This window comes from Choloepus didactylus, chromosome 9 (assembly GCF_015220235.1).
Source record: "Choloepus didactylus isolate mChoDid1 chromosome 9, mChoDid1.pri, whole genome shotgun sequence".
Lineage (NCBI taxonomy): Eukaryota > Metazoa > Chordata > Mammalia > Pilosa > Megalonychidae > Choloepus > Choloepus didactylus.
The window spans coordinates 114,233,298-114,364,748 of NC_051315.1; the positions used below are offsets into that span (position 1 = coordinate 114,233,298).

General features: G+C 39.0%; 1 pseudogene; it reads right to left on the reverse strand.

Moving 5' to 3' along the window:
- Positions 1 to 49,999: 49,999 nt before the first annotated feature.
- Positions 50,000 to 121,521, reverse strand: LOC119543836 (annotated as a pseudogene).
- Positions 121,522 to 131,451: the final 9,930 nt, after the last annotated feature.

Sequence of the window (131,451 nt, forward strand, 5' to 3'; positions counted from 1 at the left end):
GACTTCCACATCTCTTTTAGGGTAACAGAATTCAACCCATAGCCCCCAGGGTGAGTGTAAAAGAATTCAAAGTGCTGTGACACCAAGAGATAATGTCCCCAAAGAACTAATCAGATGCTTAATGGAGACTAGAGCTCAGGTCTCTTAAAACCTAAACCCAGAATTCTCAGTTTTGCTAATTTTGATGCTGAAGTGCTTGCAATTCATTCTGCTTTAACTTTCTAGAACTTAGGTCACGTGGTGTTAAAAACCTTACTCAAAAAGTTCAAGGAAAATAAAAAGAAGAAGAAAGAAATGAGAAGTCATTGGTTCACATCACCTCATGTAGGCATGGGAAGGGTTGGATTCAGGTTTGCAAATAAGGTCATCAGGAATCTTTTCTCCATCTTCTGGTTCCGTCTCTCCTTCCTCTTTACTGTGCGTGTGCCTTCCTTCTCAAGCAGGCTCTCCCATGTGATGGTAAACACAGGAGCACCTAGCTTATAGCCTACAAGTTGACCAAGACCAATAAAATGAAGCAAAAGTCTCAGGAAGGTTCTGCCTGGTTTAGCACAGGCCAAGTGCCTCACTCCTAGAGTTGTGGGATAGGGTCAACCACGTCCATGCCACAAAGGAAAAATGGGGTGCTGTTATCGAAGACTGGAGAAGAAATACTGGGTAGGCAAGCACAACAGAGATCTAGCAGAGCCCCTAATAGAGAATAAAGAAAAGTTGTGCCTGCCATTTACACTGCTGCACTCATGAAAAGAGATGTTTTCCAACCCAAGGAGTCCTGCTTGCTACGGCTGCCATAACCAAGTATCACAAACTGGGTGGCTTAAAACTACAGAAATTGTTGGCTCATAGTTCAGGAGGCTAGGAATCAGGGTATCCACAGGGCTGTGCTTCCTCTGAAACCTGTAGGCTGGAGTCTGTTCCATGCCTCCCTCTTGGCTTCTGGTGGTGGCCAGCCATCTACAGCCTTCTCTGCCTCAGTTGTCACATGGCATTCTTCCCTCATTCTGTGTCCAATTTTCCTCTTCTTATAAGGACATCAGTCATACTGAATTAAGGGCCACCCTACTCCACTATGACTTCATTTTAACTTGTCTAATTCCATCTGTAACTACCCTATATTTCCAAATGAGGTCATATCCTGAAGTACCGGAGACTAGAACTTCAACATATCTTTTTGGAGGACGTAAATCAATTCAAAATGTGCCATGTCTTCCAGCTTCCTGGAGCACAAGAAGCCAGGAAGAAAATTCCAGAAGGAGTCAATTAGCCTGGTGAAGGCATGAATGTTGGCAGAGGGAAAACTGACACCCTCCCAGTTTCTCAAAGGCAGAGGAGTCAATGGCAAACAGGAGCCGTCTTAACTCTTGACACTTTAGCTGAAAAATACATTCTTCCAAGTGTCTTTTTTTCCTTCAAATATCTCACTCCTTCATTTTTCAAAATAGAGTAATTTTGCTGAAAATGGACAAAGCAGTGGTCTTGGACTGACAGGCTGATGAAACAGATGACTGTATGGGTCTCTCCTATTTCTAATTTCCGTGGTTTTTAAGAGCACAGGCTGTTGACACAGAACAATACCAGTGTGATGACTGCTTGGAATATAGAAGTTAAATGTGTCCAGAGGTCTAAAAAGCTGCCTGCCACCATTCACCTCCTGCCCCAAACCAGTGTATTCTCTATAATCTGATCTTTCTTTTGGTCTATCTTTCCGCTGAATGGGCTGCCCCTCTCCTATGTAATTTGAGCATCAAGTATGCATCATAGCCCATCCTTAAGCACAGTGTTCTCACAGGACCAAATAATAGAAAACAAGAAAAAATACTGTTAAAAAGAGATCCAAAGTGTGGTATATACGTGTGGGAATGGAATGTCTTCCTCGAGGCGCCCAGAGCAGTGGTTTTCCTGAAGTAACTCCAAAATCTACAGAATCAGAAACTCTGGAGGTGAGCCCAGCAGTCTGTGTTTGAACAAGCCCTTTAGGTGATGCAAGCTAAGGTTTCAGAACCATTGTGATTTTATCTTTTAACTTCCCTAAGCCTCAACTTCATCATCTCTAATATGTACATGACACCTATCTAGTAAGGCTTTTACAGCGATTAAACTTGACTAAAATTATTATTATTATTCATAAATATTCATATGATATATGAATATATAATAAGAATACATGTGAAATTTCTTTGATATATGTGTGTGGATATATACATATATATATGCACTTATGTATACATAGATTATATACGCTTAAACATATACATAGATGTATATGCACTTACACACATACATAGATGTATATGTACCTAGAGATGACAGTAGAAGTGCATAGAAGTGGCAGACATAGGGAATCATTAAGTAACTGCACAAAAGAATCAAATTCTGGATGAAATATGCCTATAAAATGATTAGCGCTGTGTCTAACCCCTTGGCAGCTGCTTAATAAATGGAACCAACTACCACCACTGCTGCCATTACTGAATTCATTTATCAAATTTACATTTTAAAAGAGTTGGGAAAAGTGAAATAATATATTTCAGTTCCAGAAACTATTTTCCCACAATAAGACAGAGCTTGATTTAAGTGTCATTCAGCTCAGAGGAAGGGGAATGAGCACCAATATTTTACAAATACCTTTTCCCAAATAGAAATAATCCTGTTTCCATTCAGTCTTAGGAGTTTTTTAATCTGTGAATTAGTTTCCAATTGTCTGTTAACTCCCAACAGAATCCCATAAAATAAGTGAAAATCTTCTGCCAACATTGACTTCCCTTCCATCACCAAATCTAAGGGAGAAACTTCTTTCATTAGTAGACTTCTACATTCTGGCTATATTTGTTTCAAATTTCACAGCCACAGCCAAAAGGGATGCAAGGAGGAAGGCCGGAATGACAATGAGATCCTCATTCGATTTCAATCAGCTACCAGGGAATTTATCTTTCAGAGATGCCGCATCCTACAGACTCCAGCTACTCATGAGGGAATCTCTTTCTTTTTTTTCTCTGGGAAGAAACAGAACTTTTACTTGCTTAGTGATTTGTAGACTCTTGAAAGACTGTTGTGAGAATGGAAGAGAATTCAACTCAAGTGACCTCAGAACAAGGAGCAACGAATTGGGATTTTTTTTCTATTCCTTTCATCTCAGACAACTCTCTTTATTTGAAGCACAAAATATATAAGCCACAGAGAAAGTGGATACAAAGTCCAGAGCAACAGTTATCAAATTTAGTGAGATTCTGGTTCAGCAAGCACAGGAGCTTAGTCATCTGTATTTTTTACCAGGCCCCAGTGGTTCTAATTCAGGTCTGAAAATCAAGTTTTTTAACAACATGGGAAGGGGGAGATGGGTTTGGCAGGGGGTTTTGGTGTTTGGTGTTTGTTTTTTTTTACCCTTTTTTTAATTAGAGAAGTTATGGATTTACAGAACAATCATGCATAAAATACAGGATTGCCATATACCACCCCATTATGAACACCTTGCATTAGTGTGGAGCATTTGTTACAATCCATGAAAGCACATTTTTATATTGTAAGGATGGCAGGGTTTTGAATCAGATAAATATGGATTCAAATTTCAGCTGGCTGGTGGAACTTGGATAGGAAAACCTGCTCTGTCTCTTGAGGCTGAATTAAAATAGAATTAATAATGACATCTACCTCAGTTATTGTTCTCACAATTATATGAGAATACATGCCACGTGCCTAGCACATAGTTTGAGTTCATTCAATACATGTCTCCTTTCAGGGATCTTTAGGAATACATCTTTAAGCATGAAGCAATGCTAAGAAGACACACACATTTCCTTTCTCTCATTTTCCAAATGCATAATGAAAATAGATATTCATAACATGCTGCTAACTTTTACTCTTGTACTATTTGCACTACTGTCTTGTATTGTTATTTAATGGTTAATGTGTATGTGTGTGTGTATGATTAGGTGTTCGTGTGCATGAGTGGGTTTTTTCTCTACCACCAGGCTGCAAACTGTTGGGGAGCAGAGTATTTTTGCTGCCTTCTCAGAAATACATAACACAGCTCTCTGCACATAGAAGATTCTCAATAAATATATTCTCAGTTAACACATTTGTTGCAATAAATAATGCCAAATTGCCAGAGAATTGGGCAACCCTCCAATCTACTCAACCCAGACCAAACAAAATAATTGCATCAAATACTTTTGTCCTCCTTGAACCATGGCCTCAAGTGAATTAAAAACCATTCTACCATGCATTTTGACACCAGTTTAACAATAATGGGAAATAATTAATAACACTTTGGTTTCATATGGTTAACGGTTTTCAATTAACTTGCACCAAATTAATCTCATGCTCACCATCTGAAGAATCAGTTACCTGGTAATTTGATAAATTCATATAACAGAATTTTCAGGTATCTTGAAAGTGGCACCTGAAATGTGGTACATCCTTGAAGTGGCACTGGTGCCTCCAGAAACACCGAAATCTACCCTGTTATATTTCAAACAAACCAAGAAAGGAAACGCATTTTTTTTAAGTTCAGTTGTGCTGCTTTTTTGTGGGTTATAATAAAAAATTGAGCAAACACCATGAATTATCTATGGCAGCAACTTCTTTGTGCGTCTTGGCAATCTGGGTTGTGTATACATCCCATGATCATTATGTTACATCTTTAGCAAAGAAATAGCCAAAAGCCCTTCAGCGATCCCTATTTAGACCTCTAAGATTGTTCTGCCAGCCTGGGTCAGAAGTTGAAATATATAAACAGTCTTTCCGTGCTTGAACTTGAAAGAAAAATCAGTCATCTGTACATGATCTGTGTTAGAGCAAAATGTAATTTTTCCCTCTGACAATGTGTTTATGGTTGTTAAGTTATCTTGATTGCCAAGAGGAATCTGTTTTGTGTGGCAGGCTTTCTGACTTAAAATGTCAGATGCTGCCCCCCACTCCGTATCCAGCCATCCTTTCAACTAATTCACAAATTGACTTGACTCTCAGCTAGCTTAAAAAAATAATTTCCTGAAAATTAAAAGTCTGGCACAATACAGCACTAAGAGTCCATTTATCTTGTCTATTTTTATAAAGCTTCGCTGTAGCATCTGGCAAAATGCCCACTTCTAGTATCAAAGGTCCCCAAGGACACTTGGCAAGACAGACTTTTCTTCTAAGACCCTGAAAATGATCACGGGCTCCCTAAAGCATGATTTAAAAAGCCTACGATTAGGATTTATAATTTATCTTGTGTATTGTTTTTTAAAAGTCAGAAGCAAGTGAAAAATACAGTGGAGGTGAAGTGACATTACTGTGACCGTGTCTTTGTCATCTCTATTAAGAGCTCCACTTCCTCATTGAATGCATCAGTCAGGGGGTAACTGAAAGCTTGGGATTTCTCTGTTATTATGAAAGATAATGGCTAAAGATTATCTAGATGGGGCCAAGCAATGATTCACTCTTGTTTAATCAACTGCAACCTGTGTTAAGCTATAGCCTCGTCTCAATGTAAACCAGACTAATCTTTCCACTTTTCTGCAGGAAATGGCAAGGGCACTTGTTTATTCGGTTACCCTGGAATTGAGTAAATCCTTCCCTTCTCTTCCCGCCTCCCCCCCACCAATCAGTTGGGGGGAAGTTTCCAGTACTTCCAATCTAAGACTGATTGGGCTTTCCTGTTGATGCCAAGTTGAAGCATGCCATTGAGAAAACAATCTAAAGACTGTTGTCTTTCTTGTAGCTCTGAGCTAAGCAAATGATTACACCAAATGTACCCCTCTTTCGTGCTATGGAAGAGAAATAGTCTGTGAAGAACTGTTTGCTTGGAAGGTTTTCTGAAGAGCTGAACACTTGTTCTCAAGAAAGTGAAGATACGCTTCACCCAATCTGGTATGAGGTTTCCCTGTTTTTGACCAAGGCTCCACTCACCAGATCCTTCTTTTAGCACAGGAAATGCAAGGCAAAGCCACTTTGTCAGTTTGGTGGCATTCAAATCATTGTGCTTCAATGATTTACCTCCATAAACCTAAATGTCATTTCACCAGCAAATTCTTTATGCTGAAACTTTTGATACCAAATTCCAATGTGATTACAGAATTAGATTTTTGTATTTGCTTTATTGCATTTGGAATATTGAAAGTTTCTTTTCCTTTATTAAATTAAGTCCTTTAGAAGAGTTTAAAACTCCTCTGATGCATGACCAAAGACACAGTTCCATCTGTTTTGTTTTTCTTATTCATGACAGAGATGATTTTATTTTAAACAGTGCGTGCATTTCACTTTACTCCTTCTTCATGTCTGTCAGGGCACATCATCTGTGATGTGTACATAGTTAACCGTAGCATTCTGCAAGATGATGTAGGCAGAAAGTGAAAACAGCTTTGCAAAAAAGTCAGCTAACAGTGAGAGTTGATGGCTTAGGCAACTGCTCTGTGACCTCTCCACTGAACAAAAAAAAAAAAAATGTAAGGACCATCTTTTGGTACCTGAAACTTAATGGACATTGTTCTCATCCAGTTAGTGAAGGCTGGATCCCTTTCTCCCAGGCAGGTGTCAAATATCCCAAGGACTGAATCTAGTGTCTTGTGTTTGTGTTTTGTGGCTGGGATGGAAGCCAGCGACGCAGCAGGCGTGTAAACGGAGCTCTCCTCTGGGTGCTCTCTTTGGTCACCCCTCATTAGAACTGAGATGCACCAGTGCAAAAGCTTCCACGTCTGACTTCTGCTCTGCCGCATGCACCGTGCTTCTCAAACTGGAGAGCTCACACATCTTCCCAGCCTCCTTCTCCAGGGCAGTGGAGTGCAGTCCTGTGGGGGAGTCCACAGGGTAGGCAGGGACTTTCTTCCTACAACACCAGTTTTTGGTTAATAGTAAGAAATTTAGAATGAATTTCATCCTATGGCAAGCACAAATATATCAAAATATAAAATTCCCCAATTGTCAAAAACAGAGGCTTGAAGGAAATCTCACCCTCGCTGGAGGCACTTGGGCTATGGCCTCTGACTCTGTAGAAGTACACAGTGGTTCTTCCTCATTCTGCTACGATGGAGAGAATCATGAAATTCTGCTGAGTGCTCTAAATTCTCTTTCAGAGCAGCATCTACTCTTTTATTTTCAGACATTTAGCAAACAAATACTAACTGTCGTAAGATTGACATTAGTAAGATGTTGCATAACAACTGAATTTTATATTAGATTAGTTTGGTTATAACATCCAGGACTTTCTAGCCCTTACATTTCTTTCCACCCCAAGAAAAAGTGACTTTATGGAAACTGTTTCAAACCATGATGGGTTCAAGTTCATATGAGGCATATATACAGTTGTAATATTTGCTCAGTACTCATCCTTTTGAACACAAATTAAGCATCCTGGAAATAGTTTGGGGTCAGTTTTATGAAGTTTGCAAGTTGTGTTCAGCTCAAACATTTTGAACAAACTTTTGGCTCCCAGTTGCTCTTAATATCATGATTAATTACTGCAGTATAGGCTTCCATATTGTCCCTGCCCATTCTCTTTCAATGTAATTATTCTTTTTCCATTTTTACTTCCAAAATGAGATGACCATGAGATTCAAAACCTCAATTGCTTTTAAAGGGCCAGACAGGACAAATGAATAAAACTGCTGGTTAAGATACCAGATGCCAAGCTGGTTATGTTTTGATCAACCATAATATTTACCTAGTTACATTGCTTTTATAAACCTTCTTCAGACCAAATCAAACACACACAACAGCCAAATTCACCCTGTTGGCCTCCAGCATGCAACCTCCACCTTTCTCTCTCTCCTTGATGTGGCTGCTTCTTCTCCCTGATGCTTTGTTCAAAATCCACTGCCTCATGAATGGCTCCTTATGACGTCCACCAGTGCCTGTCATGGCATTGATGGCAGAGTCCCACCAAGGCTATGTAAATAGCAACTGACAGTGAAAGCAGCTGACCAATAGGAGATGCATCTGGTCAGAAACAAGCCACATAAGGCATTATTCTGTATGAATTATTCTGCTTACCTGTTCTATCCACCCTGACATCTGAATCATGACTGCAATTACATGTAGAGTTTATTCAGTGCAAGTAGTGCCTATAAAAATCTTAGAGGTTCTCTTAGTTTGCTGGGGCTGCTGCAACAAAGTATCACAAAATGGGTGGCTTAGAACAACAGAAGTGTATCACCTCACAGTTCTGGAGGTGTTGGGGGGGCCATGTTCCATCCAAAGCCTATAGGGGAGAATCCTCTCTTGCCTCTCCTACCTCCTGGTGGTTGGCCAGCGATCCTTGGTACTCCTCGGCTTCCAGATGCATCACTCTGATCCCTGCCTCCATGTCCCCATGGCCTTCCTTCTTGTTTCCATCTTCATATGTCATTCTCCCCTGTGTCTTTGTCCGTGTCTCCTCTCCCCTTCTTAGGGACAACAGTCATAACAAATTAGAGCCCGCCTTAATCCAGTTTGACCTCATCTTAACTACTATCATCTTCAAAGACACTATTTCCACAATCACAGGACTGGGGGTTAAGATGTGAACATGTCTTTTTGGGGCAAAACAATTTAAGCTGAAACAGAAGTGCTCTTCACGTCAGGTGTTAAAGGCATCCCACACTACAGGCATGAACTGCAATCACAGTTACTGGGATGTAGTAAAGCAGTGAAAAGAATACGCAGTATACTTTAGATATCCACCACTCATTTTTCTTCCCCACAAAATTACCCAAGATTTTAGTGGGTATGTTTAATGGAAATGATTTGCTCTTAGTTCTGCTTTATTCTCTTCGTTCTTGTGGCCTTTGATTTTTGTGTGTGTCCCGTACCACCTGCCTTGGAATTCCTGAATTAGGGATTTTAAAACAAATTGCAGGTAATGCACTCTCTCTGCTGACAAGTATTTTAAATTCACACCTTAAAGGCAAAATCCCACTGCAGATGCCCTGGGCATAGCCTATAAACAAGGAAGACACATTCTCACAGAGCAGTGCACTGGCTGCTCCCCCTTGGTCTAGAGCCCTTGTACAGTGTGCAAACTGCCCAACCACACATGCTAGCCCTGTGCCTAGGATTTTTCTTTTACTGCCTGATAGTTGCTTTTGGCCTCACATGTATTTTTCTTAAGTGAATTTTCTTTTCTTTCTTTTTTTGTTTTTTATTTATGATTCTGTAGTTGATTCCCTATCAAAGCACCATGCATTGAGGAAACATAATCCAATGAGGAAATAGACTTGCTCACTGATACTACAATGAAATGAGGGTCTGGAAGACAAAGGATGAGTGGCATTAACCATAGATGTTGTTGGTTTTAAGTGCTGAAATGGCTCAGTGTGCCACGCTACATTTTATTTTGAATTCCCGACCAGCAGCGTGACTGATGGTAGAGGACCTCATCTTGCATGTCTGTCCCATCCCAGCATTAGACTGGAGGCACCTCAGTGGTAGGGACAAAGGCTCCTTCCTCTCTGGTTACTCTCCCAGGCTGTAGCAGAGTCCCCTGTAAAGAGTGGATATCAATGATTTGGATTCATCAGCCTGGCATTTCTTCCGTATGTTCTAAAATATTCACAGAATGTTTGTATCTATCTTGCACTCTGTGATTTATGTCATTTCAGTGACGGTTTTTATCCAAAAGAGCATATGCCTAAAATCTAGAAAGTTAGAATATAGTTTTTTCCCTGTAAATAAGAAAAAGGGTCATTTTCCCTACCAAAGGGAAAGTAAATTTCATTATCTCACAATTAGAAATCTTGACAAAGGTATGGGATTTTGCTTTGCATCTCATCTACACCCAGTTTTTTTTTTAATTCCCCCCTTCCTTTCAGTTTGAATTTTCGATATATTAATATGCCTTCAAATACCCTAAACAGTATCACATCTCATTAAGGAGATGGATGCCTTTTGCTAACACAGCATTTTCATCTGTTCCCAACATGAGTAGGTCATGTACACCCCTGTTGCACCAAAGTCTTTCAAAGTAATAAATTAATTGAATTACTGCTTTGTGGTGAATGAAGAACAGCAGAAGCCTCACTGCCACAGCCATTCCTTTCAAGTGAATACTTAAATTCTCTGGGTACGGAAAGGAATTCCCTATAAAACTAGACAAATGATCCATCTCTGTGTGATACATCTATTTTTATTATACCTGCAGGTAGACATTGATGTACCTGTTCTTTTTACCCTAAAGCAGAGACATTAATGAACAAGATGAAGTTATAGCTCTCAAAATGGGGTGATTTCTTACCTGAATGACTGTCAGGGTATATACCAGGTCTAGGAAAGAGTAGAAGGAAATGAAGAGAGAAGTACCATAGACATATTCCAGAAAACTCTTTTGAAAGCCTTCATTTCTATGTTTTGTTCCCAGAAATCTTCTTTGCTAAACAGCATAGCTTTTGGTTTCATGCACTAAAAAAATTGGTAATAGTGCCATTCTCCCTTAAAATGAAAAGTTAAAAGCGATTATGGGTTTTGCACTTCATTTACAGCTGAGTTCTGTATTGAAGATTCAGCAGAATTTTGACTCAGAGAGAAAAAGAAATACTGGAGAAATCACCACATGAAAAGGTAAACAGTTTGATAAGAAAATCAGTGTGGCTCTGACCAGAAGATGTCTAGGCTGATCAAGCCGATATCCTGGTGGGAGTTCTGACTGACCAAAGGAAGCCAGAGATACAATAAATCTTAACTTTTAGCAGGGTCTTGGGTTGTGCCCCACACAACACAGACATCAATTAAGTAGAAAAATAAGGTCTGAACTTCTCGGTTATAAGGTGAGTGGAAAACCAGCTGGAAGGAAAGACCCAGAGAGAGGTTATCAATGGATCAGTGTCAACCTAGGAACACACAACAAATGGGGCCACACTTCCTCTGGTCAGCTCTAAACCCTTGGTTAGTTAACAATTTTATCAATGACCTAAGGATTCAACAGAAAGAAGGTTCTTATTAAGCTCTGAATAGTAAAGGGGGCAGGCCACATTCCTGGACAGAGGGTACTGAAATCCAAAGCAACGGATAAATTGCCCAAGTTACTAGCTACAACTAAAAGAATGTTCAATGAAGACAAGTGTGGAGTATTAATGGACAAATTGTGCTTAAGGAAGACATGGAAGAGTTAGGTCTATGTAACTCTGGCAGTAAAAAGATCATTTGAAATTTCTGCCAATGATTCCTGTTCTTTGGCCTTTGAGATGTATCTATGTCTAAACTTTTGCTGGCGGGGAGCTCAAGGGGCTCACCTGGTGTCACTATGAAGAGTTGCACAGGTTGTTTCCTGCACAAGATCCCTGGAATGCAAGCAAATGGGGTCTGAAATCTAGCTAGGACTCTGCTTGCCAAGCACCCTTGCACAGGCAGTGAATGCCCAGCACAGGAAACTTCTAATCCACAGAGAGCCTCCGCATGGATTAGCCACGGCCCTAGGAGATAAGTGACTGCTTTTGCATCCGAGAGGCCATCTCTGTATTGAACTCTTTACCACCCTTTACTTCATTCCCAAGCGATGCCCACTGCTCACTGATGGATCAGGAGTCAATTTGGCAAGGAGAGTTGCCCAACCTAATAATTTAAAGTTGTATGTGGGCCATTACTTAGGCAATCAATAAGGGTGTATTAAAAAAATCTAACTACCTCACCAAATGTGTGGATTCAATAACTGTTTGGGATTGAAAAATAAGTCAGTTATTTTAAAGGAGATTTAAAGAAAAAGGTTATGTTTACTATAGTACAGATTACTCAAACACGGCAAAAAAAAAAAAATCACAGAGTACCTGAATAGTTGAAGTTTGTTGTAAACACCTCTTTACAATAACCTCTCTCCCACCTGGCACTTTCCTTTTCTGGCTTATTTTTCCTCATGGCACTTGCATTCTATATTATGATAAAGTGCTTATTTGTACTGCATTACCCACAGAGCCTATAAAAGTGACTATCATATTATACATGCCCCAAAGCATGTTTAATGGATAAAAAAACAAAAAGGGAGACATTGAAAAATCCCTGAAAATGAGTTCTAGGGACTCTTCCCCCAAAGTCTCTCTGGTGATAAATGCAAACTGTACAGTCTGGGGATGGAAAGCAACTCTTCTAGCTCTCTTAACTCCTCGCGCTATGCAAAAGCAAGGAATTCAAGCCTTTCAAAATGTCCCCATTTGGATCTTGCCAGGAGAGCAGAGGGCATCCTTTCCGATCACTGCCTGCTCCCCCCAGCCCCCACCCCCACCCATTCATTTTGTCCTTTTAACTCCTTTACCCTCCAGAATGTCTCACACTCTGCAAAATCCACCCACCCACCCCACCCCACCCCCGTTAAGATTCAGCAAGTCTCCAGTTTCTCCTTGGGGATTGTAAATGGTCTTCAGTTCTCATCCTTCCCCGAAGTTTCTCTTGCTGAATCCAGTGGATTCGGAGCTCTGAAATCCTTGGGAGGAGGAGACAGAGTAGCTCAGGGTGATGAAACCAGCACCAAGTTGCCTTTTATTTGCTTTTCTTAAGTGTTTAACAACAACAAGGAGTTTCATCTTAACGAATGGCGAATGGCGAATGCCCCAAAAGCCTAACGGGCACATGTCGGAGGTTCGTAGAAGGTTTATTTGCTGAGCTCACGCCGCCTTAATTCACCATAGAGAGTTCTCTGCAAAGAACTTGCTCCACAAAGAGGCCGTGACCAATCGCCCCTCCTCCTAACTACAAGGAAGGAACGGGGCAAGTAAAGAATAGTCTTGACGCAGTTCTCTATAAAGCAAGTACGGTATAAAAATGCAAGAACAAAAATACACAAGGTAGAAGTCGTAAGATTAGATCTTCCCTCTGGTATCAGACTCCTTGGGAAATCTGAAGAAAATGTACCTTGGGGCCATAAAAAAATAGAGAACTAAAATACGAAAAAGCTAAAGGATCTGAGGTTAATCAACATAAAACGGAGCCCAGAGGAAGATTTAATGTTAAAATTTGAGAAAAATGCTTTCGAAGAAATATACTATAATTTTCTATTCTTTAGTAGCTCCACTAAGAATATGAAGGTGGGGGGAGGAAGGGACGTCAGCTATGAAATGAAAGGAAAGGATAAATTTAGGTATAAGGAACAAGTTTTAAAATGTGGATGTATAAACATTCCAAGGTGAGGAGAACAAGGCACTTGCCTTGGATGCAAAATTTAAGGAGGCACCAAAATCTCAGTAATCAAGACAAATAGTATTTAATGAAATATTTTTCAATCAAAATTAATGCAAAAAAATCCATGACAAATGAAATACCAACATGTTAAATGAAGATAGCATCTGTATTACTGTTTTATTTTGGTTTTTTTTTTTCCTTTTCCCTCAGGCGCCAATATGGCTTTGCTTGGAAATGCTTAAGTTGCTTCCTACAGGAGTTTGAAAAATTTCTTTGAAGTCCTCAAAAAACAATATGAATTTTCATTGAAATATTTGGCTATGATGAAATATTCCCTTTCTGAAGAGGCAGATTCTTTAAAGCAAAAGTAGAGTTGTCAGTTTTCTGGATAGACTTTCAGATTGCCTTTATCTTTTCCAGGAAATTTCCAGCAAGGTACCATGCCTTCGTTAAAATATTTCTCAGGTAAAAATGATGAATCATAAATCATTGTATGTTCCTCTAATTTTCTGCTGAACACAAAGAAATAAAGAAAATGCTATCTGTATTCCAAAGTCACCCTTTATCCCCAGGGTTGTTTTGCTGTTTGTTTGTTTTTTCTCTCTCTCTCTTTTCATTTAATGTTAAATTGCATATATATTTTTTGGATTATTTAGTCTTATAAATGCCAACTTCTTGATGTTATTCCCAGGAAAGGCAGGTGAATTTCTTTACAGTTTTCTGATTCATTATTCCTTCTTGTAACGCTATAAATAAGTGAGAGTATTTCCCTGGAATTGCTCTTGTCAAAAGCAGTAAGCAAAGTCAGATCTCAGATGAATATGAAAATCAGGTCTTACACAAAATGTAATGCTATCCTGTAAGTGTCTGTCTCTTAGACTGCTGATAATTCATAAAACCTCCAGTGGTCTGCCTTAAATGTGAAATCCCAAGTGATTCCAATACATAAACTTGTGAACTGCCATAAATTGAAGTATTTTAATGGGGTTTGTACAAGTGTTAATAAATTTCACTTTGCTGACCCAGCATTCTCCCTCCCTCCCTCTCTCTCTCTCTCTCTCTCTCTCTCTCTCTCTCTCTCTCTCTGGTCTTTGTCTCTCTTTAAATTTGACTTTTAGCCTTCACATTAAACACATCTTCTCATTATGAGAATCATTTACACTTGCTTTATCCCAGCATTCTTTAGCAGTGGAATAAAGGTATCATGTTTCTTTCGTTCCTTTTTTTGATTACTAAGTAATCCCAGGTGGCAATAGAAATTCAGTTTTGTGGATGAGACAAATATGAGAAAACAGAGATACATTTCAATGTGTTTTGAAAGTAAATGATTTTCAAATATGTTTCATAGAATTTTCATGAATATAGAAGGTATTCAATTGTAAGTAGCCAAGAAAAATATTGAATGCATGATTAGGGGAAAACAGCTAAAGCACAGTTTTGCCGTTATACAAATTTATTTATACATCTATGCACACATTGATACTAGAAAGTTTCAACACAAATAAATATCTGTGTTTGTGCCTATATACTGCTGAAATAGAGAGGCCTGGGAAGGGTGTAATTAATTATGAGGACATTTTGCTTATTCACAATGTCAAATCAAGTCATTCAGGCATAGGGTTTTTATTTATTTGCATTTTGCTGGGTGAATGTACTAAATCATCAGCATTGACCAGGAAAACCACTTAGATTCTCAGGATAATATACAACCATCATTTCTCATGGATGTATGAAATAAAATCTAAAATCAACTTAAGTCTGAATGCATTATCTTTTCCAGAATTCTAATTTAGACAGAATCCAAGATGTATCGATTCAAATAGGTAGTGGGCTGAAGGGGTGACTAGACAAAGTGACTGTAATTCCTGTTCTTATCCTATCATCTGGGTTTCAGATTCAAAGGAATTGAATTGAAATCCTTCCTTCCTCTTGTGGTCTAGAAAATTAACTTCCCCATTCTCAAGAAGAATTCCCAGATGACAATAAAGTACATATCTCTTTCCTAGTAACAGAAAATCAGAAGACTTTATGAAACAAGGGTTTGGGGAAAAAAAAAAAACCTACACAAGTACAAAGAGGATGGAGGGGAGGCTAACAAGATCATAATTAGTGAACAATGTGATATGTCTGCCACAGAATTTAAGGTTCTCTTGGGTTGCATTAATGATGGCCTCGTTTCTAGATAATAGAGGTGAGGGACCTTATCTATGCTACTTTTCTCTAACAACTCCTGAGAAATAATACTTCGTTCAGTCCACAGTGATTACTAAAGAGAGTCTGAGGGAAATAACTAGCAACTGTGTCATATACGGTTGAGTCAAGTAACTAAAGGATATTAAGCTTGGAGAAGAGACACATTTATGGTGTTCAAATACCTGTAAGGCTATTGTGGGGAAAACTAAATAGATCTGTTTTGTAGGCAACAGAACCTTGTCACTAAACTAACTGTCAAGATTATTTCCATTTTTAGGCTTCTGTGACTATTTCTGGGATCATGTGCCTTTAACCAATCAGGTTCTTTGCCTCCAAAACTAGATGATAATTAAGTCTCTCCAGGTATTCGAGAATCCTTCTTACTCCATAGAACAACATTTGCTTACATAAATACACTGTCTATTTATTTAAAATCTACATCCTTTGAGGAGATAAGAGAAGTTATGGGCTACTTTTCAGGGAAAATCAGAATATACTGATATTCAGGATATAAACTTTAGGTAAGGGGCACCACTTTTAAAATACATGGTCATAAATAAATAGAGCTAAGGATTTCAAAAAAATATGTAGACAAGAAAGAACTAATTTTAAGAAAGAAAATTTCAGTAGTTTTAAGAAAGTAGATCTCCAAAGAGAAAATTATGAGAAGAAAGGAGGTCAAGAAAGATAGATAACTTTTGTAAAAACTCTATTCACTACACAAATTTAACTCTTTTGCACACACACAGTTGGAGGCATAGAAAACTCTCATTGGCTAAACACAAGAGGCTAAAAATCAAGTGGAAGTCCTGAAAGTTCTTGAGAAACCTCAGTCTTTGCAATGTAATTATTTAAAAGAAAATATAACTTGTAAAAGACAAAAGTAGAGAAATCTTAAAATATAGTGGAAATAAAATTAATATAAAGGAAGTGTGTCTCATGAGAAACTGGAAACCTTAGTCGATACCATTGACACATCCTAGAAACAACAACAAAACTTACCAAATAGCTACAAAATTAATAAGGTAAACACATCTTTTTAGACCTTGTACTGGTTGAGCATCAGTTGATGAGCCAAGTCACTAAGCTGTAGTAAATAGCCATCTCACCTTGGTATGCCTCAAATTTGTATCAAAGCATCAGTTATTCATTTACTCAAGATTGTATGTAGAAAGATTGTATGAATAATATTTCATATAAATATATGATTATGTACTATTTGAATTTTACCATATATGTAATATAAATATATGCATATTGCTTTATGGATATCAACTGTATGGACATAAACTATAACAAAATACATATTTTTAAATCTTTAAAAATATGCACAAATGTAGTGGACAGTATAAGATCAATTCACTTCAAATAATTGCTGAATTCATAGGAGCTTTTTTGACATGCTATATTTGATGATTATATCAACAATAAAAATATGAGTATTATCATGTCAGAGAGTTTTTTAAAAATTTTTTAGAAAAAGGATCCTCATACCTCAAAATGTTGGCAACACTGTTCTGATGTTTCCTCTCTTTCCTATAGGTGATGTTTCCAAGTCCTTGTGGACATGCTAGAACCAATGCGTCTAGTAAATATTAACTATAATAGTAAGTTCCCAGTAAATATTAGCTATACTTACTTATTAGTACTTTAAACCACTTTTTTTCCCTCTTGCTGCTGCTCCCTGGCTTCTCAGGCAATAATACATAAAGGCACATGGAGTGTGAACCATTGGTGTGACCAATTCAAACCAACCTTTCATTTTATTAATTTTTAAATTATTTGCCAGTGGCAAATAGACCATATCTAAGAGGGATGTCTTGTACTTTAATTTATGAAGACAGATCATGGAGTCCTAATTGGTCGTTGGCTGGATTTGTGTGGAAACTTCCTACCTAATTAATAGTGATGAGGAAGGGCTTAAATTCTTGGTTTGTATCCTAATTTATCCCTGTCTTAGATGAAATGAATGATATCTGTTTACCCTGGACTTATAATTAGGGTTCATTGAGAGTCAAGGTCACCTACTTGGCAAGTGACCCTAAGGCCTCCTCTTATATAATTTTTTATTTCACTCAGTTTGAATCCTTGATATATATTTCTAAGAATAAAATATTTTTATTGCTTCCTTAGAGATTTTTCAGATCATATGAGCAAACTCAGTTTTCCCAACCACCAATTTTTTTTTGCCTAAAGCATTCTTATTGTACATAGAATGGGACAAGCGATTTGGCTCACACTCACTGAACTGCATGCCATGGTCCAGTCATTACTGGTGACAGAACCCTCTTCTCCTGTATAAAATTGCTATGCCCCTAACTGGAAAGTGATCACAGATAATCAATACACTTTATTTTAAATGTTATGTATAATGCCTTTCTCCAAATGTTTAATTTCCATTAAAATTTCCCTACCTCTATAGGATTACACAGAGAGAATGACTTTGGAAAGTAAATCCTCTTGAAACTAACATGTGTAACTAAATCATATGGTTCGTTGAAAGGTCACCAAGTCCAACTCATGTTGAATGAACGTAAGTTGGCAAAGCAGATGACTGAAAGAATAGATGTGTGGTCTATTTTAAAGTAAGTGCTACTAAAGCAGACTCGTGTTACATGATCTTTACAGGAATCTGGATATATAGTAGAATAAATTACATCTTCCCCCCAAAAATAAAGCCCATATAGTAAATATTACTCAGAATACCCTTGACAATTTTGCCCCACAATTCAAGGATTATTAAAAGAGTCATTTTATTTTAATACACAAGATTAAAAAGTAGATCTAAAATCTTGACTTTTAATTGTCATCTGTTGATGTACAAGTTTTCTGTTGTTTTGACTGGAGCTTTTAGACCAAACTCAGTCCTTACCTCCATCCACCATTAACAGAGATGTAATAATATGCTACATATCCATATTCAATATACCACATTGCCTCTTAGGCATATATCACATAAGTAAGTTTATTCGAAAAGTAAAATAAGGTAAAAAAAAAAAAAGTGGGAATCAAGAGACATGAATTTCAATCTAAGCTCCACCTATTCCCAAGTGCGTGTGGTAATAAAAGAACTTCATCGTAAAATCAGAAGTTAGGTTTTTTTGATACTCAATAACAGAATGTTTATGAAAATCAGCTTATTTAATGATAAAATGTGGAAAATATTAGCCATATTATGAGCAATGAAATATAAATACTTAGAAAAATCATTCTTTAAGTCTCTGTTACTTGATAATTGCCTTTTCTTCCACTAACCAGTAAGGTGATCTTGGGCAAGTCACTAACCTCAATAAGTCTCAATTTTCTAATCTGAATGATGTCCACTATTCCATGATTCTTACGGGAGATAAAATTCTCCAAACACAAATATATTAAAATGCATGGAATTTCTGTGCAGCCAATTGAATGAGGATCCATTAGTTTTTTTAACATGGGAAGATATTGGTCTTCTAACCTCTCTTCAATTGGGATCCTATTTATCCCTATTCTTTAACTTAGTCTCAGAACAGATGGCCTAAGGTTACCCATTTTCATATCCAGAGTTGATAATCTAATTATAAAATCATAAAGATATCATGGTTGAGCCTGCAAATGCTTGCATAAATCATGATTATGCACATGAAATGTAAAGAACATTTAAAACACATATGTATGAATTTAGGATTTGCTTATGAAAAGTGATCATCTATATATTAAACATTTACAATGTCAATGCATGATGTTGGATATGGGGCACTAGTATAAAAAGATGCTGTATGGAATAGTGACAATGCATTAAGCTTATCTTAGCTTTGTCACTTGATTTTCTTGACCTTGGGCCAGTGACTTGAACCTTGGAGGCTTCATTTCCTCAACTCTAAAATGGATCAATCTTGGATTAAATGAGCTCCAGGGTCCCATCTAGCTCTAAAATGTTATATTGTCTTTTAATATGGATTAATGTGCAGATCATAAAATCCTACTCTTCAATTTTCAGTCTTAAGAGTCTTTAAACATCATCCAGTTGTGTAAAGTCCCCCAGAGGATATATTGTTACTTTCAATGAACTTGAACTTTGTAGTCTGGAAATCAGCAAGGGAAACTTTCTCCTTGCCAGCCTTGGTAATAAGGTATATACCTCTCTTTTCCTTTGTCCTATCCTTTCTTCCTCTTCCTCACTTCAGGAATATATGGTAAAAAAAATTAGTTTGCATTTACATTGGAAAATACCACTCCATAGAATCTGAAGAAGCTGGAATGAATAGGAACTAACATCTGTGAGATCTTACTATGTGCCAGGCACAGGTTGTATAGCATAGTATTTAATTATTACATCAATGCTATAAGGCAACTATTACCAACCCTCATTATCATAGAAGAGGAAATAGTGACTGGAAGTTCATAACTTGCAGAAGACGATGAAGCTAGTGTTAGCAAAATAACACAAACCCCATCTCTCCAGTTCTTTCCACAGCACCACTGCGTTTCAGAAAAGAAGTTACTGGAAACTCACAAATTAAATTGATGCTACAAAAATAACAGTCATGGTCACTTTGTTCAACACTTGGAATTTAATGAAATGCTTTCAATTTCAAGTCTAGTTTAAAAGAGCACAGAACTATTTGTAAAGCACAGTTTTCTAAATTATGGTACATCCATACAAAGATTGTTATGTATCTACTATAAACCATATTTTCTAAGTATACTTAATGATATGCTCGGTATGAAAACCAAAATATAAACCATGCACAAATACATATAACGTGTGGAAAAAAATTGGGAAAATGCACCAAAAAGTAAAAATTAATCAATAAACAAATATCTATTGAATGCGTGTTACGTTCCAGGCCCTGTGCTAGGCACTGAAAAATAATGTGAAAAGCGTCGACATTGTCCCTGCCGTCATGGGACCTGCTGTATACTCATTAGTGTGTCATCTCTGGGTGATAGGATTATAAGTGCTTCTGATTGTCTTATTTTCTAAATACTCTGAGATGTAAATATACCTTCCACAATCAGGAAAGCAAAGAATATTAAAGATTATCTTTTCTCCTGTTCAGTTATATACGGGATAGATACTGATCTCATTCTACATTTTCTGGGCTAGGCTACAGTTAGGAGAAGCTATGCTTTTTTCTTTTTTTAGTAAATTATTTTGGAGAATATCTACATTGCAATGTTATGTAGGTCTGCTTTCATTTCATTGTGATGATCAAAAAATAACAAAAGATATATATTTATTTGTGTCCTACTGCTCCCTGGGTTCTGTGTATACTTTTCTTTAATTCTTAACATGATGTACTTTAAAGAAAGTGTTAGATTAGATTCTTCTTGAAAATTGTAAGCTGATTAAAAGTCAAGTAGCATTACATGAATTTTAATGAAAAGCATCAGTTTCCAGCTCAACTCTTGAATCTTTGACCACAGAGGCAACAAACGCAACTCTTCTAGATGTTTCTCTTTCTTGTATTATCTTCCTATTTCTTAATAATGCATTTTCTTCCATTCCTTGGACTTATTAATTTTAGACATTATCCTTTGACTTCCTATAATTGAAAATACAGATTTAACACTCCTCGCAAATCCATATTCCTGTTTCCTCTCTCCAGCCTCCTCATATTTTATATCATGATATTTTTGTTAAATCAAAATTGTCTTAATTTTTTGATAACTATGCCAATATTATTCACTGCTGAGCCAATAGTATGCTATTTTTAGTAATGTTTTGTTCTTTCAGGAACCAATAGCTGTCTTTTTAAAAACTTTACTTATTTTCTTTCATGTGTCTATCACTAATTTTATGCAAACTCTTAAAGTGAATTTTAAAACCCCTCTTAATACTACTTCTCATGAGGTCAAATATATCTGTTATTTTACAAGTTTCTCTTTAGTTTTTTTGCTAGAACTTTCCTTCCTAGAATTCTCTGACAACCTTCTTCAATCTGGAGTGATCTCTCTCAAGGTTTGGCACACAGCTATCGTCCTTGCATTTCACTTCCTCTCTCTTCTGTGTTCAGTCCCACTTGCTATATCTCATTTTGTACCTCTTTCTTGTTTATAACCTTATTTGGTAGACCACATCCTTCAGTCACTTCCTAAAATAGAGTGTATGTAGGAAAGTTTTTTTTAAGTCTTTGAATATCAGAAAAGGGCTTTACCCACTCATTTTACTGATACTTGAAATGCATATAGAATTCTAGGTTAAATAACATCAGAACTTTAAGGCCATGTTTGCCCTCCTCTAGTTTCTGGACTGCTACTGAGGGCCAATGCCACGCTTTTCCTTAGCCTTTTCTGTGTTATCTTCTTTGCCAACTCCACCATCTGGAAGTTTTTGATACTCTTGTTTATCATCAATCAGTGTTCTAAAGCCACACAATGATGCATTTGTTGGGGGTCTTTTTCATTTATAATGTTTAGCCTTCAGTGGGCCCTTTCAATCCAGAGACTTGTAACTTTCTATCTGGAGAATTTACTTTTATTATTTATTTATATGTTTGTTTGTTTGTTCTTTCTCCTCTCATCCCCATTTTATTTGTTTTCCTAAATATACCCATATTTCTATCTTGGATTTCCTAAATAAATCTTCTAATTTTCTTATCTTTTCTCTACTAATTTTTTCATCAATTAGGTGTTTTTCTTCTACTTTGAGCTTTATTTAAGTGTGTCTTTCACACTTAAAAGACATTTTTAATTTCTAAGAGGTCTTTCTTCTTTAAATGTACATTTATAATAGCATCTATTATTTGCTCTGTTGATACACTGTCTTCTCTTAACTGCCTGAGAGTGGTAAAGATATTTGTATAGCTTATCATTGGAAGGTTCCTTTTGATCCCTGCATCGACTGATTCTTCTGTGGTCCTTTTGCCTATTTTGATCTCTGCCTCTTGTGTCTGAGATTTTTCTCAAACAGCTGACGGGGAATCAAAAAGCTGAGTACGAACTCTGAAAATCGGAGGGATTTCCAAGTATAAGATGATCAGGGTCCTGGCTGTTTCATTAGAAGAGCCCCAAATGTTAGCAACTATTCATTTTTTTCCCCTCTAGGACTATTGCAGTTTCTTCAGAGATATAGGCTTTGTTCCTTGAAACTGAGTGGCAAAAGGAGATCATAGTTCTCACCTTTTAGTGCGTTCTTCAAAAAGTTGTCCTGTGACAGTCTCTATAAAGCAAAGGGATTCTCTGTTTTATGGTCAAGTAAATGTAGAAGATATTGTATTCTAGATGGTCTCTCTTGGAGAATCACTGTGTGTACAAGTCTATGAAAGACTGCCTAATTTAGTGTATTCAAAGTTTATCCCTTCCTCTTTTTTCCTGGTTAAAGGAAGCAGGCAGAGGAGGGACATATGGGATTGTATATCTTGCACGGAGGGGGATATGTGCAATTGTATACACCCAGTGACATATCATGACTGGAACACACTTAAAAAACAAATAATCTAAATGAGAGCTATTCAATTAAAATATGACAGTCACAAATATGAGCCATATAGATAATTAAAAATTATTCAGTAGCTCCATTTTTAAAAAGTAAGAATAAAAAGGTAAAATTAATTTTAATATATATTAAGCCCAACATATAAACATATCATTTAAAAATATAATCAATATAAAAATAATCAATACAAAAATTGTTTATTTCTTTCTCAAACTAAATGTGAATCCAGTGTGTATTTTACACTTATGGCATGTGTCAGTTCAGATGAGCCACACTCCAAGGGCTCAATAGCCACATGTAGCTAACGGCTACCATACTGGACAGCAAAGATTGAAATCAAAGATCTTGACCTGGTGGCTGAGTACCTACAAGGTGTTTATTGTTTGTTTGGGAGGGTTAATTTTGCCCTGCTTTGTAGAGAAGGCATTTTTAAATAGGGGACTGCATATGTACAATGTCAGATTTCTAGGCAGTCTTGAAAGTTGGGAAGTTTTAGCAGCACTGGGCCCGCATCTCCATTTGGCAACCAGTGATCAGCTGTTCCCGTCTAGTTGGCCACACCTACTTAAAGACAATTTCATGTGTTGATGATACCTACCCAACCACTGTAGCAATTTGAGTTTGCAAGCCCTCTCTCTTACAGATGAGAAAACTGAGACCCAGAGAAGTGCAATTGTCAGTCAAGCTATAAAGGTGGTGACAGAACCAGAACTAGAAACTGACTCCACTATAATGCTTTCTCAAAACACTACATTTTTTAATTAGGTCCAACTTAAATAGTTCCAGCTTTAGTTGTTACTCCTTCATGGAATAGAGAAAAATTGCTCAGAATCTGTCCTCTAAAAGCCATTCACATACTTATAAATGTCACTTTCTGGTTATCTTATCTCCTTTCTCTGGTGAAAGCAACCTTAATTTTAGAACAATGAAAGAAGTGTATCTGTTTCAAACTGCAAAAATGTAGCTCTTTTTCTAGCACTGGTATGATTTATTTTAAAATAAAGCCTTTTAAAAAAATACTGAGTGCCTATCAACTATAAGAGTTCTTTAACAGCACTATACCTAACACCAAACATGGAGAAAATCACTTTGCTTGTCATTCTCCTTAACTAGACTGACAATCTGCTTTACTTAGATTGACATTAAAATATTAATAATTTTATATATGAATCCACCGACACAAAAGAGTACATATATAATTCCATTTTTATAAATTTCAAGAACAGGCAAAACTAACTAAAGTGCAATGAAAGTCAGAATAGTGCCTATCTCCTAGAAGGGGAGAGGTATATTAATCAGAAAAGGCATACAGAACCTTCTGGACTGCATGAAATGTTCTATATTTTGATCTGAATGGTGATCACACATGTATTCATACGTAAAAATTCATCACCTGAGATCACTGTGGCTTCACACTTTACTGTATATATAAATTACACCTGAACAAGAAAAAAAAAGAAAAAACTTGCTTTTTTGTTCATTCATAATTTTCTTTTTCCTTTCCAGGTATGACATACAGAGCTTTACGCACCAGAGTAGAATCAAGTAAGTGATGTCATAAGCAATAGAGCTCAGAGAATACAAAACACCAAACAAGATATACTCAGAGTTGCTTGCATACTAATGTCAGGTTCTCAGCCAAAGGAGAAGTGATACACAATAACCAGACCTCACATATGCTAAAATATACAATCATCTAGTTTGCAATCTCTTAAAATCAGATTTTACATCTGCTTGTGCCCCAGGATATTCAGAGTGACTGATGCCAGTAAATCTAATGTGTGACGAATATAGGCAAATTGCATTTTTTCTGGTTCATTTATTTTGTTTAAATTGTGTTAAGTGCTTAAATAATTCATTTAAACATGCTCAAAGCCAAACAAAAGTATAAAATATTGCAAAGTAAAAGAGAAAATGTGTTTGCCTTTATTCTTAAACCAGTGGTATACTGCGTGGAATTTAGCATGATTGACCATTGTAATTGCTTTTTCTGGAATGAGTGAGAACCAAACTCTCATTCCCCTGCCACCACAAATACTAAGCATTCACTGGAATGTCTCTTGCGGTATATTTGTGGGTTTATATCATGTCACTTCTACTAGAATCATAGTCATTAATTTCTTAAGAGTTCATTCAGTTTAAAATATTTTCCATCAAAATTCACTCTCAAATAAATAGTTGGAACAAAGTGGGTAGCAGTGAGTTTTTAAAGAGTGGCTTTTTAAAAAGAAATCTTTAACCATTTCATACCCTAAATTATAACTAAAGCCTATTTCAAATCCAACTTACACAGTGGATTGTTTCTCGTTTATGGACACAAAATTATTTCTTGATCCCATACCATTTATTCATGTTGGTTTGCAGTACTTCAAACAATTTTTAAGAAGACATTAAGACAGAAAGACCTCACAGTCTTTGGCAGCTAATCCAGAAGCTTTCTTAAAACAAACCTGCAGGGGATAGATTACAGGAGGAAACTGCTTTCAAGCAATAATTTTTTTCTGACGATGTTTCAACAATGTGGAGTCTACCAATTTTTCAAGTTATATGAGAAGCGAAAAAAGATAATAGTTTTAGATAAATTTTCACTCTTCACATCCAAGTCTTTAAATATTAAAAATCCTTTATTTTTTCTTTACCCTTGCAGGAAGTAATAAATTGTTACCCTCTGATATAGGGAAAACTATAATTGAGAAGAGCTAATTCTCCATTCCCTTGGCAAATGAGCCCCTAGCATTCAGAAAATGTTTATATAAATGGAATATTTGCTTTATAAGCCTTATTTACAGATTTTGCCAGATGAGCATGTATGTACCCCGTGAACTATAATTATGGATTTCCAGCTGTTACCAGAAATCTTGGTATGCGCAGTCTTGGAGCCTGAAGCATGTTTAAGAAGCAGCTACTGGTAATCCTAAAATAATATCGACCATTAAAGATTGGTAAACCCACTGAGAAATGGCTGCTGATTCATGAATAGCATAGAATTACAGGGGTGAATATGCTCTTAATAAGTCCTTCCATTTTCCTCCACTTCAGGCTTGAATCGACTATACCTAGGCCACCCTAAATAGAGGAGACATTCTGTATTTTAAAGACTGACCATTACAGTAATTCAAAAACCCCCTCCAGGAACATATTATGAAGTTTCAGCATCCTCCTTTTCAGAATATTTTTCCTTATTTGTAATCAAAAGCCTTTAGGCCACAGTTGAAACTTGAGCCAGGCTTATGGTTTTTTGTACTTTTTGAGAAAGTGGAATATTTTCTGACCTTGTTGTTCATGGCCTAGAACTCCACCCCCTAAAAACCAGAAAATCCATTAGAGGGTTGGGGGGGTGGGGGTGGGGGGGCAGTGCCAGCCCCTCCACCCACCCTCGCCACTCCTGCTCCATCTTGCCCCAATGCACAAAAAAAGCACCGTCACTTTTTTTCAGTCTATTTTTCTGAGCATGCTTACATGATTTTATGCCCTGAACATAATTAAATAAAATCTCCCTGACTTCTGGTTTGAACGTGGAGGGTGGGCAGGAAGACTAGTAAAAGTTAACTAATGTTGTCTGGGCAGTCAGTTGACAATGTAGCCTTTCTGACCTTTGACCTAAGTGGCAACTGAGCTGTGGAAATGTTGGGGAACAAACCACGTTAGGAGCCTGTTATAGGAAATGGGGCACAGGTTGCACTGGGGCAGAACCCACACCCCCTAAACTGGGCCTCAGAGCTGAGGCACACCACCCCCAAGGTGAACTGAGTCCCGAGCCCTAGGCTGAGCTCTGGGGCTCCTGGAAGACTGGTGGTGCTCAGAACGAAGGGCATTTGGGGAGCCTGGTGCTATGAACATCAGCTGTATGAGAAGGGAGAGCAGCACCAAGTCTAGAAGCCAGACCAGGCCTGACAGAAGCATCTCTATTTACAAAGTAACAAAAATAGTAAATATCCAATGGGACTATGATATAAATTAGGACAACTTGGTGGAATATTATCTATTCATTCAATATTATGCCTCTGAATGTGTAGCAGCCTGGGAAAATATTATGATTTTCAAAAGAGAAGAGTGCATTAAAAATAGGTTGTCAGGCATCTTCTCGGAGAGTCCCCAGTGTGCTTGAATGGAACCGGCACTTGCCCAGGGTGGCGGCCATTCCAAGCAGCCTCCGCCACTGTTCCCGTGTGGTGCAGAAGCCGCCTCCTCTCCTCAACTGCCCGCCACCACAACCATGTCCTGTCACAGGTGTGCCAGAGCTCAGAGGCCACCACAACCACCAGATCAACCTGGAGCTCTAACCTCTTACATCTACCTGTCAATGACTTACTTTGACCATGATGACAAGGCTTTGAAGAATTTTGCCAAGTATTTTCTTCACCAATCTCACGAGGAGAAAGAACATGCTGAGAAACTTGAATCTGTAGAACCAACGAGGTGGTCGAATCTTCTGGATATCGAGATGGAAACCAGAATGAGACAACTGGCAGAGCAGGTTGCATGCAATGGAGTGTGGAAAAAAAGGGTGAATCAGTCAGTACTGGAACTACACAAACTGGCCCCTGACCAAAATGACCCCCACTTGTGTGATTTCATTGAGACACATAATATCTGTGAGCAGGTGAAGTCCATCAAAGTTTTGGGTGATACATAACCAACTTGTGCAAGATGGCAGCCCCGGATTCCATCTTGGCAGAGTAGCTCTTTGACAAGCACACTCTGGGAAACAGTGATGATGAGAGCTAAGCCATGTGCTGTCCTCCCCAGAGCCATGAGAGCTAAGCCATGTGCTGTCCTCCCCAGAGCCATGGGGTGACTTCTGTGGTCACTAGGCAGTGCATGCTTGTTCAGTTTACATTTACCTTTTCTAAAAGTTGTATCAACATCCATCAAGCTCTTTCATTTTTACCATTCTTTCAAATAACATAATTTGTTACCCCCCTGCCAAAATAGGTTAAAATGATGTGAGTCTGAGCATCTACCAGGTTTGATGTGCCTTACATATTCGCCCCTTCAAATCTCAAAACACCAGCCCCCATTTAACAGATGAAAAAAACAGACATTCAAATAATTAATTTGCCAAATGATCCACAATTATTAGACATAAGAATTGAGATTTAAAGCCAGGGATGTATAATTTGAAAATTCAAATGCTTTCCATCCTGCTAGGTTGACTTTCATACTGATGGGATTACAATAAGATAAATTAGAATTATCTGATTTTTAAAAAAATAAATACCACTATAGTGCTATTTTATAACAAATAAAGGAGAGAGAAATAAACAGATGTTGTTGAGAATAAAGTATATGCCAAGACATTTTACAAGGTGTTGTGGGGACATGATGGATAAAAAAGATAAGACAAAAACTTGTCCCTGAGGAGAGGGGAAATTTTCATATCCAAATGTATAAACAGCTAAGGCTAAGAAAAATTGATGTGAGAACCACATAGGGGTTCAGAGAATAGACATTAATTTGCTTGTTCATATTGCACTTACAACTAAACTCTTGTAAAACCATTCAAAATTTCTCTATTTTGTATACATTTATTAGTTCATTCATGCTATTATATTTACTGAGAATCTACCAGGTTTCAAGCATGGGGATATAGCCATGAATAAAACAAATATGGTTACTTGTAGCTTCCAAACTAGAACATGTTTTTTGTTTTTGTTTTCCTTTATTAGAGAAGTTGTGGGTTTACAGAACAATCATGCATAAAATGCAAGACTGCCACATACCAGTCCACCACCACCACCTGCATCTGGCAAACCTTGCATTCTTTCACCATATACAGAGTCCAACTCTTCCCCCTTTAATCACATTCAGATACATATCTCAGTGCTATAATTTACATTCACAATGTTGTGCTACCATCCATCACCCATCCATTACCACATTTCCATCATTCCAAATAGGAACCCTGTACATTTTAAGCCTTAACTTCCCATTCTCTGTTCCTACCCTATCCCCTGGTAACCTACACTCTAGATTCTGACTCTATGAGTTTGCTTATTCTAATTGTTTCAAATCAGTGAGATCACACAATATTTGCCCTTTTGTGTCTGGCTTATTTCACTCAACAGGATGTCTTCAAGGTTCATCCATGTTGCCACATATAACAGGACGTTATTCTTTTTTAAGGCTGAATAATATTCCAGTGTATGTATATATAACATTTTATTTATCCATTCATCGATTGATGGACACTTGAGCTGCTTCCATCTTTTGGCAATTGTGAATAATGCTGCTATGAATATCGGTGTGCAAATATCTGTTTCTTTTAGGTGTATAACTAGAAGTGGGATTGCTGGGTCATACAGTAGTTCTATACTTCGCTTTCTAAGGAGCTGTCTTCCACAGAGGCTGCACCATTTTACATTGCCACCAGCAATGAATGAGTATTCCTATTTCTCCACATCCTTTCCAACACTTGTTATTTTCTATCTCCTAATAGCAGCCATTCTAATGGTATGAAACAGTATCTCATTGTGATTTTGATTTGCATTTCCCTGATGCCTTATGATGTTCAGCATCTTTTCATGTGATTTCTGGCCATTTGTATGTCTTCTTTGGAGAGATGTTGGTTCAAGTCCTTTGCCCATTTTTTTAATTGGGTTGTCTTATTCTTGTTAAGTGAAGGAATTTTTTATATATACTGGATATTAATCCTTTATTGGATACGTGTTTTCCAAATATTTTCTCCCATTGTGTAGGTTGTCTGTTTACTTTCATGATAAGTCCTTTTTACTTTCATGAAGTTTGTTTGTTTGTTTTTGATGGTGTCCCATTCATCTATTTTTTTCTCTTGTTGCTTGTGCTTTGGGTATAAAATCAAAGAAACCATTGCCTAACACAAAGTCCTGAAGATGCTTCCTGACATTTTCTTCTAGGAGTTTGTTAGTTCTAGCTCTTATATTTAGGTCTCTAATCCATTTTGAGTTGATTTTTGTATATGATATGAGGTAGGGGTCCTCCTTTTTTTGCAAATGGATTTCCAGTTTTCCCAGCACCATTTGTTGAGGCTATTCTTTCCCAATTGTGTGGTCTTTGCCACCTTGTCACAAGTCAGTTAATATATTAACTGTGAGGGTGGATTTCTGAGCTCTGAATTCTTGGTCTATATGTCTGCTCTTGTGCCAGTACCATGCTGTTTTGATTACTATGGCTTTGTAATAAGTTTTAAGATTAGGAGGTGTGAGTCCTCCAACTTCATTCTTTTTCAAGGTGCTTTTAGCTATCTGAGGTCCCTTCACTTCAAAGAAAAAGGCATCCAAATTAGAAAGAAAGAAGTAGAACTTTCTCTGTTTGCAAATGATAAGACCCTACATACAGAAAATCCTGAAAAATCCAAAACAAACCTATTGGAGCTAGTAATTGAATTCAGCAAAGTGGCAGGGTATGAGATCAATTGTGTTTCTATACACAAGCAATGAACAATCAGAAGAAGAAATCATGGAAAAGATTCCATTCACAATGGCGTCTAAAAGAATCAAATATCTAGGATAAATCTAACCAAGGATGTAAAGGACTTGTACACAGAAAGCTATAAAACATTGCTAAATGAAATTAAAGAAGACCTAAATAAATGGAAGGATATTCCATGTTCAAGGATTGGAAGACTAAATATCATTAAGATGTCTATACTGCATAAAGCAATTTATAGATTCAATGCAATTCCAATCAAAATTCCAACAATGCTTCCCTGCAGAAATGGGAAAGTCAATCATCAAATTTATATGGGAGAGTTTTGTTTTTTAATGTGGTTCTGAGAATACCTGCAAAGAAACTATCTGGAGTACTTGTTTAGGGACAGATATCTGGATGCTACTATAGACCTATTGAATCAGTCTATCTGAAAATTGGGCCTAGGAAGCTCTATTTTTAAGAAGTCCCCATTAAAGTTTGTGATCTACTGACTTATAGGGAGATTCAATAAATCAATTACAATACAAGGTGAGGGACCTTGTAGTAGTGTTTGCCACATAACAAAGTATCTCAAAACTCACCAACTTAAAACAAAACACAGTTTCTGTGGGTCAGGAAGCTGGGCACAGCTTAGCTGGGTGCCTCTGCCTCAAAGTTGCTCACAAAACTACTGAGACTGCAGTCTCATCTGAAGGCTTGCTGGAAGAAGAGCAGTTTCCAAACTCACCTGGTTATTGGAGAATTCAGTGCCTCATGAGTTGGAGGACAGAGGTCCTCCGTTCCTTGGTGGATGTTGGCCAGAGGCCTCCCTTACGTTCTTGCCTCTCCATCAGGCAGATCATAGTATAGAAACCGTGAGCAAGGAAGAGAGCAAGAGAGGGAGAGCAGGACAGAAGCCAGAGTCATTGTGTAAACCTAATAGTGGAGGTGGCATTGCATCACTTTTGCCATATTGAATTCTGTAAGAGAAAGTTCCTAAGTTCCTAACACTCAAGGGACGGAACGACACACAGACATGATCACCAGGAAGTGGGATCGAGAATCGTCTTAGAGTGTGTTTAGCACAGGTATTGCCCAGACAAGGAGGATCAGCAAAGAGCATCTAATCTCAGACATGAAGAATGAGTAGCCAGAGTGGGAAGGAAAGGGAGAGGCAGCAAACAACTTCAGAGTATGAAGACAGTGCTGATAAAAGTCCGGAGGCCTGAGAGAGTTCAGGTGCATTCAGGGAAACCTGTTTGTCTTTTAGATTTTGCAGTTATGTTCAAAAGCACATTCCTTGTAATTGTTTCTGGGGGCCCTTGAGAATAAAATTGCATCTCTGCTCTATCAGAATCTAGGGTTCTTTGGGGGTTTTGTGTGTGTGTTTGTTTTCTAAATAAATGAGATTCCTCATCTTCCAAAATCTTTCTTGAAACTGAAGCCTGCTCAATACAGGTTTTTGTCATTAGCAAAACCTAAAACTCAAGCATGAAAATATAGACAATAAATTTAGTAAAAATAAGCTGGGTTGTTTTCTTTTAGTCCTTTTTTGTTGTGGCAGACGTCTTTTGCTCACAATGAGTTTTGCCTTCTTTGCCCCATTTCTGCCTTAATTCTCCATCAGGCAAACATGGCCCAGATCTAAACCAGAAATTTGAAAAACAAACAAACAAAAACTGGGTATTTGGACTCTGTGTTGCTGACTGAAAACATTCCTCTTAGCTAGAAGCCTAAAGATTTCCTGCTTTTCTTTTTACCCCAGTCTGAGTGGCAGTGTGGCTTGGAATAAATTCATTTGGATTTTGCAGTCAGTGTTATATAACCCAAATTCAAAGTGGGGGGTTGTAGTATCCTGGAAAAGGCCCTGACCTCAGCATCTGGGAGAGTAGAGTTTTGCTGGTCTTGGTTCAACCACTAACTTGATGAGTAAGCATGGGTCATTCAATTAAATTCACAAGGCCTGTTTCCTAATCTGGTAAATAGAGAGTCTGAGCAAGAGCAATGGTTCTCAAAGTGTGATCCCTGGACAAGCAGCATCTGCATCCCCTGGGAAGTTGTTATAAATGCAGATTTGGGGTCCCATCCAAGACCTGTTAAATCAGAAACTCTGGAAGTGTGGTGCTGGATTTATTATTTTAACAAATGGCCCAGTTAATTCTGATTCCTGGGTAAATTTGAGAACCACTGAACTAGACTATCTCAGGTCTTTTCCAACCTAAAATTCTAGGATTCTGACATTGCTAAGGGGTAGCAGAGAATAATAGAATGGTCAAATTTTTCAATCAAAAAATAAGGTTCCTTTTGGCTAACCAGATAAAGTAGAAGCTATCACAAACTGTTTGATTGCAGAATCATTGGGAGAGACAGATGTGTGCAGATTATTATTTGACCCTTTATATTTCCTAGACTTGTAAAACCAGGCCTAGATAGATTACACACTTTTACCTAAGGTCACAAAGCTAATGAATACAAAACCAGAACTCATATCCAGAGATCTTGACTCCTCGTTTAATCTGTTTTCCACTGTAGAGGTTTTTACTCCCTCTGTTCCAATATGTTAGGGTTTGGTTACCCCATTTCGCTCACATATGTTTTCTAGAAGCAAAAACAACCACTATGTATAAGTGTTTTGGCTAAATTTTACCTTCCAATATCAACATCTTTTTAAAGTACAGATCAGTGTGGAACACAAACATGAGCATCTTGGGAAACAAGAGTGTTTCCAATAAATTGAGTTCCAATAATTTTCTTTGAAGCTCCTAAGCATTGTAATTCCATTTCTGGCTAGGTGCCTACAGCTAAGTTTTCCTGAAATTTTCATTCAAACTTCCGTCTATAAAATTGATAGTGCCATTAAAACAAAGGGGACACGAGCACCAACTGTTCAGTAATTACTGCCTATTAGATGGTACTTGGTGCTTGAAAAACATCATCCTCTTAAAAGATAGAACAGACAGTAATGGCTAATGGCCTAATTTGCTTCTAACTCTTATCAATGAGTAGTAATAATGTTATCAGAAGTGTAATAAACAGAAACCTATTTCATGAAGCTGAGGAAATCCCAGGCCAAAATAAATTTTCTAACCTCTTTCATGAATTGAAAGGACATTAACTAGATGCTCGTGGCTACTTGTCCTCATTCAAGATCCGGTAACCTTTCTCATAAGGCTCAAGCGTTTAGCCTCAGTGACCTGCCAAATTTCTGCTTTTGTAATTGAATTCTGTCTATCTCAATCTCCTTATAATTCAAAGCAAATAAATGATTCTGCATTTCCCCTTCTAAAATAATTTTATAGTTCATTCCATCAGTCCTCTCTTTCTCTCTTTCTCCCTCCCTCCCTCTCTCTCTCATTCTAAGGGTTGATAGCTTGTATATACCATCTCTCTTAATCAAAGATTAGATATAAAGATCACAAATAGAAATACATACAGTCTAACTAGCCTTGGCGATAAGAAGCCTTAAAACTTTTGCAGGAATGAGATACCTGGCAGTTAGTGTCATCAGTTTATTTGGAAACTTTCTTTTAATCTCCACTTTCATGATCCATCTTTAATTTCTTTCTTATATTATGAAGTATGTTTACCACTTCAAATCTGGGTTGTCTTCTGTCCTTCTTCCTAGGCTGCTGCTTGGAAATTGATTTAGGACAGCTGGAATGCGTTACGTCCTGGAAGTTAAAAGATGGTGCCGGAGATATGAATGTCAGTATTAGTGCATACAGCCACTGTCAAAAAAAAAAAAAAAAAAAAAAAAAAAGCTGAAAAAGAGCCCAGACTTCAATTAGTGATATGAATGAAGCAGGTCTGGTTAAGACCAGGGCAAGCCAGGCCAAAGGGTAAAGGTTGAAACTGATTGTGTTTTAAAGCTTCAATTCCATATGAGACCAAGGGAATAGATATCTATTTGGTACAGGATCTAAATTTTCTAAACGGTACAACTCTACAGTCAATTTGTTCAAACACCACAATTGCATGGAACTTTGAATAGGAAGTGAGATACGGTAGGTTAGTATAGGCTGGAGTGAAATAGTGACACATCCCAGAGTAACTTGGGCAGATAATAAAAAATATATTTACAGCCTCCCCCTCCCCAGCCCTGAGGATCTGGGGGAAGGTGAGGATGTGTTGGACATCCTCACCTGGACTGGTGTTGATGTTGTCACAAACATTGGGACTGGCGGTTTGAAGTGCTGAGCCCTCGATCGTGGGACTTGTCCTTATGAAGCTCGTTACCGCAAAGGAGAGTCTAAACTTGCATGTAATGGTGCCTAAGAGTCTCCCCCTGAGTACCTCTTTGTTGCTCAGATGTGGCCCTCTCTCTCTCTAACTGAGCCATCTTGACAGGTGAACTCGCTGCCCTCCCCCCTACGTGGACCCGACTCCCAGGGGTGTAAATCTCCCTGGCAATGCAGAATATGACTCCCAGGGATGAATGTGGACCTGGCATCATGGGACTGAGAGCATCTTCTTGACCAAAAGGGGGATGCAAAATGAGACGAAATAGTTTCAGTGGCTGAGAGATTTCAAATGGAGTCAAGCAGTCATTCTGCTGGACATTCTTATGCACTATATAGATAACACCTCTTAGGTTTTAATGTATTGGACTGGCTAAAAGTAAATACCTGAAACTACCAAACTCCAACCCAGCAGTCTGGACTCCTGAAGACAATTATATAATAATGTAGATTACAAGGGGTGACAGTGTGATTGTGAAGACCTTGTGGATCACACCCCCTTTATCTAGTGTATGGATGAGTAGAAAAATGGGGATAAAAACTAAAGGACAAATGGGGTGGGATGGGGGGATGGTTTGGGTATTCTCTTTTTACTTTTATTTTTTATTCTTGTTCTGGTTCTTTCTGATGTAAAGAAAATGTTCAGAGATAGATTGTGGTGATGAACGCATAACTCTGTTATCATACTGTGGACAGTGCATTGTATACCATGGCTGATTGTATGGTGTGTGAATGTATTTCAATAAAACTGAATTTAATTAAAAAAAAAAAAAAAAAAGGAAAGGTGGTGCCAGTCTTAAGGCTGCCCTGCAGCAAGTGAGACCTGTGCCTGCCGCACTATCTACGGGAGAGGACAGAGGCAGTGCGGACTGGAAATCAGGTAGTTTGGTTCCGCTCTTGGCACTCGGTTCTGCCCATAGGTGGTGTGGGCCCAGGCCTGAAGCAGTTAAGTTTCCTGGACTTTGGTTTCTTCATCTGTAAAAAGAAAACAATTACTCTAAATTCTTTTAGCTCTGACATTTTATTAACTTTATGCATCTGGCCGGGAAGGAATCTTGGAGTCTAGGAGGTTTTTCAGGAAGCATCACAGGCATCATTGGGGAGAAGAGGGTTTGCAAAATGAAGATCTGTCAGAGTTCCAAACTCTCCACCCCGATCTTAAACACAACAGCTTTGTATTTGGAGGAAAGAGCTCCAAAGTTAATTTAAAAAAAAATAAAAACAAAAAACAGCCTGTACTAGGGGATAGAATAACATCGAGTGGAGTAGAATAGAGCAGGGTACTGTAGCACAGTCTAGACTAGAATCATTCATATCATGGTTTTCTTTTAGAGTCAAGTCCTCTCTATCTTTACTAAACTACAAAAAGTTTAAATTTGTCATATATGCTACATCAGGGGTCAGCAAAATTTTTCTGTAAAGGGCAAGATTGTAAATATTTTCAGCTCTGCACACTTAACGGCTAACAAATTCTGTCGTAACTCCCACACTCGAAGGTAGTAGCACTAAAGCAGCTACAGACAATATCTAAACTGAGGGCCTTCTGGCCAAATTTGGCCCACAGGCTGTAATTCGCTGATTCCTGATAAGATTAAAGAGCTCATCTGTTAAAATGTTTGGTAGGTGTGCTTGTTAGAGCAAATTATGCAGAATGTATAAAGATTTCAGAATTTTTAAAAAATATTTATAGAAAAGATTGTTTTATAATTGAATTTACTTTTTCTTAAAAGTTAGTAAGTGAAATAAAAATGATTATTTAAACTTTTCAGCCCATTCTTTCTTTAATTTGCCCCTACCACACATTTTGTTAAAACTCTGGAGTAGATTAAAATGTTGATTATTATAAATATTTTTTAAAAATTAATGTTCTATCTGGACCCAGCATCGTGGGACTGAGAGTATCTTCTTGACCAAAAGGGGGATGCAAAATGAGACGAAATAGTTTCAGTGTCTGAGAGATTTCAAATGGAGTCAAGAGGTCACTCTGGTGGACATTCTTATGCACTATATAGATAACACCTCTTAGGTTTTAATGTATTGGAATAGCTAGAAGTAAATACCAGAAACTACCAAACTCCAACCCAGCAGTCTGGACTCCTGAAGACGATTATATAATAATGTGGATTACAAGGGGTGACAGTGTGGTTGTGAGAACCTTGTGGATCACACACCCTCTGTCTAGTGTGTGGATGGATGGGTGGAAAAATGGGAATTAAAAACTAAATGACAAATAGGGTGGGATGGGGGGATGGTTTGGGTGTTCTTTTTTTTACTTTTATTTTTTATTCTTATTCTGATTCTTTCTGATGTAAGGAAAGTGTTTGGAAATGGATTGTGGTGATGAGCACATAACTGTGGTCATACTGTGAGCAGTTGATTGTATGCCATGGATGATTGTGTGGTGTGTGAATATACTTCAATAAAACTGAATTTAAAAAAAAAAGAATACTCAAAAAAAAAATTAATGTTCTGCCTTGCAATAGTAACTTGCTGTTAAACATCTCATATCAAAATTAGGTATCAAAAGATCAAGTCTACAAGTATTTGTTGTTTTAGAATTGTGGTTTATAAATATCTCCATTATTTTTAACCTGTACCTTGGGGATCTTTTATTTTCTGTATTTGCTCTACTCTCTAGAAAAATATGTTGTCTCCCATGGGATAAAATTCATTTTTAACTTCTGAGATGACACAAAGACAACATTTGTATTTGCCATAGAATATACTATTTGGAGACGATTCATTCTGAGCAATGGTTCAAGTATTTCAGCATATTTATTTCTCTATTGTGATGGTTGTGTGCAATCATGATTCCTATATGAGTTGGCAGCACAAAGACCTATCCAAATGACACAACTTTTTGATAGAACATTTATGCCAATGTAACAAACGTACTCTAGTTTCGAGCACATAGTAAATATTCAATAAATGCATGTTGTATTAATGGAAGATAAGTTTCTCAAATCATTATAAAGTTAATCATAGGCAGGAAACAGCCAAAACAAAAGCCTAATACCTTCATCTTAAAAGCCAGAAGCTTTATTTGATTTTATATTTTTAACTAAAGATAAAAGTATCCATAAAATAAAGATTAAAGATAAAACTAACTCAAATTATGGTACAACATTTTCCTATTTCACTGTAATTATGATTAACAAATAAGTGAAAAATGAAACAGTTGCCCTTATAGTATTTTGTCTTCCCAAATTGGCTGGTTAATCCGGGATGTCACAAATTGAGTAAAAATGAAAGGGGGGTGGGGGGGAGGGAAAGAAAGAAAGAAAAAATTATTTGAATCACTCTGACAACTTAGCAATAGGAAAATAGGAAGAAAGGCGTAAGTTTAGGCTAAGACAACAGCATCTCCGTGGCCCCAGTCTACTGACTTTTTTATGTTTAAGGAAGCATCCAGGTTGCTTGTGGGTGTTAACTGGGAAGGTTTCTAATTTCACTTCTCAGCTCAAACCTGCCAGGAAAAGTATGGTGATTATCTGTGAGTTGAATTGCAACTATGACTATATCTCATGCTTGAAGAAATGTTACTTATTTGGAACCTGGAACAGAGTTTAGATCCCTGTCGCCACCCCTTTGACCTAATGCACCTCCAGTGCTGAGGTGCACGGTCTACAAAACGGCCACCAGCAATTCCTCTCTGAGTCTCCTCCCCCGAGAAGCTGAGCTGGCCTGGTGACTTTCTCTCACGCAAAGTATGAGGAGGAAGTGACAATGTGCCTGTCACAGCCTGGCCCTTATGAGGTCTGGCAGCTTCTACAGCCCTCTAGCTGTCTCCACCAGAGCCCCAGCCATTTGAGTGACGCCATCTTGGAAGTTCCAACCCGATGCCTGCTCACAGCTAAATGCACCCATTGGGTGACCCGAGCTGATACCACGTGGCGTGGAAGAGCTGCTCACCTGAGCCCAATCAACACAGATAATTGTGAGAAACAACAAAATAAATAAATAAATAAATAAATAAATAAATAAATAAATAAATAAAAATAACCAGTAGATTGTGGGATAGTCTGTTACACTATACCAGGGAACTAAAAAAAAACCCACCTTTGTCAAATTTGTGGCTACAGTTTTGATGGCTACCTCTATATTATTCCTAAAACATAACTCCTGCATTAATGCTAATGTATTTTGTTGAAGCTTCATTTATTTATTTTACCTCTTGACTGAGAGTCTCAATTCACACAAATGAGCACACACACATGATACTCCCCACCCTGCCCCAAAATACTGTTTAGAATCAGCCAGGATCCTATGTACTTTCTAATGCTGTTGTTATTCTCTCATTCTCACCAATTTTCTCATTTGCTCTCTTCAAGGTGTTAGTTAAGTGTCAACTTCCCTTTTAATTATTTTCAAATCGTTTATCACATATGCCAGTGAATTCTGTTATTGCTCCAACAAATCTTTACCCCTAAGCAATCATCAGTAACATGAGTTTATCAGCAAAAAGAATACCACAAAACACATCAGCAAAACAACAACACTATGCTGCTGTTTGTGTGTATGTATGTGTGCACACTTGGGTGTAAATGTGTGTGCATTTTAACCTTCCATCTACTATAATTAAACTTGTCCATGCATGTTGTAATCTTGTGATCTGGAAGGCTTAAAAATAAAATTTAGCTGGCTCAATCCCCAGAATGTCTAAACTTTTCCCAGCTCTAAGAAGAATGACTTTTACACTCTCTGTACACATCTGTCCCCCATACTCTCTCAGTTAGCCCCCTCCCATTAATCCCTTAGGTTTCTCCTTGCCAAAGATGTTCGGCTGTTTGATAGAACACTAATCTCCAGGAATCTCAAAGTATCAGCTTACCTGTGAACGCCCAGAAACTGTCTCCATTGTTAGCCTCATCCCCTTTTATGTTTTCTTCATCTTTGAACAAATGCATTGCTTTCTGTCTGAGAATGAGGCTTACATTCTGTTGTGGTTAGGCAGGATATTGACCTGAAGGTACACTCTTCTCTCTTAACCAAAAGAAGCAAAATCAACATTCAGAATCACTTAGTGACAAACATCACTTGGTAGAAGCACAGGTCACCCATGGGCAGGAAACTTGAGTAAGCTGGGGGAGGGATCCTTTGTTAAATGAACCTGGGGTCTTTGGCTCAACTAGAATAGGTCTTGGAGAAAGAAACAAATGGCAGAAGTGTGTAGGTAAAACATAGCAGGGTAGAGAGTTCTCTCTCAATATTAATCTCTTGGCATGGTGATGCACAGTAGTAACAGGAGCAAAGAGGATATACAAGAGGGGGTATGGTGCAAATAAACAGCCTTAGGACCCCAATTCAGGTCAATGTATTATCAGGAAAGAGGTTGAGCTGTGAAAAATAAAAAAAACTGAGTCCCTCGGTGGATGAAGTGTCAAAAGCCAAGTTTTCCTTCCCTAGGAAACTTCAGCAGCTTTAATTGAATCTTAGGAAGTACAGCTGAGAGCTCTGCTCCCATCCATAGAGCAAGCCCAATTTTCAATTCTAATGAGTAAGCTTCTCAGACTTCAACCTAAAAGACACTGTGTGAAGCTTTACATTTTGCTGAAATGACATTTTGTGTGTTTGCTAACCTTGCACATGACTTCATGCCCACTGGTGATGTGGGGATTAAAGATAATACAAGAATGTCCAGCTTCTCCCTCCTTCCTGTCCAGCAGCACCACAGCCTCCTTCTGCTCTCTGTGCCGCTTAGCTCTGCTGACAGACCTGGGTTTCATTTCAGTCTGACACTGAGATCGCATTTGGAACATTTACTAATGCTGCTAGAAAACGCCATGGTCTAACAACAATGTTCAACAGCATTGATGTCTGCCATACGGCTGGTATCAGTATATCACATGTACCCTATGTACCCTTCCAGGCACTTTAGGCTGATGGAGAGGCAGGAAAAATATAGTAAAAATGTTATCTGAAGATCAGAGTCATAATATGCTTGTGCTCTATGCATTTGTGTGGTGAATCACGGGATGCCACCAGTGCAGTAAGATGGGAACAATCCCTTTGAGGTGTGACATATGGTGACGGAGAAACCCTAACTTAATGCTTCTCTTTGGATGAGAAAATCTGAGGAGGACAAGAGAGAGGCATACTGAGAGAGGATAGCAAACTAAATTTATTCTCAAAATGGAAATTAGAACAAGTTTAAGGTACATTCGAGATTCTTTTGCCCTTCTCCCCTTTTGGCGCCATGTGATTGTGGTGAGACTACCCTAGGCCACCTTGCTGTGTCTTGGGTACCTGAGTACCCAGAAATTTGGACTGAGTTCAAAGAAGATGATTAAAGAAATGAAGGGGGTGGAAGTGATTGACTGACGAGAAAAGATTAAAGGCATTAAGTCAAGGAAGCTGACTAAGCAATAGCTGAGAGGCAAAATGATAAAAGCTACAAATATCTGGAATGCGCAAACCCCAGATCAGGAAAATAGTCTTTGATATAAACTAGCAGAGGAAAGTTTTGGCTGAGAATTAGAAAAATCTTCTGAGAGAAATTGTTCAATTAGCCAACTGATTACTGAGTAATGAAAGTGGAAGCTGGATCTTGAGAGACATTTTACAAGAAGGCAGAATATATTTACAGTAGGCATATGGCCATGAGGGCCTCAGCAATTGGAAGGGCACCATGGCCTGGACAACCTATCAGGACAAAATTCCAATAATCAAGACTAGTTAAATTACAAATTACATTAATTACTTTAATTTGTTCAATCTTTTAAAAAAAAGAAGGTAAATCTACTATGGGGGAAAAGCAGCAAAAGTCTTCAGAAACCATAGCCTCACAAAGCCAGGTTTAATGTCAAACAATTGACTACAAATTATAACATGGAAATTAAATGCACAGCATCTTAGTGAGCTTAATGAGGTGAACGACGGCAGAGAACTTCTAATGAAAAGTGAAAATAATTAAAAAAAGGCATTTCTTGTAAAGGCAGGCACCAGTAATGAGAACCAAGGCTGCTTTGAAGCTTTCAAACAATGCGTTCTGATGACCTAAAATGATCCCTTTTGCTTGAGGAAGTCATTTTTTACGTGTTCTTCTTAAATTCCTAGTGTGACCTTGCTGATTAAAAAGAGTGCTTGCTTTCCAAAGAAATGCCCCTTTATTTAAAATCTTAGAAACAAGATTACAGAAATCTTAGATGCAAGTTGGATGATCATAGACCAAATACCTTACAACATTAAAGCATTCTCTTAATTTAAGTATTGAACCACATTGCTCTCTAGGACGATTATGATTTTTCTCCCTGTTTTTGAGGAAAGGTTGAGCTCGTAACTAGTTTGTTATAGAATCTAAGGAACTAAAATAATCAAACCATTTTAGGGTATATGACCCAATGCTCACCTGTATACTTATAAATGATTCTTTCTGAATTTAGGATTACTAACAAATTGGAATTCTTTTGGATATGCTATTTCTGATTCCTTATTAGTTTTTTATCCAAATTGAGCCCCGTTTTTCCGATAAGCTGGACAATTGTCCCTGTGATAAACTTCACCCGTTTCCCCCATTTAACTGCAGCATACTCTAATTTGCTCAGTGGCAAATTTTACAAGGGTCCGCCACCAGAAGTAATAATAGTGAGCCTGCTTTAATTTGAAATTGCTAAGTCCTGTGCTATAATAAACACTCCCAAGATTTCCTCCAGAAGCATTTTATCATCTGTTTGAGTGTGCTGGCAGACACAGGTATGATTAATTTGGAATCTGGCCATTCCCTCCAGCTGCCTGCCTCCCCCCTCAACCCGCCCCTCCCAAATACTCAATAAACAAAAAAAATTCTGGAAATAAATATATTATTCAATGAAATACAATGAATGCTATTTTTTATTCTCTAATTATTACCTATGACATTTCTTCTTCCATTCTCCATTATCCTTCCCTACGGAAACGTATAAATCCTACAAAGCTGAAGCACCTATAAGAAGTGTCTCGTTCTGTCCTCACCAGCAATTTCAGCTTCCCACTTGCACAATACAGTTCCATTTTACATCAAAATGCAATTCCATTTTACAATGGTTCCATGCAGACAGCAAGATCTAAAAGTAAGAAGAAGAAGTTATCCCTCAAATTGCTGTCATATAACCTGAAGTGGGAGGGAGCCCAAAGAGGCCATGGGATCTGAAAGCTGAGTGGGATCAGATACATTGAAGAAAGGTTTCCAAGATCAAGTTCCTGAAATGGCCATCACTCATCCCGTGGTGAGAATGAGAAAGCACGCACATGCTTGGAAAGGCTTTCTAAAGCGTCTAGGGTCACGCAGACTAGGTTCCTTGTACTTTTTTTGTGCTTCTCCAGGGAATATATTTTTATACAGAAATCTCTTCCTGTTACATAGAACTTAATATATTAATTGCCATCTGCGCCTTGCCTAGAAGTGGTAAGAATAAATGCAGGATTTTTTTTCTTTTTAATTTCAAACTTATATGCAGAATACCTTACCTTGTTTTTATTACCTTTAATTAGCTTAATAATCTTCACATTTCCTTGTTGAATAACTGCTAACTTAATGTGTTGCCATAATGCATTTTTAAATTACTGCTTTAAAAAATTCAGTACTGATTTCCAGTTTCCGCTCGCTGTATTAATTATCTATAAATATGTGTGAGATTTCCTTCAGCAGATTTTCACAATCTCCTTATTATCCCTATATAGACACTTTAAAGTGCTACAACAATTCAAAGTTCAACATCCCTGTAATTTACTCAGCCTTATAATTGATATTTATAAGCTCAGCAGACCTGGAAAGGAAAAGAAATATTAGCCAGCCCAATTGAAGTTCAGAGACCTTTAATTTGGATGTAAGTGTCGGAATCTTGTTTCGGAGACAAACAGGCCCGCCTTCCTTTGTGCTCGGATATGTGCCTCTTGGGACACAGTTTCACCTTTTAAGCAAGCAGATGATTTTCCCGAGATCGTTCATTCCTATAATAAGCTTATGTTGAAAGGGAAAGTGAACAAACCAGTTTGTGAACTGTGTGCTGGGGAATGGAGAGTTGTTGGACTTTCTTTAGAGCAATGAGAGGGTGTAATGAAAAATAAAATGTCTGAGTGCTAGCTCTTCCACCGCCTTGCTGTACCACGCCAAGCGTGTCACTGAAATTCACCGTGTCCATTTTCTCGTCCATATAATGGAGCTAACATTTGTCCCCCAAGGAAAGCCCAGCACCTTTCTGAGGATCTGAGGCAATATCAACATGGTGTTTTGAAAACAGCAAAATGCTGAAAAATGCAAAGCTATAATTATTAATATTAACTAATCTCTGAGTGTCTGCTGGGAGCATCTAGACCAGGGGTCTCAAAATATGCTCCCAGGACCAGAAATCAGAAGCATCATCAGAAACTCTGAGGTCTGTGCAGCATTCTGTATCTTAACAAGCCCCTTCAGGTAATTCTGGTGCACACTAAAGTGTGAGAACCAGTGACCTAGCCTGTATTTGTAATCTATCAAAGTAGTTTGGGATTAGATTCTCCATCGTGAGTCGTAATAGAGTCTAGAGCCCATGAAGGGAAAAGAGAAATAGAAAACTCATCTTTCCTTCATCCTCTTGCGCAGCAGTGGTGGGTAATGGTTAGCGTTATCTGTTCTGCGATAAGAATATCCAGAGTCAAATCTGGGTGATATTTAGGAATTGACCCAGCCTCTGTGTCTTGGGGGCTTGCCTGAGGATATTGTGAAATAAATGAGCTAATGCATATGAAACATGGTGCCTGGAACATAGCTAGTGCTCAAAATGAATTAACTATGATTATTCTCTAGGTTTGGCTTTCCAACCATCCCACAATAGTATATTTGTCCCAAACAGTTTCCTGATTACAAAAATAAAATGACATAAAGAAAATGTCATACATTCTATTTGGGATATATATATATATTATATCTTCCATGCAGATTCACGCAAATCCCAAAAGCAAATTCACCGAATGATCCCAAATAGTTTCCCCAGTCTGCAAGTACCCCAAACCCTACCTCCCTTTCAGTTGTTATTCTGATGCCACAGATTTATAAATGACCATTGTGCTTCTCTGCAGATTTTAGACTGTTATGAATCCCACCTTCAAGGAATGGGAGGCAGAGTTGAAGGAGAAAAAGAAAGTCTAGCTGATTAATTTTATGGACACACAGAGTCAATTTCGAACAGTACAGCATTCCTAAAGAGCAAAGAATCTTTAAGAGTTGACCATTTAATGGAGAGAAGACAGCCATTTGTTTCGCCAAAACATACAACCTATATTAATTAATCTATTTGTGAGGTGCTCCAAATTTTCCAGATGCAATGCTCATTACTGGCATTAAATGCACTGCAATTGCCGGAAACAGACAGTGAAATAATACAAATAAATCCGTGTGCATGGAAAAAAGCCTTGGGAAATCTCCGAGACACTACAATTAAGGCAGGATAGATGGCAGCTCTTCTGAAAGAGAAGACTGAGGGGAATCAAAGGCTTTCAATATGGCTTCATGAAGGATTATTCAAAGATCTAAGGGCAAAATAGAGGCCCTTCAGGGGAAATGGAAAATACAGGTTTGAACCAAAGAGTGGAGAGGGAAAGATAAGCAAGCAAAAGAATGTCAGGGTGTAGATTTGGCGGTTGAAAGAGGCCCCATGCAAAATTGCTTTATCCTAGCAGACAGAGGGAGAACTGGTAGTTGAATTGCCCCTTACTTCATGTAGTCAGCTCTCAACTTACTAACTAGCTCTGTCCCTTAAGTTCATTTGTAAGTCAGTGGGTTGAAACTCAGAAAACAGCTTCCCATGGAAACATTATTCATGGTGGTTTGGCTTTCTGGACTGTCCTCAATAGAGTAATCCAAAATGAAATTGATACAAAACTGGATTCTTAAAAATATGATTTCAATTGTGTGTAACCAGCATGTTTAACAGTGTGCCTTTGGAAAAACAGAGTTCAAGTTCAAAGGTGGCATGCATCAAATGAGTCCTGGGTCTCATTAGCCCGTTTCCCCTCTGCCAAGAACGTTCTTGCCCCAGATGACCCAGAACTTTTCACAAATATCATATTCTCAGGGAGGCTGTCCTGACCATCTTATTTAAAATTTCAACACCCTCCCCCAAGCACTCCCTAATTCCCTTCTCTGCTTTATTATTCTCCATAAGGTACCATCTGCCATACTATACATATTTACATATTTACTTAGGATTGCTGCACCTGGGAGAATGTAAACTCAATGAAGTCAGGGGTTCTTGTCTATTTCCTCAGTAATATGTCACCAGCACTTAAAGCAGTACACAGATACACAGTAGGCACTCAAAACATATTTGTTGAATTTAATGATTTATTTCTCTATTTATTAACTGTAGGTTGAAGAGCTGGGGCTGGGACAGGAGCTGGGAAGATTCTCCTGGACCCATGTAATACACAATAGAAACTGAGTCTCTAAATCATTCTTTCCCTGTATGTTGTGAATTAGAGAGAGAAATGTGTGTATTGGGGTGGCAGAGTGGGGAGAAGGTCAGGGGTTGAGAAGGAGAAGATTCTAGAACTTCCCACTGTGTATGCCAAGATTCCTGCCTTAGGAGCAAAGACCCTGGGTTCTTCTCTTGTCTCCAGGACTTATTAGCATATGACCTTGAAAAAGACATTAACTCTCCAGAATCATCATTTTGCACTGTTTAACAGAGAGATGATGTTCTTTGTGCCCTGCAGGGCTGTTAGTGAAGATCAACTGGATATGTATGTCAAAGTGTTCTGTAAATGATGAAGAGCATCACAAAGTAAGGAAATAATGATGACAAAAGGATGATTTACACAAATAAATAGGGAGATTAAATTCACAAAAACCCTCTATATGATGCTGGAACTGTATGTTTCTGAATATAGCAATCTGTAATGCTTAACTCTTTAATCTACATATGAAAAGTAAATAGGAAGGCTGAGAAAAATATATGTACGATTGGCATTCTTGGTAAAAGGGGGAAAGAATTTAGGAAAATATTCTATGACAAATGATGCAAAAAACATTGTGAAGTAGAAAATTATATCATAGCTCAAATATAACTTTCTCAGAGAAGACATTCCAGAGGTAGCTCCACCTCTCAACCTTCTATCCGTCAAAAACTTTATCTCTCCTTGCTCATAACACCCATTTTCTTTTTCCTTAATATCCTCTGTCAAAATGGGCAATTATATGGGTAAAACATTATATTTTATTTGTTTACTACCTCCCACCACCCCTTACTACAAGTTCCATGATGACACTCACTAATGAATATCCAGTTCCTAGCACAGTGCCTGCCACACAGGAAGCACTCATAAATATTGGCCGTGTGATTGAAGTAATGAATAAGTAAATGAATGAATAAATGAACAGTGAGTGAATGAAGACATGAATGCATGCACACGTACATACATACAAACTTGAAAAGCGGATCCAGCTGGCAGTTCCTTCCATGCATGGGCTAATAATAAAATACAATGGGGTTGCGTTCTGTTATAGCAAAGAGGGCTTTCCTGGTCAAATAGCTAACTAGTGCCTGCTGAGGAGAACTGAAAAGGTCTGTGGGGCCCATGATTTTGTTTCTACTTTTCATTCAGGCTTTGTCATTGACACAAGTTCAGGCAAGTCTCACTTGGCTAGCTAAACCTGTCAGGCAAAGCCCTATTTAATTATAGCCAAAGAACCCTGGAAAACCATTTGCAAATCTGTCCTCAGACAGGTTTGTCCAACAAGACCCAGATTTCATCTGGCTGGTTGGTCTGTAGTGGGAGGAACAGAAGGTCCCATGGGGAATTGAGGATGTTAGACCCAAGGCCAACCACAGAACTCTCTCTGAACAAGCTCCCAAGACACAGGCCTGGACGACCAGCTGGGACATGGCAACCAGGCCCAGATATAGAGTAGAACAACCAGGAACTGATGAAGATAAGCCTCAAATAGAACAGATTCCACCTTTCTCCATAATATGGTCTATTGGAAAGGGCCCTGACTTGGGAGTCAAACATCTAATTTGATTAGGGGCTCATTTATTTACTGTGTTATTTAAAATTTTCTGTTTCCCCATTTGTAAATTGTGGAAAAAATATCTGCTGTGCAATGTTGTAAAGGTTAGAAATTTATGTTTGTGGCAAGCATATAGTGAAAATTTAGAAAATCAGCTATTAATGTTGTTATTTCCTGGATTGTATGATCATCTTCTAAATCTTGCCATATAAATAATTTGCAGGGGTATCTACCTCTAGCCCAGTAGTTCTCAAACTTGAATGCCCAAGATGAATAACCTGGGGAGTTTTAAAAAAGAGTTGTGCCTGGGTCCCACCCCAAAGATTCCAAAGAAACTGGTCCTGGTTACAGTCTGGGTATCAGGATATATAAAACTCCTTTGTCATTTCTAATGTACGGCCAAGTTCAAGGACCACTACTCTGGCTGGAGACCTACCCCAGCAAACACAAAATCAAGCAGAACTTCCTCTACTCCATAAAGCATAACATCAGAAGTCCTTTCTAACCCAAAGTTAGCTCTTTCGTTCTACAATGAGCTTAAGCGAAAATACTCTTGGAAGAAGTTAACTCACAACCTTAAATTGATCCCAGGAGTAAGTTTTGCAAGGCAAAAATAAAATGGGCATCAGGAAGAGACAGTGGTGAAGAGGAGAAGTTGGGGACACAAACGTGCATTTTACCCACCATCCAACTTATCTCATTTTTTCTCTGGCACTGTTAGCAAGCTCAGAACTCAACTTTGTGCTCACCTCCCATAGCTATGTCCTCAGCCAGAATCTTTTGATATGATCCTCTTTGCCTCCTTTTTTTTTTTTTTTTTTTTTCTTGGCCATTTAAACATTTTTTAAATACAGAAAAAGTAGACAGGTGGCAGAGGAGGGGGCAGCAGTAACAACAGCAGTTTCTATATGTGAAAGGCCCCCATGGCACTAAACCTCCTATCAGCAACTAAAGACTGAGGAACGGGGACTCAGGAGTAAGAGCTACCTGCCCAGCCAAACCCTTCTGGAAGCTTACTGTGCTTGGGGCTGTTTTCCATTGGATAAGCCCATCCTGAGGTTAGAAGAACCCATAAGAAACTTAGTGGTGGCAAATTTGTCATTTACTTTATATCCTACCCACTGTCTCCCAATCCCTTGCCCCCAGAATGTACAAAGGGACAGTTTAGGGGTAGCAAGCACTGGGACTCTCGATTTTGGTGTGGGCGGTAGGGGAGGGAAAGCTAGGCCCAAGTTCTAAAACCAATGACTGATACTACAGCTACTTTTCCCTCTACCATCTCCTTCCTCTCCATGCAGCTGACCTAATGAACACCTGTTGCTCCATTTGCCAGCATTTGGCTTTCTATCCTGATTGTCTGATGGAAAGGCACCTGACCTCAAAGTGGAGGCCAGCAGAATTCCTCTTTCAGTGGGTAAGGAAGTTACTTGGGGAAGACAGGTGTGGGATCATATCTCCTAGAAAGCAAAGGCTTTCTACCCATCTGTCTCTATGTGCATAGTCAGGTCTTGCAGAAGGAGACCAAGTTAAGAGCAATATACAGGCTTTTTTTAAAGGGACTTGCAAATAATCAGATGGGATTTATTGCCCTTTTCTATCCTAGCTCTCTGTTGTCCTTCCACAAGAAGGAAAATTATTTCTGATGCCCTGGCTCCCTGGGAAAGGAACTCACACACCAGGACAGGGCAGGTCACTCTGGACAGTTACGCAGAGCTTTGTCCTTTCCCACCCCTGCACAGCACAGGCACAGAGCAGCCTGGGGCAGGTACACATACGGCCAAAAGCCTTTAAAGGTCAGCTCTTGCTATATGCAGAGGAGTCAAAAGTCAAAGCCTGGGGAGAATTCAAGGACCCCAGTTCTGTCTCTCCCAACTAGTTGCATGAGTGTCAAAAGGCACTGTGTGTCCAGGGTGGGGGTGGGGAATCTACCAAGTCTTACAGTCCTATGGAGGCAGAGACAACACTGTCTATACCAAGGTTTCTCAACCTCAGCACTACTGACATCTTTTGGAACAGATAATTCTTTGTTGCACGTGGAGGGGGCCATCCTGTGCACCGTAGGATGTTTAGGAGCATCCCTGGTGTCTACCCACTAGATGCCAGTAGCACTCCCTGAGGTATGACAATCAAAACCATCTCCAGATATTGCTAAATGTCTCTGGGGGACAAAATTGCCCCCAGCTGAGAACCACTAGTGTCTAAGTGATGCCACTGTCCTTTCACAGTGGGGAAGGAACCTAAGAGGATTCAGCAAGGTCACAGCTTAGAAGGCTCTGCGCACAGCAATGTGCAATGGGAAGAGACTGGCCAGGGGACCCAGGCAGAAAAGAAAATCCTCCAGGAGGCAGGAAAGCAGGTATTTCCTGTAGCTGGGAAAGACACTTCCTCAGATGGTGTTGGCCCCAGCAGTGGGAAGAGTTAGAAGTCATTAAGTTCATCCTTCCGGAACTTGCCAAGGAAGACCTAATCTTCATCCAAATTTGACTCAAAGGTGGCTTCCAAAGACTGTGGTTTTGTCTGTTTAATGAGTCTACGTCACATCTCAACTTCCTGAAGCCAAAGTCTAGTCTTTTCTCCAGGATGCAGCAGGGCAGAGGGAGGAAAAGCCAATTCCACATTGCCTGTTTAATGTTCTACCTTGTTCCTTGCCCAGTCCCCAAAAAATTCCTTATGAAATTTCATTCAAAACAGAAATTGACAAAATCAAAAACTGTAGATAGGCAAAGTCGGTAGACTTTGCCACTGTTACTTGTTGAACTGGAAAGACTAGACCCCATGGTCTGAGGAAGTGTCCACCATCACTTGATTCTGGCGGCCACTGCTCTCCTCAACTGAAACACTGGAAGAAGGCACAGGGGTGTACTGGGAAATGTAAGCTCCTTGCCTAGTTGCAGCTGGTGGCATATACGTGCCCATGCTACTGAGGGAGAGGTGGCCCAGTTGCTGGGTGAGGGGTCCCATCATGGAGGATGGCTGGAGAGAAATAAGGTGATCCACCCCTGGTGTCAGAACTGATCCTGAAGGCTGCATGAGGTATGACTGGTGGTGCATTCAAACCGGGTTAGGTACTTGTAGAGGAGATGTCTGAGTCACTCTCTGATATGAAGATACAGGAGATGGAAGATACGGGGACAGTGCAGACTGAGCAAGCATCCTGTTGGGGGTGATGCTATAAGAGTCTGGATAAAACCCGTTCTGAAGAGGTGTGGTGGGGTCATAGGTCAAGGCCATACCACCCATGTCTACATTCCTTGGCCAGACCCGTCCATTTTGTACAAATTTTCCTAGATTCTGTCATGTCTTTGGCCCACCATCAGCAAATTTGCAAAGCAAGGGATCAGACGGGGCTGGTACTCCAGGGGGTATCTTAATATATTTTCCATTAAAGTGGGTGATGATGGCTTCACACTGCTCTGTGGACTCCATCCTTGCAAAGCCAACCCCTCTGCTGGTCCCACTGATGTCTTGAAGGATTCAGGTGGAGATAACCTGGCCAAAGGTCTTCAGCATCCCTCCAGTTCTTGTTCATCCATTGATAGTGGGAGGTTTGAGATGTATAAATTTTTGGGGTCCTGCTCCTGTTGCTTTGCTATCTGTGCCTGTACACTGCTGGCTTTCAGTGCCATTACAGCTTTCTGTGCTGCTGAAGGACTGTCAAAGTCCACAAAGCCATAGCCCTTGCATTTGTTGGTTGTCTTGTCCAGTATGACCTTAGTGGAGACAATCTTGCCATATGGCTGACGCAGCTTGACAAGGTCCTGGTCAGTAGTGTCTGGCTGCAACCCCTGGATGTACAGCTTGGTTTTGCTCAGCTAGTTGTTTCCATTGTTTCCACTGCGGCTGCTAGGGGTACTTTTGCTTGGACTGGGTGGGGCCGTCTGCTGAGCCAATGACACATATGGCTTCTTACTGTTCTTGTTACAGCCAAAAGTTGGAATCCCAGGCCTAGAAGTCACTGATATCAGCGTTTTCTCTTTAATGTTAGGGAGCTGAGAGAAAGAAGAGGGAGAGGGAAAGGGAGGGGGAAGAGAGAGGGAGGGAGAGGGGAGAGGGAGAAGGGAGAAGGGAGGGGGAGGAAAAAAGGCTCTTTGCCTCCTTTTTTAAATTCTTTTGGGTTTATTTTACCTGTTACTTTATTGTTAAGACCTAAGAACTTTAGAAAATGGAAAACCAATGAGTACAAGATTTCAAAATTTTGCTGAGATCTTGCCCTAGTGACTTCATAAAAACAGAAAGATCCTAGTGATCATCAGTAATTCTGGCTGACTCTCAGAGTAATAGCAGTAGTCATGGTGGTAATAATAACAATAATTAACAATAATATAATAAGCTATCCTTTTTGAGTGCTTACTCTGTGCCAGACATTATTCTGAGCAGTTTGTACATATTATTTCATATGCACTTCAAAACAACCCTATGAACTGTATCATTCCAATTCTACAGATGCGGAAACAGAGGTATTAAATAATTTTCTCATGTTCCTATAGTTAGAAAGTAGATGAGTTAGGACTGGATTGCCAAAAAAAATTCAGGTCACCCAGTTAAATTTGAATTTAATGAACAGCCAAAAAAAGAAAAAAATTGGTAGAAGTACTTCCTAAATATTGCATTGGACATATTTATGCTAAAAAAAATTATTCATTATCTGAAATTCAAATTTAACTGAATGTCCTGTATTTATATTTGCTAAATCTGGCATCCCTAGCCTAGCTAGGAGACAAAGCCAAGCAGTCCAATTCCAGAACATGTGCTCTTGCCATTATGTGCTGCTGTCTCTGCTTTCAGGAATAACGGCCAATTCTATGGGTCTGGAGATTTGGAGACAGGAATCAAGACAGAAGATTTGGCTGCCAGGTACTAGGGCCATGCTGCCTGTCAGGCTCTGTCTCTTCCTCTTCCCAGCTGGGACAGCCTTGTCTGATGGCAGGCTCAGTCCTGCTCCCCATTGCTTTAGCCCTTTTGGTAGAAATGTTTTAGGGTTCATTATGTCATCTTGTACTCATTTGGGCAGTGATTTGATAAGTGGTCCCTCATATTCTCTTCCATCTTCAGTCTACCTTGGGCCCCAGTGTCCCCATAGCCAGACTTCTGCCTTGACTTCTTCTAAGTGATCATATGGGTAAAATCATCAATGCATCTGCCTCTTCCAAGGCTGGGCTTGTCCCTTGTTTTTGTTATACCCTCTCTAGGAACTGGAGCCTGGCCCCCAAATCTTAGCCCAGAGGTCATATTACAAAATGATAGTCTTCACTGAAACTGAGCCACTTCTTTTGAATTTTGGCACGTCGCTCATCCCAGATTCCCCCATGCTGAGCAACACTTACTTTTTAGTATACCCCCATTGTTCATCTGGAAATTTTGTCCCCCACTGATTGTTTCTAAAGACTTCCGTAACTCTGCCCCAAGGTCCCAGGCTTGGGTCTGCCGGACAGAACCTCCTCTGTGTAAGCCTGAACTTCTTATTCCCCTGCCAGCTCTATGGATGTCTATGCCAATGGGTGGCTCAAACTCTAGGTCTCAGACCTTCCCACCTCACCTGCAAACAACCAGCCACCCATGGCTGGATCCCAAGAGATGACAACATGAGCAGTCTCTTTTCTCTGACACCTGCCTGATCATGCGTTATCCTCTTTTAGTGACATTTCAATTAACTATTCTATATACTTGGACCCCTGTCTGAAGGTTTAGAGTGTTCTAGGGTCCATGTGCATGGTGACTAGAGGAATGAATGAAAGCTTTGTTTATCTCCAAAGAGAAAGAATGAAGTGGTACCCAATAAATCCTGAAGCAAATATTAAGGGAGGAAAAACTATCCAAATTCAACTACAAGAAACTTGGGTTTATTTTTTTTATGTAACAAATCATGCCAGTCAACCTAATTAGCATTTTGATGGTGTTATGACATGACTAGTTAATGTAGCAGTTGGTGGTAATATCCTGGATCTTTCTTTTAATGAATCATTTGCTAGCATCTCATGAAATTTTTACTCACTCTTATCATTGTGGAGTTTGTTGCAATTTGCTCGATGCCTCTTAATAGACATACAGACAAACAAGTTTCCTGCCCAAGGGAGCTTACAATAAACAAAAGAAGTTAAGCAGAGATGGGGTTCCCACAGGAAGGAAAATAAAATCTACTACTACCAATACAGTCTTCTCTAAATTACCCGAATGCACTAGCCACATCATCAGTCATCTTCATAAACACTTATTAAATGCTAATCTGCACATGGTGATGGGCTAGGATAGAGCTCAGGGGAGTGAAACAGACATGGTGCATGCCCTGCAGGAACTGACAATTCAGAAAGCTGTCATGAACCAGGAGAGAAGAGATTCTACCTCGCTTCTATTCTCTACTGTCTGCCTCTTAGCTCACTGATTACTGTAGTTTTCACATGCAAAATACAGTCATTTTTACCCCTGGTCAGTTTTTCTCCCTATGCTTGTGAATATAAGAGTTGGCCTCTTCAGCTTCTGGATATTGTCCCCCAAATAAATTAGATTTACCTTTCCATTATTCATGAAATCTCAAGTTCTACTATATATAACTATGCCTCCTTTTAAAGATCTTTCATTTGGATTCTCCTTTAATTTTTAACACGTTTCTGTGTGCTCTGCTCATCTTTCAAGAGTTGATTTGAAAAGCAACTTTATAATCAAGTACTCCTTTCCAATGGTGCCTGAAGCCTTAGTGTAATTTTCTTGTGCTTCTAGGTATACGTGTGCATAAACCTAAGTGTGAACATCTCCATCCCCAATTGCCTTTTACTTATGATATGAATATGCCAAATAACAATCAAGATTTATTTTGTACTCCTCAAGTTCTGTGTACTGTGCTGACACACCTTCTCATTTAATCTCACAAGACCTTATGTTGAAAAGGTAAGATTATTGTCTACATTTTATACATGAGTAAACGAAGGAACAGAGAACGGTCACACAGATAGTAAGTCAAAAAGCTGGGATTTGAAAGCAACTGTCTGACCCCAGACCTAGGCTCATACCACCACACTATATTGCCCTGCTTGAAATTATTATCATTTTTTTAGCTCCGTATATGTAAAAATGCATGCAGGCAATTCTGACGCTTGGCCAGTCTGAGAAGAAATAGATGCATAGACTGATGTCTTTCTACTCTCTCACTTAAGACAAACTTGAGCAGCTTCTGGACAGACACTAGTTAATTGCCTCTGGGGCCTCTGAAGACATGCTTTCCACTGCAGTCCCAGCTGTGTGCTGCTGCTGTGCATAGAAAGAGAGCCACTCCGTGACTCCTTCGCTGGGTTCTGCCTTCACTGCTATCTCTTCAAATGTTTGTGCTTGGACTCATGGCTTTCACCTTGAGCAGGCAGCCCCTCCCCTTACCTTTCATCTCTCTCACTATTCAACAGCAATACATTTCCAAAGAATTCCCAAGCACAACACAATTTACTTTTCTGTGCTAGTGAAGATTTATGAGGGTACAAAGTGTATACCAGCAGGCAATTACAGCCCACTTGAAAATGCCTTTACAGAGAGCTGAAATCTGATAAGGAAGCAGGGTGAGACTCAGAGAGAGTGGGTCTCACATTCTGCTTTTCCAATGTTCAAATCAACCCCAATTTGAGAACACAATATTTTTTGAGTACACAACCAGCTTTTGAAGGTTGACTTTTGTGCTGCAATATATAATACACTTAAATATTTTTCTAGTGCATAGCATTGGACCTTATGCATTCTGGACTGGATAGGACAAGTCCAGTGTCTTCCAGACACCCTGCCCACCTGAGAAGCAGATAAGTTATCATGTTTTTCCCTATGTGGCATTACAACTGTTGCCGCATGTTGATTGAATCACAGATTGTCGCTTGACTCAGAGCAGACATCTATAAACTGCCTAATGGCCCTTGAAAGAGCTGCATGTGAGGATTCTACCCAACAGGGGTGCTTCATGCTGGATAACCATTAATGAACCCAAACAATTCCTCACTCTCTCAGAGAATTTAAATGTGAGAAACAGTAGGAAACACAAGTTTAAATGCACATGGGGCTAGGGAGAGAGCACAGCTGAGTCCATTTGAAGATAGGGTCATGGAGCAGTAAAAGCTCTCACCACAATGGCTGAGCTTGGGAGTTGAACTCTTTGGATGCTGGTTGCTGAAGTGGGGACAAGCCAGAGATACAGTGTAACTGTGAACAACCTTCCTGTCAGGGTCAGCTTCATGGACGTGCTCCCTGGCCCTGTGCTCAGAAGATCCCATAGGCTCTGTTGCTGCCATTTTGAAATTCTTTGCAAGTTTAGAAAATGGACACCTGCATTTGCAATTTGCACTGGTCCTTGCAAATTTTGCCGCTGATCTTGTTTCCTGATTTCTTATAAAATCCAGCCATCTTTTTGTACTTGAGATTGAAGTGGAAGATCCAAGTTTTGTGGGGCCTGAGCTTATAATCATGAGAGCTCCCTTTAAGAAAAAGGATACCAAATTGTGACTATAAAAATGGATTTGAAGTGAATTTTTATCTAAAGTGAAGAAATAAATCACCATAAACACCACAGACATTGGAAAATCTAGAAACATAGTTGTCTGACATACCTCTATGTTTCCTACATTTTTGCCAGATTCTCTTTGATTGCCTTTACATGTGGCAATGATTTTCTAAGAGTATTTCTATAGAAAGTATAGAAAGATAATTAAGTCTTTCCTTTAGCATGGTTGATCAGAATTTTTAAAAATTGATAGAAGTGTTTATTTCAGCTTCACAACTCAATATTGGTAATGTCAGGTAAATTGCTTGAATTGTCAAATTTGGGAAAACCTATAATCAAGTTTCATTTATATGTGAGCTCTAACACTTTAACACATTTCAGGATTCTTTGTGCAGAGACTTGCTTTAAATAATATCCTTTGAAATGGGGACAGGCATTAACCAGTTTGTCTCTGATGTCCTACATCACAACCTCAGATAAGTCACCACAGGGGATCATGGGAGCATTTCTGGAATCCATTACAGCCAGCAATAACTTGACACTGACCAAAGGTGTAGTGTTACATCCCACTTATCCCAAACCAAATGTACCTCCTTCCCAATTTCCCCTTAGTTGGATCCCCAAAATGCCTGCATCTACTCCAATTCTACCCAATACAGAGGGAGGTATAAATTAGGGGAAGCGGGAGTGAAAAAGACAGAGGTTTTCTACACTGCAGTTAAAATACCTTACTTCAGCACAATCAATAAAATCTTGTGAGTATTTTTCTAGGGCCCTTCCATACAAGGAAGGTGCCCTACAGCTTAAGCTACATTAGCCTCTAAATATGCTTAGAGAAAGCACCTATTACTGAGATCAATAAGAGTCTTTGCTCCTTGCAACCTGAAAGAGCCCAATACACACTCATCTGATGGTGACCTTCTGGCTTCTCAGAAAAACATACAAAAACCCATCAGCCTGACTTCATCTGGTCCCCTGGTGACCAGAGAGTGGGCCACAGAGTGAGTGAAGTTTGAGGAAAGGGTCTTTAAGGTCTCTTGGTCTGGACATCTTTTTTGAGACACACTAGCAGAAACTTTTGCTACACCAATTTCCTCTATTTTTTCCTTTCTTATTCCAGTTTGTTTTCAATCCTGCTATAGCCCAAACCACTCTCTAGCAGCACCTAAACATTGTACCTCTGGGTTGTGCAGAATCCAGGGATTTCCTGTTCACCAGCTTTAACTGCATTTAAATGTTTTTCTATTTACTGTCTTTTAATTATCCACACGCCAATGCATGTTGCTTGTCCTCATATTGTTTTTATATTTAACAGCTTAAACTACTGTCATTTAACACATATACCCCCAACACCCACATATTTTATGCTTCAGAACATCCAGTTTGGGAAATTTATCCATCTTCCAAACTCCACCACACCTTCCTGTTCTTAGAACTCTGTTTAGAGCTGGTTCTTCTTGAAGAGTGCAGGTCTGGACTGAGAGAAGATAAACTGCTTGAATTCCATCTAGATCACGGCTTAATGAGCCAAAATAAGTGAAATTACTTAAAACAATGCTCTGCTCAAAGTATGAATTCAATAAATATTTATACACTGTTTTATGTCTCTTTGATTCAAAGGTGTACAATATATAGAAGATTAACATTTTACATGTGTACTAAATTTCCTTTTCTTGAAAAAAAAGTGACCCAACTTTCACCTGCAAGACTGAGTGATGAAGTTTAAAAATAGTCATTGTCTCATTTTAATTTTTTCTCTAAGTTGTTTCAAAGCATAATTCCTAATTCTAAATTGTGCAGGGTAGCCCTAAATTAAGTTAATTGTTGGAATCAGTTGAAATATTTCACCACCTCTTCCAAATGTATTATGGCACACTGGTTTAAAGCAGTTAATAGTTCTAGAAAATACTGTATTAGCAGTTGAAAATATGAATCAATGCTATTACTTTAATACCATTTCAGGAGCAACCAGAATGGCTGAATTAATAACATCCTATTATTTTAATATTGCATAAGAATTTATAGCTGTGCTGACACTACACCAGGACTAATTCTCTCTTTTATTGCACTTTCATTAGACAATGTGGGGCAGAGACTTCACCAATGTCTCTGGGGAATTCTACAATGACCCAAGCAAGGTCACTTTCTTAACCCTTACCCAGTAGCACATCACTCTTTTGTCTCTCCAGGTTCACCTAAAGTTCATGCATAAAAATACCTGCCTAAACCAGAGGTCAGTCAATCAACAAGGTGGCATTTGAACACTTAAACTTAAAATCCAACTTGTATTTGATAAGAAATATATTATGGGCTTTCTGTCAGCAACTGGCTTTGACAGGGTGATGTATCTTTAGATTTATGCTTTTGAACATTGACCAAGGCTGATCTGTGTCTGGCTGCACTGAGCCTGAATTCACTGACCCACAGGTCCAAGGCATGTGGGGGAAGACTTCGATGGATTGTAAGTTGAAGAATTCTGCTTCATGCTTCTTACTCAACAAGAGAATTTTGGTAAGTTTTGGGAATCCATAGGTTGAAAAGCTCACCCCAATTGCCTTATATTGGAAGACAAAATTTAGGTTTTCAGCTGTCATTTCCATCTGGATCTATAATAGGTCCTGGTTTTCCAAGCCTTTGATAATAGAAGCAGAACATCTCAATCATTTATTCATTTAGATGATATTTACCATGTACCTGATAATGCATGAAGCAGGGTACTAGATACCAAGGGTATGACATGGAACAAGACATTATTCTTATGGATATTATACTCCAGTCTTCTTCCTGGCCCACTAATAACAATTTAGGGGGCATGGACTCTTCCTTAGCCAGGAGCAGAATGAAGTTTTTATACTGTCATTTCCAGTGTCCACATTGATCCCAATTTAGAACAGCTTTTTTTTTTTTTTTCATTTTAAAAGTTATAGGCCTTTCATGTTCCAACTTTTTTTCCCTGGAATATAGCAATGGCTACTACAAAACCATTATAATATTTTAAGTATTTGATTAAATTTTATTCTTGGAAGAGAATGAAATTATGCAAATGTCACTTGGCTACACTAAAGTCAGATCCAAGAGAAGAGGTGCGTAAATTATTGGTTAGCCTCTAGATTCTTTGTTTCTGCTCTTTCTTTCTACTTGTGGTTGAGAGTTCTCTGGAAAATATCGGTGTGTTTTCCCAAGAGATAAGGCAAGTAAATACAGAATAATATGTTGAAGTTGCAAGAAACCTTTGCAAGCCGCTAATCCAAACTTTCAATTTATACAGGGAATAAAAGGTTTTTGCTTATGCTATTTCTGCTCCAAGCACACTCTTCCTTCTCTCCAACTCCAAGGCTAAGAGCCCTTCCCTGTGCTCCTATTGACCATTATGTATGTCTCCATCAAGGCATATACAATAATGAACTGAAGTAATTGTCTTTTCCTTAACTACACTGAAGTTTTTCTAAGGTCAATACCATATCTGTTTGTTCATCTCTGTTTCTCAGCCTACGGCAGGGACTGACACAAAATGGGCCCCTTTGGTGCCTGTGAAATTGATGTGACCTGCTCTAGTTTACCAGGTGAATTAACAGCTGATCCAGAACTAAGACACAGTTTTCCTAACTCATGGTCTTGGGCTCTTTCCACCATTCCATCTGAAGGAATCTGCAGGAGGCCCATTAATTGGAAAGGATGTTTTTGAACGGTTTTCTTTGGACCAAATTAATAAAAATCAATGGAATTTTGCCCCAGAGCCAGTTCCATTCACATGACCCTGTGACTGATTTTTGGCTGTCTAAGATGAGCAGCTTCTGCTCCAGTGGAAAAAGGGGAAAGGAAATCAACATTGATGGAGCACCTGCTGTGGCCCAGGAAGTTATCACATACTATCTTATTTAAAGTTACATCTCTGTGCTATTGTACATTTTGATTTGTCTTCCCCTCATCTTTCCTGGTGAAGGTCTTTTTAGATACTTACAAAGGAGGAGGAAGAAATTGGACAAAAAGCGTGTGGGAGACCCAAGTTCTCCTGAGAGCCAATAGAAGTGATGATAGCCTGGTAACCTACTAAAGTATTGGGTGAATAATGGTGGAGCTGGAACAGATGGAGATGGAAACCAGTTGAAGTGTTCACCACAACCAAGTAGACCCTTTTATGCAGCCCCTCAAGCTTCCCTGGCTTACAGGGCTTTAAACGGGAAGTCTGGAGGTGGTTGGTAATAGCATTAGCTCAGACCATCTGCATCTTTGTAATTCTCCTGACTTTTTCTTCACGTTTATCACTTTGTGATCTCAGGATGACTGCTCTACCACTAGCTATGCCAACTTGCTCAAGACAGAAAGTGAGAAAGGGAAATGCCAGCCTCTTTCGTGCCTGTTTTTAGGAAATGCAAAGCTTTCCAAGATGCACTCTCCACCATCACCACCACCACCATCCTCATCAAGCTTCTTGTAGCTCACTGGTCAGAAGAGGGTCACGTGGTCACTCCTGACTACATGGGAAGCAGAAAAAATGAATACTCCACAGTGGAAGATGGAGAGAGAGGACATTGGGAATGGTTGTTGGGTCAGCCAATAGGACTTCGAGCAGTGTATTGATGCTGGCAATACATAAGAAGACAGTAAGTTTCTGAAGGGAAAAACTCATGGTTGCCTCTTCTCTGTGTCTCCAGCACACATCAGGAGTTTAATAAATGGCGTATCACTGATTGGATGGATGAATAGAGTAAAGATCTAGGGTAAATGCAACACATGTGCCTGAGAGGAATTGTGTTTGCAGTAAGGGTAAACTTGGGTTGAGAGCTAATGTTTGTACTAGAAAGTATTGGGAGTTCAGAAGGGAAGAAAAAGGCTCCTTTATCAAATTCCGTCATAAAATGATTTTGCTAAGGGCAGTTGGTGCCAACAGAACCCCTTCCTGTCCTACACCTAAATCAGCAAAAAGAAGATAAATATTAATATCCAAAAATATGTGTTCTGTTCTTGGATTGACCTCTCTGTGAAATTTGAATTGTTCTTTTTAGGTAAACTCTGAAGCCAGTTCTAGGAATCCTGAAAACACTTTTTGCACATCATTGTCCCTCCACTTCCTTCTCCCCAACCCACACTCACCCACTGATTACGAATTTTTTGTTAAATTCTTGGTTCATTTTGTTCTGACTTTATTAAAAATGTGCTTAATTGGGCCTTTGTCATTCAGAGAGAGTGAACAGATGGAGGAAATTATTAAGTAAATTTTCCCACCTCATTGACTGAGCCCATCATAAAGAAGATTGGAGAAGCCTGAGATGCCCTGTTATGCTTTAGAATGTGGTCATGTAAACTAGCAAGCAATTTTAGGAATTCCTAAAATTTTCTCCCCCAAATTTAATTGCTCAACCTCTACCCCCAACCTCCCACCCCCATAAGCCTAGAATCTATCTATAGGTCTCCTCACTACTTAGATAACCAAGAATCACAAAGTTACTTACTCAATCTAAAGGGGCCAGTTCTATCTCTAAATGTCCCATAAATCTACAAGTCAGTAATTCTCAAATTTTTCATTTTAAGACAACTCACAGTAAGAAATTTTCATTTTATGAAAATTTGCACCTTGATATTTTCTATTATATTCCATTTCATTCAAAAAAAATAGACTGATCACACTCACTAACATGACTTTTACCATATCTCCCATTGCACTTGAAGGGAGGGGCATTTTTCAGCTGCTGCTGTCACATGATGTTGCTACTGAACATGAATCCAATGCCTCCTGCCTACTGCTGGAATGACACCATCTACCACTTTCCAGAACCCACAGAGACTGTAGAACTGCTCCGACCCTTGGACTCCCACAGACCTCTGAAAGTCTGCAAACACTGTGAACCCCGAAGCATGAACACAGTGCTAGTGGGGCTGGTTTGGTGGGGACAGCAACCAGGCTGCCAGCCTCAGTCACACTCGGGGCAAATCACCAGTAGTTCCCTCCCAACAGTCTGGGTTCTGGGGCTAGCTCTAAATCTACATTCTACTCACACCTTTCCTTAGTGGTTGCTTCCCCCTTGGAGGCCCATGGAAGCTCTTTCATGACCCCAAAAAGTCAGGATAATATTGAACTTCCAAGAAGTTCAAACATCCCTAAAATTGACGTAACTCAAAAGAAATTACTCAAATTCACGAAATGACAATCTGTCTCATTTGTAGTCTCTGCATAGACAGAAAAAGAAATAGGCACATTTTAGATTGGTTTTACTAATTTAAAATAATAAGGAGAATGATAAGTGCCACTGAACCAGGCCCCTGCTGCTTTGTACCACATAGACTAAGAGGGCAGGAGACCCAGACTCACATCCAGCTCTATTTAATCAGCTGGGTCACGCTAGTCAAGTCCCTTCATCTTTCTGCATTGCTTTTTCTCCACATCTCAGACAGAAATCAGAAGATCTTTTCCACCTAACTTCAAGTTAAGTGTATTACAGGACTGATATTAGATGTTGCAGTGTTGGAACTTTTTTTTAATTGTATTGACAAAATATAATATGATCACCAATGTGATCATATAACTCTCTCAGGAAACTCTTCCCCTGCAAAATTGGAATGGGCATGGAAGAGGCTATATTTCGAAGAACACGTTTTCCTTAAAGTTATAAAGGAACTTCCTAGCAGTGAGAACTCTAATAAGGACTTCATCATTATATCTTTTTTTTTTTCTGGAATCAAAACTTGCCTTCCCTACTCGCCCTTGAAGGCACTTCAATAAAGGCTCTTCCTAGTGGGCACTCAGAGGAAGTCATTTGCTTGATGTATATATTTAATTTTGTGTATTTTTTTGTGCCTCATCTGCAAATCCCTCTTTCTATATTTATCTTGAGATCCTCTAAGGTCCTGCAGATATAAACCTATCCCTTCCAAGCAAAAAGAACCCATGGACTCAAAGGGAGATTTGCAAAAACAGAGATAAATAGTAAATAAAAACCAAGGTGAAGGTCAAGATCTGTTATTATCTCACTGCCTTTAAACCTGAACTCTACAGTTGAGGCAAAACACCAAGTGATTTTCTTTCTTTCTTGATGACTTCATTGCTGGATTGGATATATAACATCTCTGCTTTGAAAGAATGGATGCTTTAAAACAAATTTTCCCTAAATCATTTTTCAAGATTTCCTGTTACTTCATCTAAAGCTGCTTTCCATTAATAATTCCTCAGTACAAAGCACCTAGACACACAGACACCATAATTAGGGGGATTTCAATTACCTATGCGAGGAGGCAGGTAATTGACAATCTAATTAGTCTCGTTTCAATTACCATTTTTCTCTTCATTAGAGCAGTTCGTGAGAGAGTGGAGGAGGTTTGTAAAAAATTCCAAGACCACAGCATTTTCAACTGAGATTTACTAAAGATTAAGGCTGGACCTTTCCTATACCGAAGGAGCACAAGCTGTAGGCGAAGACAACTGCTGTGTGCAAGCACCAGACGAACATATTGGAAGCTCATCAAGCAAAACTGTGATTCAGAGCCCTGGGGTAGAGGCCAGCAGGTGATTCAGATAGGACTCATTCATTGTCAAACTGAGAAATTATTTGAAATGTGCAATTATGTGGTGCATTAATAATAATAGCTCCCATTTATTGTGTGCTTGCTATGGATCAAGCAACACATAAGCACCTGACAGGCAGTATTCTCTCATTTTAACACTCATACCAACACTCTGAGGTTGCTATATTATTATCCCCATTTTACAGATAAGGAAACTGAATGGCAGGGAAATTATACAATTTCCTCAGCTAAACAGATATTCTGACCCTGGATCTCATGTTCTGAAACTCCACGTTCATTTCTTCACCCATGGAGAGCATGATTGTGGAAATCAACAGATCTGAGAGAAAATCCCAACTCCTCCAACCTACCAACCAACTGTCCCAGCCTGGGCTAAGGATTGGAGCTCTCTGAGCCTCAGTGGTAATGTTCAAAGAATGTTGTATTCTGTAAACTACATATCCAGGTTCCTGGCATATAAAAGACCCTCAAAAATATTCAGTTCCTCCTCACTCTCTTGAATAGTAATAATAATAAAACAGTTGCCTTTTACTCCTCACTTAATATATGCAAGTGGCCATGTATCTGTCTATGTATGTATATGTAAAAAAATCCACATATCCATATAACAAATAAAAGTTACCTAAAGGACAACAAACAAAACTTCAAGGTCAATGGAGAGAGGGAGACTCTCAGAGGAAGTTTCAGGATTAATCCCGGACTGTACCATCTCCTCTCTGAGCCCCCTCCTACTCCTGTCTTGGGTGCTTCTTACTCCTAACCCTCCAAAGTTCTTTAATCTCCCCTCTCTGCCATCTGTCATGTTAGTCAGCCTCATCTGGGCCCCTCAGCTTCTTTTCTTCTCCCCATCAAGACTTCCCTTTACTACCCAGGATGATTAAACTTAGAGTTGACACTTATAAAGGTAATAGACTTTTACTCAACGTGCATAGACAACAGGAACATAATAGTATTTTTATAAGAAATATGAGTGGCTTAATCCAAAGATCATCAGAGCCCCTGTCCATAAATTATAAGAAGATATTCTTAAAAATAGGGAAATCAAGTCACCAAACTTCTGGGCCACTTCTGTCCGATAGAAGTATAATGTGCACCTCAAACTCAAGCCACATAGATAAATTAACATTTCTCATTCCCACATTAAAAATTGTAAAAATTAAAAGGCAAAAACATTTTTTAAAGGTTTTGTTTAACAAAATAAATCCAACATGTAATCAACATAAAAATTATTGTTGAGAAAGTGTTCATTCTTTTTTCAGCTAAGTCTTCACAATTCAGCATGTATTTTGCACTTCAGCATGTCTCAATTTGAATTAGTCCCATTTTAAGGTCTCAATAGCTACCTATGACTGGTGGCTACATATTGAACAGGGCAAGTCTAAGTTTCTCAGGTATTTTATTCATTCCCCAGTTAGCCAGACGCTACTGGGAGATTCCCATCCCGCCCCAAACACAGAGCAAATCCCTCTCATGCAGGATGGGATTCCAGTTCAAATGCAAGCATGCCAGACTTGAAAGTAAAGATGAACAAGTGTACCAAGCTTTCTTGTCTTTACAATGCTTTGACATGCCTTATTTCACTTGGTATTCACAGCAACCTCAAATTATAAAATTCCCATTTTACAATTTAAAGTTACACTGATTGTTAACAAGCATATGATACAAATAGCTATGTGATTTTTCAATGAGTTACTTAACCTCTCTGAGGCTCAATTTCTATACCCATATAAGAAAGATAATAATCCTTGGCATGGAAGGAAAATCTTTCAATCCATGGAAGATGGTTGTGAATATTACAGAGGCTGTAAATAAAATGTCATAGAATAAATGCTCAAAAAGAGCAGAAAATATTCACATTGTGCAGTCTCCAGGCCACATGTTCTTTGCCCTAAATCATGTTGTCCATAAGAGCAGGTAGGTCTGGAACATTTCACCATAAAGGCAGAAGAAGCCCAGCATCTGGCAGAGCAACTTCCCATCCAGATGCTTCTGTCTTTGATGCTGTAGCCATTGTTTTCTGAGAGTCCTTGGCTCTTAACCTTTCTGTCTAGCTCCTAGCTTAATGTTGGACATTCTCTGGATGGGATGGCTTAGACTATGAAATATGGGTCTCTTTGGGGGACTCTAATTTTCACATTACCCTTGATGGTCCAAATTTGTGAGCATTCAATTCTCTTCCTTTGGCCAAAAACATGGCATCCTGAATTTCTTGACACTGCATCAGCCCAATCTGAAATCAACTGCCTCAAGGAATCAGAACTCTCAGGGGCATTGGTCAACTCAGAACAAGGAGTTGCCAGGAGTGAATTCAAGTACCACTGTACAGGTGGGGGAAATGTTTTGTGGACTTGAAATCCTGGCACTATTCATATTACCCCATGCAGACACCTGCTGATTTTAACTACATCTGAGTCTGGTTTCTGGCCACAGGCTTGACTCCACTGGATTTCAGAAATAAAACTGGGTATTTATTTGGTTCACATATTTCACACACTGCCATTCCTGTATTTGTGAGACTCTTTTCATTACTCCTACATTAAGGGAAAAGAGGCCAGAGTAAAGTGATTTTTTTTTTTCTTGTAATTATAAAATGTCATCCTGTTTATTGTAACAGACTCAACACGGGTGGCAGGAGAATGTGAGTCATTGGGGGAGCTGGGCTATGAACAGCTTTTCAATGCTGGGGAGCTTTTAGGAGAGGTAGGAGCATAGATAACATCAAGGTTCAAAGTGGGCAAGATTAGGGTTAAGGGACCCATAGTTATCAACACTAAGCAAGACCGGATGTCAGAAATCCAGGTGCCCAAGGATGGAGTTGTGTTCCCCAAAATGATATGTTCAAGTCCTGACCCCTGGTCTCCTGAATGTCACCTTAATTGGAAATAGGATCTTTGAAGATGTTATTTGTTAAGGCAAGGCTAAACTGTTAGAGTGGGCCCTAAACCAGTATGACTGGCGTCCTTATAAGGAGAGGAAATTTGAACATAGACAGACAGAGGAAGACAGTCATTTGATAGAAGCAAAGGTTGAGTAATACCATAAAATGCAGTGGATTGCTGGCAAGCCTCCATCAGGACCCTACAGACTTCAGAGGAAGCGTGGCCTGGCAAACATGCTGATTTGGACTTCTAGCTTCCGGAAGTGAGACAATAAATTTCTGTTGTATTAAGCCACCCAGTTTGTAGTATTTGTTACAGCAGACTTAGCAAATGAAGTCATAGTGAACTTCAGTTTCACTTTTTCTTATGCTACTCTTGCTTTTTAAATGCTTTAAAGTTTTATCAATTGACTCTACCCATAAGGGACATAACCATTCTTTACCAGATTATTCCTTGAATGACAGCAGATTTCAGAAGTTGTTCACCCTCCCTAGCATCGCCGAGGGAGTTTTGTCTCTATTAATGTATTTTTATGGACCTGCTGTTGTTAATATGATTCTGGTTAATCATCGTAGGGTTCAGGTCACCGGAGATCTCTGTCCATCTTCTTGACTGAGCAGGAAGAATAAAGCCGACTTGCTATCCCCCTGCAGAGGCCTTAAGTGAGCTAACATCAAGCTGTGACCTTCACTACAGAATACTTCGCAAGCTTTCAAAGGATCAGCATGGATCTTCAACTACTGACCAAGGCTGGGCTAAGACCATCTACTGCTGAACTAGTCGAGTTCGGCTCTCAAGTGCAGTCCTGGAACTCTACTAGTGGGCATGAGTTTTCCAAAGTGCTTTTTAGAATATGCTGTATATTATTCTAAAAATGTGGTCGAGCTGGAGACTTTCTTCCCTTTAGAAACACTTCAAAAGGAGAGGAACAAAAAGAACAAATCTATCCCCACCAACAAAAAGACAATGTTCAGTTAACCTTGTTCCTTCAAATGCCCACGGTTTCTTTGGTTCACCAACTGTCATAAATTTGCTCCCTCCAAGCACAAAAGCCTTCTTTGAGGTTCAGAGGTTGAGTTTTATCTGCCTCCAGGGATACAGGGTTGCTTTCCTCTGCCTCAGAGGGCTCTGGAATACTGTTGCTGGCTTCTCTGAGACGGGCTTGGTTTTCTAATGAATGAGTTGTGAAATGAGTTCCGAGGCTCCCTAGGAGACGGACGAGGCTGCCTTGTCTTCTCCAATGTCGACTGCATCTGTCTATTGCACATCAAAGCAAAACCAACACCTAGGCAAATCAATCCATCCCCAGAACTTCTGTAAAACATTAACTCCCCAAAGCAGGGGGAAAAACAGGACGGTGGCATGACTCACACTTCTTTGCTTCCCTCTAGGTAAAGAAAAACAGTGCTCAGTTTGCATCCTGTTAAAATTATTTTCAGGTGGTGAATTCTTTCAGCTATTTATTATAACTAGACCATTGGCTAAGATGAACTTTTGGTTAAGTGAAAGATTCAACATTTCAAAGACCTTTTGGGAAGTGGTTAGAAGATAGCAAGTTAAAAAGCGCAGTTTTCTAGGTAGAATTCCGTACCGGTTGGGTGTCATGTTGCTGGGGGATTCATGTTATTTGGTGTAACCAAAGTGTCCTTTCTCCCCAAAGTCAATTATAGAAAGCATACTCTGTAACATTATGATGGAAGAAATCATATTGGGTATATAAACAAAAGAAAACCTATGGTGCTACTTAAAGTTCAAATTCTCTTTGCAAAGAGTTCTGCTATTAAAAGTCATGGAGCCTGGAAAAAATAATAAATGACTAAGAAAAGATAAGGGTCACTCACTTGCCATTCCCAGTGGAGACTGGAAGATATTTAAGAATCAAAATGTTGTTACACTTTGATTCAGGCTAAGATCACCTACTCCTAGCTTCCATTAATAGACAAGATCAACTGAGCTCAACACTTAAACTGCGTTTAATATTTCCCAATGAAATACATTTTAGCCACAGTCATAGCTGACAACCATGAAATAGATTACATTGTCCTGTTTTGATAGCTGAAATAACAGGAACCAAACATGAAAAATCAATACTGTCTTTTTGGCCATTTTATCAACCACATGACTCCCCAATAGCCAATTGCCAATTATCAAAGCTGAAAGAAGACTAAAGTCCTTGTAGAATATTAGTTACAGCAGTACCATGTAGGGCAAGTTCAATTTTCCTGTACCTGCCTCTGTAAAATGTGAGGCATGCAGCATGGTTTTCCATTTCAGGGAGCATATTGATGGTGTCTCTCATCAAGCATTCTAACAAAAACTTTGCAGAGTTTTCTGGGGCTTTATCCAGTGCCCCCTTTGTTATATGAGAAGTTTTCTCTCAGCATAAGATGAGTAAATATTTTACATGTTTTTCTTATTTTTGAGTAATATGCATATGTGCTATTTTTCTGGTTTCCACATTGTGGGTCTCTTGTTTCAAGGCCCCGTTGTGAGCTTGGGGTTTGGCCAAGCTCTTCTGCTTGATTATGGGTATTCGGGAAAGTAGAACCATTTCTCACTATTGCCCCAAGTCTGACATGCCTTGAACCCAGAGGTCAATCCAATTTTTGTTGGATGGTTGGATGGATTTTCAACCTGGACTGCTTTTCAACAGAGAATCCCAACTAATGTAAAAAGTAAGAATCATTGTGTTTGGCTAATTGACTAGCACTTAAGAATGACAGTAGCATTGTCTGGAATGAATAACTGTCCTCAAATGAAATGACCCCAGAAACCTCTCATATTCCATCAGAATAGAGAACAAATCTTCAAGATACTCCAAGCTACCATATTCTACCATACCATACATATCAGAATGTAATAATGTCTACATTATTACATCTATATTATTATCAGGAGAAGTCAACTCTTCCTCTTTAGTGTAGTGATTGGCTCCATAAACTACATTCTACTTTGGGAGGTGTTTTAATCAGTGATAAGAATTATTCTTAGAAGATGGTTTGATTCTGTCATTTAAAGCGATGTAAAAATATTCAGGTGGCTGTGGTGGTAACAAATCTCCATGATTATATTATGCATAATCAATTACATAAACTACAAGGGTACAATGAAAACAACACCAAGTTCCATAAATACACAACTTTCTGGGTTGGCGAGGAATTCACCAGTTCCATTTTCTTAGGCAGTCTCATCCACAATTGTACCCTGTAGTATCTACTTCTAATCAAAGCAGTTAAAAGTATTTTGGAATCTTGCTTTCATAATCCTTAAAACATTTATCTATTGAGCTAGAATTTTAGCATATTAAGGGTACTTATAATTCACAAAGTTGTGTTTGTTTTCCTTGGTATCACTCAGTCCCCAAATATAGTCAACTTAGAAATTCCTTGTTTATTTTTATTGCATTTAAGAAAACAGTATCTATGAAATATCACTGTAGAATCATTTCACCTAGCACCTGCTCTTTTCCAAGCCCCATACTCTGTGTCGGTGGCATGGCATTGTATAAGATAGGCAAGGTTCTTACAATCCTAGGTTTTACATCCCAGGAGGGAGAGATGGGAAATAAAAACACAAGGGAGAAGTTTTAAGGTAGTGCTCAGTGCTATGATACACACAGAGTGAAATGAGAAGGAGGGGGCAATGGGGATGTCTTAGTTTCCTAGGGCTGCCATAAAAATAGTACCACAAACTTAATGGCTTAAGGCATCAGAAATTAACCATCTCACAGTTCTGGATGCTAGAGGACTGGTAAAAGCTGTCAGCAGAGCCATGTTCTCTCTGCATCCTTCCTTGCCTGGTGGTTTAACAGCAGTCCTTGGCATTCCTTGGCTTGTAGCCACATCACTTCAAGCTCCGCCTTCATCATCACTTGGTGTTCTCCCCTCCCCTGTGTCTGTCTCCTCTCTCCCTCTGATAAGGACACCAGTCACACTGGATTAAAGCCCACCCTAATTGAGTTTGGCATCATCTTAACTCATCACATCATCAAAGACCCTATTTCCAAATAAGGTCATATTCATGGGATGGGGGTAAGGACTTGAACATATATTTTGGAGAGAAACAATTCAACCCATAAAATAGGACAAATATTTACCTTAAGAAAGGTCTCTCTGAGGAGGTGACCCATCATGGAACATACTTTAGAATAGACTACTTTATTTCAACTGCCTGAAAATAATGCTCCAAATACATCTTTAAATATATATATTTAAATATTACATTATTTTATTTAAATAATATATTATTCATATAGTATGCATTATATGCATTATTTTATTTAAATTATACATTATGTTATTTAAGTATTATATATATAATCCTGGTAGCAAAGCCCTGGATTCACTGAATGATTCATATGAATGAAAGCCCTGGATTCAAATGAATGAAATCCAGTTGGCAGAACTCTTAAGGAATTACAGGAGCCCCAGTGTCAGGAACCCTTTGTTCTAAGTTTGTGGGTGTGTTGTAAGTTGGGTTTCCTGAAATCTGGACACCCCCTCACCCAAAGGCCCTATCTGAAATGATTATCCTTCTCCCACCTACCCAAATGCTTTAAAGCTCAGATTAGTTCCAACTCTGTTACTATTTGGTTTTTTTTTTAATTTTATTTTTAGAACTTCTATATCTGTGTTGCTCTATTTAAGGCTCAAATGGTCTTACCCTGTAGCTGACAGGTGCATTACCCTTGTCTCTAAAGCTAGTTTATAAACATCTATATTTGTCCTGGCTGCATCTCCTAGCAGGGTTCACCAAAAATTTTCTATGAAGGACCAGATAACAAATATTTTAGGTTCTGTGGGCCACATAAGGTCTCTGAAGCATATTCTTCTTTGTTTGTTTGTTTTTTCAACAGCTCTCTAGAGATGTAAAACCATCATTAGTTTGTTTGCAGGCTATACAAAAATAGGCTATGGGCTGAATTTGGCCCACAGACCTTTATTTGCAACCCCTGTCTACAACATAAATCATGTAGTAGGTGTGCAACATGATTTGTTTGTTGAGTGAATGTAAATTTTCTAGGAATAATCTGACAGGCATTTTTCTAAGAATGAGGCTACTAAAGGAAAAATTCAAGATTCTGACACACTCAGGTACATAGTCACACACTCACACACCGGCTAGGGAAGAATCCAATCTGAAGAAACAGAAGGCACAGCAGTCCTCAATCCTGGGTCTACAGTAGAATCATCTGTGAAGCTTTTTAAACTACCCATCCCAGGCCCCACTCCAGAATCTCAATGTCTGGGACAGCAGCCCAGGCGTCTGTAAATGTTAAAGCTCCTCAGGTGATTCTATTTTACAGCATGATTAAGAACCAATGTTTTAGAGCTTGTTTCTCAAACCTTAGAGGCATCAGCATCACCTAGTGAGGTGGGGGGGAGGTTGTTAAAACCCAGATTGGTGCCCCCCCACCACCACATCCACCCAGATTTTCTGATTCAGTGGGTGTGGGGTGGGGCCCTAACGCTTGCATTTCCCCGGCAATGCTAAGACTACTGGTGTGCTGTGCAGAGCACAGTTTTAGAACTATTGTTATAGAGAACGGAAAGATTGATCCAGGAGAGGTTTCCTGTAGCTGGGATTTGGTTGTTCCTTTGGTTGGTCTATGAGTTGGTATTTTGTTTTATTTTGTCTTTTCCTTAACTCAGACATTTCTAGGGTCCAAGTAAAAGAAAGTTAAGAGAGCAACTTGAAGACAGGGACCATATGAAGGCATAGAATAAATTCTCCACAAGTATTTGTTTAATTTAGGACATGACAAAAGCTAACAGGGAAGGAGAATGGTTTTGCTCTCTCAGTGGAGTAAGAAGAGATCCTGAGTAAATAGCAAAGGCATTTCAAAGGCTGTTTGGAACTTATCTCCCAATATTATAGAGAATGCCTGAGTTGAAAGAAACTTACCAAAGCCAAAAATACCAGTCACAAGTGTGAGTTGATTATATACCTTGGACCAGTATGTGAGGATCTCAGCCAAAAGAGAAAATACACCAACTTCAAGAAAGTCGGTGCCATGAAAACTGGCAAAACTGTATTTTCTGTCAACTCTTAAATGCACATGTAGACTGTATTTAAAAAATAGAGAATCCCAGAAATGCCACATTGTTTCAGAGATGCCTCTATTATCATCTGCTTTAAGAGAAAACCTAATAAAACCTGATAAAAACAGGACCTCATTATGATTTCTGTGGGCCCAAGGTACTTTGCTTTCATAAGCCCTTTCCTCCGTAAGGAATACTATAAATATTTCATGACTATACTAACATAGAAAAATATATTAACATTATACATTGAAACATCTTCTTCAACCTAAAATCTCAGTTTTTTCATCTTATTGGAAAAGAAATTAAAACACTGTCCTGGGCCCTGACAGTATTGTGAACCTAGGCAGTGATCTATTGTCCCAATGGATAAGTCGACCCTAAGTAGAAACACAGAGTCTTGGGCTCCACCCCAGAGTTACTGAATCAGAATCCACAGTTTAACAAAATTTCCAAGTGATTCAAACATTAAAGTTTGTGACGCACTATGATAAACTTCACTGTGACTTATTTTAAAAAATGTAATTCCAACCTTTCCATACTCCCAAATCCTAAAAAACATAGTACTATGTCCTCTGGGCTACATGGTCAGCTGTGTATCTGGAATCTCCATTGGCCTGGAGGCTGCTACATATAAAATATAAAATTACATATAAAATTACCCAGCCCTCTACAGCCTAGGATGTGAGTGGGATTACATCAAGGTCCTCATCCTTTAAAATTACTGACCAGCCACAGAGGTTCTGAATTTTAGCAGCCATTTAGTATATTTGGCTGCCTTGAATAAGTCACAGAGACTACTCGGAATCCCAACGTTATTCTATGATAACATTGGTAATTATGGCAGAATTGAGTAAGATTTAAGGCATCCATTCCTCGCTGGCCATGGAGTAGATTAGGGTTACATGAAAGAACTAGCCTTTTCACTTTATTTTCCCAATGACATTCAGGAACACAATGAGAAAAAGAAGCATACATTTGGTTGAAATATAGCTCCAGATCTAAGGGAAAAAATAGCAACTGATAGTATGAAATTTGTCACCAATCTTTGGAAAAGCAATTCTAAAGATTCCCTAACCCAGTGATTCTCAAACCCTTTTTAAATTTTTAAACATTAAAAAGTTCTCCTAATAAAAGCACTGCTCTGCGTGAAACAGGTGTTGATGCCTCGGAATCTCCTGCCCAATTTCTCCCAGAAGTCATCACTTCACAAAGACTGCTGAACTCATCAAAGTTTTTATAGTAAAACAAAGTGAAAATTACCTTAGCTGAGTCCTACACTCAATCAACGAATGCAGTAAGAGTAAGAATAACCGCTATATATGGGAAATATGGCATCCCCCTTTGCATTCTTTGATTTAATCTTCACAACCACCTATGATATAGGTTGCAATATAATTCTCCTACAGAAAAAAAAACAAAACAAAAGAAACAAAACAAAACAAAAAACCTCAGGAAGAAAGAATGTGATTTTCTGCAGGTGGCATAACTAGATATTTTGAAAGGGAATAGTTGGGTGTAGAGGAACCAGGCAGTAATGTCTGGAAGACAGAAAAGAATCGGGAATCAAAAGATCCACCCACAGCACGACATGAACAATCCAAGAAGAAACAGAGACAGAGGAAGATGAGGATAGAACCCCAAACCACAGGGAGATGCAATGCACTTGATGCTGAGCTACCCTGTTGTCATCCCTGGGGCTTTTACATGCTTCCCGTGAGGAACCGATTTACAGGTGGTAATACGTGAGACTCACCTGGCTGGAGTGAACAGATGGAGAAGGTAGCTCCTGTGATGTTCCTTTATTTTCCTAATAATAGTAGCTATGATGATTATTTATTTATTTATTTATTTATTTATTTATTTATTTGAGATTTAACGCTGCCCTAAGCACTATGCCTGCTCTACAATACATTATGTCGTCTAATGTTCAAAGAAATCTTCTGGAAAAGGTAGAATTATCCCCATTTCACAGATGAGGAAAGTGAGGCTCCAAAAGCTGAAACAACTTCCTGATAATAACTAGCAGACTTGAGACTCAGATTCCAACAGCAGTGGTCTCACCCACTGTCACTGGCTGCTTCCCTGTGAAATGTTGGGGAGTGATAAACTACTACTGTCTTAACTTTTTGAAAGATCTATTTCATTTCAACAATATTTCAACAATATTAATAGCCATAATTACAAGAGGATAATCCATTTGGAGGATGAAGCTTTATACTGGTGGAAACATGGCCGATTTGCACCAGGCTATTCAAGTTTTTACATGATGCAATACAAAGAAGACTCTTTGGCCTTCTCATCCACTCTGGCAGAAACAGAAACCTCATTTTGTTACCCTCTTGTGCCCCAGCACCAATTACGTCACCTGGCACATAGTAAGCGTTTAACAGATGATTGACAAAGGAAAGAACATCGTGCAATTGATGAGCATTCTATTAAGAGAATGGGCTCTAAGTCAAGCATATTTCAGTTCAATTCCTAGTTCCACCTGCCACTTTATTCATTGATGACCTTGACCAAGTAACTCAGGCTCACTGGCCTCAGTTTCGTTGTCCATTGCACAAGGCATCCTCATGCCCACTTCACATTGTTGAAATGATTACAATGAGATACAATATGGTTGAAATGATTAGAATGAGATATGATGTTGAAATGATTAGAATGAGATAAGATAATTTAAATCATTATGTACAGTACCTGATAAATAGAGAGTACTAACCCCTGGCCTTTTGTTTGTTTTTCTGCATAACCTGTTGTGCAAGAGGTTAAAAAAAAAAATTCCCTTTAAATAGAGAGTGCAGTAGTGGTAACATCCAAACACACTCCGGTGGCTGATATTAGCATATCTATCTTACTTAGGGTATTAATTTTGGGATATAGTAGACAGCTTTCTCAATGAATGTTAAATTATTTATGTAGCAAAAGTAATCTTCTTTGCAAATTAGAATCCCAGTCCCACAAATCTGGTGTCTGCTCATCCTTTCAGTTCCCTCAGTACTCAGTTCTTCGGATGGTGGCCGTTTTATGAAACTCTCGGCAAAACAGGGCTCCCATTTGTCAGTTACACTTCATAGATATGAGGGCTCACAGATAAAACCTATTAGGCCAGCAGGGCACCCCTTAATGTTCCAGTGGCAGTAATTAAATCCTGATGGAATAACAACTACAAATATTTCCCCAAAACGGAACCAGATGTTTTGGCAACTGGATGAAGGCGCAAACCTGAAAACCTCCGCATGCCTCAGGCAAAGGCTCTTCAGAAACAAACCTTCTGTGAGCCTCCGGCTGCAGCCTGTCTCAGCCTCTCGGCTGTGTTAAACAATAGCGAAAGAAGAAACGTCTCCCCTTATGCGTAAGTGCTGCCCAACCAAGCACCAAAAGGCACAATCAGAAGAACTGGAAATTTATTAAAAATCCCTCTAATGATGAGGTAAAATGACTAACACATTATATTTCCATGCATGAGGGCACAACCAATGCATACTCACCCTCCAACTGAGTCATGCCTCATATATCATCTTTCTGGGTAGCTTACGCTGGATACAATTTCCTAATTAATAGGCAGTAAAAATATTAATTATTGCCATAATCATTTAGTGTTCACTTAACAAATGAACACATAAAGCGCATTTCCACGGCTGGCTAAAGGTAACCTGGGGGACCCTTACATATCCAACATCCTTTTATTTCTATCTTACAGATTGTTGCTTTATTTATTCCCCCCCTAAATTGCTTCTCTTAAACTCTGGTGAGGTAGAGCTTCCTTCCTGTCCCAGAATGCATATCGACCATGAAGCCATCGTGAGAGTCTGTTGTGAAATGAGAGGAGAAGGGTTATTTGACCCGTGGAGACTTTCATAGCTGCGGAAGCTCCTTTCCATCAGGAGGGCTAGCAGCCTTGGGTGAGAGGGGCTCTCGGTCAGCCAGACTTTAATTCAGTGCAGCATGTCCTGAATGTCAAGAAGGAAGGAATATAAGAGGCTCGCCAGCCATTGAGCCCTCACAGGCCCCGGGAGCACAGCGGAGTGACACCTGGCTCCCATCCTCGAACTGGTGAATTTCATTCTGCCAAGTCAATTGCTACCCCGGTACCTGTATTATTAGTGTTAATTTATCTCCAGTGTTAAGGAGGTTAACGACACTGTTATTTTCTCTGCTACTGAGCTTTACAGCATGTCTGGAGGATGATATTCTGAGTAACCTCATCAGAGGAAGGAATCACAGCAAGGACCTGCCTGAACAATAAATAACCTTTAAAAATAATGTGTCCTTCAGAGAGAGGAAATAAAGCAGTATAATGTTAATTGTGGAGACCACGGAGGAAATATTTTTCATCCATCAAAAGAGACAGCATAATGGTCTCGCATTCCATAAAACACAGTATCGCACGAAATCCTACATAAAAGGCTAAAACTACAATTTCAAGCAGTTCCTCTCAGTTCAGACTGAAATTCACTGAGTAAGAATTACAGATATTTTCTAATGGGCCTTCGCAATTCTTGCTTTATTTTTCTGCCAATCATCAGTTTGTAGACCTGAGCCTCCCACAGTGGAGAAGCACATTCAGGAGATTCATTATCTTAACTCTCTCGGCACCAGGAAGCCATTTGTTCCAAACCCAAGGATTTCCTCAGGTGGTGATCAGCTCAGCTGTATGCCCAGCTTGCCTCCCCTCCAGCTCAAAGCTTGCATCTTGATTTGTTGATCTGGAAATAGCTAACTTTCCTAAAACCCATGTGCATAAGTGTCCATGGAATTATAAGCACAATTTGGAATGTTAATTTAAAATTATCACCTAATATAATGAGAGAGACAGCTTGGGGTGCCTCTGCCTCTGAGATTTGATGATTCTTATATTGAAAAGACAACTCCTGAAATCCCTTGGGAGATGATCAGTTCTTCGCCATCATATTTTAGAATTAGACTTTTTTTTTTTCTTTCAAAACCCTGATTGTCCCCCTCAGCATTATACTAAATTTCACTCAGAGAGAAAAAAAAAAATCTGCTAGTCACGAACTTTGACAAACCAACAAATTCCCAGATACTGCTGTGCAAATGATTCCTAACATAAACTGTAGCAAAATGTGAATAAAAACTTTAAGTGACCCCTTGGTCTCTAAATAGTCTCTCATGTGAAGAATAATTTCGAGCCGGCTAAAGCAACTGCTGAAACGTTTTCGCATCACCATCCGTCTTCTTCCTCTAGAATATACATGGAACTCTCCCTGCTAGAAAGCCAAGTCATCACTGAAATCTGATGCAAGTCATTAATATATCTGGTTTTTTTTCCTAAAAATCTTTCTTGCACTTCTTCACTGTCTCATGTTGCATTACTAGGACTCCTCTTTTGGAGGTCCTTTCCCATAAAGAAACCATAATTTGATCCCCTTGTGAGAGTTATAATATATAGGAGGAGTTAGAAGAAAACAATAAAGATGAGCTGAAATTCTGATGCTGGGAAGTCCCTGGCTTTACTCACTAGCTAAGTGATTTGTTCTTTTTAACCCCCTGCACAGAATACAGTCTAAAGTTTATACACTACCAAAACTATAAGGCATTATATGTCATGGACCTTTGGAATTACACTCAAATAATCAAAATTAAAAATATTTGTTCTATGCATTCTAGTAGACACACATAAATACATGCATGTATATGACATTTTCCCCAGAATCTTTTGACAGACAATTCCTTGTGTCATCTAATCCTTTATATTCTCTTTTTCCACGTATAATGGTTTCCAACACAAGGGGAAATTAACATAAGTTGTAACAGAAAAGGAAAAGGCCTGGGCACCGACATTTATTCTTTATCATGTGCTTTAGGCTCATGAACTCTTATTACACCTAGAAGACTATGTGCATTATCCCCGCTGAACACGTGAGGATACTAAAATTTAGAGAAGCTGGGCAATTGTCGGTATTGCACAGCCGGTAAAAGGTACAAGAGGAAGCGACTTCAAAGCCTGTGCTCTTTGTACTGTACCTCTCTGCCTCCCAATTTTGTGCATCTCCTGTTGACCTTCCCCACCCTGGGAAACTACTGAGATCTCCAGGCTAAACATTAGTCCAGACATCAAGTGCTTCATCCACTTTGACATTGGTCATTAACCCTGAGCACCTAAAGGACTCTGTTAGGGTTGTGAATCACTGTGTTTTGAAAACCATCCACATGTCCCTGGTAAAAAGTAGAGTCATGAAGATTACCTTAATCATTCTAATACTATGACTTGTATGATATATTTTGCCTACCGTGCTTATTGTGCAAATACGGTTTTGGTTGCAAGCACCAACACTTACTTGAACTAATTTAAGCTCCAGGATTCAGAAGGGTAACTGCTAAACAAAAATGAAGAACCAGGATCAAAAAAAATGACAGGGGCAAGGGAGACAAGGCATGAGAGATAGTCTGGAAAGAACATTGTTATAGATTAAACCATGTCCCCCACAAAGACACATTCAAGTCCTAAACCCTGGTCCTGGGGCTGCAAACGCATTTGTAAATAAGATTTTTGAAGATGTTATTAATTAAGGTAAGGCCCAAATGAATCAGGATGGGCCTTAATTTAATATGACTGGAGTCCCCCTAAGCAGAGGAGTAGGAATAAGTAGGTGAGAGAAGGAGACAGATGGCCATGTGACAGAAGCAGAGATTGAGTTATGAATTGCCGGTAATGCTACAGACTTCAGAGAAAGCATCATCCTGTTGACAGCTTGATTTTGGATTCATAGCTTCCAAAACTGTGAGGCAAGGAATTGCTGTTGTTTAAGTCAACAAGTCTGTGTCCTTCTTGTCCTGGAAAACTAAGAAAATGCCATCTCCACTGCTAAATGGAGCCCACCACTAAATGCAGCCTCCACTGTGATCCCTTTTCAACTGAGGTATGCCAGCCTCACTGCATGATCACCCACTGGACATTCCAAGTCCTCAGTCAGAGCATCAGACTGGCTGAGCCTAAACCTCCTGTCCTTCCACTGGTCTCCAGGGGATGAAGAGAAATTGGATAGAAGAGCCTTTCCTCACTTTGGATTCTGCCATGAAGTGGGGATTGGCTCCCCCAATAAAGGAGAGACTCATAAAGGAGAGACTTAGGAAAACCAGACAAGCAGTCCTTTGGTTGAGCGGCTAAAATAAATAAATGAACAAAATGCAAATGTCCTTTACAAGTTACTTTCAAAGACTCTTAAAAATGGTTCTATTTATTGTAAATCAAATTCATAGATATTTATTTGATTGAGAACACAGGTTGATGGAAAGTGAGTTCTTTAATTCCTGAGCATTTGTGTTTGTTTTTTCATTTGTTTATTTTAAATATACCAACACTTATTTTCAGATATTTGTTTTTGATCACTATTACAACTCTGGTGGCCAGTGTGAAATGGGAAAGAATCTCTTAGAATTCAACTTATATACCTCTTTTCATTATTGCAATCTGAAAACATGGAAAAATATTGCTCTTGGAAAAATCAGCACCCAGCAGGGAGCTGTGACACACTAGAGCTGAAGTCAAGAAAACTGCTTTCCAATCCATGTTCTGACACTTACTCTCTGGATTTTGTGCAACTGGCTTCTCTGCTCTGAATCCAGTTCCCTCATTTAGGAATTGGGGATAATTAATACCTTGGCAGGATGAGTCTAAGGGTAAAATACTGTCATGTCTGGCAGATAGTAAGCATTCTATTAAATCTAAATGTTTCATTGTCTTTTTGTAGGATTGCATCTTTACCCACCCAGTAGTTTTTAGGCGATTAATCATCACAGGTTCCTCCCATAGCCACTTTGTACTGGAAGGACACCTCTTTATCCTAAGTACTTCTCAACCGGCAGTGCAGAGTAGGGTTGGCTTTATTGGTTTCTAAAACTTAAACCACCAACTATAAATCACATACATCTTAAACATATTCTCCTCCAGGCTTTGTATTATTGAGAGTCTCTCTGAACAAACTCACTTGCCCAGGGAGCTTCAGTCAATTAATTCATCAGCCATCATGGCCAGGGTGCCTGCTCTATTCCAAGCACTGGAATTGGCTAGGGGCTTGGAGGGGGAGCACAGTGAAGTATAAAGCACACTTCTTGTCCTCTCAGTGCTTACAGTTTAATTGAGGGGCAAGGTACAAATGCATGCATATATATAGACCAATCCCAATGGTAAGCTTGTTATGAGTTTGAGGTTCCTAACCAACAAGAGGTATTTGAGCTCAAGGATAGCATAATCATTAGAGTCTAGCATAAGCAAGGAGTTCTTTGTAAGTGTTTGTTCTTAAGAAGATGAAAGGAAGAATATAATTTGAATATTTAAAACAGAGACAGAGAAACCTAGCCAAGTAATCTAAGATAAAATAAAGCAGGATGAAGTAGGAATGTTTTCAAGGGGGCTAGAGCAAACTTTTTCAATTTTACTCTGGAGCTCAATTCATTCTGGAGCTTTCAGTAGAGAGAAATCCATGGATTTCCCCATTTCCCATCTCCAGAGTTAATTTCCCTTCTTCTTCTTCACTAGGCCACCCCCAAATTAGTTTTAATCTATCATCTGGTCCCATAAAATTCCTGGTAAACTCTCTCACCTTGTGTTTACGTACTGATTAAAATCATCATAATCTATTTGAGTCACAATATTACCACACTTTATGTAAACTCTTTCCCAGTTTCATGAAGGCATATCCCAAATTGTTCTCTTCTTTTTTTTTAAATTAACCACCCTCCTCCCAAAAAAGGTTCTAGAATCCCTGGAGAACTTCCATGCATAGCTCCCCCAAGGCTTTTCTAACTGTCCATCTGTTTAGAGCAGGAAGGGTGTATTCCAAAGAGACAATTACATTTACAATATGGAAGGTAGCCCAGGGACTTTCATTTAGATGCCAAGAGGACTCTTAACCAAAAATATTTTGAGAGCGTCTGTTTGAAATGTTATTTCCGTAATACCAGCTATGGTAATTGTGCTGTCCCTGAAGTATTAGAGCAAGGTGGCTGATTTTCACAGTTATTCAGGGCATCATTGTTAGACTTTGTGTTTATTGTCCTATTCTCATAAGATGACTGCTGATTATTTTTCTCAGTGGAATCATAAATGTTTTTCCATCTCTTGGTAGATTTTATTTTCCTCGCTCGGAATGTCTACACATCTTTGGTCTCGGGTACTTAACAGTCTACCTTTATCCCAAGTCCTGGTTATATCCACGCTGAACAGGCTTGGGACGCCTGAGTACATTCACTTAATGAGTATTAATTCCAAATCTCTCCACATTTCCGTTTTTAGCCTCCGAATTCATTTTCACACTATCTACATCTCTCCAACCTTAAAAAATTGGTTTTGTGGAGCAATTTTACAAATACCACCCTGTGGGCTAGAGAAATGATACAACCTCTATTCTAATGGATTTCATCAAGACTTACAGAGCTTTTGCTACTATAGCAAAGGAGCACTTAAAAGACAGCACAGACCTCGCCTCGTGGTCATAGATAATTGAGTGTACTGCAGTTGTCGGAGATGCTCTTAAATAAGAATAGAACACTATCAAGGCTTACTGAGTTAATACCTGCTACGGAGACTGGGGCTCAAACAGATGGCATTGTTCGTTAACACTCTCATTTAATAAGTCGAAGAAACCTGGAGTAAAAACCTTCACTTAAAATTTAATTTGCCTGTGGCCACCCAGTATACCTGAAACAATGTGAGTGAACAAGAGCAAGCTAGAGGTTAGAGAGGGAGGAAAACAAAGTACAGGAGAAAATGGGTTGCTTTTTTCATTTTAAATTCCTCTCCGCAGGGTTCCCTGACCTTTTTGTCTATGCTGAAGAGCTATTTTGCTTCCAAGTCAAAACCTTTGCCATCTGCTGCAGATTGAGTGGGAGGAGGGAAGATTTGCCTGCCTTATATTATTATTTATTCATTTTTTCACTTGGTCAGCAAACATAAATCGAAGGCCTACTGTGGCTTATCAAACTACATGCTGGCCTTCCTAAATTGTAAAAGAAACAGGCACTTTTTTTGAGAGTTGGAGAGTTGATGACATTTCTCAGGCACCTGGGAGGGTATAAAGGACAGAGCAAAGGAATTCAAGGGGAATCATAGTTAGACTTGCTCCCTTTAAGAACATGCTCCTAGCTCCAAGAGAAGCACCAAGACATTGGTAAGAATGCACTTATGGACCTGCTTTTGAGTTTGCCTCATTCATTCTTAACTCAGCCTTCAATTACATGTGTTCCTTGTGACATCTCTGGCCATCCATTCCAGGTTGGACTTCTGTCCTTGCTTTTTTTGCTTAATGAACAGTTTGATTGATTCTCTTGGATACTGATTTTCTCTTTTATATTTCAGATGTGACTAGCTTGAATCTAACAAAGGATGCTTCAGCACGGCCCCAGGGTCTCCCACCTCACTGCCTCTCTCTCCACCCTTCCATGCCCCTCCTCCCAGCACTTCGCAGGCAGCCTTGATTTGTTGTGGTATGGCCGAGCCCTGCCCAGTCTCAGGAGGTGACTTAAGCAATGCCTGCAAAATTCCTCCTCACTTATATGAGGCTTTCACTTCCATTGGTTTGCAGGGAAAAAACTGTAATTCGACCGTAAAAGCTGAGTAATGGCCCATCGATATTGGGGGTGTTGGGAGGGAGACTATTACTTCTAGCAGCTGACGGTGCTCTCCAGAGAGTCTTTGCCTTCTATATTTGGGCCCCTCTGATCACTTATAACTGTCCACTGTAGTTCATGTCACATGGATTCAGAATTTCATTATCCAGAGAGTTTCTGAGAGCCTGCTCCCCTTAATCTTTCTAAACGCAAAGGCTGACTCAAAGGACTTTAGAAAAGCCTATTGGCTTTGTGTTAAAATTTCTCATTGTTTTTACTATAAAGAGCAAGATCTTGTTTATAAAGTGTTTCCCAAAAAATCCTCCTTTCTTTTTTTATATTCTACTACTGTAAAGTACTGTAAAACTAGGTTTCTATACAAATATATCCATATGCATATTCATTAAATATTCCATTAATACAAAAGTATCTCACGAGCATACATTCTCTATTACTCAATACCATTAATATGCTTTACAATTCCTTGCATTGCTGAGGCTCCTGCCCTTTAGCTAACACTGCTGTGTTCAGCTCTCAGACTATCTGAGTTACAGATATGCCCATATAACCTTGAGCAACTTTCTTAAGCTTCCTGAAGTTCAGTTTCCATTATCTATGAGAAGGATATAAATAATACCAGCTGCTTCACACTGTTGTGCAAAGAGTTTGGGGTACCCAGTGAGAGAGATACTGAAAAATTATGCTAGCCTCGCTCATGTCTAGGCATGGAGACCAAATCACTCTGGAGCAGATCTTTGTTCTAGTAAGAGTCTCTTTAAATATCTGACTTGTAGTTATGCAAATATAGGGTGAATACATCCCAGTTGTCTGAGACAAAATTTGTAAGAAAATCTTGCATGATTCATTCAAGACTGCCTTTCCTTGAGAATTCTGATATGAAAAGCTCTTCATTGTGGATGGATGGATCAATTTGTAGAAAGGGTTCAGGGTCTTCTGGAAGAGGATGGTCCAAGATCCACAATTCCTAATCAAGAGATATGATGTCAAGGAGGCTTATTGGAGTGATCTGGGGAGATAAGTCAGTGCTATCCACTGTGAGGGTATCAGGCTGGCATAGTGGTGGGCTTTGGGGAACAATAGCTGAGCGAAGGAGTGTGAGCTAAGGAACTACAAACTTGTTAACCAAAGTGGGTCATCACGCTATTCTGAGAGCTAGGATACGGCAGCCGTCAGGAAGCCGCATCTTTGGATGTACATGGCCACTCTTCAAAAGAAACGCTCTGGATCTCCAAGAAACAATAGCAGTAGTAGACTGATCGGATTCTCATTCTCTCTCCCCTTCCTCACATGTGTCCTCTGCTTCTTCCTCCTTCTCCCTCTGCTGATCTCTTTGGCAATTTAAAGAGTAGAAACTCCCTTTGGACCAAATAGTTCCCAGTGTTCTTGGACAATTTTAAGGTGGTAGACTCAGTAAGGAAAGTACTCTGCTAATAGTACAGGTGATCAATAAAACAAAAATATAAAAATAAAGAGATGTGACTATTTAGATCTCAAGCCAGTAGAGATCGTACTATTTATAATAAGAAAAAGTTTGCTCTAAGAAAGAGTTTTGTAAATAATAACTCTCCATATAAATATGAGAATTTTTTTGGCTTTTACCTGTGACCTCTTCCTGAGGCCCCGTATACTCCCAAATTTTCCCAGGTGGTCTGAAGGGCTTCAGAGATCAACCAAGAGCTAGAATAGAAACGAACCATCTGAGAAGGACTTTTTTGGACATTTTGACTCTGAAACAAAATGGTGTAAGGGGGTATTTGACATTTGAATTTTGGATTATGGAATATAATACAGCAATCAGCTCTGAGTTTGGATGGCAAAAACTATGTTAAGGCCTTTGAAACAGTTTTCTAATTCCTATGGAAATCATAAAAAATAGTAGAAGAAATCTCAGATTTCCTGCACCTCTCCTCTCATCTGAAGTGGCTGCCATCTCCTACGTGGCCAGGAAAGAGATTCAACCTTGGGATCTGGAGATTTCCATTCTTAGTCAAATTTTTAGCCTCCAACTACCTTCTCAGCTCCCTCCCCAAAACTGTACCCATCCTTAACCAAGCTCTCTGGCCACACCACAGATGTGGCCCTTTCCTTAGGCATTCATTATGCAGCCCACCCCACACCATTCCTCTCTCACACAGCAATGTAGCTTATGGCCCCTTTTCATTTTATATTTTCATTGTTCTACTTTCTTTACACTGCAACATGACAATCTAGCAACTCCTCTCCCATTTACCACACCCATGACCCTCTGTCATGCCTGCTCCCAAATCCTGATTTCTAAACCCAATTTCCTTTACCCTGCAAAGTATTCTAAAATTGCCTTCAGGGTCTTCTCACTAGAGCCTACACTGATGCCTGGCACAAATCATGTACGTTTTTTTAATTAGCTGTTTTTCTTAATGAACTAATGTATAAGGTATGAATTATTTTCAGGCATTTAAGAACACTCAGCCTTGCTATGATGTTAATCATCTTCGTATACTTTACCACTGTCACCCTTCTCCCTTTCTAGCTGAACCTCATATTTCTATTGTTATTATTCATAATAATGGTTGCTGTGTATTATTTATTCATTAACTTATTTATAAATTACCTTGTACTTGTTCTACCAAATAACTTAAGAAGATATAGGAATACCTAAAATATAACAATATGACAAATTTAAAATGAGTGAAAGAAAAAGTCAGAGAAGCCAGGGTACAGATAGAAAAAGCTAATGCAAACCTTCACACCATAAGAACACAAATAGCTGTTCAACATGGATCATGAATTTGACTCGGGTTCCTAGCCAGCCCCCAAAAGGAAAATCTGATCATGTTAACAATCCATAGTGTTTGTAAGAAGAAAAAAAAAAAAGAAAGAAAGAAAGAAAAACAAAGGAGTCATGCAGAAGGAACACAATTATTTAGGATGTTGAGAGCAGACAGTAATGTCTCCCGTGGGGACCCTTGGAAAGAGTCCTGCATAGTGCAGTGAACCAGATCCCCACAGCTTGCTTGGGAGGGGGAGAGATAGGACACAGCTACACTGAGCAGCGCTCCCCACCAAAAGCCCATAGCGTCTTTCCCAAAGGCAATGGGGTGTAAACATCTTGACAGGCCCCCAAAATGAATGATATGGTGCAGATACACAGATCTCTGGTGATCTGACTTAATCTAGAAGTAAATATTAAGATCTGGAAGAAACAGATGCCATGCATAACTTCTAAGAAATTTTCCCTGGAGATTGCTAATCTCATCTGAGCTTTCGTTTAAAATCAGATGGCAATCACTACCACCTGATAAATATTAAATAAATAATTGATTGATTTAATTATAAATAATTAGTTTATATTTAATTATGAATAGTCAAGAAACCAGCCACTTGTCAGGCCCTGTGCTAGGCACTGTAAACCTTGTCAGGAGTCCTTGTGTTGGACATTCTTTTTCATATCATATTGATGAGGAAGCTGAGGCTTAAGAAGGTAAATAACTGGTTCAAGGCCACATGGCTAGAAAGTAAGATTATTAGGAATAGAAACCCAAGACTTGAGTTCAAAACTCATATCCAATTTTTTGAATTATGAGATGTTTCAAACATTCAGAAAGACATAAAGATTAACGTAACAAATGGCCACATACCCACTGTCCACCCAGATTTCACAAGTGCTAATATTTCCCCCTGCTCTAGTCAATATACCAAGTTGCCTCCTGTTAATGCTTCTTTAGTGTTTAAGAAAGAGAAACAGACTAACAAAGACTTGCAGATTGCTTTCTTCCAACCACACCAGCAGAGAATTCCTGGCTGCTGCTCTTACAAATCTATAACTTTCTTTACCCAAATTGGCTTAGAATTGGATAGACTGCATTATTTAAACACACTGAGCATTTTTTTGTGGGGGGCGGGGGCATGAATATAGCATAGTTGGGAACTAAAGCCTTAACGCTCCCTGGAGAGGAAAAGGCTTAGCTGTTGGTTCATCTGCCAGTTCTGAGGAAGCCGAGGGCCAGTTACCCCACCTCCACCACAGGATTCCCTTGTAATTCAAAACACAAGTGTGTTGCTCTTGGGCATTTTCTGTTTTCCCTTCAATTTTGCTGAATATGAATAAGTCTTGTGGGAGAATATCTATTTCAAATGTGCCCTTTTCTAGGAAAGTGAATCTTTTCATCCAAGTTCAGTGGTGAAATTTTTAATTTGAGAAGTTAAAGTGAATTCAAGATCTCATAATCATGCGATATGGGTTGGTTTAAAACACACTTTTCATCTTTTTCCACATCCTATTTAGTACAGACTCTGGACAGCCACAGAAAGCAAAAGAATTTTTCTAAATTGAAGATGATCTTAAAATATACATATTTCAGGACTAATAAAGAATAAAGCTTTAGTCGGTCAATCCCTTAACTCACCCTTTAATTAACACTAAGATGAGGGACGGAAGAGCAACAGAAGAGTCATGGCAGATACTGGCAAAATATATACTGATTCTCTTCAAATAATTTGTATGAAATTGGGTAAAACAACCTATTTGTTTGCCACTGCATTTATTACTGCACTTAAGTAAAAAATGGTACAGTTTTACTCTCATAAATGTCATTTGGACTATGACATCTGAATCACAATAAATTTAAGAATTTGTAGAGGATATAATTAACATTTGAGTTAGCTATCTTGAGTTCCAAACCCTGCACTATTGGCATCCAGAAACTAACAAGAAATATCAATGACCCTGAAAAACAATCAATTTACTTGCCAATGTTTTATTCACCAAACTGTCTCAACACATAACTGAAGCCCTTTGCTTTCCTTATCCAAACTATAAAGATTTGCACTAGGTTCAATTTTTTTAAAAGATTTTTAAAAAATTTTTAAAAAGCTCTCGCACAGTTTTCTTTTATAACATTAAATAATTTTCGTTTAGACCCCTTACCATCCCAAGCAGGCAGACTTTGCACCTAGGAATGATAAACAATTGCAGCAAGCTGTAACATGCTTGTGTCTAGTGAACCAGGGTGTAAGACCATTATATGGGTCACTGGGACCAATTTTTTTTTTTTTTTTTTTTTTTTTTTTTTTGCTATCGTGTGCTCCTGAAAATATCAATTCAGAATGATAAATATTTTCAATTAGGAAGCCCTTAGTGATCTTATTGATCAATTTTCCTTCATTTTATAGTATTGCACATGGAAGGCCAGAGAGTTTAATTGGTTTGTCCAAAACCACACAGCATGTGCTTGGCAGTGAGCCCTTTAAAACAAGACTTTTGACTCTACTCATCGCCCCACAATACCTGCATTGGGTGTCTGGAATTTCCAGGCAACATTTCTTTCTGTTTTCTTCTTCCTCTATTTTTTTTTTTTTTTTTTTTTTTAACTTTTCTACTTTACCTGTGTATGAAGACAAAGCTTTGGCTCTGGTTTAACTCAAATTGCAATGATTTTTTTGTAGCTGTTGGACAAGAATGGATCTTCTATTTATTTTAATAGTTAGGTTTATTCCTCTAGTCTCTCAAAGAAGCAGCCTCTGCCCTCCTTGCTTTCTAAAACCCGACAAAAAGATACCCAAACCTGGCCTAATATTTTTGCTATCTTCCCCACCAAAATAGTACACACACACACAAACGCATGCATAGGTACACGCACACAGGAACATACACACTTACACTCCTGAGCAACAAAACTGACTACAGGAAAGCAATACAATAAAAGAGACAAAAAGAGCCTTCGGACTGGGCCAGTAAAAGCCTTTTATTTCATCACCAATTTCACACTGCTGAACTCTGGTTGATACTGGTCTAACATCCTTCCGTTACCATTTCTTGGTGCACCAGCTCCAACTGGACATTGGATATGGAGCATGAATCTATCCATTAAGGACAACGTGCCTGTAATCAAATACTAAGACAATATTATCTCAGAGTGCACATAGGGTATCACTTTCTTGCTCTTCTTAAGTATTCATAGCTAAATGATTTATGGGCACACAAATGGATATAATGTCCCATAATATGTAACAGGACTAATATTTAATGTGTTTCTTTTTTACTTTGTTTGAATAAAATCCCCAAAAATACTTTTAGCAAATGATCATTAATTATGTGCCTTGTCAAATGCTCTCTGATTCTAACAAGCAGGCCTCAGAATTTACAGTTCCCAGCTCTCTGCTAGTGCTCATAAATTTAAAGTGGATGACAGTGCTCAATAAAATAGCCCCTTCACCAGAACAGAAGTCTCAAATGGTTCCCTTTTGGACACACTATGGATTTTTTCCAATAACTATAACACAAGCAGAAAATACCCTTTCCAGAATGTTATTTCAAGGAAACTCTCAGATTATCTGAAGCTGTTTTTGTTTTTTGTTGTTGTTATTGTTTTTGTTTGAATAGGACCATCTGACCAACAAGGGCTAAATTTGGCCACGTGCCGGTGGATTTTATCAAATGCATCTTTTGGCTAGTTGGACTACCTGAGCCAGAGATGAAACCACAGTGGTTTCTTGGGGAATATTTGTCAGCATATATATTTTCCAAAAACTAAAAAAATTTAAAGGAAAAATGTGTAAACAGAGTTGTGACTTCATAGTCAACATGCTTAATCTTCAATGCCTTTGCAAATCCATTATGCACTTGGGATGTCAGAGGGGTCTACAAATTACCAAGCTGTTTGAAGTTTGCTGCTTTCTGAAGTGGCTTTGGTCATTTATTTTCCCAGAAATGTTATTTCTTCAACTTACATGGTTTGTAATAGCAAGGTCTTTTAAGACAGCTGTCTGAATGGAAAATGATTATCCACTTTCTAAAGAAGGATGACTTGTTCTTTACAAGAAGTCCTCCAAGAAATGTTTAGCATTTTAAGAATATGAAAAGACGAAACTTCAATTTTCAAACTCTGCAAGAACTGTCCATGCAAAAGAGAGAAATGCGGGGAAAATAAATGGAAAGATGAGCAGCTTTGACCTGAGGTAGCAGGAGATGGGGGGAATGTAGCATATTTAGCCTTAAATTCTTTTTGTTTGAAGATCTCCATATACTTTAGATCAAAAAGAAACATGTGAGAAAGTATTATTGTCTTGTTATTTGAATACCAGACTGAGAATTGAAGAAACATTTGGGCCTACTGTTTAAGCTAGAATCAACGATTGAGTGTGGCAAACTAAATACGAGGGTAAGTGAAAAATCAGATCAAGATATATATTTTTTTTCTTTCTGGAAAATCCACCCTGTGGAGATTTAAGGCGCCCAACTAAGAACAGGAAATACATACACCACCCTGCCTTTTTTATATTGGGAAACTGCAGAACAGAATATAACAAGTCTACATTGTCACTAGAAACCTCATCTAAAAAACATCCTTTAGTCAAAGCTCTAACCCAAATTAACACAAAAGCAACAAGACAAGAAAAAAGGGGAGCACATCAAATGCAGTAATAATAATAATAGGAAACTACACCTGTCAAAAAGGTTTACAGAAGATGAAAGGCGCAAAGAGGAAGAGAAACAAATTTGGGGACCACTTAATCAGTATGCAATGATTCCGAATTAGGGAAACTGAATCCCCTGGGGTAGAGAATACAGTTTCTTGACTCCCTGGCCAGTGTGCTCTCCATTATACAAGGCTGAACCTCAGTAGAGCTACACTGTACTGCAAACCACAAATAATCTTGGACTTAACGTCAAGACTTTGGCTCAGACACCAACCCTCTAGTTTCTCTTTCCAGGAGAATAGGCCTTTTCTGGTTTCATCCTGGTATTGTTTTATATGCTGGTATCAGCTTCATCCTAAAAGAAGAGAGACTCCTATCCCAGAAAAAGTGGAAGTCCATCTACCCCACAAGATATACCTTATGTATATTTGTTTTAGACATGGTATACCTCCCTAGGGTGACAAGGAAAGGCTACTCTTCTCTTGACAGGCAAGCAGCTGCTCTGGTTTCCAGGACAGACAAACCTGTTTCTCATAGCAGGCGGGGCTGCCCTCCCTCATCTTTAGGTCACTGTCTGTCATTATCTGCTACTCTAGTCTTCCCTTTCTTTTTTTCTTACTGAGAACCAAAACAAGGAATTTCACCGTTCCTTGAAATCCATGTATTGTTCCGCTTTCTCTATGCCCATTCAGGACAGCTCTTGGATCTTTTAAGGAACCTGCTTTTAGAGTCTTAGGTTGACTTGGCTTGCTGCTAATCTGACTGCAGTTGTCTTAACATCTTGCTTGGCTTTAGAGGGATCATGTTAATGTCATTTGGTATAGCAAGCCTTAAGGCGCTGTCAACATTGTTATTCAAAAACCATTTTGTCTCTGGGCTCTTTGATGGGAGCGGTTATTTATTTGGGTTTGAGGTTGTACTTTTGGAATGGGAAGAGGGGTTATGAGGTCAGATGGCCCCATTAGGAAAGGAATTGTAACATTAAACAAGAGCACCAGAGCAGGATTTATTATTTTCCAAGTGATTCACCCTGTAGGAAGGAAATATTTGCCTCTCCGGAGCAGGGAGAAATTGTTTCACAATGTTCACAATTGAAACCAAGGCATAGAAACAAGATTAAAAGCAAGCATCCCTGAATTTAGACATCCAAAGTAGACTTTAATTTGCTTCATGAGTTAATAATCAGAAGGTGTGTTTGGGGATGGCATAGGGAGCATGAATAAATTTTGTGAAAGAACACAGGGTAATTAATGATGAAGGCAAGAAAGTTGCTTTGTAACTGAGGTTTTAAATATCTACCCATGAAACAGAGAACCCCTTTTAGAGTACATTGGCCAAATAGTGATAGCTGCCTGCCACGCTTGAAAATGTTAATTTGTTTAGAAAGATAAAATCAGAATGGTAATTCAGTCCCTATCATGTGTACCCCTAAAGTCAGGGACTCACAAAAGCATCCCAATATTTTGGCAAGTAGTTACATCTGGCAATTTCATTAACCCACAAGTTTTTCATCTGGAAATGGATCCAGATGTTTCAGGAGAATTTGCATAGGATCTGAAAGCTCTGGATCCTTTTGGCAAAGTGCTGTTTTGTAGACTATCAGACCCTTTAGTTCCATCTACATGAAAGTGTCCATAGCTTGTTTCTTTGTGATTTAAAACCAATGGAAAGGCAAAATGATTTTGTAATGTGCGTACTCCATCCTCAAGGGTCTGGAGAGCATTGCACTGCTGGCTCCTACAGACCACCCATAAAACAGAAAAGAAAGATGACCATCCCTAGAGTTTAATTCAGAACGTAAACATTTATTACTTTATTAGATGCAATGTCCTCACAAGAATTGGCTATTCCCTATTGAACTAAACCAAGGAACATAGATGAACCAGAAAGACGACCAAGTGATCTATCACATCTCCCTTCTCACCTTTGAAACAGATTATATTTACAACAACTCCAGCCAATAAATGTACATTTTTAAAACCCCCTAAAGGAGCAGGTTCTGTAATCATTATTGCTAGTCCAGGCTAGTTCTTACAAACTCCCAAACAAAGGAAATTGTGTTTATTTGGTGTTACTGGGCATTGAGAAACTCCCTCCTGGAAAGCAAGGGACAGGGTTATGCTGCTCTTTCAGGCTGATCTGGTCCTGCAGCCCACATCATGTGGCTTTTACAACTGCCACTGTAGTTACTCCAATCCCATTGTTGCCCTGACTCCCCAGCTACTTTACATGGTTAAGGTTTAGGATTCAAATCACTCTCGCACTTAGAAGCTATGCAACTTTGGGTGAGTCATGTAACACTTGGTTCCCTCATCTGGAAAATGGAGGCTGTAATAGTACATACTCAATGGGTTGTTTTAAGATGCAAATGAGATCATTTATGTAAAGTGCTTGCCATTGTAAACGCCCAAAAATTGTTAGTTATATTTGTGTGTGTGTTTAAAATTACCATCACTGATTCTTCCTTCCGTTGGTCCAGCTCACTTTCCTAGTGCCATGAATCCATTCCTTCCCTTTACCCCCTAGTTCTGGTTGCTCTCACTCACATGTTTAGACACTTAACCATAAAAGAGAGATTTTCTTCTACACCCACTTCAGAGCCAATTATGCTGTCCCAGAGCTAAGACATGGGTACTTTGGCCTGTCCTGCATCCCAAGATAAAATAATAAGATCCAACCATTTGGGGTTAACATTTTACATTCCGCATATCTCCTCTAATGCTCAGGACAGCATATATATCCAATATGTTATATATCCATTGATACATAAAGGACCAATGTGATTATTTCCATACTACCAATGAGGCAACTGAAGCTAAGAGACAGTCAGTAACTCATCCAGTGCCATACATATAAATGGGTGCTTACATACTGATTTCAAGGTTTCATGTCCAAAGCTTCTCCCGTCACCTCACACTGCCTGAAATTATATCTGAAAATCTTGGCCCCCACACTAAATTGGAGCGCTGGCAAGTCTCAGACAGGTTGGCCCCAGATGGTCAAGAGCGTGAAGAAGAGGTGGTTCCCACGTGTCTGGGGAGCTTCAGTGTCACCGGGAACATCCTCCTTCCTTTACCAAAGGGTGAGATGTATTCCTTCTAGTTTAACCTCAGCATGTGCTGAAAGTCCCCTTTTCCTGGACTTTCCTTATTTGAGAAGTACAGTTCCATAGTGACAATTCCCAATTTTGAGTAGGCATAAGAATCTGGGCTGGAGCCCGGAGATTTAAATCATATGCTAAGTGTATATTTAACATTAGAAGAAACTGCAAAACTGTTTGCAGAGGGCCTGTACCATTTGCATTCCCGACAGCAATGTATGTGGTCCTCTATCCCCAGCTGAGCAGATGCTACTCATGTCCTAGAACATCACAAATTCTCTATTCTTTGTTTCTTTTATTGGCCACTACACTAATGTCCTCCTAGATTGCGTACCCACTTGAGATATTATTTTTTCCTGTTAAATTTGCTGATCATGTAATATTCCTAGGCACCAAACCTCTCTATTATGTAGATCACTTTCCTGCAATATAGCAAGTCTGACACTGTCATAAAAGAAAATTAGAGTCATCCGACAGGTTTTAAGTAGCCACCAGTTATCTCTTAAGGTGATTTTAAACCAGATGCATTATCTATAGGAAACATCGGATGGGCCCTAAATTATTGCGATTGGTAATGGAGAATTTTATTTTATTATTTCTAAGATCTATGGCTCTGATAATATAGTACAGAAGATAGTAATAGACTTTGTTCTTTCACAGCATTATAGAATTAGAGGTGAAATGAATTCAGTTCACATCTGAAACCTTCCTTATTTCCAATGTGTGCGGCTACAGCCCTGACCATCATATCTATCTTTGTAGGGTTGATCCTCACTAGCCTTTCTATAAGTTTCTGAAAGTGATCTACAAGCTCAGAAGTCTTCCAGGTGATCTGAAGTCCAATCTAAAACACAGATAGATGCCTGCAAGTCTGTGTGGACACCTTTTGCAGGTGTGTGTATTTGTGTGTGTGTGTGTGTGTGTGTGTGTGTGTGTAGGCAAATGTATTAAAAGCATAAAATAACATTAAAAAGTAATCACAAAAATACCTGGGAAAGTTCTAGGGATTTATTTCCTATACGTAATGTAAATGGAATGTGTGTATAATACAGCACATGACATATGTGTGTGATAACATACCTACATACAAATTTACATACATGCATACATACATACGTACAGTGATGTGCTGTTAAATGTTTAACTAGTTCTTCAAGAGGAAAACCCTGGTTTGTCACATTTGCTGATTTCCATGGTGTAAACATTCTCACCATCGTTGATTTCAAGCTACCACGACTGAACACCCACGTTCTGCTGCCCTGAGCCAGCAGGAGCTGGCTCCAGCATAGCACTGCCGTAAACCTCTCCCGATTCCTCTTTGTCAAAAGAGGAGGATTTAACTAGCCAACTGCAAAGGTGTTTTTACATTTTAACTTTATGCTTTCTCTATTTAAATATACACTGTAATTAATTGGTATAGCTGGAGTAGGAGAGTAGGTGGTCCACAGTGCCTTTAATCCTACTGCATCTAAAAAGTTTATCAAAGCAAAGATTTAAAGCCCACCTCACAAATCTAGGGCTTTGAAATGTACTGCCTCTCTCAGGGTTTCTAATCCCATGTGCTTGCAGAAATGGATTTTCAACTGGCCAATTTATCATTGCAATCACTTCTTCCTATATGATCTACATATTTTATGTGTTTTTCCTTCAAAATGACTTCTTTTGTTTCAGATGTTCAAATAAGAAATTTTATTCCATGCCCCACCAAAAGAAAAGGGGGACAAAAGTTAATTGTATCTGAGCTGAAGTGTAACTATGGCCCTATTAAATAGGTGTAGGTTTGAGCTATTGATCGCAGCGCACAGGAAAAGCTTGTCATGTAAAGTCAAAAGGTTAATGTAATTACAAGAATGGGCAGCAGGATCAGCTGTAGCCCAGAAGTGGCGAATAACTAAAAGCTGCTTTAGAGACACATAATGTTGTCAAAGCATAAATAATTCATCCTAGCATTCAAGAAGAAATCACTCCTCTGTTCCAGCATATTATTCAGCCATTAAAATCTTGCCTTCTGAAGATTTTTGATGTAGTCATATCTTCAGTTCTAAGTCATTCAGAGGCATGCTACCTTCACTAAGGCTTATATTGTATAGTTTTTCAAGTATTAGACAGGATGTGAAATTGAGCCACAATTTGGTTAATAACCACAACAGCCCAGTTCAGGTAAGAGGAAAGAAGCCGTGAGGATTGATGCCACATCAGATAGCCAAGTAGGGATGAAGTTTAAGCAATGTGGGGTGGAAATCTTAACTCTGAAGTTGGGCTAAGTTCCATTTACTTCTGTTCTTGGCTGGCACTGAGTCCTTGCTGAACGCAATCCCTGAAACATTTCTCTAATGCCAAAATGTAGAAGAGGCATGGGAAATACTAACAGATTCCACTACCCTTCATCTAAGTATTCTCATGTGAACCGCTCATTAGCTCTGATAAAAAATACTCTGACGTCATTTGGAATTGAATCTGCTTTTCCTTTGTCTTTTCCCTTCAATCTGCACATTTAGTAACACACTTTTGCACACCTGTGGCAAATTGGCACCTGCAGGCCCCTCAGAATCAATAGCCAACTGCTGTCTCTATGATGATCACAACTGTCATTTAGGTTGTGTTGTGCTCAGAGTAAAAGGTGCTACATGAAACAACGAATATAAAGAAAAACATAAAATCCTAGACCCAAGAGACCATAGAGGAACAATAGTCTGTTTCACCCCCCAAATCCATTTCCTACTCTTCTCTTCCCTGCTCTGTTCCCCAGGAGGGTAAGCCTCTAACTTCTCTTTGGGAATCAGCCAATGGGAGGCCCCAGCAGATAATCAGAGAGCAGGAGAGAGGTGGGGGCTTTTCTTCTCGCTCCTTCCTGTGTGGGTCCAGTTCTGGAGATGATTGTGGCTCTCTATAATTTCTCTGGAAAGGCCTTTCTTTCATGTCTCTGGTCTCCAAGCCTTGCTTAGCACTTTTTCCATCCCTTGCTGCTGTTGGCCTAGAAGATCATCCACCACTGCAAGTCTCTGAGCGCTTTGGTGTCCTTTGCTGGCACTCTGTCCATAGTCACTATGTTGCAAGTTTTCAGAAATCCCAGTTGAGTATGCTATTTTTTGCAAAGACCCTGTCTGATACATACCGCTAGACAAGTAACAAGAAAACTCCTTCTTGGTAAATTCTCTAGAAGAAAAAACCTTCTCATCAGTTTTTAAGGCATCTCTACAGTTCCTAAAACCATGATGAAAAAACCCTGAGAGAAAGTCATGTCAAAACAAGCCTCTGAGACACTCAGATACTCAGAGAAGCGTGAGGCCTCTTTTACATTCTAGGTCATGCCACCAACCAACTGGCTGTCCCTCAACCACTCCTCGGGGGCCTTGACATCAGGCCAGCTCCCTCCCTGACCTATTTAAAAGCCAAGAAGCCCAAGCTCCTCACCAGGGGAAACATCTGCATATTCCACCTCTGGTTGGGCCCCATCAGAGATGGAGGTGACTCACTGTAAATTTCAACTTCTCCAATCATTAAAATGTTTTTTCTGCTTTTAAACTAAAAGCTGCTTCTCTCTGGATTGTTCCTGATTTAGGAATTCAGTTAAATGAGCATGATTATAAGGAAGGAAAATAAAGCATTTATCCAAAATGTCCAAGACATGCCCATTCACAGAGCTAACCAGCAGGGATGTAAGGGCCTATGCTGAGTAATATATGTTACTGCAGCGAGGCTGTTTCACTGCAAATTCCTCCCGGCTGCTCTCCACAGTAGCAGCCGATGTTTCTATTTACGGTCAGCACCTAGGAATCATCCTTGATTTCATTTTTTACTCACCTCTATACTCAATCCATTATCCTATTGTATCATTCTATCTTAAAAATACATCCCCAGTCTCTCCACTTCTCTCTATTATTTATACCTGGTACAAACTACCATCATCTCTTGCCTGGATAAACATTAACATAGTAATCGTTCTGCTTCTATTCTTGCCTTCCTACGATTTCCTTTTTCCACAGAGCAGCCACAGAACAGTTTGATGTTTCTAAGATGTATATCAGATTACATCCTCCCTCCCTGCACCCCCCAAAACACTCTAAAGGCTCCCCTGGTCTTCAGGGTCCCTATGAAAACTCACCGCTTCCTCTCCTTGTTCTCCCATTCACTATACACTATCATGATACACTATGCACTCAAATATGGCTCTTGCCCACCTCATGGCCCACGTGGCTGCCTGCTTCTTGCCATCCAAATCTCAAGTCTTATCCACCCCCCACCCCCTGCCGGGGGTTCTCCTCCAACACTATATAATGCCTTTTCCGTTAAGCTGTGCTCCATCACATCTTACTAGGCTATTTTCTTCTCATTTTTATTGCTATCTGAAATTGTCTTGTTTATTTATTCCTGTCCATTGTCCTATTTAGAATGTGAGCTCCATGAGTTCAGGAATCTTGCCTGCACAGTTCACAGTGCCTAGAATGATTCACCAGCCGTAGTATGGATGCAAAATGTATTTGTTGAATTTGATTCATCAGTCTATACCAGTAGAGGACAGTGAAGCAAGACGGTATAGTCTCATGTTTTTTGTCTTCCCAAATATTATCAATTAGCTATTTACATTGTGTTCAAATTACCACCCCTCCCTCACCCCTCCCCAAGAGACCTTAATCTGCTCTATTCAGTGGTAGAAAATAAAGGAGTATATGTGATGCAAAATGACTCTCAATTTCAATGATGTCTTATACGTAATTTTTTAAACTCTGGTCCTTATATGTAATATTAACCAACTAGTAAAGAACATGGAATTTAAAAGTACAGAAATGGAAAAAAGTGAGGGAGAAGTGAAGAGAACTGAAGGATCTGAAATCTCAGTCATTTCCAAGAAGAGCAAATCCTCTTCCCACCAGACCACTGAAGAGGAGCTGTGAGTGCTGCCCCTCCCCACTGGAAACTTCAAAATCAAAAGCTTAATACACAAGATTAGGGATTTTCTGAACTTGCTCTCTACGTATAACAAACTTTATCTTTACAGCCAAGGTGGGAAGCTCGAAGGAGCATCATCTCTGACTGAGAAATATCATCTTTAGACCTTGAGCAAGTTATGTAAGCTCGTTGAGGCTCCTTATCATTGAGAATGAGGATGATGCTGACACCTGCCTATCCCCTGTACAAGGTCTGGGGTGAATCAGATGACAAAGTGTGTGTGTGTGTGTGTGTGCGCGCGCGCGCGTGCTTTGCGACATGTAAATTGATGCCCAAATGCTTTCCATTGACTTGAGCAAGTGAGGGAGAAAGATGACTTAGAGGGACAAGCAGTAGAAATCTCTACTGAGCATTAAAAGGGTTTACAAAGTCTATTCCCCAAGTGCTGAAATGAGGAAGAGAACAGATATTTGTGGAGGGGTAGGAGCTTGAAGAGCCTAGGCTAGAAAGTTCTCAGGAAGAAGAGGAGATTTGAACAAAGAACTCAAGAAGGGAGTCATCAGTTGGCATGCAGAAAGAGGGAAGGAACCTCTGTCCAGAGGTCAGAGATGTCAGAAAGAGAAGCAGAAGCAGGTGTAGGGAAAGGCCAAGCAGTTTTCTCTGACAGGAGGATAAAAACCTGATGTATAATAAGAGATGAGATGAATTAACTGAAAGGAACCAACTGGTAGCAGAGCTTAAGATCGCAGGCTAGAAGATTGCATTCAGGTCTGGAGGCAGGTGAAGGCATGTTTAAAAGGATATCTAGGACCACTGAAAAGCCTAACACCATTTTTCTGCATCACACGAACAGTGCCTGGATTAAGAGGGGAGGGGTTTTCCACTGCAGTTTAGCAAGTCAGGCCACGTTTGAAGAACTGGGTTTTGTCACAAGTGCCACATTTTTAAAAGGACATTGACTTGAAAGCACCCAGAAGAGGGTGGCCAGAATGGAGAGGGGAATGAAAAGTATAGCATGCAAGGAAGAACTGTGTCTGGTTATGTGCAACCCAGAAAGAAAGTGATATAGCCTTCTTTTCTGTTTGAGATCATCTCGGCTAACTTTAAGAGATTGAAGAGAGGTTTATGGAGAAGCCCACTTGCCTGGGAGCCAAAAGGCTTGGATTTACCTCAGTTTTGCCACTAGACTTATAAGCACGTTACTCAGTTTCCAAGTTTATTCGTGCATTAAAAAAAAAAAAATCTGTTTAAGCTAGAAAATCTCTAGTATGTTCACATAACAGAGGAACATTAAATTGTCTAGTTATTTAAGGTGGTTGTTGTTTGTGTCACTGGAAATATTGGATAACTTTCTTGATCCTTATTCAGACTTACCTAAAAAGAGGCAAAACAGAGCAGCAGTAACAGGAAGAAGTTTGCCAGTAAGTAAAACAATAAGCACCTAACACTGTATTGGGGTCTCCTTATCCTAAAGAGATCATACTTTCTTCTCAGTCAGAGATTAGAAAAACTCACTGAGGATGTGGCTTAGAGAGAGGACAGGTAGAAAGTCAAATATGAAGAAGGCAGTCTCGCTAGTGTTCAAGAGAATCCTTGTGTTACTGGAGGCTAAATGTTACTACACCTCAAAATGGAAAAACAAAAATAGTTCCATGGTCAAAGAAATGTGGGAAATGGTAAGATCAACAAAATAAATATTTCTCTACGCAGGATTTCTCAGCAGCTTTAATATGTTCAAGTGTTTTGTGAATCAATAAGGACATTGTACACAGCATTTTCTTCTTTTTGACCACAGAGGTGACTTTCATCCTCACTACACCTACCACCTCCCCCTGCAAGCATTTTAGAGGGACTAGTGTTTGTCAGACACTACTTTACACAAACCCTGGAGGGCTCTGCTAGGGATTGGATGGTCCCAGTAGGAAGGGTGGGAGTAATAAGCTCACCCTGTGTGAATAGAGCCAGAATCCCTGAACCACTCATTAAACACTAATTAAGCACCTACTGTTTGCCAATTGCTCTGGCAGATACAAAGTCATGAGCTCTATAGCCATTGTTCCCAGAAGTTTTCAAAACACTACGAAAATCAGATGTTTGCACATAAACAGAAAAATATCAATGCAAAACTCTCTTCTTTGCTAACTGTCAAAAGAGCAGACTGATGTGCACTGTCTTTTCCAGAGCAGAGAATGCTCATCTTAGGCTGGAGCAGTCAGGGTAGTTTTTTCCAGTACAGGAAGTTGGTATCATTCCTGATAAGATGGGCAGGAGCAGATCAGTTTATAGGAAGAGTCTTGCATTTTAGTCGAGAGGGTAATGGGATCCAAGAGGCAGGTAAATGCCAGGTGTGTTGGGGTGACATTGAGATCAGTCTGGAGCTGAAGGTCAAGCAATGGAGGATAAGGTTGGAAAAGGGGGTGGAGGACAGAAGCTGATTAAAAGAGCCTCAAATGCCAGATGCAGGAGGTTAGAGCTCTGTCATCCACACAATGACTAGTGGCTGAGGTTTTAAAGCACGTGTGTCACATGACTAGAACACCAATGCCACCTCCAACCTTACAGAAACAGTTCGAAGGTGCTCACTACTCATTAGCCTCCATCTTGAGGTACGGAACTTTTATTTCTGGAGCAAAACATTAACTCAGTTCCAGAAGGAATTTAGGGAGTGAAGAGAAGGGGGAATTTCTGTTTTCTCCCTTCTTCTGGTAAATAAATAATCCTTCTGGTAGAGAAAGGAGCCCAGTGGACTATTTTTAGCCCACTGCTGGTAGACACCAGTGATAGAAGACATAGACCTGTTCTAATAAAAGATTCAGATATTCTGCTCAGCCAGCTCCTCATACTGTTTAAGTAAACAGTCTAAAAATAATGCAATAAACTTATACAACCAGTAGAGATAAGCTGTGGATTGCAAACAGATTTAAAGTGCTTCCTCATTCACTTTGAAGGTTACTTTGAATCTCAGCCAAGAAAAAGCCACCATAGTTTTTAAGTGAAGGAGCCTCAAAAGAAATTTGGATCTCCCCTTTTCAGATGATGGCCTTTCTTTCTTTCTTCCTGCGTTATTTTACATGAACTACATTGCAACACTCATTAAGGCCTGCCTTTCAATGAAGGGACAGTAGAGACCCTCCTCATTCGAGGCATTCATTTACATGCCCTGCCTGACCCCTGAGTGGATGCCTGAAAGTTGAGGAATGGGGATGGAAATGAAGCAGGGAAGGAAAAGTACTGAGTGATTAGGCCTGATCATCCACTCCCCCAGCCTTATCCTTCCTCATTCTGCCCCATCACGGTTGGCCTCACCTACCATCTGTTAATCAATACTGCAGGACAAGAAAGTTAGTAGCCAGGCTCCAAGGAAGCCTGTCTGCCATCCGGGCTTTCTTGGTTGAGGAGGTAGTAGGAAGGAACCATCTAAAGGCACCAAAGCCTTCCTCTTAGGGTTAGAGCCCCTCAAGTCCTCGTTCAGCTGTATTGGCAAGAGGTACTGAAGAAATCTACCTTTTTCCCAAGAATCAATGTATTATATATTGCTTCCAGTTAAAATACCATGCATCTGTATTGGAAATATTTCTCTTTTTAAAGTCATATTTGAATTGTGAAAGTCTGGACTCACTACATACTTTAGTAAACCTAAGACAGGAGATCCTTCTACTGGCAAGTCTGGTTGGAAATAAAAGAAACAACAACTAAGAATGAACTGGAACTGCTAGAAAAGTGAATTATTAGACATTCTTAAATTATTTTCCAGGCTCCTCTGCTGACCTCCTAGAAAGCCTCTGTATTCCACTGAGCACAAGTTACAAACCACTGCCGAGTTGGCGTCCTCCTCTTTCTTCTTGCTATGAGGCCAGCTTCCCCACCCCACAGAGGACACTGACCCTGGCAAGTGAAAGTGTCAGAATTATTAAGGGATACAATCTGACCACAATAGAGAAAGTGGAGTGCATCTAGAATACACCTTGAGGGGAGTATTCAGTCATTACTCTCTCTCTTTTAAAGAAAACTGCCTTCAGCAATCCCCTTGTGAAAAAAAGGTCTGAAAGCCGAACACTTCCCTTTTCCTGAGTTTTGCTTACTCTAAATAATGCAATCAATCCAGCCCCGCCTTGGAAGACAGTGTAGGCAACAATATACAATCCCATCACCCATCCAGCCAGCTCTCTCTCTCCAGAGCCTGGCACTCCCCTGAAAGCTCATTTATGGAAAGATATAATCCAGTGGTCTCCAGAGGGCTGCTTCCTGGGGAACTTGGGTGTCATTGCCTTGAGGAAAAAGAAATTCACCTTGAGCTGCAGTAAACTGACATTCTTTACGTGGTGTCATGTACCTGACTGAATGCACTGGAAAAGAAATCCGGGCTGCACAGCATCTATCTGCCGATGCTTATGTAGGAGCAAAGAGACAGGCAAGAGGCTGTTGTACTGTTATGGCATTCATCTTCCTACAAGGATGAATCAAGAGATACAATATTCACTCTGTTAGAAACACAATCTACAAACCAGGGAATCAAACCAGCAGCTCATTATTGTTTCCAAACTGCAAACTGAGCAGAGGTTTCAGCGGGGGAATGCAAGAAGCAGAGATGAGAGCTCAAGGACACGTGCCCTCTCCTTAAGGGCTTGACAGAGCAAAATAAATCAGCTCCATTGAAGGCACAAAGCAGCCTCCACTGCAAGGAAATGGGGAAGTATATTTGTTCTCCCTGAAGTTTCTGAAGCATCTTTGAGGTCAGTCAACTGTGGATGAACCCAGATGAAAGATGATCAGGGCTGGAGTGGCTGCTGGAAAGTCTGATGCGCCCACTTCTCCTTGAGGGCATGGGCAGAAGGCCAGATGCATGTTGAGTGGGGCAGTGCAACAGCTACTGAGCCCCAGGTCCCAGTGCCTCCCAGTTCTCTCTGGCTATGGCGAGGCTGTTACCTAGCTAGAAGATGGATTAGCGGGGCAGTTAATCTGGAACCTGGCAAGAGTCAGCTGCCATCTTAGAGAGCCAGGGAGTTAGAGCAGGGAGAGCAAATCACCAAGGATGAATGAAGAGGAAAGCAGGGAGTGGAAGCAAGCAAACGAGCCAGTCTGCTGCATCCAGAGCAGTTATGCACAGGGACCACCTGATTTATTGTCCACACAGGGACACTCTCTATTAGTAATTATACCCTTAAGACTGGAGTGAAGTGAGGCTGCCCCTGACAAACCAGGATGTAGGGTCACTCTTGTTATGGACAGCGTCAGGAAAGAAAATGGGAGTGAGTCCCCTTTTGCTCTCCTTTCCCTCAAGAATATCTATGCCTACTTTCCTATCCACCTTTGCAGCCCTGAAAGCAAAGATGCTTCTCTAAGAGGGCAGCATGAGGTCAAGGCCAGCCCCAGATGGGTGGAGGCTCCTCTGCAAATGGAGTAAGGCCAAAGGCACACCCAATTGGAAACCAAAGAGAGGTTATTGGGTCAGACACACCTGAAATTGGGTCCAGACTCTGACTCTTCCTAAACTTCTTGGAGCCTCTGCTTTCACATATGCAGAATAAGAAATAGAGAATTCTGTGTTAGGTGACTGTGAGGATTATAAATATCACTGCATGCTCACCAAGTGCACCGATCTTATCCCATACATGATTTCCAGGTATTTCTGTGTATTATTTCTTCTAAGGCACAGTAGCTGGCAGAGAGAAAGTTTTCAAAACATGCTCTCATTATTAACTGCTATGATTTTGCCCCTCTGCCTGGTCTCTTGGGTTATAATTTGCACCACATGGGAAGCACAAGAGATAGTGTCACAAGCCAAATATTGCCATTGTGCCTGTCCTCAAAGAGGTTACAGTCTTAGGATCAATTTATTTCCAAGTATATGCACACACACACAAACTCAGATAAGTTATGAGAAAGGAAGCAACGTAGGGCACTATAAGAGAGGAAAAGGGTGAATCTTTTCCAGGGATGCTGGGAAAAAGCCTTGGCATGGAAGTGGCTTTGCAACATCGTCGGTAAAAATAATTTTTATAAAAACTAGAAATAGCCTAGTCAAATGACTTGTCAAATATATGACTGTCTCTCCATAATAGAATGCTTTTCAGCCATTAAAAATGTTTTGTCTCTACTTACTGACATTGAACCATCTCTACTGTATATTTAGTGGGAAAAAAAGAAGACAAAATATCATGATAGTATGATTCTTTTTTTGGAACACCATATATATATGTATGTGTGTGTGTGTATATATATATATGTTTCTTTTTCTAATGCTATTTTTATAATGAAATAGCAAGCATTTTATTTATGTGTATCTTATCTCCCAATTAACTTTCACCTTTGTGTATTCTTTTCATATGTTACCTACTTAATAAGTAAATAAGTAAATTTTATATGCATTAATAAGAGGACTTTATGATTTTAAAAATTAATGTTATTGAAATGATAACTAGCATTTATTTAACACCAAATGTGTGCCAGAATTTGGTATCTGCATACATCATTCAAAAGGACAAAGGCTCAGCATCAGCTATTTCAACAAAAACATGATGAAGTTATCACTGCCTTTCACCTAATTGGCAAGTCAGAAATTTGGCTGTTGATTGCCTTTCATAAAACTGTTCCAGCTCTTTTCCTGGAGGCTATCAGACTGGGAGTTTCCCTCCCTTTTGTGGCCAAGGGCAAACATTTGAAATAATCCAGTATTGACTCTGACAGCCTCCCATCTGCCTGTTTGTTCCACTCTCAGACCTCTCTAGATACCCAGGCCCAGCAGGCCCCCCAAGGCCCAGATTCTGTGACCCAGTAGATCTTTACCTCCCCACCCCCGGATTTCTCTTCAACAAATCTCCCTACTCTGCAATGAGAAGTCTTATTTCCTTTGCACAGCTGGCCTTATCTAGGAATTAGGGGGAAGGCAATCAGATTCAATTAATTTATTCTGAAGTATGAATAGCTGACAGTCTTTTGACCCCCCTGGAGTTATTTGCTTTGAAAATAAAATTAAGATGTAAAAGGGGAGAGAACCTGTTAAGACAAATGACTCTTCATTGGTGGAATGTTAACTAGTATGCCCAAACAGAGTGAAAACATCCAGGCAGATAACTTTGGACACCCCTGCTCTGCCTAAGTGTCTACTTGGAGGTGGGAGTGGGAGTGGGGGAGCAGGAAGGCAATTGTGGGGTGGGGGCCACTTCTTTTATGTTGCACTTGCTTGTCACAGTTCCTTCCTTTCCTACACTTCAAAACTGACAGATCCTCTAAAATCTCCACATTTTGTCTTGTCCCATTTTGCTTTGTGTTTTAGAGATTTTCCCCACATTGCTGGCAAGGAGGGCTCTGGCAGTACCCACAAGGGGAGTGGGCTCCTTGCATCTGGTAGTACCTCCCCATAGGGAAGATCAAGGTGATGTACAGGGCAAGGCAGCCCCAAACCATTTCTCCTGTTTGTACTCTACATCCAACCTCACATTTCCTGTCTCCAAAGAGTCTCACCAGATCTTAAGTTGGCCAGGTCTGGAGAAAGTTGAGAAACCACACTGTCTTGGTCCAAAGAAATGGAGTCACAGGGCTTACATTTTTCTCTTCCATTAGCCTTCAAGTATTTTAATGAACACCAGATTTTACTACTTGTTCCTAAGGGAGGATATTTGATTTTCTGTGGCTCATTTTATTTTTAATATTTAAAAATCTTTTCCCTCAATGAGGCATAACCATAATTGCATTTGTAAGAAGTAGGCTGTGTTCAGTTAGTAGAACTGTTTCATAAAAGTGGTGACAAAAATTAACTTCCTGATCTTTTCGTAAGGTGCTTTTTTTTTTTTAATTTATCAGGTCTTGAAGTTTTTAAAGCTAACTTGGATCCTGCAATGTGTGAATACCACTTCACAAGGACTTATAAGCAGCCCTCTAAGCAGGTATATATAAAGAAAAACTCATGTGCAATATAAAAGGTGTTCAAATTACTCCATCTAACCACAAAGAAGAGCAAATCATTCCCCAAGTAGAAAGTGGTTTAAAGGCAGGGAATTGAGAACTAAATTTGAAGCTGACATCTTGACAGCCTCACGGCCTAGTTTCAGGCACAGAGCTATATACAAGAGTGACAAATGAGGTAAAAGAGCAGAGGCAGACAGAGAAAAAGAGAAAAAAGAGAAAGAAGGTGGTGTGATGAAGTGAGGAGAAAGAAAAACAGAAAAACAGTTAAAAGAGAAACACAAGAACAGAATGTAGCAGGTAGGACATCTGCTTTAAATTGAGTCTTTGGTAGGTGATCAACATATTGAACTTATTATTTACTTTTCAACACACCAAAAACCAATGCTCTGTCTAGTAAAGCTTAACAAATTTGTGGAAATTAAGAAAGGTGGGGGAATATCAGTCAGGGTTCTCCAGAGAAATAGAACCAGTAGGATATATGTGCATGTATACACAGAGATTTATTTTAAGGAATTGGCTCATACAGTTGTGGGGACTGGCAAGTCCAAAATTTGTAGGGCAGGCTGGCAGGCTGGAACCTCAGACAAAACTTGATGCAACAGTCTTGAGCAGAATTTCTTCTTCTCCAGGGAATCTCAGTTTTACTACTAAGGCAGCTGATTGGATGAGGCCCACCCACACTATTAAGAGCAATCTCCTTTACTTAAAGTCAACTGACAGTAGATGCTAATACCACCTAAAAACACCTTCACAGAAGCATCTTAACTGTTGTTTCTTCAAACAACTTGACTGTCAACTAGAAAAGTTGACACATAAAATTAACCATCATGGGGGGTGGGGGTGGGGGTGTAGTTTTGTATACTTAAATGAAGATGACTAACACCAAGTATCCCAAATATCTGAAGTTTTTCTCAATTTCTGCCTTAGGTATGGGTAGACATCACATTGGAGATGATCTGGAGATTCTGATCAGGGGTCTTTCTTAAGTCTATTTATTTATTTTGACAGTAGACACTCTCAACTTCCCTTCTTGGGCTAATAGACAACATCAGGCCTCCTAAAATGACCAGAGGAAAGAGGAGGCAGACTATCACATGGGCTACAGTCAGTCACCTGTTTGTATTTTAGTTTCAGCCCATCCTAGATGCCCATTACTTTTCAACAGTGATTTGTCGGAAGAGTACTACTTCCAGTTTTGTTTATTAGTATAACCATCGTTCTGGGTGTGGATGAGCCTCCCTTACTGCATCTATGTAGCATCAACTGATTGAACTGAATCTAAAGACTATGCTCTTAGGTGAGTATTTTAAAAATACATATATGTTTGTTGATATATATCCAATATTGTGCTTCAGTTTCAGATGCTCCCATTGCTGTGAATAGTGCTGAACAGAATACTCCAGAATGGACAGTCGAAGGTCAGAAGAGAACCCCTAGGGACATGGCTTTATAGATAACTACAGGATTGGTTGAAAAGAATTAGGCTTATATTACATAATGAATTTGTATTAGTCAGGGTTCTCTAGGGAAGCAGAATCAACAGGAGATATCTGTGAATATGAGATTTTATAAAAATGTCTCATGCAACTGTGGGGATGCATGAGTCCAAATCCCATAGGGCAGGGAGCATGAGTCCAAATTCCATAGGGCAGGCAATGAGCTGGCAATTCTGTTGAAGGTCTGTAATGAACTCCCCAAGAGAGACTGGCTGGCTGAAGAAGTGAAAGTTCTCTCTCTTCTCCCTTAAAAGTCTTCAACTGATTGTGTTAAAGCCAGCTGATTGAATTCTCTCATTGCGGAAGACACTCTCATCTTGATATAATCAGGCACAGATGCAATCAATTGACTGATGACTTAATAAACCAGCCTTCTGGTTTATTAACCAGCCACAAATATCCTTGCAGTAATGGTTAGGCCAGTGCTTGCTTGACCAGACACCTGGACACCATCACATGGCCAAGAAGCTGCATGCACCTAACCATCCCAATATTATATAGTTTTCTAGCGAGCATGGATATGAAATACATGAATAGAAAATTGCTGATAATTTATAGATATGTCTTCAGTGTGATTTTTCTGTTTACTACCCCCTTTTCTCATCAACAGATTCCCAGGTCTCACCCTAGATTGTTGAGAAACATGGTAGGAATTGGCATTAACAGAATGTCCAGACAATTCTATTGTAGTTTGGTTCTGGGACCACATTTGAAATAGCCCTCAGCTTTGATAATTACAAAGTTCAAAAATGAGCTGGTAAAGTAGAGTGTTTCCACCTCCACTACCTAGAGCTTAGCAACAGCAGCTTTACTCCTCTCATGCTTAGATGGAGAGGACATAGGGCTCAAATGTGAGTGAAAGGCCTTCAGTAACAGCCCCTTCCCCAAAGAAGCCATTGCATTTAAGGCCTGGATTTTGATAACAGTAGGATTGGTTGGGACTCTCCTCCCAAGAAGCAATTTGAATCTACTAATTTAAAGTGCAAAGAGTCTGCTAGGGGAAAAATTAGACTGCATTCTATCTCCATTAGAGATTCAAGTATGTATCCCTGATGTCTTAGAATAACTGTGAATGAGGCCAGATTATAGGAAAGATGAGAGGGGCAACAGTAACACCGAATGACTGGTGAGTTATGTCACCAGGATGGCAGAGTGAGATGCTCCAGGGTTTCTTCCCCTCACAGAAGCTTTAAACAACAAGAAAGAACTGGCAGAACCATCTTTCTCAGAGCTCAGAAAACAGATAAGGGTGTTTGTCCTAAATAGATTAGGATGAGCACCAAATCAGGAAAAAGGCAACTTAAAAAGAGTAGGAAAATTTCATGGTGCCTTTGCTGCTCACCCCCATCCTCTCCTTGGCTTGGTGCATAGCTGCCCTGGATTCCCAGGAGGGAGCAGCTCAACCCTGATGCTCACATGAGGTGTGTGCATGTCTGTGCCAAGCTGTCTGGTCGTGGCCTGAGGGTGTTGCAATCTCGCCATCCCAGAACTTGCCTGGCATGAAGAAGTGGCTCAAAGAGATTTCCTACAGAATGTTGTAAGAGAACGGTCAAAGTGCAGCTGCCTGAGGCAAATGATTACTGGCTATGACACATGCAGTACAGCACCTGGTTCCACAAGGAAAACCTGTTTACCAGGGAAAGGGGACTTTCAAATCCACATAAACAGGGGAATTCCTATAGCCACATGCAAATAACCAGAACCAGTCACATGTTCAGAAAAGACCAGGGGAGACGCTGAACTTTTACCCCAGGCTGTCCTCAAAATCCATTGCAGGGGCTGGGAAAGATATTTTCTATCTTTCTTTTCTCTTCTAGTTCCTTCCTTCCTTCCTTCCTTCCTTCCTTCCTTCCTTCCTTCCTCTTCTTCTTCTTCTTCTTCTTCTTCTTCTTCTTCTTCTTCTTCTTATTATTATTATTATTATTATTATTATTATTTCTCTTCTTCTTTTTCTTTTTCCTGGCATTCAAGGAAATCTCTGTCACAACAGTAGCTGAATAGAAGCTTACAGAACAAACACCTCAGTGTCTAAATCCCAGAAATAACACAAAATATTAAAACTTTCAGGGTGGAAAAAAAGGATTCAAAGAAACAGGAAACTATGACTCATGCAAAGGAGCAGAATAAAGCACTAGAAACCATCAATGAGGAAGACCAGACCTTGGACAAACTAGACAAAATCTTTTTAAATATGGTTCTAAATATGCTTAAAGAGCTAAAGGAAACCATGGACAGAGAATGAAAGAAAATCAGAAAAATGATAGTCAATCACAGAGAATAACATTGAAGAAAGAGAAATCCTGAAAAGAAGCCAAATAGAGATAAGGACAGTAGTAACACAAATTAAAAAGTCCCTGGAAAGGTTCAATAACATATGGGAGCTGGTAGAGGAAAGAATCAGTGAAATTGAAGATAAGACAATGGAACTTATTCACCTGGAGGAGCAGAAAGAGAAAAGAGTGAAGAAAAGTGAATACATCCTCAAAGACCTGTGGGATATCATCAAGCATTCCAATATGTCATTTGGGGAGTTGCAGAAGGAGAAGAAAGAGAAAAAGAAGTGCAAAGACTATTTGAAGAAATAATGGCAGAAAATGTCCCATTTTTAATGAACATATGAACATATTCACCCAAGAAGCTCAAAGAACTCCAAATAGGATAAACATAAAGAGATTCACACCAATATACATTATAACCAAACTGTCAAATGCCAAAGATAAAGAGAGAATTTCCAAAGACCAGATGACTCCCTGGCAAATTTTACCAAATATTCAAAGTAAAATTAACACCACTACTTCTCAAACTCTTCCCAAAAACTGAAGCAGAGGGAGGACTTCTTAATTCATTTCATGAGAACTGTATCATCTTAATACCGAAGCCAGATAAAGATACCACCAAACAGAAAATTACAGACCAATATCCCTTATGAATATAGATGTGAAAATTCTCAAAAAAATACTAGCAAACTGCTCCAACTGCATATTACAAGGATTATACAACAAGATCAAGCTGGATTTATCCTGAGAATGCAAGAATGATTCTACCTAAGAAAACCAGTCAATGTAATGCGCCACAGTAATAGAATGAAAAGGAAAAAAATAAACATCTCAAAAGAGGCAGAGGAGTCATTTGACAAAAACAGCATCTTTTTTTTTTTTTTGATAAAACACTAAGAAAATTAGTAATAGGGAATTTATTCAATCTGATAAAAAGCATAGATGAAAAACTCACAGCTAGCATCATACTCAATGGTGAAAGTCTGAAAGCTTTTCCCCTAAGATCAGAAACAAGACAAGGATACCTGCTATCACTATTGATATTTAACATTGTACTGGAAGTGTTAGCCAAAACATTTAAGCAAGAAACAGAAATAAAAGGCATTCAAATTGGAAAGGAAGGAATGAAATATCCCTATTCAGAGATGGCATGATCCTATTTGTAGAAAATCCAGAAGAATCTACAAGAAATTTACTAGAACTAATATATGAATTCAGCAAAGTTTCAGGGTTCAAGATCATATGCAAAAATCAATAGTGTTTCTATACCCCAGCAAGAAACAATCTGAAAAGAAAAGCAAGGAAACAATTCCATTTACAATAGCAACCAAAGGAATAAAGTAGCTAAGACTAAATTTAATAACAGGTATTAAGGACTTGTATACAGAAAACTACAAATCACTATTAAAAGAAATTAAAGAAGATCTAATAAATGGAAAGATACTTCCTGCTCATGGATTGGAAGACTTAATGTCCTTAAGATGTCAAAAGTATGCAAAACAATTTACAGATTTAACACAATCTCAACTAAAATTCCAATAGCCTTCTTCAAAGAAATGGAAAAGCTAATCATCAAATTCATATGGAAAGGGCAAAGCCAAAACCATCTTGAAAAAGAAGAATGAAGTTGGAGGACACACACTTCCTGATTTCAAAACTTATTACAAAGCGACAATAATCAAAACAGTGTGGTACTGGCACAAGGACAGACATAGAAACCAATGGAATAGAACTGAGAGTACAGAAATTAACCCATACATCTACGTCCACATGATTGTTGACAAGGGTGCCACATCCACTCAACGAGGAAAGAATAGTCTCTGTAGAAAATGGACTCCTACCTCATATCATATACAAAAGTTAACTTAAAATAGATCAATGACCTAAATATAAGAGCTAAAACTATAAAACTGTTAAAAGAAAACATAGTGAAAATAGTTTCAGAACCTTGTATTAGGCAATGAATTCTTAGACTTTACACCAAAAAGACAAACAACCCAATTTTTTTTTATTAAATTCAGTTTTATTGAGATACATTCACACACCATACATGGTATACAATCCACTGTCCACAATATGATAACATAGTTATGCGTTCATCACCACAATCTATCTCTGAACATTTTCCTTACATCAGAAAGAACCAGAACAAGAATAAAAAATAAAATTGAAAAAAGAACACCCAAATCATCCCCCCATCCCACCCTATTTGTCCTTTAGTTTTTATCCCATTTTTCTACTCATCCATACACTAGATAAAGGGGGTGTGATCCACAAGGTCTTCACAATCACACTGTGTCCCCTTGTAATCTACATTATTATATAATTGTCTTCAGGAGTCCAGACTGCTGGGCTGGAGTTTGGTAGCTTCAGGTATTTACTACTAGCTATTCCAATACATTAAAACCTAAGAGGTGTTATCTATATAGTGCATGAGAATGTCCACCAGAGTGACCTCTTGACTCCATTTGAAATCTCTCAGCCACTGAAACTATTTCGTCTCATTTTGCATCCCCCTTTTGGTCAAGAAGATACTCTCAGTCCCACGATGCCGGGTCCACATTCATCTCCGGTAGTCATATTCTGCATCGCCAGGGAGATTTACACCCCTGGGAGTCGGGTCCCACGTAGGGGGGAGGGCAGCGAGTTCACCTGTCGAGGTGGCTCAGTTAGAGAGAGAGAGGGCCACATCTGAGCAACAAAGAGGTACTCAGGGGGAGACTCTTAGATACCATTACATGCAAGTTTAGACTTTCCTTTGTGGTAATGAGCTTCATAAGGACAAGTCCCATGCTCGAGGGCTCAGCACATCAAACCGCCAGTCCCAATGTTTGTGACAACATCAACACCAGTCCAGGTGAGGATGTCCAACACATCCGCACCTTCCCCCAGATCCTCGGGGCTGGGGAGGGGGAGGCTGTAAATATAGTTTTTTATTATCTGCCCAAATTACTCTGGGATGTCAAACAACCCAATTTTAAAAAAAATGGTCAAAGGACTTGAATAACTATTTCTCTAAAGAAGATATGCAAATTGTCAACTGGTTTATGAAAAGATGCTCTACATAATTAACCATTACAGAAATGCAAATCAAAATGCAAAAGATACTGCTTCAAACTCACCAGAGTGGCTATTAGTGAAAGAGAGAAAGAGAGAGAGAATGGGGGAGGGGGAAAGGGACAAAGGGAGATAGGGAGAGAAGAAGAGGAGAGGAAGAAAGGGAGAGAAGAAGAGAGAAAGGAAAAGAGGAAGAGAGAAAGAGGAAGAGAGGAAGGAAGAAAGGAAGGAAAGAAGGAAAGAAGGGAGGGAGGGAGGGTGGGAAGGAGGGATGGAGGGTAAAAGCAGAAGAAAGAAAATAACAAGAGCTGGTAAGGTGTTGATAAATAGAATACCTACAACAATTTTGGTGGGTGTTCTGGTTTGCTAAAGCTGCTGAAATGCAATATACTAGTAATGGACTGGTTTTTATGATGGGGGTTTATTAGTTCACAAATTTACAGTTCTAAGGCCATGAAAATGTCCCAAATAAAGCATCAAACATAAGCTACCTTCTCTGAGGAAAGGCCGATGGTATCTGGGGTTCCTCTGTCACATGGGGAGGTACATGGCTGGAGTCTGCATGTCCTCTCCTGGGTTTAGCTTCTGGCTTTCATGGCTTTCTCCAAAATGTCTCTGGGCTTCTCTCTCAGCTTCTCCTGGGGGCAAAACTCTGGATTACATATGTTAGCTTCTCTCCAAAATGTCTCCCTTAGCTTCTCTGAGCTCTCTTTCTCTGTGAGCTCTCTTAAAGGACTCCGGTAAAGGATTAAGACCCATCTTGAATGGGCGGGGTCACATCTCCATGGAAGCAATCTAACCTAAAGGTCCCACCCACAATAGTTCTGCCCCTACAAGATTGGATTAAGGGAACATGGCCCTTTAGCAGATCCAAACCAGCACAGTGGGAATATAAAATAGTGCAGCTACTGTGGAAAACAGTTGGGTAGTTCCTCAAAAAAGTAAAACAAAAAACTACATATGGCTCAGTAATCCCAATTCTAAGTTTATACCCAAAAGAATTGAAAGCAAGGATATAGAAAGATATCTGTACACCAATGTTCATAGCAGAATTATTCACAAATTTTTGTCAAATTTGGAAGCAGTCCAAATGTCCATCAATAGATGAATGGATTAAAATTATGGTATACACATAAAATGGTATATTATTCATCCATAAAAGGAATAAAGTGCTGATACATGCTACAACATAGATGACTTTTGAAGACATAGATGACTTTTGAGTGAAATAAGTCAGACACAAGTTACAAATATTGTTTTACTCCACTTATATGAAATAACTAGGATATGCAAATTTGTAGGGACAGAAAGTAGAGTGCCGGTTACTACGGGCAGGGGGAAGGGGAAATGGGGAGTTAAAGCATGATGGATACAGGGTTTCTGTTTGGAGTGATGGGAAAGTTCTGGTTATGGATGGTGGTGAAGGTAGCACATCGTGAATGTGATTAATCCCACTGAATTGTATGCGTGGGGGGGATTGAGATGGGAAATTTTACATTGTATTTATATTTCTATAATTAAAAATAAAGAGAAAGAGACAATGATAATTAAAAGTAAAACATGATCCTCAACTAGATATAATAATGGAGGAGAAAATGCCAACAAGGACATTATTGGTACATACAAAAAATTTGGACAATAAAGTGTAAGCTTTATTATCAACGTTAAATTTCTTGAACTTGATAACTATACTTTAAAGTGATTACATAAATGGATGTCCTTGTTCTTATGCAATATACATAGAAGTATTAAGTGTTCAAGGAGCATGATATATGCAACCTATGCTCAAATGTTTAGAAAATTGATACAGAGATGGATGGATGGATGGATGGAATGACATGGCAAATGTGGCAAAATTTTAAAAGTTGGCTGATCTGGGTATCTGAATGGGAGTATGTTGGAGTTCTCGTGTACGGCTTTTGTATTATTTTTCCAATTATCCTATAAGTTTGATATTATTTCAAAATAAAAAGCTTTTAAAAAAAAAAAGGACCTAATGATGATAGGAAGAGGGAAAAATACTGCTCCTGCTACAGTGTGTAGCTGATCCTGGAAACCAGCCTGGCATAGCCACCTTTGCAGCTGTGCATCACATAACAGAGAAGGAATAGTGGCAAAAGCCACTCTCCTATTAACAGCAGTGATGGATGTCCCAAATATCTGACATAACAAGCACAGCAGCAACAAGATGACAGGAGGCAATTACTGCCTTAACAGGGCAAGTTTACGGCACCATGTTTGGGGCTGCATGGTATCAGCACTGGGTACTTCTGCTTGATGGGGAGCAATGACCAGGACTGATGTATGAACTCTATAAACAAACCTGGGAAACCTCAGAAATGTTGGGAGAATGGGAGATTTAAACAGGCTGGATTTCCTGACGTCAATTAGTTGAGGTTTTAGAACCAATGAGAATTAGGTATTAATGTCTGGGTAACCCATTCATTCTACAAAATAGAGAAGGGTGGGTAAACTGGTCCCATTTTGTTTTGTTTTCCTTTTGGCTATGCCACAAATCCACTCAACAAAGGAAATGGTGGAGTCTTATCTTCTTTGAGTAACTACCTTTGAATGCCCCAAATGCCTTCAGTAATAGTCCCCAATTTATGCCTGTAAACAGGAGGGTTTTTTGTTTGTTTGTTTGTTTTTTGCTGTTATTTTTTCTTTTTAAGGTATACTAGGATTTAGGGTGAAAAATATGTATATATCTTCCAGGTTAAGAGTTACTTAGCATGGGCTCCCATTATTCAAATGCCCTTCTTCTGTTTCTGTTTTTCTATCACTTCAGTAAGGCCAGGCATTTCTGGGAGCTTTGATGTTTAACAGTTTGTGAATATTTCATATGGAATTCATTGTGGAGACCCAGCCCTAGCCTGTCCATATTCAGGCTTTGGATAAGCAAAACCTCAATGGATTTGTCCAATGCTTAAGGTGTTTTGAAAATGAATGAACTGAGATTTCATTTAAATATAACTTTAAAATATTTAAAATAAAATTTTTCATAACAAAATGAAGCACTGGTTGAGACAAATGTTCCAGCCGTGGGTCAGTAAACTTTTTCTGTAAAGGACTAGACAATAAATAGTATTGGCTTTGAGGCCATAGGGTCTCTGTCCCACTACTCAATTCTGCCTTGTACCTTGAAAGCTAATCATAGAAAATATGTCAATGAATGGGCATGGCTGTCTTTCAATAAAACTTTATTTACAAAATCAGGCAGAAAGCCCACAGGTCACAGTTTGCCAACCCGTGTTCCAGGACCTTATACAGTATTTTACCACAGATACCTTTGTTTTGCCTTGTTTTATTGTGTTGTATTTTTAACAATATAGCTGTCTTTGAAATTATAGCTTCTCTTTGAGTAGAGAAGAGATCATGGATTTTAGGAGATGGGGTGCAGGCATTAGAACTTTGAAATGCCTCTCTCTGTGCAGAGCATCAGATTATCAAACAAAAAGTAAATGAAATTATTTTAGGAAACAAATATTCCTCCACATTTAAAAAAATCACAAAGGGGAAAATATATCCTGAGGTAAACTATTAGCATTAAGAATTTAAAATAAAGATCTGGTAAGGAAATAATAAAGATCTGTCTAATTATGAAACCATACACACACACAGTGAAAATGGTGATGCTGTACAGAAATGATGAAAAAATTTACCGTTTTATGGGATTGATGAATATTTGAAATGCGTAGCTATAAAAAGTCACATCTCACCACGTAAGCAACAAAGCTGTCTCTTGATTGCTGATTAAGCACATAAATTCTTGAGAACGATAGGCATGAACAGTAAAAGCCAAAAAGAGAAACAAAACAAAAAGAAAAATGGAACTTGCTGTGCTCTCTATGCCTGACAACCACTCAAAGCCATAAAAGGTAGTGAGAGAAACTTGCCTATTAAAGAAGCAAATGGTTTTTCATTAGCAGACATCATTTCCAAAGAATATATTGATATAAACTTTAAACTTTTTTTCTTCAGAAAATATTTTTTATAGGCCCTCATTTTAGTAAAGGCTCTTTTTCAAGCAATGAATATGCAAACAGAAAACAAAAAATGTGGCTTCTCTGTGGTTTCCATCATCACATAAACATAAATTCCTTACATAATCCTCCATTTGCATACCAGAAAACTAGCTTTTTTCAAGCTTGAAAAATAAAATGATACATTCCTAAAAGGTTATTTGATAAGTATTCAATGCTTTCTGGAACTTCTTTGTGCAATTAGATTAGAAAATTCTCTTTGGCACTGGTTTCTTACGTAAAAACTGTACTTAATTTTTTTTTTAAAAAAGAGTAGTTTGTGACAGATATTTTTTGTTGACTCTTTTAAATTACTATTCAGTAAAATTGACTTTTTAGAAGTATAGTGCTATGAATTTTAATACATATAGATCAATGTAACCATCTCTACAATGAGGATACAGAACAGTTCCATCACCCCCAAATATTCCCCCATGCTCTCCTTGTATCACCACCCCTTCTTCCATCCCTGCCCCCCGGCAACCTCTAATCTGTTCTTGTGTTTTTTGAGACTTTCATATAAGTGGAATCACAGTACATCACTTTTTTGCAACTGCCTTCTTTTACTCAGCATAATGCCTTTGAGATGCAGCCAAGTTATCTAATGTATCAACAGCTCAGTCCTTTTTCTTGTCTAGCAGTTTTCCATTATATTTTTTTTATGATTATGAATAGATCTGTTGCAAACATTCAATGTACAGGTTTCTGTGTGAACCATATTTTAATTTCACTTGGGTAAATACCTGTGAGCAGAAAGCTGAGTCATACTGTAAGTGTACATTTAACTTCATTAGAAACTGCAAAACTGTTTTCCAGGGAAGTTGTACCATTTTGCATTTCCAGCAGGAATAAATGAGAGTTCCAGTTGTTCCACATCCTCACTAGTATCTGGCATTATCAGATATTTTTTTTAAGGTCATTCTAATGGTGAATAGTTGTAGCTCATCATCTTACTTCTTTTAGCAACAGCAACAACAAAAATTCTATTCTTTTCCCGGGTCTCTATTTCAAATTCTTACTAAAAAGTTTATCTGCTAACCCCCTACTCTGTTCTCTGTGCTAGAAAATCTATGCCCTCAGGAAGATCACACTCATTCCTTCAACATCTTTCTTTTTCCCCTATTCTTGCTTGCTCTAAGTGAATGGTAGGTACGATACCTATTTTAGAAGGAACAAACACTCATTTGTTCTGACCCAGCCCATGAGTAAGTTCCTAATAGAGTGAATCACCCACTCTGGAGCAACACCCCTATTTGCCAGGGATTGGCTGTGTTGATTCAGGTGTGTGGTGTTTTCTAAGGAGCAGACCTGTATTATCCCAGCAGAGTAATCCACTTACAAATTAGAGTGCACCCAGGCTGGCCATCCAAGGGAGAGTTCTAATAAATACAGTGTATCTCCATACATGTTGGCAATCTGCACTCCTAAGTGGCAATACAAGGAGCTAAACACTTGAAGCCAATCCGACCTTTGTATTCCTCATCCTTGGGTTCTGCCTTCTGTGGGCTAATCAAGTACGATAATGAAGAGGGGGCCACTTATGGACATTTCAGCTCAAGATTCATTCTGAAAACTGGCAAGGCAGAGAGGGTGGAGAAGAGTTGGTGCAGGGAAGGTGCTAGGAGAACATGCCAGTAAATGTCCAAATGTCTAAAGCTTGCTCCAGGTCCAGTTCCTTGGTTATCTATCTCTTGAAGTTGACCTTGAAGTGACATACAGATGGACATAGACACAGTAATGGAGAAGAGAAGAAATTTGCAAAATTGGGAAAAGGTGCAAATGGGAAAATTGATGTTATAAGTACATGCATTTGGTGTTGTAAAGAAAGTTATTTGTCTATTATTCATTGAAGTTTTCAAGATTGAGTGATATAAGATTTAAAAATAGTTAATTTTAATCTATTTTTTAGATTAAATAGATCTAATTTATTAGACAGCATTTCATAGGATAATTTGGGGATGGTAGAATAGAAATGAGAGAAAGAGTTGTGAGACTCTTAAAATCACCTTGGCCTAAAGTCTTAATGTAGAACTTTTGTCCATCTGCTTTATCTCGATGTCCAATCTATTCACATTCCTCTGTTCCTGCCACTTGTCCCCTTTCCCTTCAAATCATTCATCCCTCAAATAGTACCATAATGCTTCCACCTTGGGTTAAGAATGGTTCCATATTTACTAAATTATCCTCTCATAAAGAATGTTTGGAACAGTTACCTTATGTAGATACCTTACATATGGCAAGCATTTAGATAGCAAGCTACAATGGCCTAGAAAGTTTTTCTCAGTGATCTTTTCAGTGTAGATTTTTTGTTTAATACTTTATTTCCTATGGAAGGAGATATTCAAGTTCAGTGCAATATGAGTCAGTGAAGTCCTTCAACCACATCTCACTGCTGGGAAGGCAGGCTGTTAGTGCCCAAAATATTACAGCAGGCCCCCAAAAACCCCTTAGGAAGAACCAGGCGGCCATTCCTACTCAGGGCCCCTTTGTCTTGATGAATTTGGAGAGAGGAAGCTGCCAGATCTGGACATAACCATGGCTGGGACCCGACAAAGTGCATAAACAAAATCTGTGAAAATGAATCAACTCAAAATTCCTGGTATGTTCGAGAATTTAACACGGAGTCTTGAACATAGAACTTAATATGTACTTAATAAATTCAATTGTTTCTCACCACCTTTTTTGAGATAACATTTTTTTCCTACTCCATTTCCTTCCTTGCTATAGCAAATATAAAAATGAGCAGTTGGGGGAGAAAGGTTTTTAAGAGAAAAACACTAACAAATTACACGTAGAAATTTAAAATGGCTATAAAACACTTGGCTTAAAGACACAATCGTCGTGGAACCATACGATAATACACTGTAAAGTATGTGCATAGAATCCTGTGGGCAGTAGCTTTGTTGATATACAATCAAACACACCTTTATTTAAAGTTCAGAGGGAAATTTTTCATCAGAAAATCTTCTGACTGGCTGCCAACATCAATTTTTTCACTCACCCTTATTTCTTAGATCTGAGTAGCAATAGGCAATACAGAAAAGAGAAGCTTTGGGGCCAATTCTTGATCCACCTTATCGTCCTTAGACCCTGCTTAACTATGTACACCTGGTCAACAATTTACTAAATAAAATCAGCAAAAGTCAGATAAACTTAATGCCACTTTATACGTACCACTTGACAGAACTAACCCTTCCCCATGTGATGATTCTACCAATCTATAACGCAATCATTTTGCATTTTCAGGAGGAATATTCCCATCTTACTGATTAAAAACCAAGAAAACACAATCAGTATTTTAGCATCTGATAAAAAATATACTAGCATGGTCTTTTTAGAATATCTGAATGTAAAACCATCTCATCATTTTGGAGATAAGATGGCAGGATTTATTATTTTTTTAAATAAAATGATATAAGATGAGTAAGCAAGACACTACAGTGAAGAATGCATTATACACATCTTTCTCTCAATCTACAGCAGATATCGCATGCAGCACTTCCATACAATACATCTAACCACTAACAGATTGACTTGACCAATCCAGATCTATAATGATATCTTAGCTTTCCTACTTACTAGGGAGTATGTTTTTAGTTGACCACGTTTTTAAAAGCTTCAACCAGGATCAGTTCCATCATTTTCAGTGTTATGACTACAAGGTTCTGTTTGTTTGTTTAAAACAAAAAAGGGTCCTTTTCAGAAAATCATATCATTTCTCATTGTTTCCATTATCAGAATCTGAATGTGAATTTTCAGAACAGCTGCAGAGAATTATACCAACCCCATGCATCCCCCTCCTTCTCTTTATCCTATTTATCTCATCTAATCATATATCTGAGTATAATTCATCAAAATTATTGAAATGTAACCCTAGGGGGACCCTGGGTGAGTATACTTCAGCAAATATTTCTAGACTTTGTGTCAGAGGCTATGGTTATAGACATCTATCATTTTCATTTGTGCCAAGTTTTCGTATATCTGGATTATTGGATTCTAAAAGAAGAATTAAAGAGACATGGGTTTGAACTGAGTCTGCTGCTCACCTGATGCATGACTTTAGGCAAAACATTTCTTGAATCCCAGTTTCTATGTCTATAAATGTTTGAGTAAGAAGGAGATTATTAGATAATCTTCTATGTTCCTTCTGCCAGCAATAACCTAAGACCTCAAGGATAAATTCCTTTTTGGCATCACCAATCACTCTGTGATTATTTACCAGTTTAGCAAACAATTCAAGATACTTGCAAACACAGTTTCATGGCCCCATTCTTTCACTTGTGCCTCTCCTTCTGGTATCTGCATCATTTCCAAGCAGAGATCAACCAGAAGACAGTTCCCTAAATTAAATCCCATGCTTGGCTCTTTGAGGTTGCTGAGTTCTTCCCTGTAGTTCCCCTTTGCCTCTATTTCATAACCTTGAAAATAGCCAGGTGGCCTATTCTAAACCACTTAGGATTAATTAGTCACTGTTTATTTGTAAGCTTCAGTCCTCTCTACTTCTCACATCTGCTTCTTGTACTCAATGTTTTGCATCTATCACTGTTCATCGTTACCTCTGATGAGGATGGTCGGTCACTGGAGCAAGGTCTCAGCCAAACTTTGTCAATTTTCCTCATGTTGGCACACTCAACAAATATCTGTTAAGTAAAAGACTGAATTTGATTAGGGAGAAAGAAACTACAGGCCCACGTGCTGTCCAGGGTTTCTACTAAACTTGTTATAAATTTTATGTTTATGTTAGTAACTACCATTATATTGACTTAATAGTTGTAAAGAAAGATAATACAGTATTTTATAGAGATCTCTTCATGCTCAGCTGAAACAAAATTGACTGCTGAATGCTTGGGCCTAACTTTTACCTTCTCAACATCAAAACAGGCCCTGTGGCGGTTTGAAGCTGTATGTACCCCAGAAAAACATGTTCTTAAATTTAATCCATTCCTGTGGGTGTGAACCCATTGTAAGTAGGACCTTTTGATGAAATTGCTCCAGTTAAGGTGTGGTCCGCCTCAGTCAGATGGGTCTTAATCCTATTACTGGAATCTTTTATAAGTAGAATGAAATTCAGACAGAGTGAGAGAAAGCCACAGAAGCAAAAATTGAAATTCAGTGGAAGAGAATGGAGAGGCCAGGAGAGGCCACCATGTGCATTGCCGTGTGACAGAGGAGCCCAGGACCAGGAATCACCATTAACCAAACCCAGAAGACCAGTCTTTGAGAAGCATCACTTTGAGATGCCTTGATTTGGATTTGTTCCCAACCTCAAACTGTGAGCCAATAAATCCCCATTGTTTAACCCGACCCATTTCATGGCATTTGCTTGAGCAGCCCAGGAAACTAGAACGGGCCCTTTTAAGCCTGAGTGGAAACTGAAATTAACTCTCAAAATGTTTCTATCCTGGAAGAAAGCACCCCCCCATCCCTCTCCAAGGAGTTCTTGAGTGGCCTGCAAGGCTGATAAACGGTAGCGTCCATGGCTGCTCGTTGGAGTGTTGGGAGGCCTTGTCCAGTTTCCCAAGAATAGTTTGGTTAAGATGTCTTCCAAAAGGTACAGGGCAGAGTGATTCTGCAGAAACTTCAGCCCTGCTTAGCATAAACAAGCAAAGTGGGAATCCAAAAGAAGTGCTGCCCTCTACTCCCAGGAAAAATGAAGCTGAAATTTTCCTGGGGGGCAGGGGTTGGAATAAATACTATATATATAACACTACATATTTTTTTCATTGATGGCTGAATATCCATCCCCTCCCACCACCCCAAGGATTATGAAACCATTTTGCCAAGAGTTGAAGGACTTCGTATTTTCTCTTTGCCTTGAGTTATTAGAAAGAAATTTTAACTCCGAAGAATCAGGTCTGAGCTAGCAGTCAATAGCGATTCCATTCTTCCTTCCTGACCTGGAATTCAAACACAAGTGGAAGTGGGAATGTGGCTGGTCAGAACATCAATAAACCTGCCCTTTATAGTGACACACAAGGCTTGTTTCCCAGACCTAGAAGGAAAACATATCTGTTTTGTGTATTGCAGAAAACTCGTCCATGGACAGTGTTACTCAGTGAAGGCAGAGGCCTTTCATGCCAGGAAGGTCTAATGAGAGCCAAGGTTACTGGCCACTCAACAGTCGCCTGATTTTACCAAACGCTGTCAGATGCCTGCCCTCTAAACATTAACTGCTTTTTATCCACCAGTGATTGTCCCTTTTTTTAGCTGGCTCTGAAACCTTTTTAAAATCAGCTTTACCAGTCACATTTCTGGGGATTGATACCAAATCAAGACAGGCTGATTAACGCTGATTTGGGGTTTATACATAGCAGGGAGACTGCATAAGTTTTCCATATGATCTTTACATAAAAACATCTGACCCTGCATATGCTCATTTATAAGTACAATCTTGAGGTTTATTTATTTATGTTTGCCAGTTCCTTAAAGAGAAAGAGACAGAAGGAACAAGAGAGACTGATTGCCTTTGCAGCATTAGTTGCATAAAACCACTCTAAAATAGAGCAAAATGAGTTGTTTTGAAAAAACCAAAATGTTTATGTCCCTATACTATCTTGGTAAGCTTAGTTGGCTGATATAAGAGAAAAATAATTTAATTAGGAAAGGGAGCTAGGAAATTGCATTAATTCAGAGACTTAAGTATGAAAATTAAGGTGAAAAAAACACCGAAGTATATCAGCCAGACACATTTTTTTTCTGTTCATGAAATACACCATTTTCTAGTTTTCCCTTTTGGCATTCTGCAGCATAGGAAGGACTGATTTTGTTAGAAGACAGGGTCTAAGCCATGTAACCACACTGGGCTTATTCTTCCTACCCTCTTGCTTTTGACATTCTCTATTTGAAAATATAAGTCCTCTGATTTCATTGATCTCATTAGAGGGGTGAAAAGCAGACTTCAGAACCCTGGGATTGAGATTACAATTGTTTTTATGTCCCCTCTTGTGAAATAAGGTGCTCCAGTTAGCTAGTGCCTTAGAGTGCAATGAGTAGGACATAGAACGTAATCTTTGGAGGCACAAAACCTGAATTTAAATTCTGACTCAGACCCTACACTCTGGTTGGACTTAGAAATATGTTTCCTGCTGCAAAATGGGAACAATAATTCCCATCACAGAAGGCAACTGGGAGGACTATACAAAACTTGATTCAGTTACTTATGAGCTCTGTTATGTGGTACTTGACAAATTTGTCTTTTTTATGCTCTGAGTTTGGTGACGATGGGGGAGAAAGTGTTGTTTTGTATTATTTTAGATAGGAGGAAGTCGGAGATTTGCTCAAATCCTTTTTTTCCCCATAACATTGGCCTCAAGATCTAGCACTTCTCTTCCAGTTATTGTATAGATGCAAATACAGAGGGATTAGTCCCATGGATCTGAAGAAAATATAACTGTCATTGGAGGTGCCTAGGAGAAGCAACACAAATATTGTGAATATGGTATTGACTCAAATAGGAGCAATCAAGACAAGAATATTTTAAGATTTTCTTTGATCCCAATTTTATTGAAAAGTAAACACAGAGGCAGATTTCTCATGAAGACAAAAAGGCTTCATTTTCTGACCCCTCACTCATTAGACCGGTCCTAAGTCAATATTTACTTCCTTGCATAATTTTGCATCCTTTTCCTTAGAAGGGCCCTCAAAATTGTATACGCTTCAAGCCCCAACTTTCCTGGATCCACATCTGATCAATACATAGTTAACTAAGTTTCCTCATATTATTCACGCTTCCTTCCATACTGAACTTTTGATTTACATTTTGAATATAGAATTTAGAATCTGATATGCAAAACACACAAAAGAAAAGTGATCATTAGATTAATTGGCAAAACCCTTGCACCCCAAGAAACACAGAGCACAGGTTTAAGTTCCCTCATTGGTAAAACAAGAAATCATATTTGTATATTTCTTGCTCAATTACAAAGCACCAATTTAAAACATGTAATTGACATATATATAGCATATGTACAGAAGAGGACACAAATCGTAAGTAAAGAGTTTACAACCAACACCCATGTCAAAACACAGGGCATTGCCAACTCCCCAGAAAGCTCCCCTGTGCCTCATCATTTTTTTCTCTGATGTTTAATTTGAAATACTTCAAACATTAAAAAAAATTTGAACTACAGTAAATACCTGCACACGTTTTAGCTAGATTCATCAGTTGTAAACATGTTGCCACATTTTCTTATTCTTGCTTTCTCTCTCTCCTCCTTCTCTCTCTTTCTCTCTCTCTTAGCATTTGAAAGGCACCATGGCCCTCACTCTTAAAAACGTCATGCATTTTCTCAGAGCGGGACATTCTCCTACATACCCACAATACCATTATCACAAGAAATTCAGTGTTGGTTCAGTGACTTCATCTGATAATGAGTCCATCTTCAAATTTCCCAATTTATCCCCTAACTTTTCTTGATAGTTTTCCCCCACCCAGGATGCAGTCAGTGGTCCTGAATGACCTCTAGTTATCCTGTCTCTTTGGTCTTCTTTACTCTAGAACAGTCTCTCCTCTTTTTATTTATTTATTTATTTATTTATTTTTTTTTTTCTTTTTTACCTTCAGGTCATAGAAAACCCAGACAAATTGTCTTCTAGAATGTTCTGGAGCATGGTTTTCAAGCTGGGTCTTCTGACTGTTGCTGTTTATTGTTGTTTGCAGTTCTACATCTGAGAGTGGCCACCACAAATGTCACCGGCAGGACCAGCTGCACAAGTTTTGGGTCCCAATGCAAAATGAAAATTCAAGCCTCTTGTCCAAAAAGCAAGGGGAAAATAAAGGTTATGGAATCTAAATATAAAACTTATACCTTGTGATTGTTAGGTTCATGTGTCAACTTGGCCAGATGATGGTGCCCAGATGTCTGGTCAAGCAAGCACTGGCCTAACTGTTACTGCAAGGACATTTGTGGCCGGTTAATAAACCAGAAGGCTGGTTTATTAAATCATCAGTCAACTGATTGCAATTGTGGCTGATTACATAAATGAAAGGTGTGCCTTCCGCAATAAGAAAATTCAATCAACTGGATTTAATTCAATCAGTTGAAAACATTTAAGGGAGAAGGGAGAGAACTTTCACTTCTTCGGTCAGCCAGCCTCTCCTGAGGAGTTCACCAAAGACCTTCATTGGAGTTGCCAGCTCACTGCCTGCATACGGAATTGGGACTTATGTGTCCTGCCCTATGGGATTTGGACTTGTGCATCCCAACAGTTGTGTGAGACACTTTTGTAAAATCTCATATTTATAGATATCTCTTGTTGGTTCCATTTCCCTAGAGAACCCTAACTAATATATACCTTTAAAATGTTTTATTACTACAGCATAACCTGGATAGTAGTAATGCTTGAATAACAATCTAAAGTTACAAATTGAAAAAAAACTCGTGTCATAATTTTATATAGTGCAATATAAAATTACACTTTATTAATATGATATCTTGATTAATCTGAAGATTTTTCTGGGTAGATTTTCTGCATATTCATTTATTAAATCCTAAATTTTAGGCTTTTAACAAATCCATTTTCAATTGATGTTATTTGAAAGCAATCACTCTTTGCAAATTCAAGATTGCAAATAATTTGGGATATTTTTAATTTTGAGAAGGATCTTTAAGCTGATACAGCTGTTAATGTAGTTGTTAAGAGTATTTTATAAGCTATGACAACATTGGGAGAAATTTCTGATAAATTATCTTGAAATATAAATTTCAGTACATCTAAAGCTGATGATTCTTGAGAAATATTTTTTTGTTAAAAGATTTAACTCCTCGCACATACCAGTTTTGTGTACATCTGAATTTAATTTTAAATGTAAATTTATACAATGGCATTTTAATGTTACCTCTGACATTTCTTGTAACTTGTGGAGGTTGTACAAGAAACCTACAGTGGCTTTATGATTTGTATATAATTCAAAACACCTTTCTATGTATTCTTTCACTGTACCTTTAATCACAAAGAAACATAAATTTTAAAACTTTTTTCCTCATTAGTAATTGTTTCATCTGACACTTACTATGAAAATAGTGTGCTTATCTGTCAAATGTAACAATCTTTAAATTTAATATCTCATTCTAAGCCTGTGAATATTTGCCTTGCCATGTTGTAGCAGTTTTCTGAACCAGAGGTTCTAATCTCTTTGAAGGATTCTTACAACCTCCTGATACGCTTTATTGCAATGTCCATGCGTCTGCTATTATTTTGTAGTAATTTATTGAAAAAGTTTGCTGCCTGAGCACCGGTTCTTCCTGTCCTGGATGTATATAACTCAAAATGCCCATTTATGCATTCTATCACACTCTCGGGGCTCTGCAGTGCCCCAGACTGCCCAGGTGTGTGCGTGTGCACTGAGCAGCCAGGCCAAGTGCTCAGCATGCAGGCTGCCTGTTACCTGCCGTGCAGGTGGGACTGGCCCTGCATATGCAGCAGCCACCCAATGTGTCTCCTCTGCTCACGTGCACGCTCCATTGTCCCATCAGGCTTCACTTCCAAAATGCAAACTTAATGGTAAAGAGAATTCTGAGACAGCAGCAGCAGAACATTAAACCAAGCATAGACCCCTTCTCACCGTCCGCATGCCCAGGAAGCTGTCTGGCCACAGGGGCTGGTTAGGTAATCATAACTAAGAAGGTCATGGGCAAGTGAGTAGGTATGTGTACATCACGTCCCTGACAGGGCTGTGGCAAGCTGGGACACCAAAAACCAGCAGAAAGATGCCTGTTTCCATGGACCTCTTGCAGATTGCAGCCAAAGGGCAGTGATTCTCAAACCTGGTGTGTGTCACAATGACCTACTGGGTGATTAAAATCCTGGTGGCTACTCAGCAGGTAAACTCACTGCCCTCCCTGCTATGTGGGACATGACTCCCAGGGATGAGCCTAGACCCGGCATCATAGGATAGAGAAGGCCTTCCTGACCAAAAAGGAGAAGAGAAACAAAACAAAATAAACTTTCAATGGCTGAGAGATCTCAAGTGGAGTCAAGAAGGCATTCTGGAGGTTATTCTTATGCATTATATAGATGTTCCTTTTTGGTTTTTAGTGTATTGAAATAGCTAGAAGGAAATACCTGAAACTGTTGAACTGCAATTTAGTAGCCTTGATTCTTACATTGTGTGACCGTGTGATTGTGAAAACCTGGTGGCTCACACTTCCTTTATCCAGTGATGGGACAGATGAATAGAATAATGGGGACAAAAATTAAATGAATAATGGGAGGATGGGATGTTTTGGGGGTTCTTTTTTACTTTTATGTTTATTCTTTATTTATTTATTTATTTATTTATTTCTGGAGTAATGAAAATGTTCAAAAATTGATTGTGATGAATGCACAAACTTGTGATGGTACTGTGAACAACTGATTGTACACTGTGGATGATTGTATGGTATGTGAATATATCTCAATAAAACTGAACTTAAAAACAAATCCTGGTGGCTGGGTGCTCCCCCAGAGTTTCTGACCCCAGGAGGTCTGGAGTGGGAGGGATGGGGGTGCTATGAATTTGCCTTTCTAACAAGTTTCCCAGGTAATGCTGATAGTGCTGATTTGGTGATCACACTTAGAACCATGGCCAAAGGGCAGAGTCAGCCTGATATTCCCATTTTTTCAAGGGAAAGCAAAAATCCAGATTTTATGTGCAATCTTCCAATTTTAGAAAAATGTGCTTAAAAATCTTTAAATACAAAACAAAACATATTTGTAGATTAAGTTTGTACTGCACGTCCTCAGTTTATAACCCTCTCACAAAGAAATTGTTAAAATAGTTGACGATAATACTCAGAAACCTAATGCTTAAAAGTCTAGTAGGAAACCGGGTCAGAGTTCAATTCAAAAAAAATCCATAAGCAGTTGAACTGCATTACTTATTATTTTAAATAAAATTGATATTATTTTTCCCTGGACTCTAGAAAGACACAAAAATTATGATGAGTGAATGCATGGCTATCTTCAGACTTAATGTTATCAAATTTAAAGGAAGTATACCTTACCAGTCTAGGTAAATTAATTTCCCACTGTGGGAGAGCACAAGCTAAAATAGAGCATACCGCCTCAGTTTCAGTCTCTTCTGAAACTCTACGTGCTTCTTTCACACTAAGCCATCTCTCTCCACCACCTTCTTTTTCCTTTCCTTCCAATCCCCAGACTTCCTGTTAGCACAAATCCCGTACAACTGGTTGTGCTAATCCAATATTCAACAGCTATAATTATGATAGGGAGAAAGACATGAAGGCACATTTTTCATAAAGTGAAAAACTACAGCTGAATTCATTTTACTTAGCAGCAATTAAAACACATTTGTGAATTTATAAATATTTTGTAGCATGGTTCTGCAAGTGTTTCTAATTTGAGCAATGACAGGTGTTTGTTGTTTAAAATAAATAGCAATCCTGGGGTCTTTTACTTAGGATTCAAAATATGTCACTGTGGAAGAACTAAATTGAATGCCAGCTAATTTTTCTTTGGAAACGAGTTCTGAAATGCCCTGCTTAGTTATGTCAGGCATGTGTGTACCCTGAGAAAAAGTACCTACTGTGTGCCACGTGCTCTTTCTCCTGCTTGCATGCAATCTTCAGAAAATTCTGAAATATAGATCTTAGTAGCCACATTTTATGGATGAGGAAACTGAGCTCAGTACGGATAAGTGATGCTTCTAGGATCAGTTTGCCAAGAATCTGCAGAAATGGGATTAAAACGCAAAGCCTGAATCTTCCCCCCCTTGGGGAGGCTGCTGCTGACAATCCTTTTCTTTGCCAACCACAGCACAGCAGGATGGCTGGAGGAGCTGTCACCGGAGAGTCTTCTTCACATAGCCAGGGTTGGGGGCGGGGGGGAGGTCTTTGGATTTCAAGTGATGGGGGACCCAAATGTCTACTTGATTTTTTAGGAAATGTTTTTAGGAGAAAGATTAAACACAAGACTCTGAAATCAGACTGTTAGTGTTCACATCCCATCTCAGCCATTTGGTAGCCCCTGACCTTGGGCAAGTCACTTGACTGCTCAAAGTCTCAGTTTGTCCCTCACTAAAATGAGGATGAAAATAGCATCTACCTGTAGGATGGCATTAAGGATAAAAATAGATAATGAGTATACTATTTACTGAGTGCTCAATAAATCATGGGTCTTCTTATGTTGTTTAAAATTTAAGAGGATATTTGGGATCACCTCCACATGCCAGGACCCAAAACATCTTACCTACCCAAGAACCATACCTAAAGCAACAATAGAAAAAGTAAATTCTTAGGGACCACTAACTCCTTTTAAGAGTTAAGCAGGAAGCTTTCCCAAACCTCCTAACGATGTCCTCCACTTATAACTAGCATTGTGCCTATCAGATTATACATTATATTGAAGTAAATTCCATTATGTTGTGACTTTTTTTGATGGACTTTTGCCCTACTTAGACTGTAGGCTCTCTGAGGGCAGAATCTCTTCCTGTGTTATCCTTCTTTGTATATACCTAAGGTGCTGGTTTTTGCCCTAAGCTGCTGGCACAGTGACCAATTCTGCAAAGTCTCCCCACTTCCTGCAAAGTATTTCTGGGAGTCCCCAAGAGTGACAGTCTGTCTGGCAGGCACTATAGCCCTGCTAAGGTGTGTGGGACCCTCCAACCACCCTCCCCACCATGTACCACGTCCCCTGTCCTCCACTGTTTCCTCTGACCTGGCACCACTGCCGTTGCCACTGGAATGCTCTAGGTTTCCAAACCCAGCAGGCATCTATGAGCAAGTCATAAGAATCTTTATCTCTTCTAGGTTTTGCTTTGATGTAGGGTTTCCCAAAGTAGTAGTGGAGCACCAATGAGGTAAAGTGGGAGCAGTTCGACCCCAGGTGCAGCAAAAAAAGGCTTGTGTTGTTTGTAGAGAATCTGAAAATAATACAACTGACTACAAGTTGGTCTGCTTTTTATCATCACAACACACCAGCAATTCTAAACAAAGGTGGTGATCAACTATGCCTCCCTTTAGTCAATCTAAGTTCTAAACAGTTGTAGTTATTGCTAAGGTATAACAACAACAACAATATAGGTTGAACATTCGTGTTTGGTTGATTATCTTTTAATAAACATGGTATTCTATATGCAAGTTAATTCAGAAAACACACAGTTATGTAGTCAACCTCTAATCACACAGACTCGGCCACATAATATTTTTGGAAGTATGGAATTGTTTGGTATTTGTCCAACTCCCTTTGGGTGCAGTTTGCATTTCTCTGAATTGGTATATAGTCCTGCATTTAAACAGTACATCCAAAATAATGAAAGCAGGGTGATTGTAAAGAGGAAGAGAGAACTTGAATTAGTCCAACTTTGTCATGCCATGTGATCGCGTGGAGTTTTTGTGTTTAAATTTTAAAAACAGTGAAACTGCAAATTGCATGTTTCATTTGGTAAGTGCAAATTTTAGTTCATACATAAAATAGTTTATTGAATTTCAATAATATCTCTAAATTGAAATTTCTCCTATTTGAGTTATGTTTTTAAATTAAAGAACAAATCAAGAAAATCGTGATTAGTACTGATTATATGATCATCACGGACAATAATTTTGTTGAGT